Here is a 137,898-nt window from a genome sequence, read left to right as displayed (position 1 = left end):
AATATGGAATTATGTGAGTTGGACTTAATGATCCTTGTGGGTCCCGTCCAGCTTCTGTGAGTGCTCCGTGTCCCTGCTCTCCTGGAGCACCAGGCTCTTCCTGATCCAGCAGCAGAACCTGAATATTAATTAAATATTAATTAAATATTAATTAAATATTAATTAAATGTTGAGTTAAGTCTTTTCCCACATGGAAAATATCTTCAGGATCCTGGGCTGTGTTTCCCAGTGCATCCCAGTGCCAGGGCTGGTGTCCACTCAAATCCTGACGTGGTTTCTCTGCCCTCCCACTCGATTATTTCAATCCAGAGCTGACAAAATCCCATTTTTTCCAGGGATTTACAAGAAGGAGGACGTGCACCTGCTGCTCCAGGTGTACCAGATCATGGGGCCGCTGGAAAGCTTTGCCAGCAAGTTCAGGAATGACAAATGGGCTCTGGATGGACACGTGAGTGCACAAAATCCACCCTGTCCCGGGCTGGATTTCCCTTCCCTGGATCATTCCCAGGGCTTGGGAGCAGCTCCACGGCTGGGAGGGGACATGTGGCACTTCCCCAGCAGGTGACAGCTCCTCCTGCAGCTGGGGGTTGGTTTTGTGGCCCTGGGGTTTGGAATCCATCAAATCCCAGGTGATGCTGGAGGAAAAACCAATGGGATTTGTTCCATGTGGATGTTTTTGTATCTGCCCAATGTTTTGGCTGGAAAAGCTGATTTTCCTTAATGGAGCCAATTCCTCACCCTCTGCCTGTGTCTGGGAGTTTCCCAAGCCCTTTAGGCATCCACTGGAGCTTGGAAAAAATGTGGATCTGACTGACCCATGGCCGCTTTTCCCCTCTCCCTCTGGAATCAGCAATGTCCTCTCCGGTTTATCACAAACGAGATTTTTTTTTGCTTCCATTCCGTGGAGACAGGAAAATTTCCAGCTGTTGGGCAGCAAAACTCCTTTAAAAAAATGCCAGGATTTTCCAGGGAATGGCATCAAATGAATGCACTTGGAAGGGGCTGAGATGAGCTGGGTGTTAAATCCAGGGAAAGGTTAAATCCGTGGATTTCTGCTCCCCGCAGGTCTCGTCGGAGTCCTCGAGCGGCACCTTCGTGTACCAGGGCTTCGTGCGTGGCAAAGGCTTCGGGCAGTTCGGCCTCCAGAGGCTCGGTAAAATTCCTTGGATTTGCACTTTTCCCCTCGATTCCAAAAGCTCCATCCTGGCCTGGTGGGGGTTTCCAGGCAGGGAATGTTTCTCCAGCCCCTGGCGTGAATTTTCTGCTCTTTCCGAGCTCGGGGTGGGGTTTGTGGGGGACAAACAGCACAAAACAAACACCACAATGATAAAATCCATAATTTGGGAGCAAAATGAGGGATAACCAGGCTGCTGTGCAAAGGCAGGGAGAGTTTGGAAGCACAAACAACACCTGGAATGGTTTTTTTATCAAATTCCCAGATCCCCACCAAGCCCAAATCCCATTCCCACCGCAGAAAGTGTCTCCATCAGAAATCACAGAGGCTCTTGAGAGCTTAAACCACCCGAAGTTTAAGCTCCTAAATACCTCTTAAAGCGTGGTTTGAGCTCTTTAATCCCTCGGGATTGCTGGAATCTCCTCACCTTTATGGATGCTCATTAATGCAGCGTTTCAGAGTCTCCTTAAAGCCCAACTTGATGCATCCAAGTTGGACCTTTTGGGCAAAATAAATCAATTTACACCTTTCTTTAATTACAGCTCTAAATAAATGATGAGGCCTAAGCTAGGCTGGATCTCCATCCTTGCACATCCAGTTTTAAATTCCCTTTTCCAGCACTGCCTCACTCATTTTGGTACCTCGAGCTCGGCCTTTTTCCCCCAGCAGAGGTTTGGAAATGTGGGAAATGTTTTCCTCTCTGTTCCAGACATCAGCATGATGGAAAACGATCCCGAATCCATTGGTCACCACTTTGCATCCAACAGCAGCTCCGTGGCAGCCGCCATCCTTGTGCCTTTCATCGCCCTGATTATTGCAGGGTTTGTGCTTTATCTCTACAAACACAGGTGGGTTTGGGGCAAGAATTCCAAAAGGTGAAGGGAATTTGGGGATTTGAGAGAAGTATAAGTGAGCTGGGTTTAAAATTCCTCTTTTAGGGCTGGTTTAATTCAGGAGATGGGACAAAAACAGAGGGTTTGGGAGGTTATTGCAGGGTTTGTGATTTATCTCTACAAACACAGGTGGGTTTGGGGCAAGAATTCCAAAAGGTGAAGGGAATTTGGGGATTTGAGAGAAGTATCAGTGAGCTGGGCTTAAAATCCCAATTTTAGGGCTGGTTTAATTTAGGAGGTGGGACAGCAACAAAAAGGGTTTGGGAGATTGGGGGAATAATTCCAAAAGTTGAAAGAAATTCAGGGATTTGAGAGAAATATTGGTGGGCTGGACTTAAAAGATCCCACCTTTAGAACTGGTTTAATTCAGGGAGTGGAAAAGCAACAAGGAGGGTTTGAGAGAATCATTCCAAAGGGTAAAAGAAATTCAGGGATCTGAGAGAATTTTCATTAAGCCGGGCTTAAAATCCCCCCTTTAGAGCTGGTTTAATTCAGGAAGTGGACAAACAAAGCGTGGCAGGATGAGGGTTTGAGGGAGGAGAGCAAAGAGGGTTTTGCTGGTGGTTTTTGGGATTTATGGCCACATTTAGGTGGACAAAAAGCAAATTTCCCCCTTCCCCACGGCACTGGACGTGGTGTAAATCTGGGTTTGCTCCCAGTCCCTGTCCAGGGATTTCCCTGCCCCATTCCGGGCTTCCCCCTGCCCCCTGCCCTCCCTCAGCGCTGTCACCCGTGCCGGGTTTGTCCCCAACCCCACAGGAGGAGACCCAAAGTCCCCTTCAACGGCTACGCCGGGCACGAGAACACCAACGTGAGGGGCACCTTCGAGAACCCCATGTACGACCGCAGCCTGCAGCCCTCGGACATCGTGGGCGAGGCCGAGTTCACGGTCAGCACGGTGTGCACGGCCGTATAGCGTATAGCACGGTGAGAGGGGGGGACAGCGGGGGACAGCGGGGAGGGGACAGCGGGGTGGGGACACCGGGCTGGACAGAGGGACCGGACACCGGGGAGGACAGCGGGGAGGGGACAGCGGGGAGGGGACAGCGGGGAGGGGACACTGGGGAGGGGACACCGGGCTGGGGACACCGGGGAGGGGACAGCGGGCTGGGGACACCGGGGAGGGGACAGCGGGCTGGGGACACCGGGGTGGACATCGGGCTGGACACCGGGCTGGACACCGGCAGGGACACCGGGGCAGGGGACACCAGGCAGGGGACACCGGGCTGGACACCAGGGAGGGGACACCGGGCAGGGGACACCGTGCTGGGGACACCGGGCTGGGGACACCAGGCAGGGGACGCCGGGCTGGGGACACCGGGGTGGGGACACCGGGCTGAGGACACCAGGCAGGGACACCGGGAGGGGGCGTGAGGGGAAGGAGGGGTTCTGAGGGGATGGTGGGGTTGGAAAGGTTCTCATGGGGTCATGGAGTTGGAAAGGTTCTTGTGGGAACATGAGGTTGGAATGGTTCTTGTGGGGTTGGAAGGGTTTTTGTGGGATTGGAAGGGTTCCTGTGGGATCATGTCTGGGTGACTCCAGACAGGGAATCCTGCACAGGGATCCTGCACAGGGATCTGGGATTTACAGCCTTCGAGTAACCAGGAGTTCCCTGTGGATTGTAGAGCCGTTCCCTCTGGAATGCTCCAGTTTCAGGATGACGAAGCCGCTTCCCCAGAACTTCCACGTGCCACAACCAACTCTTTGCTTTCCCAGATTTCCCGGGGTCGGTGTCCAGTGGATGATTGTCCCACCTCACCGTCCATCCATCCATCCCCTCCTCCCTGCTCCCGGGGCTGCGGAGAGGCTGCTGCTCCTCCCTGGAATTCCCGAGGGGCTGCTGGATCCACCTCCTCCATCCTGCTGGATCTGCCTTGGATCCACCTCCTCCATCCTGCTGGATCTCCCTCCATCCTGCTGGATCCATCTCCATCCTGCTGGATCCACCTCCATCCTGCTGGATCTGCCTTGGATCCACCTCCTCCATCCTGCTGGATCTCCCTCCATCCTGCTGGATCCATCTCCATCCTGCTGGATCCATCTCCTCCGTCCTGCTGGATCCATCTCCATCCTGCTGGATCCATCTCCTCCATCCTGCTGGATCCTGCTGGATCCATCTCCTCCATCCTGCTGGATCCATCTCTGTCCTGCTGGATCCATCACCTCTGTCCTGCTGGATCCGTCTCCTCCATCCTGCTGGATCTGCCTTGGATCCACCTCCTCCATCCTGCTGGATCCACCTTCTCCATCCTACTGGATCTCCAAGCCAAAGGTTCTGCTCCCACCCCGCTCCGAGCCCTCGGGAACTCTTTCCCAAGCTGTTCCTGGAAGGAGCTTCCCAAACCTTTGGGACGAGCTCGGGCAGCAGAGGTGGTGCACGAGGCTCTGGATCCGTGGGAAACACCTGGATGGGTCAGGACGAGGATTTTGTGTGTCTGGGTTGTTTTTTGTGGTTGAATTTTCTGCCCCAGGGCTTGAGCAGAGGAAGGGATTTCCAACGGGAGCTTTCCAAACCTTGGGAAGCTTTTCCCCTCTTCCCTGGGTTTGGTTTTCCTTTGGGCATTCCTGGCTGGATTTACTGGATGGGATGAGATGAGGATTTGGGGTTTCTCTATTTGGGTTTCGGGGTCATTCCTTGGTTGGATTTTTTTACCCCAGGGCTTGAGCAGAGGAAGAGTTTTCAAATGGGGCCTTTCCAAGGAAAACTTGGGAAAAACCCAGGAGAAACTCACTTAACCCAGGAGAAACTCAAACCAGGAGAAACTCACTTAAACCAGGAGTGCAAAATAAATCCAAAATATTTAAAACCACCCAGGCAGGGAGAAGGGGAAGCTGGACTTTGATGGAATTCGCTGCTTTGGATCCATGAATTCCCTTTTTCTGCTGTTGCCCAGGGAGCTAAGGAAGTGGGAAAAGGGGTTTATCCCATTTTTTTTTGGAAGCTGGCTGGGATCTGCTCCATGCCATTCTCCATCCTTGTGCCCAGAGGACCTGCATATGATTAAAAAAAAATGGGGAAAAGGGGAAAAAATGAAAATAAAAGAGAAAAAAATGAAAAAAAAAAAGGGAAAAAATCAAGAAAAAAGGAAAAAATGAGAAAAACAATTAAAAAACCACAAAAAAAGCTCAAATCCCTCTTTTGTACAGAGATATATTTTTATTAATTAAAAGTTTGTACAGCTAAAAAATAAATAAAAAAAACCAAAATGTAATTTTTTTTTTCATTATCGTAGGGAAAAACAAAACAAAAGTAGTGGGGAAAAAAAAAAATCAGCTTTTTTTTGTAAATGTAATAAAGTGTATAAATGGTTTCCATAAAAATGTACATATGGAATCTCTCCATGCCCCTGGCTTGTCTGCAGAATTCCCAGTTAATTTATCTGTCTCTGTATATGAGGCTTTTCCGTGTGTTCCCGGCGTTTCCCTGCGGAATTTCAAAGCTATTTTCGATTTTGGATTTCCGAATAATAAAAAAATCTCGATTTTTGCATTGCTTTTTCTTACAGCCCCCTGGTGCTTTTTATTCCTATTTTTTTATTATTATTATTATTTTCTTTTTTTTTTTTTTCCCTTTTTAATGTGTGTGAATCCCAAAAGATTTATCCCAGGATATTCTGGATGTGCACACACCACTCGTGCAGGGATGGAGATTCCCAACTTTCCCAGCTGCTGGAAGCACATCCCGATTTCAGGAAAACGGGGAAATTCGGGAAATTCCGGTGGGTTTGGATGAATGGATTTGGCTTTTCCAGCGGGATTTTCCCAGGGAGATCCCACTGGGATCCTTCCCACTTCCCAACCCCCGCAATCCCGCTCCAGGAGCCCCAATTTGCCTTAATGAGGTTTTTAATTAGGAGCCCAACGCCTCCTCTCTCCCCGTGCCTGGTGACTGGCAGGAATTAACTCAGGATCGAGGAAATTTGGGATGAAAAAGGCCCTGGCGGGGTCTGTGATGTCCCACGTGGATTTGGTTCTCTCCGTTGCCTTTTATTTGGCTTTTTAGACACTTTATCCTTGGATTTGTCCCTGGATTTATCCCTGGATTTGTCCTTGGATTTGTCCCTGGATTTATCCCTGGATTTATCCTTGGATTTGTCCCTGGATTTGTCCCTGAATTTATCCTTGGATTTATCCCTGGATTTATCCTTGGATTTATCCCTGGATTTATCCCTGAATTTATCCTTGGATTTATCCCTGGATTTATCCTTGGATTTGTCCCTGGATTTATCCCTGGATTTATCCCTGGGTTTGTCCCCTCCTTGGTGGGATTTATCCAGAATCAGGGTGGGGAAGGAGCTGAGGGGTTTTTTGGGATGTTTGGTGTGACCAATTCCCGGCAGGATCAGCCTGAACATTCCTTGGGATTTCGGGGCGGGGGAAGGGATCCTGCAGGATTCCCGACGGATTCCGAGCGAGGGAAGGGGATCAAAATCATTTTGGAGTCCACGGAGCCTCCTGGAGAAGCTGGAGCTGCCCCATCCCGGGAATTGTCCGGGCTTGGAGCAGTGGGAGCTCCCTGTCCCTGGAATTGGGTGGAATTGGGATCATCCTGAAGGTTCCTTCAACCCAAACCGCTCCAGGATTCCTCCTGCTCCCAATTCCCAAAGTTTCCCTCTGTATTTGGGATTTAATCCCTGAGCCAGGCTCGGTTTTTGGATTTAATCCCTGAGCCAGGCTCAGCTTTTGGGATTTAATCCCTGAGCCAGGCTCGGTTTTTGGGATTTAATCCCTGAGCCAGGCTCAGCTTTTGGGATTTAATCCCTGAGCCAGGCTCAGTTTTTTGGGATTTAATCCCTGAGCCAGGCTCAGCTTTTGGGATTTAATCCCTGAGCCAGGCTCAGCTTTCGGGCTGTTCTTGAGGGGAGAATTCCTCCTTTCCCAAGCTTTTCTTGCCGCCGAGTTCCAGCCCTGGAATCTCCTCCAAAATGGGAATTTCGAGATTTTCCAAAGCTCTCCCGACTTCTCCGCCCGCATTCCCTGGAAGGAAAGATCCCAAAAATCCCTCCCGGCTCTTCATCGAGGGAGGGAGCAGCGAGGAAACTGCTGGGAATTCCTGCTGGGAATTCCTGCTGGGAATTCCTGCTGGGAATTCCTGCTGGGAATTCCTGCTGGGAATTCCTGCTGGGAATTCCTGCTGGGAATTCCTGCTGGGAATTCCTGCTGGGAATTCCTGCTGGGAATTCCTGCTGGGAATTCCTGCTGGGAATTCCTGCTGGGAATCTTTGGGGGTAAAAAAAACCAGGGAGAGACCAGGGAAGCAGGAGCTGGAGCATCCACCGGGAAAAAAAATCCAGGGAGAGAGCGACAGGACAGGAGCTGGAGCATCCACCGGGAATTTTGGGGGAATAAAACTGGGAAGAGCGTCTGGGAGAGCTGGAAGGAGATGGAGCATTCACCGGGAATATTTTTTGGGGGGGAAAAAACAGGGAAACTGGGAGAGCTGGAGATTCCACCGCGAGTTTTTTTTGGGGGGGGGAATAAAAAAAAATTTAAAAATCTAAAAAAAAAAAATTTAAAATTAAAAAAAAAATTAAAAAACTTAAAAATTTTTTTAAAAAATAAAAAAAAAAAAAAAAGGGGGAGAGACGAACACTGGGAATCTTCTGAGGGGAAAAAAATCAGGGAGAGAGCAGCGAGGCAGGAGCTGGAGCTGGAGCATCCACCGGGCATTTTTGAGGGGAATAAACCCGGGAAGAGCAGCTGGGAGAGCTGGCGGGAGGAGCAGAGGGCTCGGGATAAAATTGCATCGATGATGAGCCGCGGTTCGGCTCCTTAATGAGGCTCCTCACTCATTAACACCTCATTAATTCCGCGGCCAGGGCGCTTTTAAGGGCCCGGAATTCCCACAGCTGCACCTGGGACAGCCTCGGGATGGGCGGAGGAGGATGAGGAGGATGAGGAGGATGAGGAGGATGAGGAGGATGAGGAGCTCGGCTCATCCCGGTTTTATCCCGGTGAGAAAATCCCGAATCCCGCGGTGCCATCAGTGCTGGAGCTGCAGAAAATCCCGCAAAAAATCCGTTTAGACATTCCCGAATTTCCAGAGCCACAGCCAGGACACCTGAGGAATTCTCCGGGAGCATCCCATGCCAGGAGCTGCCTCCTCTTCCCCCCCAAAAAAATCGGGAGATATTTTAAATTAGGATTTTCTTCTAAAATGAATCCCCTCGAGCTCCAAATTCCTTCCCAAAGCAACAATCTGCCAGCCTGGAATATTCCAAGCCCCCTTTCCTTTCCCTTTTTCCCCCTTCCCTTTTTCCCCCCTCCCTTCCCTTTTTCCCCCCCTTTCCCTTTTTTTCCCCCCCTTTCCCTTTTTTTCCCCCCCTTTCCCTTTTTTTCCCCCCCTTTCCCTTTTTTTCCCCCCCTTTCCCTTTTTTTCCCCCCCTTTCCCTTTTTTTCCCCCCCTTTCCCTTTTTTTCCCCCCCTTTCCCTTTTTTCCCCCCCTTTCCCTTTTTCCCCCCCTTTCCCTTTTTCCCCCCCTTTCCCTTTTTCCCCCCCTTTCCCTTTTTTCTCCCCTTTCCCTTTTTCCCCCCCCGTTCCCTTTTTTTCCCCCCTTTCCCTTTTTTTCCCCCCCGTTCCCTTTTTTTCCCCCCCGTTCCCTTTTTTTCCCCCCCGTTCCCTTTTTTTCCCCCCCGTTCCCTTTTTTTCCCCCCCGTTCCCTTTTTTTCCCCCCTTTCCCTTTTTTTCCCCCCGTTCCCTTTTTTTCCCCCCTTTCCCTTTTTTTCCCCCCTTTCCCTTTTTTTCCCCCCCGTTCCCTTTTTTTCCCCCCCGTTCCCTTTTTTTCCCCCCCGTTCCCTTTTTTTCCCCCCCGTTCCCTTTTTTTCCCCCCCGTTCCCTTTTTTTCCCCCCCGTTCCCTTTTTTTCCCCCCCGTTCCCTTTTTTTCCCCCCGTTCCCTTTTTTTATCCCGTTCCCTTTCTTTCCCCCATTCCCTTTTTTTTCCCCCCTCTTTCCTTTTTGTCCTCCCTTTCCCTTTTTCCCCCCCCCTTTCATTTTTCCCTTTCCTTTTTCCCCCCATTCCTTTTTCCCCCCCACTCAGCAATTCCCGGTTTTTTCAGCAGGGAGAGCACGGCTCATTGGCAGAACCAACCCGCTGGGACTGTAACCATTGATTTTTCCCTTCTTCCGTCACTTCTCAGCGCCTGGAAAACACCTCTGGAGCACTTTGGGATCGCAGGCAGTGTCCCGGAGAGTTCCTTCGGAAATCTGCCAGGAAACCTGGAAAAAATGGGAAGAGATTGTTTGAAATCCGTGTTCAGACCCAAAAAAGAGCCCAGGGCGAGGCTGATGGAGCTGCGGGAACCTGGAATGGCTTTGAGCGGGAATTCCTGGATGTGGGATCAGCGGGGAGGGGCTGCCACCACCAGCACAATTCCCAATCCTTGGGAATACACACCCTGATCCCCCTGGGGAGCTCAGACCCTTGGAATTTTCCAATAATAATAATAATTATTATTATTCTTATTGGATAATCCACAAATCCCTGGATTATCTGCACCATTCCCAGGAGCTGGATGTGGCATCTCCGTCCCTGAACTTCCCAATCCTCTGGAAGCAGCTCCTGCCACCCCGGAAGGTTCTGGCTCCAGAACTCCACTCCCTGCTGGATTTGGGAATTTTTATCCCTACATTTCCTCCATGGTGCTGCCATTCCCAGTGCCTGGAACACCGGGAATGAAGAGGCTTCAAACAGAGGAAAGGGAGCAGCTCCATCCCGATCCAGCAGGTCGATCCTCACGGGAATCCCGTGTTGGGTGCAGGATTCCCTGGAGCCAGCTCTGCTTCCACCTGGAGAGGATCCCAGGGTGAAATTCCATGGATTGGGATGGGCTCTGCCCTTCCCAGCTCATGGCACACAGATCCCAAATATTCCCAAGGGAATATTCCCCACAACCTGCGACTGCCAAATCCCTGGAAGCGTCCAAGGCCAGGGTGGAAAAACCTGGGGTAGTGGAAGGTGTCCCAGGGCAGGATGATCCTTAAAGTCCCTTCCATCCCCAAACTCCTCTGGAATTCCCAGATTCCGACGATGCTGCTCCAAAGCTTTCGGAGCAGGGTGGTGCTGCCAGGCCGGGCTGGGCTGAACTCCTTTGGAAAAACCCTTGGAAAACAGATGGGAACAAAACGGTGTTGGCAGCAGAGGGAGGTTTAAGGATATCACATCCCGAATTTTGGCAGCCCGGAGGGGTGACTGGAGCAGGGACAGCTGCCAGGATCTGAGGGCAAGGCAGGGAAAATGACAGCAGGAATCTCGGGAATTGGGTTTTTTTGGGAATTCCTCAGAAGTGCCGGGGCTGAGCCCCCACCCCCAGCCTCTGCCAAGGCCTGGGGGTTAATTAACGCCACAACAAACCCTCATTAAGAGGCCTAATTAATATTATTTCCTTTCCAGACAGGAGGCAGCTGTTCCCTGGATTGTGCCAGGAATTATCCTGCAGGGATACCTGGGATGGGGAGTGGGGCCAGAGGGACAGGATCCAACATTCCAACCGCATCTCCAAAGGTTTTTCCCAGCCCTCATCCCACCAGGAGCATCCTTATCCGTGGGCTCCATGGAAGGAATTGGGAAGGTTGGATTTGATGGTCTTGGAGATCTTTTCCAGCCTTCTCCATTCCATGATTCCCGTGCTTTCCATCCCTGTCCCCTCCCGTCACTGCCAGGCCCATCCTGCCCTCCCCACCTTTAATTTGGGCTCTCGGCATTTCCCGGCCTCATTCCCGCAGCCAATTCCATGGAAATTGATGGAATTTAATTCCCCGTGACTCCTCATTCCCTCTCCCTGCTCTTCAGGAATCTTGGAGCTATTTTGGGCAGAGCATCCAGAATTTTCCTTTTTTTTTTTTTTCCCTGGAGAAGCAGGATCAGCTTCCCGAATTTTGGGCATCCTGCCTGTGGGGCTGGGAGCGCCATTCCCGGTGTTCTGATGGAATTTGGGATTTATTTATCCCAGCTCCTGCAACATTCCCGCAGAACAAAGCGCTTAAAAAAACCCAAATCCCTCTTTTTAGGAGACAAAAAACCCCCTCCCCATCAAACAATAATCCAAGAAGAAAAATCTGGAATTTTATGTCACCTCCAATAACGGACTCCGTCCTCAGCTGCTCATTTACGTATTGAAGCCCTTGTTTAATATTCTAATTAGCGGTTAATCAGCTATCGAGAGAGAACAAACGGTGATTAGCTCATCTTCACCCCCTCCAGGTGATTTGGGCTCATCAACGCCGCAGCCCCGGGAAACTTTTCCTGCTACTCCTGAATTATTCATGGCCACGGGAATGTCAGGTGGGATTTCAGGGTGGGTGAGCGAGAACCGAGGGGGACACGGTGCTTTTTGGGGAAAAGGTGCTTTAGATGGGATTTTTGGGGAAAAAATCCTTCCTGGGAGTGGGATGGGATGGATTTCCCAGGGAAACCGTGGCTGCCGCATCCCTGGAAGAGTCCAAGGCCAGGTTGGAACTACTTGGGATGGTTGAAGGTGGCCCTGCCATTTAATTTAATTTAATTATCCCAGGCTATCGTTTATCTCAATTCCTCCTTTCCTCTTTCCCCACAGCTTTCCAAGGAGCCGGGAAGCAAAGGAAAGCCCCTCCGGGGGGTCTCAGGTCTGGAGGACGAACCGGTGCGATCCCAAAGGAATTCCTGGATTCCCTTTCCCTTTTGCCCTTCCCATCCCATCAGGCGGGCGGGACGCTCTGCTCCTCCCCTCCGTATTCCCGGGGATTTTGTGGCTCCGGGAGCCGATTCTTAAAGCCCTTGGAATAATTTGGAAAGATTCCACTTCCAATTTTTGCTTGGAGGAGAGGCCGCGCCTGGCCCTGGTTTGGCTCCCGAGGTTTGTCTGGAGCAGGGATCAGCTGAGGTGACAGGGCTGGGCTGGCTCCCAGGAGAACCCAGAGGCACGAGCAGGTGGGAGGGAGCGAGGCAGGAGCTCCAGACAGCTGCTTCCCGGAATTTTAATGAATTCCCGATCTTTTGAGTCTTCCCAGACGCCGCCTTTGCCAGGCTCTGCATTCCCAGCTCCCGGCGCCTCCCGGGATGGATCAGGAAGGTCAAAGCTGCCGCTGGCCAAGGCGGAGCTCCCTCAGCGCTGCCCTCTGCGTTTTTTGGGAAGCTGTGCTGGCCCTGGAAGCAGCGGGATCAGCTGGAGCAGCGTCCTTGGATGTGCTGGAGCTCATCCCAAATTCCCGTCCCAAATTCCCGTCCCAAATTCCCGTCCCAAATTCCCGTCCCAAATTCCCGTCCCAAATTCCCGTCCCAAATTCCCGTCCCAAATTCCCGTCCCAAATTCCCGTCCCAAATTCCCGTCCCAAATTCCCGTCCCATCCCAGGAGGATTCCTGAATCCTCCTGGATGCCCGGGATGCTGCACGGGCACAGCAGAGCTTTTCCAGGCTCTGTCCTGGGAAGTTGCTTTTCCCTGATCCCACCTGGAAACTCCTTTTCCTGCTCCAGGACCAAAATTCAGCCCCTGATCCCACCTGGAAGTGCCTTTTCCCTGCTCCAGGACCAAAACTCAGCTCCCAGCCCCTCCCAGCCCTTCCACGTCCATCCCAAAAGTGAGAAGGATTTAAAAGAAGGGAATTTTCCCTTTTTCCCCCCAAAGAGAAGCCGGGAGCTCAGCCCAGCCCCGCGGGATGATGCTCCAGCCCCTTCCAGAAGGAAAGCCGCGTTTATCGGGAATACGCCGGGCTGGAAAAGCGAATTCCACGGGCTGGCAGCTCCCTCTCGTGGGGAAAAGAAAAGGCAGGAAGAGCCGGGATGTGGCCCAGATGTGCGGCACAGCTGGAGCGGGATTGGGAATTCCTCGGGAATTCCAGGGAGAAGGACCGGGATGAGTCTCTCCGGCAAGGGAGGCTCAGCCAGGCTGTTCCTGCCCCTCTCCCGCCAGGGATTTTTGGGATTCGGGACAGGCTTTGGATGTTTTCCAGCTGTTCCATCCCCACACGTGGGCTCCAATCTCTCTGGAATGGCATCCAAGCTGTTTCCTTATGGGATGAACTTCATCCCTCAAAATTCCGTACCCCACCACGGCCTTGCTTTGATCCAAAGAAATCCACAAATCATTCCAGCTATTAAGAATCCAGCTTGGTTTTATTGTCCATTTTTTTCCAAAAGTTGGTGTTTTCCTCGTCACAGTTATAAAATATTCTTATTTTTATCCCTATTTTACAAAGATTTACAGCTCTGGGAGTGACCAAGTTGGACCTGGGAATTCTCTTAAATAATCAAACCAGGATTTGAGCAGAGAGAGGGAAAAATTCCAGTTAAAAAAAAAAAAAAAAGGAAGGATAAAAAGGGAATTTCCATGAGCTCCTTCAAACATCACAGGGAGAGGGGTTTAGAAAATTTATTCCAATTTATTTTTGGGAGGGAAAGGGCACAGGGAGCAGGTTTGGAACCCCATGGATGGAAACAGGATTTGGGGGGGATTCTTTATTCCCAAATTGTACTGGTGGCGTGTTCCCACCCCAAAACCTTCCCAGGGCCGTGTTTTCCCTCATCCCGGCATTCCCAAGAACTGGGAAAATGTTGGGAGCTGCCCCCCATGGAATTGCAGTGCCGTGGTCTCTGTGGGGATGGATTTTTGGATTTTATCCCATGGGGAACCCCTCAGTACAGGGGGCCCTTGACGCTGCCCGGCTCCGTCAGGCGCGCGGCCGCGTACGCCGAGGCGCCCAGGCACGCGGCCGGCTCGCAGAACCCCGGGAATCCCGGCGGGCCCGGCAAGCCCGGCTTCCCCGCCTCGCCCGGGGCGCCCGGCACGCCCCGCTCGCCCGGCTTGCCATCCAGAGCGTGGCCAGGGATGCCAGGGAGACCTGGAATGGGAAGGGGATCTTCAGAGACCAGGATGGGTGGGGTTGAGTTGGGTTTGGTTGGGTTGGGGTTTGTTGGGTTGAGTTGGATTGAGTTGAGTTGGTTGAGTCAGGTTGAGCTGGGTTGGGTTGGGTTGGGTTGAGTTGAGTTGGGTTGAGTTGGGTTTGGTTGGGTTGGGTTTTGTTGGGTTAAGTTGGATTGGCTGGGTTGAGTTGGGCTGGGTTGAGTTGGGCTGAGTTGAGCTGGGTTTGGTTGGGTTGGATTTTGTTGGGTTGAATTGAGTTGAGTTGGGTTTTGTTGGGTTGGGTTGGGTTTTGTTGGGTTGAGTTGAGTTGGGTTTTGTTGGGTTGGGTTGGGTTGAGTTGGGGCACTGAGCCTCCAGAAACAGGGATTGGAGTTTGGGAATGCTGGTGAGGGCGAGGGGTGTGGGCAGAGCAATTCCAGGGAGCGGGAAAGAGGTGGCAGAGATGGGGAGGAAGGAAGGGAAGGATGATCCAGGTGGGAGGAGCTCACCTGGGATCCCTGGAGGACCCGGCATTCCCGGGTGACCATGGCCAACTTCTCCCCTCTCACCCTTCTCTCCTCTCTTCCCTGTGGGTACGGAAAAGAGGGAAGGGACCCATGGAGAGCCGGGATGGGGGAGGAGGCGCTGCCCCGCTCAGGGATGGGGACAAGTGTGGCAGTGCCACCCCCGGGACGGTTTGTACCACCCACCTTTGGGTCCAGCATTCCCGATCTGCCCGGCAGCTCCCAGGATTCCGGGGGCACCTCGGGGTCCCATGGGGCCGTGGGGACCCTGCTCACCGGGGGGCCCTGGGGGGCCGGGGGGGCCGGGGGGTCCCGTGGCCCCGACCCCGCCCAGGGCGGCTCTCTTGGCGCTCACGGCCACCTCTGCCAGCTGCTCTGTGGGGCAGAGAGGGGCCGGCATGGGATCCACGGGATCCAGGGGGTGGGACCCACGGGATGGGACCCATGGGATCCATGGGATCCATGGGGTGGGACCCACAGGATCCATGGGATGGGATCCACAGGATGGGATCAATGGGAACCATGAAATGGGATCCACAGGATGGGATCTACAGGATCTGTGGTGTGGGATCCATGGGATGGGATCAATGGGATGGGATCCACAGGATCTGTGGTGTGGGATCTATGGGATCCACAGGATGGGATCCATTGGATGGGATCGATGGGATCCATGGGATGGGATATATAGGATGGGATCGATGGGATCTGTGACACCCATGGGATGGGATTGATGGGATCCACAGGATGGGATCCACTGGATCCATGGGGTGGGACCCAGGGGGTCCATGGGAAGGGATTGATGGGATCCAGGGGATGGGATCCACGGGATCCATAGGATCCACAGGATCCATGGGATGGTATCTACAGGATTCATGGGATGGGATCCATGGGATCCACAGGATCCATGGGATGTGGTGGCCCTGCTCAGCCCTCACCTTGCAGCATCTTCAGCACCACGTCCACGATGTGCTGGTCCCCAGCATCCCGGCCCTGCCAGCACAGGGAATTTCGCTCCTTCTGTCCCCTCCCAGAGCCATTCCCAAATCCCAGCCCAGATCCCGATGCCCTCCCTGCATCCCAGGTCACCTTCCCACCCTGCTCCTCCCCGTCCTCTCCCAGTCCACGCTCTGCTTGCTCCGTGCACCCCACACACGGCATTTGAGCCCAAAGTGAAGATTTTAGGGAAAAATCCCAACCCTGCAAATCCCTGCGCTGGCTGGTTTATGTGGGGATGGTTCATGGATGGGAAAGGGAATTCCTGCCCGGGAAGGCGGGATCCCAGCCCTCCCAGCTCCTCCCCAGAGGAATGGGGAGGGAAGGAGAGGCAGCTCCTGCAGGGCCGAGCAGCTGCGGGCATGGGGAGGGGTGTGGGGTCGGGATGTGGGATCAGGATGTGGGATCGGGATGCAGGATCAGGATGTGGGATCAGGGTGTGGGACTGGGATGTGGGACCAGGATGTGGGATCGGGATGTGGGACCGGGATGTGGGATCGGGATGTGGGGTCGGGATGCGGGATCAGGGTGTGGGATAGAGATGAGGGATCGGGATGAGGGATCGGGATGAGGGATCGGGATACTCACGGCTGTGCCCCGCGGGCCCGGCATGCCCGGCACCCCGCGCTCCCCCACCAGCCCCCGCGGGCCCGGCGGGCCGGGATAGCCCCGAATTCCCGGAGCTCCTGCATCCCCCGAGGGGCCGGGAAAGCCGAGGTCTCCCTGGATGCCTTGCTGGAGGAGGGATGGAGAGGGGGGGCATGAGGGGCTGAGGCTGGGCTGAGCACGGGGGCTGCACAAAGAGAGGCCAAAATCTCCCTAAAAACACAGGCAGGGCTGGATCCCAAATGGGGATGGGGCTGCATCCCAAAAATTTGGGCTGGGGATGAATCTGAGTCTGGATCCTAAACTGGGGCTGAGCCTGAATCCAGGGCTGGACCCAAAAATTGGGGGCTGGGGCTGAATCCAGGGCTGGATCCCAGAAATTTGGGCTGAGCCTGAATCCAGGGCTGGACCCAAAATGGGGCTGAGCCTGAAATCAGGGCTGGATTCCAAAAATTGGGGCTGAGCCTGAATCTAGGGCTAGATCCCAAAAACTGGGCCTGGGTCTGAATCCAGGGCTGAGTCCAGAGGCTGAGCCTGAATTCACGGCTGAATTCCCAAAACTGGGACTGAGCCTGACTCCAGGGTTTAACCCCAAAGAGGAGCTGAGCCTGAATCCAGGGCTGGTCGTGGTCACTGCCTCCCATCTCCAGGGAAAATATTCCCTCAGCACCCGGCAGCTCCAGGGATCCAGCAGGATCCCGGCAGCTCCAGGGATCCAGCAGGATCCCGGCAGCTCCAGGGATCCAGCAGGATCCCACAAATCCTCCCACGTTTCGGGGCCCCCTCGGTCCCAAACCCCCTCACTCACCTGTCCCTTGGGTCCTGGCTCTCCTGATTCCCCCTGGGAACAGAGGACACGGGGAAGGAAATGAGGAGACAGCAGGAATTTCGGGATGGGCTGGGATTGAATTCCCAGCACGGGACGGGATCCCCCAGCATTCCCAGGAACCTTCTGGAAGTACTCACCTTCTCTCCCTTGAGCCCTGCCAGGCCGTGGACGCCGGGATCTCCCTAAAGGGAAGGCAAGGAGGGATGGGAACATTCCCAAAGTGGGATGAGGGGGGAATTCATGGAGAAAGCGCCTGGAGCCAGTGTTAAACCCAGCTCTGTTAAACTCGGCTCTGTTAAACCCGGCTCTGTTAAAGCCCTGCCACAGCCTGGGCTGTACTCACAATGCTGCCTTTGGGGCCGGTTTTCCCTGGAGAGCCCTGGAAAAAGGGAAAAGCGGGATCAGCCCAGCTCAGAGCAGAGCCCCCGCAAGGCCACCTCGCTGTCCCCAGGGCTGTCACCTTGTCTCCTTTGACTCCAGGCAGGCCTTGGGGTCCTGGGACGCCTGGTGGGCCCTGCTCACCCTTCGGCCCCTGGAAATCCAAGGAATGTGGGAAAATGAGTGAGAGGAGGAAATGGAAAGCCCTTTTCCCATCAGGGAATTCTGCAGCTGATCCCAAATCCCAGCTCTGAGGGGGGACAGGGCATGAAACGATGGAGAAGCCACACCAAGAGCGGTGATCTCCCAGGGATGCATTCCTGCCCCAGGAAAAGCACCAGAAATAATTAATTTTGGCTGTTTCTCCAGTGCAGGCAAGCTCTGGAGAGGGGCTGGGCGGCCTCCCCGCCCTCCTGGGATGGGAGGAAATTCCTGGCCCGGCTGGGGTCCCATTAATCCCGGAGTTATTCCCTAATCCCTCAGCAGCAGCGCAGGCACGGGGCTGACCCCGGGCTCAGGTTGGGCTGAGTCCTGCTGAGCCGGGCTCAGGTTGGGCTGAGTCCTGCTGAGCCGGGCTCAGGTTGGGCTGAGTCCTGCTGGGCCGGGCTCAGCATCCCCCAGCCCAGGCTGAGCGTGCCCAGGTCCAGCCTGGATCTGGGGACAACTCAGAGCATTCCCTGTGTCCCAGCCCAGATTTGGGGACAACTCAGAGCATGTCCTGTGTTCCAGAGTGAATCTGGGGACAACTCAGAGCATGTCCTGTGTTCCAGAGTGGCTTTGGGGACACTCACTGACTTTGGGGACAACTCAGAGCATTCCCTATGTCCCAGCCTGGCTTTGGGGACAACTCAGAGCACGTTCTGTGTCCCAGAGTGGCTTTGGGGACAACTCTGAGCATTCCCCATGTCTCAGTGCAGCTCTGGGGACAATTCACCAGATTTAGGGACAACTCAGAGCATTCTCTGTGTCTTTGGGGCTTTGGGGACAATTCAGGGCATCTGGGATCTGGGGACAACTCAGAGCATTCCCCATGTCCCAGCCCAGATTTGGGGACAACTCAGAGCATTCCCTGTGTCCCAGAGCGGCTTTGGGGACAACTCAGAGCATCCCCCATGTCCCTGATCAGCTCTGGGGACAGCTCCGAGCATGTCCCGTGTCCCAGCCTGGCTTTGGGGACAACTCACCGCCTTTGGGGACAACTCACCGCCTTTGGGGACAACTCACCGCTCTGCCCTGCTCGCCGGGGGGCCCCACGAGGCCACGCTCGCCCCTGTCACCCTGCGGGAAGGAGCGGGGTCAGGGCCAGCCCCCCTGGCACTGCCACACCCCGCGGTGTCCCCGCGCTGTCCCCGCGCTGTCCCCGCGCTGTCCCCGCAGTGTCCCCGCGGTGTCCCCGCTCACCTTCAGCCCGGGGACGCCCTGCGGGCCCTGCTCACCCCGAGGTCCGGGCTCGCCCTAAAAACGGGAGAGAAAAATCCCCCAAGGACGGGGCTCAGCTCGTCCTGCCCCGGGAGGGGTGGCCCTGTCCCTGTCCCTGTCCCTGTCCCTGTCCCTGTCCCTGTCCCCGCTGCGGGGTGGTGACAGCAGCAGCCACCTCGGGGGATTCCCGGGGCGAGGATTCTGCTTTTGTCTTGCAGGAAAAAGGGAAAAAAGGGAAAAAAGAGAGAGATGAGCGCCGAGGCTGTCCCCGGCAGGGACACGGGGACATCTCCGTACTTACGAGCTGCCCTGGGGCACCGGTGGCACCGGGGTGGCCCCGAGGACCCGCTTCACCCTGTGGAGGGAGAGACAAGGGGGTCAGGGGGACGGGGAGGGGACACGGAGGGGACACTGGGACACGGAGGGGACACGGGGACAGGGAGGGGACAGGGGGACACGGAGGGGACACGGGGACAGGGAGGGGACAAGAGCCGCGGGGTGGATGCTCAGAGGTGTCACCCACCTTGTCACCTGGGCCACCTTTGCTTCCCGGCTGGCCCGGCAATCCCTAAGGAAACAAAGCCCGGGCACAGCTCAGTGTCCCCACGGGGACAGTGCTGGGCCTGGCACAGGGTGTCACCCCTCAGGGGACAGATCAGTGTCCCCGCAGGGTGCTGGCCCTGGCACAGGGTGTCACCCCTGGGCACAGCTCAGTGTCCCCACGGTGACAGTGCTGGCCCTGGCACAGGGTGTCACCCCTCAGGGGACAGCTCAGTGTCCCCGTGGGGTGCTGGCCCTGGCACAGGGTGTCACCCCTGGGCACAGCTCAGTGTCCCCACGGGGACAGTGCTGGGTCTGGCACAGGGTGTCACCCCTCAGGGGACAGGTGGGGGTCCTGCACTCACAGCTTGTCCCCGGTGTCCCGGCGTTCCTGGGCGTCCGGCCTGTCCCGTGCCACCCTGCGAGTGACAGAGGGGGTGTCACCAGCCCTGGGGTGCCCCTGGGGTGGCAGGGGACTCCTGCCCAAGGGGGGGACACTGCTGTGACCCCGTGGCCAGGAGCTGCCGTGCCATGGGCCGTGATTCCCTTTGCCACCCCCGCTGTCCCCAGCACAGCGGGTGGCACTGCCACCTCTCTCACCTTCACTCCCGGGATGCCCGGGGTGCCATCCTTGCCATCGATGCCCGGGAGACCCTGAGGAGGGGGAGGAGTGACTCCCTCGGGTGTGACACCTCAAAGGGACTCAAAGGGGACAAAAAAAAAAGTGGGAAGGGAAAGGGACACTCCAGGACCGTGCTGGAGGGGACAAGGACACACAGTGGCACCACCAGGGACAAGGGGCTGGTGCCCAGGCAGGGCACAGGTGCCACCAGCTGTACTCACATTCTCCCCCTTGGGGCCAATGTCACCCTGGGGTCCCCTGATGCCACGGCCACCCTAGAGCAGGAGGGGACAAGTGGCAGTGTCCTGCTGGCGCAGGGGACAGAGCTGGGGGACAGAGATGTCCCTTTCCACATGGGAACGGTGCCAAGGTGGGGCAAAGGGGACACTGGCACTGGGGGTGTCACCTACCGGCTCTCCCTTGTCACCAGGGTCCCCAGGTGGTCCCTTGGGGCCTTCCCTGCCCTGGAGGAGAGAGGGAAATGAGGATTGAGCAGGGCCAAGTGGGCTCCCAGAGCACCCAGGGGTGAGGGGGCACCCACCGGCCGCCCCGCCGCTCCGATGCTCCCGACCATGCCCTTGTAGCCTGCAGGACCCTGCAAAGAGAGCGTGGAAAGGCCAATTCCCACCCCAGTCCAGAGGGAGCACCCTTGGGACCGCCCAGCACGGGAGGGAGCACCCTTGGGACCACCCAGGACGGGATGGAGCACCCTTGGGACCACCCAGCACGGGAGGGAGCACCCTTGGGACAGGCCAGCACGGGAGGGAGCACCCTTGGGACCACCCAGTCCAGAGGGAGCACCCTTGGGACCACCCAGTCCAGAGGGAGCACCCTTGGGACCACCCAGCACGGGAGGGAGCACCCTTGGGACAGCTCAGCACAGGAGGGAGCACCCCTGGGACCACCCAGTCCAGAGAGAGCACCCTTGGGACTGCCCAGTCCAGAGGGAGCACCCTTGGGACCACCCAGTCCAGAGGGAGTACCCCTGGGACAGCCCAGCACAGGAGGGAGCACCCTTGGGACCGTCCAGGATGGGAGGGAGCACCCTTGGGACTGCCCAGTCCAGAGGGAGCACCCTTGGGACAGCCCAGTCCAGAGGGAGCACCCTTGGGACACCCCAGTCCAGAGGGAGCACCCTTGGGACAGCCCAGCACAGGAGGGAGCTGCTGGGAGGGCTCTCCCTGGGATCTGCAGCCCCCATCCCGGACCCAGGGGTGCCCCCCGCACTCACCGTCTCACCCTTGGGTCCTGCCGGGCCAGGATAGCCCCTGAGGCCCTGAGGTCCCTGCAGGGAAGGAAACCACAGCCAATTTAGCTGGGAAAAAAATTAAAAAACGAGAACAGCCCAGGGGGAAGCAGCAATTACAGCAGAACCCGACCCCAAACACGAGGAATTCCAGTCCCTCCTAATTCCAGAGGCTCCCACCAGGTGCTTTTCCAGCTGTCAGTTCCATAACTCCAAACCAGAGCCGCCTCCCCGTGCCAGGCTCTGGGCTTCAAAGCAGCTTTGCCCTTTCCTGGCGTGCGGGGCTCAGCCCAGTAATTGCTTTTCATCTTCAAAGTGCTCCGAGAATTCCAGGGGCTTTCATTTCGAGGGGGACTCAGGGGACAGCAGGGATTTATCCCAAATTATCCCTGGGAACAACCCAGGTGCCCGTGGGGCTCTCCAGGGGGAGAGGGATGGGATGAAGGCTTTGCTGGGAGCGGGAACACGCCGGTGTCACCTCCCTGGCGTGTGGGGACAAGGACAAAGAGGCCACCCCCGGCTCCTTGGGGCACAGAGGAGAAGAGGAGTGAAGGATTTACCGGAGGGCCTGGCACTCCTTGTTCTCCAGAGGCACCAACGTCCCCCTTGGGGCCCTGGCAGGGAGAGAAAAGGGAAAGTTGGGGTGACAGGGGGACAGAGCACCCTGGGGACACCACAGCCCTCACTCAGCACGGGATGGGGACAGGGGACACAGCCACCACAGGAAGGCCACCCTGCTGTCCCAATCCCACCCTCAGGTCCCAATCCCACCCTGGTGTCCCACCCCCACCCTGCTGTCCCAATCCCACCCTGCTGTCCCAGTCCCACCCTGGTGTCCCATTCCCACCCTGGTGTCCCACCCCCACCCTGGTGTCCCATTCCCACCCTGGGGTCCCATCCCCACCCTGGTGTCCCAATCCCACCTTCGCGTCCCAATCCCACCCTGGGGTCCCATCCCCACCTTGCTGTCCCATTTTCCTCTTTTCTCCCTTCTTCCTTTCCCTTCCCAAAACTCCTCCCCTGGGTCCAGCCCCACAGGGACAGCCACACCTGGATCCAGCTGAGATCCTGCTGGGATCCTGCTGGGATCTGGCTGAGATCCCACTGGGATCCCATTGAAATCCTGCTGGGATCTGGCTGAGATCCCATTGAGATCCTGCTGGGATTCTACCAGGATCCTCCCGGGATCCTACTGAGATCCAGCTGAGATCCAGCTGAGATCCAGCTGGGATCCAGCCGGGATCCAGTGGAGCACTCACCGGCTCTCCCTGCTTTCCGGGCTCTCCGAGGGCTCCGGGGCGGCCTCTGTGTCCCTGAGGAGGGAGAGGAAACCGTGAGGACAATCCCTGGTGGTGGCACCATCTCGGGGGCCACGTCCCACAGAGCCACCCTGCCACCACACCCCACCCTGGGGTGCCTGCGGGGGACGTGGTGGAGCTCAAAATCCCACAAGTGACAATGGGGATGGCTCAAAATCCCACTGGGGACATTGGGAGTGACTCAGATGCCATTGGGGACATTGGGGGTGGCTCAGAACCCCACAGGTGACAAAGAGGGACTTGGAGACCCCACTGGGGACAATGGGGGTGGCTCAGATCCCATTGGGGACATTGGGAGTGGCTCAAAATCCCACTGGGGACATTGAGAGCAGCTCAGAACCCCACAGGTGACAATGAGGGACTCAGAATCCCACCGGGGACATTGGGGGTGGCTCAGAACCCCACCAGGGACCTTGAGGATGTTCAGAATCCCACAGATGTCTCTTGAGCTTTGGCACAGGGTGCCACCCCCAGGAAGGGGCTGGGGACCCACAGGGACCTTTCCCACAGCCCCTTTTCCTCCAGGCCTCCCTGTCCTGGCGCTCCGGAGATCCCAGGGAAGGATCCTTCCCTCCACCACACCCTGCAGGTGACAATTCCCGTTTTCCCCCCCACGGCAGCTCCAGGACTTCCTTACCTTCAGTCCCTGCAGTCCCTGGGGGCCCTTGGGACCCGGGGGGCAGCTGGTGGGGCACTGGGAGGAGAGCAAGGACAAGGATGAGCTGGGAATGACCTGGAGAATCCCGGGAGGAGAGGGAGGTGGGACCCAGGGGACACCCGGGTCACAGCAGGGGACAAGGTCACGGCAGCTCTCACCAGGAAATCAGCGCTGCCTTCCAGGCCTTGGAGGTGTCCCGGGAGGCCCTGCAGGGAAGGAAACCATCCATGATTTCCTGGAAATCATCTCCATGGCAAAGCATTCCATGGTTTTACAGGAGCAGGGAGCAGGGAACGGGGTGGGGGTGAGAGCCAGAGCCCAAATTCCAGCCCCAGTCCTCGGGATGAGCCTGGGGAAAGCTTCTCCCTCCTGGAGGGGGCTGGGAGATACTCACGGGTTTCCCTGGGGGGCCTGGGGGACCCCTGGGGCCGTCGGGTCCGGGGTCACCCTGGGAAGGAAGGGCAGGAAAGGAGAATTTGGGATGGGGAGGTGGAGACCCGGAGAGCCGGGATGTCCCAGCAGGAATGGGGGGAAGCTCCATTCCCGCTGTTTTGGGATCATCCCTGGTCACCCCAGGAGCCCTGGAGGGCAGGGAAGCAGCTCCTGCTGGAAGGGGGGAGGTTTTTCCGTGCCCCCTCCTGACTCCTCACCTTGGGTCCCGGCACCCCGATCTCCCCGGGAAGTCCAACCTGGCCCGGGAGCCCCTTAGGGAGAAGGGAGAGAAATCCATGGAATCATGGAATCCATGGAATGACAGAGCTCCCCTCCCGATCCCTCCCCTCCTGCACAATTCCCAGCAGGATCCCGGACCCCATCCCAGCCCAGCACTTACGGGGGGTCCCGGCAGCGAAGGACCCTGCAACAAAAAGCAAGAATTGGTTCAAATTCCCCAAATCCCCCCGAATTCCTGCCCCGAGGAGGGTGATTCCCACCGAGGATGGAGCAGGGGGGTTTGGGGGTGCCCACCCCACCCATGGGTGCAGCAGATACTCACAGGGAGCCCCGGTGGCCCCGGGAGTCCGGGCTGGCCCTGCCGGGACACAAGAGGAGAGTCAGCAGCTGGAAAAGGAGGATCTGCTCCAATTCCCCCTCCCGGGATCAGCCCCAGGGACAAAAACTGCATCAGGCGGATCCTGAATCCACGGATCCCTTCCAGAGGGAGGGGAGGGCCCCAGGCTGGGCCCGGAGGGGAAGGGGGAGCCTGGGGAGGTGGGAAACTGGGAAGGTGGGAAACTGGGAAGGTGGGAAATTGGGAAGGTGGGAAACTGGGAAGGTGGGAATTTGGAAAGGTGGGAAATTGGGATGGTGAGAAATTAGGATGGTGAGAAATTGGGATGATGGGAGCTTGGGAAGGTGGGAACTTGGGAAGGTGAGAATTTGGAAAGGTGGGAAACTGGGAAGGTGGGAAACTGGGAAGATGGGAAACTGGGAAGGTGGGAATTGGGAAGGTGGGAATTGGGAAGGTGGGAATTGGGAAGGTGGGATCCTGTGAATGAGGGATCCCGGGAATGTGGGATCCCGGCGCTGCCCCTCACTCACTTTAACCCCTGCCCTGCCGATGGGTCCTGGCTCCCCCTTGGCTCCCGTCAGGCCCTGCAAGGGAAGACACACAGGGAGTTATTCCCGTCCCTCCTGCTCTCCAGCCGGGAATTCTGGCTGGGCTGAGCCCATCAGGAGGGTGGAATCTCACGGGGTCCCCCCACCCTGGGCACATCCAGCCCTGGCAGGGACACGTGGGGAGCTCCCCCCGTCCCTGAGCCCACCCAAACCTCCCCCGGCACCCCTGAGACCCCACCCAGGGGACCTGGGGACAGGCAGGGCGAGGTGGCAGCTCCGTCCCCTTCCTGCCACCACCTCTGTGCCAAGGAGGGGACAGTGGCAAAGCCACCGGTGCCACCCCACGGCTGCCAAGGAAGTGGGGACAGCAGGAGACACAGAATCGCTTCAGATTCATCCTGGGGGACACAAAGAGGGGCTCTGATGGGATCCCAGAGGTGGGAGGGGTGGAAGAAGCAATTCCTGAGCTCATTTGGGATTCCCAAGGTGGGAAGGGGTGGCAGAAGTTCTGCTGGGATCCCAAAGGTGCAAAAGGGTGGCAAAAGCTCTTCCTGAGTTCATTTAGGATTCCAAAGGTGCAAAAGGGTGGCAAAAACTCTTCCCAAGCTCATCTGGTATTTCCGAGGTGGGAAGGGGGGACAGAAACTCTTCCTGAGCTCTGCTGAGATCCCAAAAGTGGGAAGGGGTAGCAAAAGTTCTGCTGGGATCCCAAAGGTGCAAAAGGGTGGCAGAAGCTCTTCCCGAGCTCATTTGGGATTCCCAAGGTGGGAAGGGGTGGCAGAAGCTCTTCCCGAGCTCATTTGGGATTCCCAAGGTGGGAAGGGGTGGCAGAAGCTCTTCCCGAGCTCATTTGGGATTCCCAAGGCGCTTTCAGCTCCTGCCCAAAGGGATTTGGGCCCGTTTTTAGGTGTGACAGACCCCGGGGATGCTGTGACCCCCCCGAGGGCAGGGACACCCCGAGGGGACAGGGGACAGTGCTCACATCAATGCCCGGCTTCCCTGCGGGTCCATCCGGACCGGGGGCTCCAGGCTCGCCCTTGACACCCTGGGAAAGACAAAAAAAGTGGGATCAGCTCGGGATGGGCCCCTCTGGAAGGAGCAGGGTCACCGAGGGAGGGGCGGGTACTCACCGGGGAACCGGGGGCTCCGGCGGGGCCTTTGTCACCCTGCGGAGAGGGGACAAAGGGGACAAGGTGGGACAGGGGTCCCTCACCCCACGGAGGGGATGGGGACCCTGCCCCAGCCCTAGGGCAGGAGGGGGGTGCTGGGTCCCACAGGCGGGGCAGGAGGGTGCGGGGAAGGGCGGGTTGGGGTTTTGAGAGGGTTTTATTGGGGTTTTGAGAGGGTTTGAAGGGGTTTGTGAGGGTTTGAAGGGGTTTGTGAGGGTTTGAAGGGGTTTGTGAGGGTTTGATGGGGTTTTGTGAGGGTTGGAAGGGTTTTGTGAGGGTTTTGTTGGGGTTTTGAGAGGGTTTGAAGGAGTCTGTGAGGGTTTGAAGGGGTTTGTGAGGGTTTGAAGGGCTTTGTGAGGGTTGGAAGGGGTTTTGTGAGGGTTGGAAGGGGTTTGTGAGGGTTTGAAGGGCTTTGTGAGGGTTGGAAGGGGTTTTGTGAGGGTTGGAAGGGGTTTTGTGAGGGTTGGAAGGGTTTTGTGAGGGTTGGAAGGGGTTTTGTGAGGGTTGGAAGGGTTTTGTGAGGGTTGGAAGGGGTTTTGTGAGGGTTGGAAGGGTTTTGTGAGGGTTGGAAGGGGTTTTGTGAGGGTTGGAAGGGGTTTGTGAGGGTTTTGTTGGGGTTTCTGAGGGTTTGATGGGGTTTGTGAGGGTTTTACAGGGATTTTGTGAGAGGGGGGTTGTGAGGGTTTTTTGGGGGGTTCTGAGGGTTTGATGGGGGTTTGAAAGGGTTTTGTTGAAGTTTTGTGAGGGTTTTTATGGGGTTTGTGAGGGTTTGATGGGGTTTGTGAGGGTTTTTATGGGGTTTGTGAGGGTTTGATGGGGTTTGTGAGGGTTTGAAGGGGTTTGTGAGGCTTTGATGAGGTTTCCAAAGCGCTGCGGCCGCTCTGGGTATAAATAACACTAAAATAACCCCACATCCTGGAGAAAGGGCTCTTTCACAGGGCTCCCCCCTGTTGGGGCCCCCATTCCACAACCCTTGGAGCATCCAGAGCCACCATCCCCACCCACACCCCTCTGCAGGAACCCCACTGGGATGTCACTGTCACTGTCCCTGTCCCCCCTTCACTGGGCACCTCTGCACCCCAACCTCCCCATCCTGCATCCCCCAAAAACCAATCCAGGCCCCCACTCCCGAGCTGGATTTGGGGTGCAGCCTCCTGTGCCGAGCTGGGGCTGCTCTGCCTGCCCTGAATCAGGAGCAGGAGCAGCACGGTGGCCCCGTGGCCCTCACAGTGTCCCTTTTGTGCCCTCCCTCCCTCCCCACACGTTCCCGGGCACTCACGTCGATGCCGTCGGCTCCCGGCACTCCTGGGGGACCGGGGGGCCCTCGTGGGCCAGGCTCTCCTGGTGGCCCTCGCTGTGGTGGGAAAAAGGGACGGGATCCACGTCAGGATGTGTGGGAATGTGCCAGGAATCCACTCCCAGGGAGCTGGGATGGGGAACACCCCGCGGGGTCAGGGGTACCCCGGCAAGGGCATGGAGGGGGAAATCCAGGACGTTTCCTCACACTGCTCCTCATTCCTGCCTTTTTCTATCCCGTTTCTCCCATCTCCTGCCCTGGTGTCCTTGGGGAACACAGCGGGGTCTCCATGGGGTGATGGCAGCGGTTTTAGCCCTCCTTCCCTGGTGTCCAAGGATCTCCTGCCCCAGCGGAGCAGGGATCTCCAGGGTGTGACATTTTTACCCTCTTTCCCTGGTGTCCAAGGATCTCCTACCCTGACAGAGCAGGGATCTCCAGGGTGTGACATTTTTACCCTCTTTCCCTGGTGTCCAAGGATCTCCTACCCTGATGGAGAAGGATCTCCATGGAATGACATTTTTACCCCATTTCTGCTCCCTCTTTCCCTGGTGTCCATGGCCTCCACCCTGACAGAGCAGGGATCTCCAGAGAATGATATTTTTACCCCATTTCTGCTCCCTCTTTCCCTGGTGTCCAAGGATCTCCTACCCTGATGGAGAAGGATCTCCATGGAATGACATTTTTGCCCTCTTTCCCTGGTGTCCATGGATCTCCTGCCCCAGCAGAGCAGGGATCTCCAGGGGTGACATTTTTACCCTCTTTCCCTGGTGTCCATTATCTCCTGCCCTAACAGAGTGAGATCTCCAGGAGATGAAAATTTTTTACCCCATTTCTGCTCCCTCTTTCCCTGGTGTCCATGACCTCCACCCTGACGGATCAGGGATCTCCAGGGGTGACATTTTTACCCTCTTTCCCTGGTGTCCATGACCTCCACCCTGACGGAGCAGGGATCTCCAGGGGTGACATTTTTTCCCCACCTCTGCTCCCTCTTTCCCTGGTGTCCAAGAATTTCCTGCCCCAACGGATCAGGGATCTCCAGGGAATGACATTTTGACCCTCTTTCCCTGGTGTCCATGACCTCCACCCTGACGGATCAGGGATCTCCATGGAATGACATTTTTACCCTCTTTCCCTGGTATCCATGACCTCCACCCTGACGGATCAGGGATCTCCAGGGGTGACATTTCTACCCCACCTCTGCTCCCTCTTTCCCTGCTGCTCCCGCCTGCACCCAGCAGGATTTCTGAGCATTCCCACCCCGTCTCCATCCCCGTTTTTCTGCCGCTCCCCGCCAGCACAGGGTGTCCAAAGGTCCCTCCCAGCTCCGAGTGACATTTCTGGGAGCGCTGGCAGGACTGAGGTGAGCCCCAGGGTGGGGTGGGCACCCCCAGCCCCTCCGTGCTGCTCCCCTGGGCCGGGCTGGCTCCGCTCCCGGGCTCTGCACAAAAGCTCCATTCAGGAGCTCCATCCTGGCTTTGAGGTTTGCACAGGACTCGGCAAAGAAAGCTCTGTTATCCTAACAGGGAGCTCGGGGGGAAGAGGAGATTCCAGTGCTGCGGACTGAAGCCCTGGTGTTCCTGGAAATTGGAAGCTGGGCTGCACTCCTGCAGGCTGGATTGATTCAAAAATTAAATATTTTTAAATATTAGCTTAAGAAATAAATAGTTTAAAAAAATTTTTTAAAATTCAATTTAAAGAGTAAAAAAAAATGTAAATTTAAAAATTAAAATAAAAATTAAAATAAAAAAATTTAAAAATTAAAATAAAAATTAAAATAAAAATTAAATAAAAATTAAAATAAATATTAAATAAGAAATTAAATAAATATTTATAAATACAGAAGCGAAAATAAACAGTAAAATATTAATGTTTAGTGGTAAAAATTTTAAAATAATAAATAAATAAATATTAATTAAAAATAAATTTTAACGATAAATATAGGAATAAATGTAGATTGAGAGGTGCTGCTGGTTCATGTACACAACAGGAGAGCCCCAGCACCACCCTGGATCAACCCCTGAGCCGGGGAGGGAGCGACATCCCTGGGATGGCCCCTGAATGGCACCTTTGTCCTGCCCGAGGAACGAATTCCAAAGGGTTCCTTGTTCCCAAAATTCCCACATCCCCCTTGCTCCGCTCCCCTGCCCCCACGAGCCCACCCCGGGTTCCAACAGCTCAGGAGCCACATGGAAAAACTTCCCCGAACATCTAAAATCTGATTTATTTCTTGTTACTTTGCAGCTGTAAAGCAAGGAGGGTTTGTCCGGGTGGAATCGCACTGCCTGCCCCTCTCCAGGGCTCACATTCCCTTTTCCAGATCCATTTTCTCCTGGCCCTGGGTGAGCCTGGAGAGTCCCCGGGGACCCCCGGGACAACCCCGGGAGGGTCAGAGCCCCCCGGCCCTGCTCGGTCCGGACCTGCGGCACATCCCGGGAGAGCAGCAGCGAACTTCCCAAAAAATCCAGCGGGACAGGCAGAGCCCCCCACTGCTGCTCAGGGGGCAAATCAACCCAAATTTATTCAGCAAACAACTCCCGACTTTCCAAGTCTGCACGGAGAGGGGTCGGGGCTCTGTTCCCACCCTCCCGGGGGGAATTCCTGGGAAAAGCAAAGGGGAAAGCGCGGGGGGAATAAATCCAAAGTGCTGAGCGAGGGAGTGGGGACGGGGAATGTCCCCTGTCCATGCCCTGTCTGTGCCCTGTCCGTGCCCTCTGTCCATCCCTTCTCCGTGCCCTGTCCGTGCCCTGTCCGTGCCCTGTCCATCCCCTGTCCGTGCCCTGTCCGTGCCCTGTCCGTGCCCTGTGTCCATCCCCTGTCCATCCCCTGTCCGTGCCCTGTCCGTGCCCTGTCCATCCCCTGTCCGTGCCCTGTCCGTGCCCTGTCCATCCCCTGTCCGTGCCCTGTCCGTGCCCTGTCCGTGCCCTGTGTCCATCCCCTGTCCATCCCCTGTCCGTGCCCTGTCCATCCCCTGTCCATCCCCTGTCCCTGCCCTGTCTGTGCCCTGTCCATCCCCTGTCCGTGCCCTGTCCGTGCCCTGTCCGTGCCCTGTGTCCATCCCCTGTCCATCCCCTGTCCGTGCCCTGTCCATCCCCTGTCCATCCCCTGTCCATCCCCTGTCCGTGCCCTGTCCATCCCCTGTCCGTGCCCTGTGTCCATCCCCTGTCCATCCCCTGTCCATCCCCTGTCCGTGCCCTGTCCATCCCCTGTCCCTGCCCTGTCCCTTCCCTGTGTCCATCCCCTGTCCATCCCTTCTCCGTCCCTTCTCCGTCCCCATCCCCGCACGGCACTCACGAGCTGCGCCAGGCACAGGCAGGACGCTTGGAGCAGGAGCCAGAGCTGCGACACGAGGGTGACACGGGCCATGGCTGGCACCGAGCGCGGCTGGCACCGAGCGCGGCTGGCACCGAGCGGCCGCGGCCCCGGCTCGCAGCGCACCGGGACAGCGGGCGGGCAGGGGGCGGAGGAGGAGGAGGAGGAGGAGGAGGAGGAGGAGGAGGAGGAGGAGGAGGAGGAGGAGGAGGAGGAGGAGGAAGGGGCTCATTAATATGGAGCAGGTCCCCGCCCCTCTCAGGTGAGCCCGCGGCTGCTGCGGGCCGGATGGGGACAGAGGGTTTGGCACGACGGGGACAGATTTGGCACGACTGGAAAGGGATTTTTCACGACGGGGACAGGATTTGGCACGACGGGAACGGGATTTGGCACGATAGGGACAGGATTTGGCACGACGGGAACAGGATTTGGCACCATGGGGACAGGATTTGGCACCATGGGAACAGATTTGGCACGACAGGGACGCGGTTTGGCACGATGGGGATGGAATTTGGCACGATGGGGACAGATTTGACTCCACGGGGACAGGATTTGGCACGATGGGGACAGGATTTGGCACGATAAGGATGGAATTTGCCACCATAGAGACGGGATTTGGCACCATGGGAACAGATTTGGCACGATAGGGACGCGGTTTGGCACGATGGGGATGGAATTTGGCACGATGGGGACAGATTTGGCACAATGGGGACGGAATTCGGCACAACAGGGACAAAATCTGGCACCGACGAGGGGCTGGGACAGGACAGGGACGCGCTCGGGAGCTGCTGCCGGGGCCAGCCCGGCCAGGCGGTGTCCCCCGCGGTGTCCCCATCGCGGTGCCACCCCAGCGCCGCTGGGTGCTGTGGCTGCAGCTCCCCCACACCCTGAGAGGGGGGCGGCACTGGAACCAGTTCCTGCCACCCAGGGAAGCTCCTGGGGCATTCCCGCCCCAATTCCTGCCCTGTGAGCCCCTCGGGGGTGTCCCCATGTCCCCAGAGCGGCGCTGGCAGGGAAGGTGGGGTCACAGAGACAATTTCCATGGGGGGGTGCGTGTCCTGCTCACAGCCCTGCTCCCATTACAGGGGATGATTCATCCCGGGCCATTTCTTCTTCTTCTTCCTCCTCTTCTTCTTCTTTCTCTTCTTCTTCTTCCTCCTCTTCTTCCTCTTCTTCTTCTTCTTCTTCTTCCTCTTCTTCTTTTTCTTCTTCCTCATCTTATTCTTCTTCCCTTTCTTCCTCTTCTTCCTCTTCTTCCCTTTCTTCCTCTTCTTCCCTTTCTTCCTCTTCCTCCTCTTCTTCCTCCTCTTCTTCTTTCTCTTCTTCTTCTTCCTCTTCTTATTCTTCTTCCCTTTCTTCCTCTTCTTGCCCTTCTTCCTCTTCCTCCTGTTCTTCTTCTTCCTCCTCTTCTTCCTCTTCTTCTTATTCTCCCTCTCCCTCCTCCTCCTCCGTCCCAGCACGGACCAGTTTGGGCCGGGGCTGCCCCGCTCCGCTCTGGGATCCCTCCTGGATCTGCGTGTCCCATCCTGACAGGGAAACAATTCCACAGACCCGGGGGTGCTGAGGCAAAAGGGATCCGGGCTGGGTCTCCCTTTGGATCTCCCCCTCGCGGAGCTCCTGCCCGCGTGTCCCAGCACTGTCCCTTTCTGGGACACGAGTGTCACTTTTGGGGAGGATTATGTAATTCTGGATGTTTTCTCAGAGTATTTCAATGACAGATTTTTGTCTCCTGTCGGTGCCATTGCCCCTTTTATCGCGGCTTTTCCTCTCCTCTCCTGAGTCCTCTCCTCAGCCCGGCCCCCTGCACTGCCAGGACCCCTCCAGCCCCAGGGACAGCGCCCCAGGGCCCCCCAAAATCCCCACCCAGCACCCCCGAGCCCCCCAAAACTCCCCACACAGCACCTCTGTACCCCTGAATCCTCCCCAACCCCGTACCCAGCACCTCAGGACCTCCAGAATCCCCCATCCCACATCCCTGGACCCCCACCCAGCATCCCAGCACCCCAGGGTGCCCCAAAATCCCCCACCCAGCACCGCTGAGCCCCCCCAAACCCCCATCCAGCATCCCCGGACCCCCACCCAGCACCCCACAGCCCCCTACAAACCTCCCACCCAGCACCCCCAGGCTCCCTGGCCATCCCCTCCGCACCCCTGTGTCCCCCAGCCCCGGCCTGTCCCCTCCGTGTCCCCCATTGTCCCCCCCGTGTCCCCCATTGTCCCCCCATGCCGTCACGTGACCATCTCCATTCATACCCTAAGTAGCCCCGCCCCTCTCTCTCCATTGGCTCCCGCCGGCGCGCCTCGACCAATCATCTCCCAGCACCGCCGGCGCGCGTGGGAGTTGTTCCCGCGCGGGGCCGGCGCTGATTGGCTCCTCCCCGCGGCTTTAGCCCCGCCCATACCGGAAGCAGGAAGCGGGCGGGCCGGCCGTGACCCGCGGGCGGGCAGCGCCGGCCGCGCCATGACGGGAAAATCGGTGCGGGACGTGGAGCGCTACCAGGCGGTGCTGGCCGGGCTGCTGGCCGAGGACGAGAACAAGTTCTGCGCCGACTGCCAGGCCAAAGGTAGCGCGAACGGGCGGCGGGGCCTGCCGAGCCCGCGCCGCAGCGGATGCTCCCCCTTGGTGCCCCCCACCGGAGCCGCCGCTCGGGGCTCGCCGGTGTCGCCGCTGCCCCGAGGGTCGGACAGACCCGGCCCGGGCTCTGGTGGGGTCAGGGGGGCGCTGGGGAGCGCCGCGGTGGCGGCGGGGGGACAACGGTGCTGCCCCGGCGGTTACGGGGGTTGTGCGGGGGCAGCGGCGGAGGCAGCGCGGGGGCTGGGGAGAGAACGGGGGGATTTGGGGAGAGAACGGGGGGATTTGGGGAGAGAACGGGGGGATTTGGGGAGAGAACGGGGGGATTTGGGGAGAGAACGGGGGGATTTGGGGAGAGAGAACGGGGGGATTTGGGGAGAGAACGGGGGGATTTGGGGAGAGAACGGGGGGATTTGGGGAGAGAACGGGGGGGATTTGGGGAGAGAACGGGGGGATTTGGGGAGAGAACGGGGGGGGATTTGGGGAGAGAACGGGGGGATTTGGGGAGAGAACGGGGGGGATCTGGGGAGAGAACGGGGGGGATTTGGGGAGAGAACGGGGGGGATTTGGGGAGAGAACGGGGGGATTTGGGGAGAGAGCGGGGCGGGTTTGGGGGCAGAGAATAGGATGGGTTTGGGGGTAAGAGCGGGGTGTTTTTTGGGGTAAATGCGGGGTGGGTTTGAGGAGAGAACAGAGCGGTTTTTGGGGACAGAGAACGGAGCGGGTTTGGGGAGAGAATAGGATGTGTTGGGATGAAGAGCAGGGTGAGTTTGGGGCAGAGAACGAGGTGGTTTTTGGGGTAAGGACTCCATGGTTTGGGGTAAGAACAAGGTGGTTTTTGGGGTAAGAACAGGGTGGGTTGGGGTAGAGAGCAGGGTGGTTTTGGGGTAAGAACTCCGTGGTTTGGGGTGAGAACAGGGTCTGTTTGGGGGAGAGAGCGGGTGATTTTGGGGCAAGAACGGGGTGGGTTTGGGGCAGAGAACGGGGTGGTTTTTGGGGTAAGGACTCCATGGTTTGGGGTGAGAACAGGGTGTATTTGGGGGAGAGAGCGGGGTGGTTTTTGGGTAAGAACGGGGTGGTTTTGGGGCAGAGAGCGAGGTGGTTTTTGGAGTAAGAACTCCGTGGTTTGGGGCAGAGAACCGGCTGGTTTTAGGGTAAGAACAGAGTGGTTTGGGAGGGAGAACAGGCTGTGTTTGGGGCAGAGAGCAGGGTGGTTTTTGGGGTAAGAACTCCGTGTTTTGGGGTAGAACAGGCTGTGTTTGGGGCAGAGAGCAGGGTGGTTTTTGGGGTAAGAACTCCGTGGTTTGGGGTAGAACAGGCTGTGTTTGGGGCAGAAAACAGGGTGGTTTTGGGGGCAATAACACGGTGGGTTTGGGGTAAAGACCGCCGTGGTTTGTGGAGACACCAGAACAGTTCTGGGGGCACAACAGGGAGGGTTTTGCAGTCAGACCACGGCAGTTTTTGGGGTAAAACCCCGCGGGTTTTGGCTGCTCACAGCCGGGTTGGGTGCGAGGGGCACCGGGAGGAGCTGCTGGAGGAGCTGCGGTTCCCAGGGGAGCCGGGCAGGGAATGACCCCGGGTGTCCCTGTGGGAATCCCGGGAATCACCCTGGGGTGGGTGGGGGCCTCTCCTGGAAGGGGAGGAAGAAGGAGGAAGAGGAAGGGGCAGCGCTGTGGGATTGAGGCAATTCCAGCTGGGGAGTCCCATCCTGTCCCCTGTGAGGACAGGGGAGGAGCTGTCACCTCCCCCTGGCATCAGGAATTCCAGATTTTTGTCCCCTTGTGGTTTTCCCCTGGCACAGGAATCTGTGGCTGCCTCATCCCTGCAGTGTCCAAGGCCAGCCTGGGATGGTGAAAGGCACAGGAGGAGCTTTAAAACCCCTCCTAAACCATTCCATGTTTTTCTGATTCCAAGGCTGTTGTGACCCTGATCTATCTGAGAGAAGAAATGTTTGAATTCCAGAGGGTAAAACAAAGGGATAAATCTGTTCCTGGTGCTGCCCTGTGGTCGCTGCTTTGTTTTCCCGCAGCAAAAGAGTTAAAAGTTGCCCAAAATCCCGTTTTAATGAGTTAAAAGTTGCCCAAAATCCCATTTTAATGAGCTGCCATAATCACTTGGAGATCTGGACTTGAGCCTCATTTCCCAAGAGCTGCTGGAAGTGAACTTGGAGGGGGGATTGGCCAAATCCATCTGTAAACAAAGGACTTGGTCACCTCAGCGTGACCTCAAAACCCACCAAGCCCCTTGAACAACGCTCAAAATGAGATAATTATGATTTATTTCCACCCCTAAACCACAATAACCATCCTTGCCACCTGCCTGGGATGAAGATGAAGGTGGTGGTGGCAGATCAGGAGTGCCAATCCTTTATCTCTTGGCACAAATATCTCCTTTATCTCGGCTTCCCAGGCCTGAGACAGCAAATTCCACCAAAATGGGAATAAATTCAACCCCACAGCTCGGGGTGGTGGAGATTCTCATCCTAAAAGTGCAGAATTCCATTCATTAATTATTAGAATTAGAATTATTAGGAAGTTCTGGTCTTTCCAGTGCTGGAAGCTGCTCCTGTGTGGGAGCACGGATTGCACCAGTCCTGGAGAGCAGCCTGGGGTTGTCCCCACTTATCTGATCCACTAATTACCCCCTGCACTAATGAGATTCCTGGAAGTGGGAAATCCCCTCCTCCGGGGCATGTGTGGCCATGGGAGCTGTCACTGCCCAGAGCTCCACGGAATTGCTGCAATTTTGGGGCAGTTTTGGGATTTTTGGTCAATTTGGTGCCACAGGAGCTGCCTGGAGCTCCAGGGAATTGCTGCAGCTTTGGGGCAGTTTTGGAATATTTGATTAATGTGGTGCCACAGGAGCTGTCTTTGCCTGAAGCTCCAGGGAATTGCTGCAATTCTGGGGCAGTTTTGGGATTTTTGGTGAATTGAGCTGTCTCTGCCCAGAGCTCCAGGGAATTCCTGCAGCTTTGGGGGCAGTTCTGGGATTTTTGATCAATGTGGAGCTGCCTGGAGCTCCAGGGAATTGCTGCAATTTTGGGGCAGTTTTGGTACTTTTGGTGAATGGAGCTGTCTCTGCCCAGAGTTCCAGGGAATTCCTGCAGTTTTGGGGCAGTTCTGGGATTTTTGATCAGTGTGGTGCCACAGGAGCTGTCTTTGCCTGAAGCTCCAGGAAATTGCTGCAATTTTGGGGCAGTTTTGGCATTTTTGATGAACGGAGCTGTCTCTGCCCCGGGTTCCAAGGAATTGGGGCAGCTTTGGGGCAGTTTTGGTGAATGGAGCTGTCTCTGCCCTGAGTTCCAAGGAATTGCTGCGGGTTTGGGTCGGTTTTGGGGCCGTTTTGGGGCCGTTTTCTTACTTTTGGTGAACGGAGCTGTCTCTGCCCTGATTTCCAAGGAATTGCTGCAGTTTTGGGGCAGTTTTGGTACTTTTGATGAACGGAGCTGTCTCTGCCCTGAGTTCCAAGGAATTGCTGCAGTTTTGGGTCAGTTTTGGTACTTTTGGTGAACGCGGGGCTCTCCCAGTGCCGATGCCGAGGAAGTCCCGCTGTTCCTCCTGGAATAACTCCAACATCCCACTCTGCCCACGGAAAGGTGGCTCCAGATGGTGCCCTCAGCACTTCCAGGGACGTCTGGAGGCAAAGCCGCTTTTCTGAGCAGGGCCTGGAGCGTCCCAGGCCAGGCTGGAGCAGCCTGGGGTGGTGGAAATGTCCCTTTGCAGAGATGGAATTAAAAGAGCTTTAAGGTCCTCCCAACCCCTGGGAGATTCTGTGAGATCTCAGGGTGGTTTTGCTCTTGTTTTGCAGGAAATTGGGTGAAATCTCTTCGCTGCTTCTTCCTCTTTTTGTTACCAGCCTCGTGTTTGGGGGGAACTGGGAGAGCTGAGCAGGGCGGGCAATGCTGAGTTACAAATCCTCTCCTTTGCTGTGGGAATCACTTGGAGAAATACCTGGAAAAAGCAGTTTTTTCCTTGCTGGTGGGATTTTTTTCCTTCCTGCCCTGGCACTGGGATTTTTTTCCCCCTGGCACTGGGATTTTTTTCCCCCTGGCACTGGGATTTTTTTCCCCCTGGCACTGGGATTTTTTTCCCCCTGGCACTGGGATTTTTTTCCCCCTGGCACTGGGATTTTTTTCCCCCTGCCGGTGGGATTTTTTCCCCCTGCCGGTGGGATTTTTTTCCCTGCCAGTGGGATTTTTTTCCTTCCTTCCTGCCCCGGTGGGATTTTTTTCCTTCCTGGTGGGATTTTTTTCCCTGCCATTGGGAATTTTTTTCCCGCCATTGGGAATTTTTTTCCCGCCATTGGGAATTTTTCCCTTCCTGGTGGGATTTTTCCCTTCCTGGTGGGATTTTTCCCTTCCTGGTGGGATTTTTTCCCTTCCTGGTGGGATTTTTTCCCTTCCTGGTGGGATTTTTTCCCTTCCTGGTGGGATTTTTTCCCTTCCTGGTGGGATTTTTTCCCTTCCTGGTGGGATTTTTTCCCTTCCTGGTGGGATTTTTTCCCTTCCTGGTGGGATTTTTTCCCTTTCTGGTGGGATTTTTTCCCTTCCTGGTGGGATTTTTTCCCTTCCTGGTGGGATTTTTTCCCTTCCTGGTGGGATTTTTTCCCTTCCTGGTGGGATTTTTTCCCTTCCTGGTGGGATTTTTTCCCTTCCTGGTGGGATTTTTTCCCTTCCTGGTGGGATTTTTTCCCTTCCTGGTGGGATTTTTTCCCTTCCTGGTGGGATTTTTTCCCTTCCTGGTGGGATTTTTTCCCTTCCTGGTGGGATTTTTTCCCTTCCTGGTGGGATTTTTTCCCTTCCTGGTGGGATTTTTTCCCTTCCTGGTGGGATTTTTTCCTTCCTGGTGGGATTTTTTTCCCATATTCCCTGGTGGGATTTTTTTCCCATATTCCCTGGTGGGATTTTTTTCCCATATTCCCTGGTGGGATTTTTTCCCCTGCCAGTGGGATTTTTTTCCCCTGCCAGTGGGATTTTTTCCCCTGCCAGTGGGATTTTTTCCCCTGCCAGTGGGATTTTTTCCCTTCCTGGTGGGATTTTTTTCCCATATTCCCTGGTGGGATTTTTTCCCTTCCTGGTTGGATTTTTTTCCCCCTGCCAGTGGGATTTTTTTCCCCCTGCCAGTGGGATTTTTTTCCCCCTGCCAGTGGGATTTTTTTCCCCCTGCCAGTGGGATTTTTCCCCTACCAGTGGGATTTTTTCCCCTGCCAGTGGGATTTTTCCCCTACCAGTGGGATTTTTTCCCCTGCCAGTGGGATTTTTCCCCTACCAGTGGGATTTTTCCCCTGCCAGTGGGATTTTTCCACATTCCCTGCTCGGATTGGGACCCTGGAGCCGGGATGACCGAGGGAGGGATGGATGTGGAGCAATCTCCCATCTGCAATTCAGACAATTCCCATCGAGCACATTCATCGCTGCCCTCCTGCTCCTCTCAGCTAATTCTGTTTGATTCTCTCCCTCTCCCAAACCCTTCCCTGTCCTCTCCAGCCCCTTCCAGGCTCTGGATCCCGGGATGATGCCGGAGCAGGAGCCTCCTCCCCAGGGAGCGCCCGAGGTTCAGGTTGCTCCCCGTGCTTGTCTGGCTCTTCCCTTCTTCATCCCTTTGTCCTGTGAGATCCGCGGGTCCCACGCCTGAATTTGGGCTTTGTATCCCGGGGGATTCTTCCAAGGAATTGCTGCAGTTTTGGGGCAGTTTTGGTGCATTTTTGGTGCATTTTTGGTGCCGTTTTGGGGCATTTTTGGTGCATTTTTGGTGCAGTTTAGGGGCAGCTTTGGGCCAGTTTAGGGCCAGTTTAGGGAGCAGTTTTTGGGCAGATTTTGGGGCAGGTTTTTGTGCAGTTTTTGTGCAGTTTTTGTGCAGTTTTTTGTGCAGTTTTTTGTGCAGTTTTTGGTGCAGTTTAGGGGCATTTTTGGGGCATTTTAGGGGCCGTTTTGGGGCGGTTTTGGGGCAGGTTTGGTGCGGTTTTGGTGCGTTTTTGGTGCGTTTTTGGTGCGTTTTTGGTGCAGTTTTTGGTGCATTTTTGGGGCAGTTTTGGTGCAGCTTTTGGGCAGGTTTTGTTGCAGGTTTTGTTGCAGGTTTTGTTGCAGGTTTTGTTGCAGGTTTTGTTGCAGGTTTTGGTGCAGTTTTGGTGCAGTTTTGGTGCAGTTTTGGTGCAGTTTTGGTGCAGTTTTGGAGCAGTTTTGGAGCAGTTTTGGAGCAGTTTTTGGGCAGTTTGGGGCCAGTTTTTGGGCAGTTTGGGGCCAGTTTGGGGCCAGTTTGGGGCCAGTTTGGGGCCAGTTTAGGGCCAGGTTTTGGGCAGTTTTTGGGCAGTTCAGGGCCAGTTCAGGGCCAGTTCAGGGCCAGTTCAGGGCCAGTTCAGGGCCAGTTCAGGGCCAGTTCAGGGCCAGTTCAGGGCCAGTTTAGGTACTTCTGGTAAACACAGGGCTCTCCCAGTGCCGATGCCAAGGAAGTCCTGATGTTCCTCCTGGAATAACTGCAACATTGGGGATTAGGTGGGAGAAGCGCTGCTGAACGCGGCACAAATCCAGGTTTAATTCCAAATAAAATAAAATAAAATAAAGGTAGAGGACTGGGGAAATCCCTGCCCAGAGGTGGTTAAATATGGGATAGGAAAGGGGACAAGCTTGAGGCTGGAGTAGGTGATGTAGAGAAGCTGCTTTCCAGTGGAATTTGGGAATTAATTTGGGAATTATCCTATGGGGGAGCCGCTTTCCAGTGGAATTTGGGAATTAATTTGGGAATTATCCTATGGGGGAGCTGCTTTCCAGTGGAATTTGGGAATTAATTTGGGAATTATCCTATGGGGGAGCTGCTTTCCAGTGAAATTTGGGAATTAATTTGGGAATTATCCTATGGGGGAGCTGCTTTCCAGTGAAATTTGGGAATTAATTTGGGAATTATCCTATGGGGGAGCTGCTTTAGTCCAGCCTAACTCCTGTTCATCCAAACCAAATATTCCCCGAAAACCTGCGTGACTCAACTCCTCCTCCTCCAGCAGCCTCTTGAGCTGCAGCTGAATTTCCTTTGCAGTCAGAGCAATTCCAAAATGAACTTTATTTTTCCTTTTTTTAAATAGCTGCTGGAACAGCTGCATGGGAGGAGGGAGGCTCAGGATGGAGGGGGAGTCTGCGCCTTCCAAAACCCAAACTGGTGGGGCTGGAATTGCTCAGCTTGGACTGGGAAATCTGGGATGAGGAGAGGAACCTCGCCAGAGGGGTGCATGTGGGTTGTGTGTGTTCATTTGAATCCCACAATATTCTGGGATCTTCCATTATTCTGCTTTTTTTGCTCTTCTTCCCCGTTCAGAGCTGAGAGATTTGTGCACAAAGGGAGTGAAAAACCTCTGAAAACGTTCCAAAATTCACTTTATTCCTCCAGGATCTTCACCTCAGCAGGGTAAAACTAGGAGAGGACACAGCTCCTTCCACCTTGAGCCTGCCTGGAGCTGTAACTTCCCACTCAAGCAAGGGGGAAAAAAAAAAAGCATCAGCGTTCCCAACAGGGATTTAGTGTGGAATTAGTTGTAGGAAGATCCCTTTTAAGCAGAGCTCTGAGTCACACTCGGATCCCTGGCCCTACATCTGCCAGGAATAAAGAATAATCCTGAGAGCAGCAGGACCCACCTGAGGGGTGGAGGTGGGAAAAGAAATCTCCCCCCTAAAAAAAAAAAAAAATTAATTAAAAATTCCACGTGATTTCCCAGCTGGAGTAAAGTTTGTTCCTATAGAAACTGGAGTTACGTAAGGAATGGCAGCTGCAGTGCAAAGGGAGCTGGTGCTCCAAAAAAATTCAAAGTAGGTCTGGAAAGCAAGGAAAAAGTCAGGAATAGCTCAGGGCTCCTTCAGGTTTTGTTCCTGGGGTTGTTCCCTGTGTCCCAGGAAATGTGGGACAAAGTCGGAGCTTTGGGAAGAGTACGAGGCTGGATTTACCTTAATAAATGGATTTATTTGTATTTTTGGCCAGATGTGCCATTCATTCCTGACCCTCTCCCTAGGAATTTCATTGGGAATTCATGGATCCCAATCCATGGTTAGCTTTAAATATTGATAAAATTCTCAATCCATCAAAAACTGCCCCAGGACCTTCCTCTGCTCAGAGCTTTTTTAAGAACTTGGTGGCTTCTAGAACTTCCCCAACTCAAAATTAAATTGGAAAACAGAGTTTGAATATTTTGAACACCAAGTGAGGAATTAAAACCATCTGAAAAAGCAGCAAAATTCTATTTACAGCATCAAAAGTCAACTTAGGGATGGTGGAGCTTCCATCCTGCTGCTCTGGTTTACAGGTGCAACAATCACCTAAATTTTTTTGCATTTCATGGAAATTCAGGAATTTGGAATCTGCGATTTTTAGGATTGACTGATGCAATTTTTTTGTCAAAAATAACGCCACAGGAAGTCTGGATTGTGCAATTAACTGATTATTTTTTTAAATATACATTTAATTTTTAAGCTGTGTCGGTGATGTCACCCAGTTCTTTCTCATGGGTCTTGATGATAGCACTGCCTGAAATTTTTATTTTATTGACTGAGGGAACAACCATCACTTTCTGCAGCAGCAGGAAGGCCCCACCCTGCTGTTCAGAGAAATTTTCATTTCCTCCAGCTGCACTTCAAAGAAACACTGATGATAAAGTGATAAAGCTGCTGGTCCTGACTCAAAAACACACAAAGCTTGGTCTTCAAGGCCAAATTGGATTTTTTTTTTTTGGTAAACCAGAAGATTTCGAGCATTTTCTGGCAGAATTCAGAGCCAGCACCTTCGTTTTTCATGCAAAGTGTGGTTGAGGCTTGCGATCACTTTGAAGGGGAAAAAAAAAGACAAAAAATCCCCCAAACAGCTTTTTTTTTCTTTTAAAGGATGGAATAAAGCTGAATTTTTGGATGATTCAGCTGCTTGATCAGGTAGATCTTTATCAAAACCTTTATTTTTGTGTGTGCTAAAGTGAAGGTTTAGCATCCCCTGAAAGCTGCACAAATCCCTCAGTCTGGGCCTAAATTTGGGATTTAATCCCAAATCTGAGGTGGATCCGTGCTCCCTGCAGCAGGACCCATGCTCAGCTTGGTGATTAATAATGTTAATAATTAAATAATATAATTTAGAGGTCTTGAGGCTGATTTCAGTGGGGTTTTAGAGTTTTGTTCCCCAAGGTCCTGGGAATTAAATCTGGGAGTGCAGCAGGGATTAATCCCAAATCTGAGGTGGATCCGTGCTCCCTGCAGCAGAGCCCGTGCTCAGCTCAGTGATTAATAATGTTAATAATTAAATAATATAATTTAGAGATCTTGAGGCCTATTTTAGTGGGGTTTTAGAGTTTTCTTTGGTTCCTCAAAGTCCTGGGAATTAAATCTGGGAGTGCAGTGAGGATTAATCCCAAATCTGAGGTGGATCCGTGCTCCCTGCGGCAGAACCTGTGCTCATCTTGGTGATTAATAATGTTAATAATTAAATAATATAATTTAGAGATCTTGAAGCTGATTTCAGTGGGGTTTTAGAGTTTTGTTCCCCAAAGTCCTGGGAATTAAATCTGGGCCTAAATATGGGGGTGCAACAGGGATTTAATCCCAAATCTGAGGTGGATTCCTGCTCCCTGCAGCAGAGCCCGTGCTCAGCTCAGTGATTAATAATGTTAATAATTAAATAATATAATTTAGAGATCTTGAAGCTGATTTCAGTGGGGTTTTAGAGTTTTGTTCCCCAAAGTCCTGGGAATTAAATCTGGGCCTAAATATGGGGGTGCAACAGGGATTTAATCCCGAATCTGAGGTGGATTCCTGCTCCCTGCAGCAGAACCTGTGCTCAGCTCAGTGATTAATTATGTTAATAATTAAATAATATAATTTAGAGGTCTTGAGGCTGATTTCCGTGGGGTTTCAGAGTTTTCTTTGGTTCCTCAAAGTCCTGGGAATTAAATCTGGGAGTGCAGCAGGGATTAATCCCAAATCTGAGGTGGATCCGTGCTCCCTGCAGCAGAACCTGTGCTCAGCTCAGTGATTAATAATGTTAATAATTAAATAATATAATTTAGAGATCTTGAGGCCTATTTCAGTGCATTTTTAGAGTTTCCTTGTCCTGGCAGTGCAGACCAGAAGTTCCCAGCAGAGAGCAGAGGAAGTTGTTTTGCAAGAGAGGCTCTGTCACAGGATAAACAGAAAATCCTTGAGCAATTTATTTCCAGAACAAGAAAACCACGAGGCAGAGGAACCTCTTGGACCCTGGGTTCTTATGGAAAAAATTGAGGATTTTCAGGAATTTTTTCCCTTCCCTGCTGAAAAGCTGAGGAACCTCTTGGACCCTGGGTTCTTTTGCAAAAAATGAGGATTTTCAGGAATTTTTTCCCTTTCCCTGCTGAACAGCTGAGGAGCCTCTTGGACCCTGGGTTCTTTTGCAAAAAATGAGGATTTTCAGGAATTTTTTCCCTTTCCCTGCTGAACAGCTGAGGAGCCTCTTGGACCCTGGGTTCTTTTGCAAAAAATGAGGATTTTCAGGAATTTTTTCCCTTTCCCTGCTGAACAGCTGAGGAACCTCTCAGACCCTGGGTTCTTTTGCAAAAATGAGGATTTTCAGGAATTTTTTCCCTTTCCCTGCTGAGGGTTTGAACATCCCCTGGCAGGGATTTTTCCGCTCTGGGGAGAATTCCCCACATCCCCTTTCCCTCATGGGATCCTTGGATGATTCCACGGAGCAATTTTAGGATCCATGGATGAGGCTGGAACAGCTGGAATATTTCTGATTCCTGATGCTCCCTCAATCCCATGGAATCACTCTTATTTTTATTTTTTTTCCAAGGAGCTGTGGCTTTCCAGCCAGCTCCTGGTTTATTTTTAAACCCTTTCTGCAGAGTTATTGCTGTGAAAAGTTGCCTGAGGAACTTGGGCCAGGATTTGGTGCCTGAGGAGAGGGTGAGGAGTGAATCCCTTTGGGATTTTCCCACTAAAACCACTCCAGGGTGTGAACCTGCAGCGAGTGGAGCTCATTTGGAGCAGGCTGGAGTTGAAAAGGGAATTATGCCGTGGTTTTAGAGGGAATTAGGATCTTTTTCAGCCATTCAGATTGTTGAGCAGCCCTTGGAGCATTAATGAGCAGGGCTTAGGTGGAGCTGGCAGGAGCAGCTCGGAATGTGGAATTTATTTGGACAGGCTGAGATGTAAAACAGGCTCTGGAATTTTCTCCTGGGCACTGAATCCCTGCTGGGGCTTCATCATCCTTTGGGAATGGATTCAGGAAAGCTGGAGAGGAAAATTCCCTGATTGAGGGAAGATTTGGAGCTCAGGATCCTCCTGCAGCATCAGCCAGGGGGGTCTGAGCTCCCCAAATTCTTGTGCCAGAGCTGGGCGGGCACCCGGGCTCTGCAAAATGTTGGGAGTGATGCCCTGGGGAGGCTGAGCTGGAACAGAGACTGGGCAGAGCTGGAGAATAAAGCAGAGATTTATTAAAAGCCTTTAAGGATCCCTGGGGAGGACAAGAGCCTGGCCAGGGCTGCACCCAAGGTGGACCCAAAATGGGCACAAAAATGGGCACAAAATGGACCCAAAATGGTCACAAAATGGACCCAAAATGGTCACAAAATGGACCCAAAATGGTCACAAAATGGACCCAAAATGGGCACAAAATGGACCCAAAATGGGCAAAAAATGGACCCAAAATAAGCACAAAAATGGGCAAAAAATGGACCCAAAATGGTCACAAAAGGGGCCCAAAATGGTCACAAAATGGACCCAAAATGGTCACAAAATGGACCCAAAATGGGCAAAAAATGGACCCAAAATGAGCACAAAAATGGGCAAAAAATGGACCCAAAATGGTCACAAAAGGGGCCCAAAATGGTCACAAAATGGACCCAAAATGGGCAAAAAATGGACCCAAAATGAGCACAAAAATGGGCAAAAAATGGACCCAAAATGGTCACAAAAGGGGCCCAAAATGGGCACAAAATGGACCCAAAATGGGCACAAAATGGACCCAAAATGGTCACAAAATGGACCCAAAATGGGCCCAAAATGGGCACAAAATGGACCCAAAATGGGCACAAAATGGGCACAAAATGGACCCAAAATGGGCACAAAATGGACCCAAAATGGGCACAAAATGGACAACTGGTCAGGAGGTCTCACATTTTTATAAATTTTGGTCCATTTGCACATTGAGGTTTAATTGTCCAATTCCAGCTCCAGGCTGTGAGGTCCCATCCTTCTTGTTCCTCCCTCCAGCCCCCCTTGTTTGTGCTTTTGGGCTGAAAGTTGTCCTTGGGGTGCAGCAGGAGAAGGATTTGTTTTGTGTCCCTGCTGTGTGCAGAGCTGAGTGAGCCTGAGTGTGAGCTCAGAGCTGCACAGAGCCTGAAATAAATGGAATTAAAACTTTAAACATCAGGATTCTCACTCCAAGCTGATTTTTTTCCATTTTGTGCAGGCCTGAGGTGAAGCCCAGGGCCGCCAACTTCACCAGGGCAGAGCAGGGTTGGTTCCAGGTGATTTTGCTTTTCATGGATATTCAAATTATCCATAAAACTGAGCCAAAAGCGGTGGCAGCTCCAGGCAAGGCTGACATTGGTGGTTATTGAGCAAATCCCAATTTTCCATGTGGGATTGGGGTTTCCATTTCACCCTGGTGGCTCTGAGAATCGATTTTACAACATCAACCTGAGGATTCAGGCAAGAAATTAATTTTTTTAAAGTGGTTTAAGGAGGTGAATGTTTCTTGTCCTCAACCCTCTGGGAGATAAATCCAAAATTCCCTGAGCCACGAGGGCGAGGTGCTCCCTGCCCTCAGTTTGGGGTGGGTATCAGGGTGTGCCCAATTTTTGGGAGGGCTGATAATTCCCCCAGGCAGCTCAGCAGTGCTGATTAAAGCTGCCCTGTTGTTATTTATTGATATAAACCCACTTTTCTCCAAAGAATTTTACCCTAAATTCCCTCCCAGGCAGTTTTTTTTTCCCTTTTATCACCGGAGCTGCTGCAGAGTCCGAGCTGGGGTTGGGTTTTGGGGAAGTGAAATTCTCATCTGGAGATGCCACCTGGGGCTTTTCCGAGTCAAATTACCTTGAAAAGAGCTGTGAAACCCTGAGGAAATTCCTGCAAAAAGCCCAAAAAAGCAAAATCTGAGCTGCTGGGCCCTTGCAGGGAGGTTTTTAGTGGGAGATGTTTCAGTGTGAGCTGCTCCGAAGAGGGAAGTGGGAGGTTGTTTATATCCAAAGCCTTCCCCCCCTCCCACCAACTCGGGGCTTGATGAGACATTTTAAAATGACATTTTTAGAAGGCATTTGAAGGTTAAAATGTTGGTTTAGTTAAAGCTGCAGGTCTGGGAAGGGGATGTTGGATCCCACCTGACCCCGCCAGGGTTTGCTGTGGCTGCAGGCTCAGGGAGCATTTGGGAAAAAATCAAAATTTCCTCCTGCCCCAGAGCAGAATCCTGAGCTGCTGGGGTCACAAATCTGGAATAAAACCCAACTGGAATAAAACCCAAACCAACCCCTCCACTCCCTGCAGATTTTGAAGCCTTTTCTGCAAGGACACCCAAATCCCAGCTGGAATCTCCCCAGGGGAGAGCTCACCCCGCGTTGTGTAATGTGTTTATTGCTGGGAGGGGTTCAAAAATCCCTAAATATTCAATTTAATTGCAGGAATACAGAGGCTGCTCCATGAATTGAATGAATTCTCTCAAAATTTGGATTTAGGGGGTGCAGCTGGGATCCCCCTGTCACCCCAGACCCCTGAGGGGACACTGGGGGTGACACCAGCCCTGAGTCATGTTTGAGTTAAGGCTGTGGTGGCCTGAGCTGGTCCATGTGACAAAACCCAGTGAGCTGATTACTCCAGGAGCCTGCCCCGTTAATCCTTTTAGTCCTATCAAGGCTAAATTTATCTGGAGTTTAAATCTAACCTTGAATCTCGTGGTAATCCTCGCAGCACTCTCACGTTAGAGCCCTGGGGGTGGAGCTGGGAGAGGATTCTGCATGGAAGGGTGTCGGAGTCTAGAACATTCCTCTGGCCACCCAGGAGGGTTTGGAGACCGGACAGGGGGGTCTGGGGTCTGTCCAGGGGGCTCAGGCAGCCTCACACAGAGCCCAGGAGGGCACTGCCTCTGATCCCTGCCATGGGAGTGAACACTCACATGCAGGAAGAATCACAAATCCTAAGAATTTGAAATAAGTAGTGGATGGTTTATTATAGAATATAAATATAGAAATTAGGATTCTCAGTATATGGGGCTGAAGAGACAAGAGGGAGGAATTGGGGAGTGGCCCCTGTGCTCCTTGTTCTTGCTCTCGTCCCCCATCTTGTGCTGAGTTGGGTTTTAGAGATTGGTTTAGAGTAGAAATGACATGTTAGCATAGGGAGTAGGTATTGGTACAATTTTGTAAATAAAAAGTTCATTTTGGACAGTGGTTGGGTCAGGGGTACTGTACATAAGGTGTGGGGCTCTCTGACCCGCCCAGTCCCCCCCGTGTCCTGCTCTGCTGGGGACGCCCTGCAGAGCTGGGACAGAACTGAGATAATGAAGAATAAACAACCCTGGAAACACAAACTGGGGACTCAGCCTGGCTGCTCTGGCTCTGGTGTGAAACACCCAGGGCAAAGAGAAGACTGAAAACCTGATTACCTCTGGGAACAGCAACCCAGGGGAAACTCCCAGGGAACAGCAACCTTGGGGGAACCCTGAGCACCTTGGGGAACACCAACCCCAAGGAGAATCTCAGGGAAACTACAACCCTGAGAGAAGGGGATTTTATTCCTGATTTTTTTGGAGAGGTGTTTAGGTGGTGTTGAAATTGTGGGGTTTGCTTTGATAATAAAGGGAATAAAGGGACTGAGGTGGAGGCAAAGGTGCTGGGAAAGCGAATTCCTTATCTCCTTTAAATTGATGTCATTCCCAAAAGTCGCTCCTGGAGAGGGGGAAAAAGCAGGAAATAAGGCAGGAAAGGCCAGAAATCTTAATAAAGTCATTTTTAAAGTGAATTCCCTGGAAGAGGTGCTGGAATTACCTGTTGGAGGTTGGATACCGGTGCTCTCCTTGCACCAAATCCCTCGGGATGCTGCAGGCTTTGGGAATTCAGCTGTTAACAGCATCTCAAATGCAGCACTGCTTTTTTAGGAATTCGAAATTACACTTTCTTCCCCCTCCCACCTCCCTCTCATTAACTCGAGGCTCTGCTATTTTAGCTGTGGCAAGAAAAGCAGGATAACTCTTCATCATCCGGAATAATGTGTGGGAAAAGGGCTGGTGGAGCTGTTTGATCCCTAATTCTGTGTTTTTCCCAGTTTCACTGGGACACCAGTTTGTGCTGGGAGCTGGAACTCTGGACTGGGAGCAGGGGGGTTAATTAAAAAAAAAAAAATTAAAATAAAATATTCAGCAGGATTGAGGGTCTGGCCTGGCTGGGAGAGGGGTGGGAATTCCTGTGGATCTCTGTGTCCCTTTGGGAATGCCCTGCTGGGATTCCTGGGTGCCCTGAGTGGATCTGAGTCGATTTTTCCCTTGTGGATATTTTGATTTTTTACCCCTGGCATGATCTCCCCTCCACACCTCAGAGCTGTCCTGCCTGTCCCAGCCGCATGAAAATTGGGAATTTAAATCCATGGAAACTGTGGAGTGAATTTGGGCTGGAATTGGGGACCAAATCCTGGGCTGGGGGCTCCTCCCGTCCCTCAGCTGGGAATTCCTGAGATTTGGAGATGCTGGGTGGGTTTTTATTTTTGCTCTAGGGAATCTTCTGGAGCTGATTCCAGATTATCCAGGGGAAAAAAAATCACAGAGCTCTGGTGGTTGAAGAGTTTGGGGTGGTTTAAATTCCTCTTTTCCCTCTTCTTCCTCTTGGAGCTGTTTGGGAGCTGATTCCAGGGAAAAAAAAAGAAAAAGCATCACAGAGCTCTGGAGGTTGGAGAGTTTGGGGTGGTTTAAATTCCTCTTTTCCTCCCTCTTCTTCCTCTTGGAGCTGTCTGGGAGCTGATTCCAGGGGGAAAAAAAATCACAGAATTCTGGAGGTTGAAGAGTTTGGGGTGGTTTAAATTCCTCTTTTCCCTCTTCTTCCTCTTGGAGCTGTTTGGGAGCTGATTCCAGGAAAAAAAAATCACAGAATTCTGGAGGCTGGAGAGTTTGGGGTGGTTTAAATTCCTCTTTTCCCTCTTCTTCCTCTTGGAGCTGTTTGGGAGCTGAGTCCAGGGAGAAAAAATCACAGAGCTCTGGGGGTTGGAGAGTTTGGAGTGGTTTAAATTCCAGTTTTCCTGCCTCTTCCTCTTGGAGTTGTCTGGGAGCTGATTCCAGGGGAAAAAAAAATCACAGAGCTCTGGGGATTGAAGAGTTTGGGGTGGTTTAAATTCCAGTTTTCCCTCTTCTTCCTCTTGGAGCTGTTTGGGAGCTGATTCCAGGGGAAAAAAGAAAAATCACAGAGCTCTGGAGGTTGAAGAGTTTGGGGTGGTTTAAATTCCAGTTTTCCTGCCTCTTCCTCTTGGAGCTGATTCCAGGGAAAAATAAAAAAAGCATCACAGAGCTCTGGAGGCTGAAGAGTTTGGAGTGGTTTAAATTCCTCTTTTCCCTCTTTTTCCTCTTGGAGCTGTTTGGGAGCTGATTCCAGGGCAAAAAAAAGAAAAAGCATCACAGAGCTCTGGAGATTGAAGAGTTTGGAGTGGTTTAAATTCCTCTTTTCCCTCTTTTTCCTCTTGGAGCTGTTTGGGAGCTGATTCCAGGAAAAAAAAAATCACAGAGCTCTGGGGGTTGGAGAGTTTGGGGTGGTTTAAATTCCTCTTTTCCCTCTTCTTCCTCTTGGAGCTGTTTGGGAGCTGATTCCAGGGAAAAAAAAAAGAAAAAGCATCACAGAGCTCTGGAGGTTGGAGAGTTTGGGGTGGTTTAAATTCCTCTTTTCCTCCCTCTTCTTCCTCTTGGAGCTGTTTGGGAGCTGATTCCAGGGGAAAAAAAATCACAGAGCTCTGGGGATTGGGGAGTTTGGGGTGGTTTAAATTCTTCTTTTCCTGCCTCTTCCTCTTGGAGCTGATTCCAGGGAAAAATAAAAAAAGCATCACAGAGCTCTGGAGGTTGAAGAGTTTGGGGTGGTTTAAATTCCTCTTTTCTCTCTTCCTCTTGGAGCTGTTTGGGAGCTGATTCCAGGGAAAAAAGAAAAAGAAACATCACAGAGCTCTGGGGGTTGGAGACTTTGGGATGGTTTAAATTCCTCTTTTCCCTCTTCCTCTTGGAGCTGTTTGGGAGCTGATTCCAGGGAAAAAAAATCACAGAGCTCCGGAGATTGAAGGGTTTGGGGTGGTTTAAATTCCTCTTTTCCCTCTTTTTCCTCTTGGAGCTGTTTGGATGGAAAAGGGAGGCAACAAATCCCCAAGGATCACAATTGGGAGCATCCTTGGATGTGGAATCCCAGCCTGGATGGAAATCCAAAGACCCCAATCCCAGTTCACTTAGCGCAGTTTCCCAGTTGCTCCAGGCCAAAAATAATTCAAAAATAAATTGAATTAATGTGAAACCCTTTTTGTTGTCTGTCCCAGGGCCACGATGGGCGTCCTGGAACATCGGGGTGTTCATCTGCATCCGCTGTGCGGGGATCCACAGGAACCTGGGCGTTCACATCTCCAGGGTCAAATCCGTCAACCTGGACCAGTGGACGCAGGAGCAGATCCAGGTCAGGCCTGGGACAACACAGGGTTGTTTATTTTATTTTATTTTATTTTATTTTATTTTATTTTATTTTATTTTATTTTATTTTATATTTTTATTTTTTATTTTATTTTATATTTTTATTTTTTTTATTTTTTTATTTTGTTTTATTCTATTTTATTTTATTTTATTTTATTTTATTCTATTTTATTCTATTTTATTCTATTCTATTTTATTCTACTCTATTCTATTCTACTCTATTCTATTTTATTTTATTTTATTTTATTTTATTTTATTATTTATTTATTTATTTATTTATTTATTTTATTTTATTTATTTTATTTTATGTTGTTTTATTTTATTTTATTTTGTTTTATTTTGTTTTATTTTGTTTTATTCTATTTTATTCTATTCTATTTTATTCTACTCTATTTTATTTTATTTTATTTTATTTTATTTTATTTTATTTTATTTTTTTGGGGAGGAGTTTGTTTTTGTGGCGGTGTTTTGGTGGGATTTTTTGGTTTTTTGGGTTTTTTTTGTTGTTGGGTTTTTTGGGTTTTTTGGGGGTTTTTTGGGGGGCTTTTTTTGGATTTTTTTGGAGCTTTTTTGGGGCTTTTGGGGGGTCTTTTTTGAGGCTTTTTGGGGGCTTTTCTGAGGCTTTTTGGGGGATTTTTTGAGGCTTTTTTGGGGACTTTGGGCTTTTTTGGGGGCTATTTTGGGGGGCTTTTTTTGGGCTTTTTTTTGGCTTTTTTCTGGTTTTGGGGGTTCTTTTATTAGTGAATCTTCATAAATTTGCAATTTAACCAAGCCAGAATAGCCCAAAAAAAAAGCGGGAAGTGAAGGAAGAAGAAGAATTCCAGCTGGGATAGGTTGGGAGGGAAAAAAATCCTCATTGCAGGCTGGACAAAGAGCAAAGTGAAGCTAAAGGAGCTGGAAATTAAATTAGCAATCCCTGCCTGGAGGTGCTTCCCACCTCTCCTTGAGCTTCCCAGGGATTTCCAGAGGGATTTGGGGATATTTATCCTGATTTAAATGAAATATTTAGGGTTGGCCAATGGGATTGGAGTGGCTTTCAGGAGGATTTCCCTCCCTGGAATGCTGTGGGAGAGGTTTAATGTCCAAGGAAAGGGAAATCTCATGGAATTTTTCTGGATTTCAGTGCGTGCAGGAGATGGGGAATGGCAAAGCCAATCGTCTCTACGAAGCCTACCTGCCCGAGAACTTCCGGAGGCCCCAGACAGACCAGCATCCTTTTATTCCCTGGAAAAAAACCCAAAAAAACCCCAAAAACCCCCCAAAAAAAACCCTAAAAAAACCCCTAAAAACCCCTAAAAAAACCCCTAAAAAACCCCAAAAAACCCCCTAAAAACCCCCCAAAAAACCCCTAAAAAACCCCAAAAAATCCCCTAAAAAACCCCTAAAAAAAACCCCAAAAAACCCCAAAAAACCCAAAAAAAAACCCCCAAAAAACCCACCAAAAAACCCCAAAAAAACCCCAAAAAACCTCCAAAAAAACTCCAAAAAACCCCCCAAAAACCCCCAAAAAAACTCCAAAAAAACTCCAAAAAACCCCCCAAAAAACCCCAAAAAACCCCCAAAAAACTCCTAAAAAAACCCCAAAACCCCCTTAAAAAACTCAAAAAAACCCAAAAAACCCCAAAAAACCCCCCAAAAAACTCCAAAAAACCCCAAAAACCACCAAAAAACCACCAAAAAACCCCTAAAAAACCCCTAAAAAAACCCCTAAAAAACCCTAAAAAAAACCCAAAAAACCCCTAAAGAAACCTTAACCAGCTGCTGCAGAGCTGTGGAAAGTTTTATCCGGGATAAATACGAGAAGAAAAAATTCATGGACAGAAGCATCGACATCAACGCATTCAGGGTGAGGCTGGGGGCACAAATTTGGGATAAAAACACCAAAAAAATTCCATTTTAGCAGCAGTAATCCCTTACCTTGCTTGCATTTTGGGAATTCCTGCCCGGCACTGAGGAGATTTGAAGATTTTTGGGAGGGTTTTTGTTGTTGGGAATGTCCTGGAGCTGATTCCAGGGAAAAAAGGGAAAAAAAGGGAGAAAAAGGGAAAAAAAAAGGAAAAAAAAGGAAAAAAAGGAAAAAAAAGGGAAAAAAAGGGAAAAAAAAAAGGAAAAAAAAGGAAAAAAAGGAAAAAAAAGGAAAAAAAAAGAAAAAAAAGGAAAAAAAGGGAAAAAAAGGAAAAAAAGGAGAAAAAAAGGAAAAAAAAAGAAAAAAAGGGAAAAAAGGGAAAAAAAGGAAAAAAGGAAAAAAAAGGGGAAAAAAAGGGAAACAATAAATTTCCAGGGATAATAATTGAAAGGATTTAATCCAATTCCTTGCTCAGAGCAGGAAAAGTGCAAAAATTCACCTCAAATTTAATTTATTTCTGAGATTTATATATATAAATATAAATTTATATATAAATATTTATATATAAATTTCCAGGGATAACGATTGAAAGGATTTAATCCAATTCCTTGCTCACAGCAGGAAAAATGCAAAAATTCCCCTCAAATTCAGCTGTTTCTGAGATTTATATATATAAATATATAAATATATATAATTTTTATATATAAATATATTTTTATATATAAATATATTTTTATATATAAATATATTTATATATATAAATATTTATATATAAATTCTCATTATCTTCCCTCTTCCTCTTTGAGTTGTTTGAGGAGGGAAACAATAAATTTCCAGGGATAACAATTAGAAAGGATCTAGGAGGGATTTTATTAAATTCCTTGCTCAGAGCAGGAAAAGTGCAAAAATTCCCCTCAAATTTAATTGTTTCTGAGATTTATATATATAAATATATATAATTTATATATATAAATATATTTATATATATAAATATTTATATATAAATTCTCATTTTCTTCCCTCTTCCTCTTTGAGCTGTTTGATGAGGGAGACAATAAATTTCCAAGGATAATGATTGGAAGGATTTAATCCAATTCCTTGCTCAGAGCAGGAAAAATGCAAAAATTCCCCTCAAATTCAGCAGTTTTGGAGATTTATATCAGATTTTTCTTGGTGTAATCAGGATTTTTTTCCCCTCTCACAGAAAGAAAAAGACGACAAATGGAAAAGGAGCAATGAGCAGGAAAGAAAACTGGAACCCATCATTTTTGAGAAGGTGAAAATGGTAAGATCAGGAGGAAAATTGAGATTTTTCCTGCCCCTGAGGCAGAGCAGAGGAATTCCAGGAGCGTTTTCCTGGCCTCTGTCACACCCTGGGTGTTGTTTTGCTCCCCAGACATTGAGCAGATGTACAATTGGAATAATTCCAATTTAATTGGAATAATTGGAATTCAGCTTTTCCCCTGCTGATTTTTCCAGCCCCAGGAGCTGCTTCTCCCTATTTGAGAGCCTGCTTGGATTTGACATTTTATTGGGATAATAAAAAACGCAGAAATTTTTTTATTTTTTATAAATTTTTTTTATAATTTTTTATAAAAACAATGAGAATTTTGCTTTTATTTTTGATTTAAATCCATTGGGAACAAGGGGTTTTTAAGGGTTAATCTCATTAAAACCTCTGAATTTTGCTTTTATTTTTGATTTAAATCCATTGGGAACAAGGGGTTTTTAAGGGTTAATCTCATTAAAACCTCTGACATTTTGCTTTTATTTTTGATTTAAATCCATTGGGAACAAGGGATTTTTAAGGGTTAATCTCATTAAAACCTCTGAATTTTGCTTTTATTTTTGATTTAAATCCATTGGGAACAAGGGGTTTTTAAGGGTTAATCTCATTAAAACCTCTGAATTTTGCTTTTATTTTTGATTTAAATCCATTGGGAACAAGGGGTTTTTAAAGGTTAATCTCATTAAAACCTCTGACATTTCAGGGTGACCCCAAAACCAAAAGTTTTTTGTTGTTTATTTTCCCCCCACAGCCTCAAAAAAAAGACGAAACTCAACAATCCAGGAAAAGCTCCCCAAAATCTGAGCCAGTCATGGATTTGCTGGGCCTGGGTAAGAGAATTTGGATTAAAAATTGTGGGAATTTGAGGTTTTCCAGCTCTGATTTTCCCTGTCAGGTGAAAAATTCCAGGAATTCTGCAGGAATATTCACCTTAAACTCCTCCAGTGCTGCCTGGGGAATTCCTGCCCAGCACTGAGGAAATTTGAAGATGCTGGGTGGGGTTTTTTTATTTTTTAGGGAATTTTTTGGAGCTGATTCCAGATTATCCAGGGGAAAAAAAAAACAAAACTCTGGGAATTGGAGAGTTTGGGGTGGTTTAAATTCCTGTTTTTCTTCCTCTTGGAGCTGTTTGGTTTGTGTGGATGGGAGAGGGAGGCAAAAAATCCCCAAAAATCAGGATTGGGAACATCCTTGGGTGTGGAATTCCAGGAATTCCGGGTGTTCCCCCTTTCTCCAGGCTGGGGACACCCAGGGTCTCACCCCAAATTTGGGGGGTTTCACCCCAAATTTGAGAGTTTTGAGAGGGTTTCACCCCAAATTCGAGGGATTTGGGGGTTTCACCCCAAATTTGGGGGTTCTGAGATGGTGTGGCTCAAATTTGGGAGTCCCAGGGGTTTAAGGAATCCCAAATTTGGAAGATCTTGGGGGTTTTTTTTAATGTTTTACCCCAAAAATTGCAGATTTTGCAGTGGTTTGGGTGGGGATGGTACTTTGACCCCAAATTTGGGGGTTCTGAGATGGTGTGGCTCAAATTTGGGAGTCTCAGGGGTTTAAAGAGTCCCAAATTTGGAGATCTTGGTCTTGGTTTTTTTAGGTTTTACCCCAAAATTTGCAGGATTTGCAGTGATTTGGGGAGGGGGGGGTACTTTATCCCCAAATGTGGTGGTTTTGGGGAGATTTTACCCCAAAATTTGAGAGTTTGGATGTTACCTGGGGGTTTTACCCCAAAATTTGAGTGTCTGGATGTTCCCCAGGGGGTTTTACCCCAATTTCGAGCGGTTTGGGGCGGTTTGGGGCAGGATCCCAGCCCGGATTTGGGGGTTCTGCAGCGATTTTGGGCCGTGTGTCCCCGCAGACGCCCCGGTGACAACGCCGGTCCCCAACGGGCGGCCCAGCAGCCTGGAGAGGGACCTGGACCTGTTCGGATCCCTGGGAGCCACCTCGGACTCCAGGAGGGTGAGCTGGGAATGGCTGGGAATGGCTGGGAATGACTGGGAATAACTGGGAATGGCTGGGAATGGCTGGGAATGGCTGGCTGGGAATGGTTGGGAATGGCTGGGAATGGTTGGGAATGGCTGGGAATGGCTGGGAATGGTTGGGAATGGCTGGGAAAGGCTGGGAATGGTTGGGAATGACTGGGAATGACTGGGAATGGTTGGGAATGGTTGGGAATGGTTGGGAATGGCTGGGAATGGCCGGGAATGGCCGGGAATGGTTGGGAATGGCTGGGAATGGTTGGGAATGGCTGGGAATGGCTGGGAAAGCCTGGCTGGGAATGGCTGGGAATGGCTGGGAATGGCTGGGAATGGTTGGGAATGGCTGGGAATGGTTGGGAATGGCTGGGAAAGGCTGGGAATGGTTGGGAATGGCTGGGAATGGTTGGGAATGGCTGGGAATGGCTGGGAAAGCCTGGCTGGGAATGGTTGGGAATGGCTGGGAATGGCTGGGAATGGTTGGGAATGGCTGGGAATGGTTGGGAATGGCTGGGAAAGGCTGGGAATGGCTGGGAATGGCTGGGAATGGCTGGGAATGGCTGGGAATGGTTGGGAATGGCTGGGAAAGGCTGGGAATGGTTGGGAATGACTGGGAATGGCTGGGAATGACTGGAAATGACTGGGAATGGCTGGGAATGGTTGGGAATGGCTGGGAATGCCTGGCTGGGAATGGCTGGGAATGGTTGGGAAAGCCTGGTTGGGAATGGCTGGGAATGGTTGGGAACGGCTGGGAATGGTTGGGAACGGCTGGGAATGGTTGGGAATGGCTGGGAATGGTTGGGAATGGCTGGGAATGGTTGGGAATGGCTGGGAATGGCTGGGAATGGCTGGGAATGGTTGGGAATGGCTGGGAAAGCCTGGCTGGGCCCCAGAGCCGCAGGAGAATTTGGGGTGTTTTGGGTGGTTTTGGGGTTGTTTTGGAGTGATTTTGGGGTTTTAGGGTTTTGGGGTTTGAGGGTGGTTTTGGGGATGTTTTGGGGATGTTTGGGAGTGGTTTTGGGGTTTGGGAGATTTTGGGGGTGGTTTTGGGGGGGTTTGGAGGTGTTTTGGGGATGTTTTAGGGATGTTTTGGGGGTGGTTTTGGGGTTGTTTTGGGGTTTTGGGGTTGTTTTGGAGGGTTTTGGAGGTGTTTTGGGGGCGTTTGGGGGGAGGTTTGGGGTTTTGGGGGGGTTTGGGCGATGTTTTGGGGGTGGTTTTGGGGTTTGGGGGGGTTTTGGGGATGTTTTGGGGGTGGTTTTGGGGGTGTTTGGGGTGTTTTGGGGTGTTTGGGGTTGGTTTTGGGGTGTTTTGGGGTTTTGGGGGTGTTTGGGGATGTTTTGGGGATGGTTTGGGGATGTTTGGGGTGTTTTTGGGGTTTGGGGGGGTTTTGGGGTTTTGGGGATGTTTTGGGGGTGGTTTTGGGGGTTGTTTTGGGGTTTTGGGGATGTTTTGGGGGTGGGTTTGGGGGTGTTTTGGGGGTGTTTTGGGGGTATTTGGGGTAGTTTTGGGGTTTTGGGGGGTGTTTTGGGGATGTTTTGGGGGCTATTTTTGGAATATTTGGGGGGTTTTGGGGTGGTTTTGGGGTTTGGGGGTATTTTGGGGGATGTTTTGGGGGTACCCACAGGGCAGGCAGCGAGGAGTTTTCAGGGGTTGTTTTGGGGTCAGCTTTGGGGTTGGATTTGATGATTTTTTGGGATGGTTTGGGGTTTTTTGGGGGGCTGTTTTGGGGATGGTTTTGGGGTTATCTTGGAGTGTTTTGGGGAGGTTTCTGGGGTTGGATTTGGGGGTGTTTTTGAGGTTATTTTGGGGATATTTTGGGGGTGTTTTGGGGTTGGATTTGGGGTTATTTTGGGGTGTTTGGGGGTCAGGTTTCAGGTTGAATTTGGGGATAATTTTGAGGTTATTTTGGGGATATTTTGGGAGTTTTGGGGTTGGATTTGGGGTTATTTTGGGGTGTTTGGGGGTGCCCACGGGGCAGGCAGCACTGCAGGGGGGTCTCATGGATCTGCAGCTCCAAGTCCAGGTCCAGGGGGGAGCTGGGCAGGGCTGGAGGGCACAGGAACCTCCCAGGCTGCTCCAACCTGGCCTTGGGCACTTCCAGGGATGTGGAATTCCTGGGAATGCTGCGCCACCGTTCCACCACACAACCTAAATCCTGCTTCACCTAAATTCCCCTCAATTAAATCCTAATTGGGGCCACCCCTCAGCACATCCCAGGGTGGATATTCCCAGTTTTTCTCCCTGATCCTGTCCCCTCGGCCCAGGTCGTTGGCTCCATGCCCACCTCCGGCAGCGCCGGCTCCGTTCCCGAAAACCTGAACCTGTTCCCGGAGCCCGGGGGCAAAGGGGAGGAGGTGGGGAAGAAGCAGCTCTCCAAAGACTCCATCCTGTCCCTCTACGGCTCCCAGGCGTCCCAGGGGCCAGCACAAGGTAACTGGAGAGCCCCAGGGCACGGGGATGGAGCTGACAGGCTCGCAGGAAAACTGGGAATGTGGGAATTCTCCAGGAGAATCCCACATGGGCTGGGTGGGGAGGGGATGTGAAGCTCAGCCCGTTCCAGCCACGCCTTTTGCGCTGTCCCAGATTGCTCCGAGCCCTTTCCAGGGTGGCCTTGGGCGTTTCCAGGGATGGGGCAGGGACAGCTTCTGTGGGAAATCCATCCCGGCCCCTCAGCGGCCTCACAGGGAGGAATTCCTTCCCAGTATCCATCCCAGCACTGGGAATCAGGGAGGAATTCCTTCCCAGTATCCATCCCAGCACTGGGAATTGGAGGAATTCCTTCCCAATATCCAACCCTGCCCTGCCCTCTGGTACTGGGAATCGGGGAAGAAATCCTTCGCAAGATCCTATCTAACCCAGCCCTCAGGCACTGGGAATCAGCGAGGAATTCCTTCCCAGTATCCAACCCTGCCCTGCCCTCTGGCACTGGGAATCGGGGAGGAATTCCTTCCCAGTATCGATCCCAGCACTGGGAATTGGGAAGGAATTCCTTCCCAATATCCAACCCAACTCTGCCTTCTGGCCCTGGGAATCAGTGAGGAATTCCTTCCCAGTATCCAACCCTGCCCTGCCCTCTGGCACTGGGAATCGGGGAGGAATTCCTTCCCAGTATCGATCCCAGCACTGGGAATTGGGAAGGAATTCCTTCCCAACGTCCATCCCAACACTGGGAATCAGGGAGGAATTCCTTCCCAACATCCATCCCAGGACTGGGAATTGGGGAGGAATTCCTTCCCAGTATCCATCCCAGCACTGGGAATTGGAGGAATTCCTTCCCAGTATCGATCCCAGCACTGGGAACTGGGAAGGAATTCCTTCCCAACGTCCATCCCAACACTGGGAATCAGGGAGGAATTCCTTCCCAACATCCATCCCAGGACTGGGAATTGGGGAGGAATTCCTTCCCAATATCCATCCCAGCACTGGGAATTGGAGGAATTCCTTCCCAATGTCCATCCCAGCACTGGGAATTGGAGGAATTCCTTCCCAACGTCCATCCCAACACTGGGAATCAGGGAGGAATTCCTTCCCAACATCCATCCCAGGACTGGGAATTGGGGAGGAATTCCTTCCCAATATCCATCCCAACACTGGGAATTGGAGGAATTCCTTCTCAAGATCCATCCCAGCACTGGGAATTGGAGGAATTCCTTCCCAGTATCCAACCCTGCCCTGCCCTCTGGCACTGGGAATCGGGGAAGAAATCCTTCCCAGTATCCATCCCAGCACTGGGAATTTGGGAGGAATTCCTTCCCAATATCCATCCCAGCACTGGGAATTTGGGAGGAATTCCTTCCCAATATCCACCCCAGCACTGGGAACTGGGGAGGAAATCCTTCCCAACGTCCATCCCAGCACTGGGAATTTGGGAGGAATTCCTTCCCAGTATCCATCCCAACACTGGGAATTGGAGGAATTCCTTCCCAATATCCATCCCAACACTGGGAATTGGAGGAATTCCTTCCCAGTATCCAACCCTGCCCTGCCCTCAGGCACCGGGAATCAGGGAGGAATTCCTTCCCAGTATCCATCCCAGCACTGGGAGTCAGGGAGGAATTCCTTCCCAGTATCCACCCCAACACTGGGAATTGGAGGAATTCCTTTCCAATATCCATCCCACCCCTGCCCTCCAGCACTGGGAATCCATCCCTGCACACCCCTCCCCAAACTCCCTCTCCAGCCTCGTTGAGCACCACCTCCCTCTGGATAATCCCACCCGGAATTTTGCCTTTTTTTCCCTTTTTCCCTGCCTTTCCCAGGAGCGATGTTCATGGCGCCGGCTCCGCTGGGCTACCCCGCCGGCCCCTTCCCCACCTTCCCCCCTTCCAGCAGCATCATGGGGGGCATGGTGGCCCCCTCGGTGGGGATGCTGGCCCAGCCCGGAGCCCCCGGCATGGTGGCCCCGGTGGCCCTCCCGGGCTACGTGGGCGGCGTGCTGGGCGTTCCCAACGGGATGATGGGCTCGCAGCAGCCCGGATACGTGGCCGGGGTGGCCGCGGTGCCCCCGGCCGTGTACGGGGTCCAGCCGGCGCAGCAGCTCCAGTGGAACCTGGCCCAGGTGAGGGGGAGGAAGCTGGGAGGAGTTTTCCGGGGTTTTTGTGGGGTTTGGGAAGGGATGGGGGTGAGGGGATTGCCGGGGAGGGAGGGGGATCCCTGGGGTTTGGTGTGGGGTGAGTTAAATTGGATTTCCCTGGATTGGTCAGGCTGGGAAAGAATTCCGAGTCCAATCCCAGCCTCATCTCCCAGCACCGAGCCCGTGGTCACTTCCAGGGGTGGGGACTCCAAATTCCTCCAGGATTTGTTGGGTTTGGTGTGGGGTCAGTTAAATTGGATTTCCCTGGATTGGTCAGGCTGGGAAAGAATTCCGAGTCCAATCCCAGCCTCATCTCCCAGCACTGAGCCCGTGGTCACTTCCAGGGGTGGGGACTCCAAATTCCCCCAGGGAATTCCCAGGCCTGACCACCCTTTCCATGGAGGAATTCCTGCTGCTGTCCAAGCTGCCCTGAAATCCTCCCATGCTAGGGAGGGCCTGCTCCCCTTTCCTGCTCCCCTTTCCCCTCTCCCTTTTCCCCTCTCCCTTTTCCCCTCTCCCTTTTCCCCTCTCCCTTTTCCCCTCTCCCTTTTCCCCTCTCCCTTTTCCCCTCTCCCTTTTCCCCTCTCCCCTCTCCCCTTTTCCCCTTTTTTTCCTTTTCCTCTTTTTTTCCTTTTCCCCTTTTCTTCCCCTTTTCTTCCCCTTTTCTTCCCCTTTTCTTCCCCTTTTCTTCCCCTTTTCTTCCCCTTTTCTTCCCCTTTTCTTCCCCTTTTCTTCCCCTTTTCTTCCCCTTTTCTTCCCCTTTTCTTCCCCTTTTCTTCCCCTTTTCTTCCCCTTTTCTTCCCCTTTTCTTCCCCTTTTTTTCCCCTTTTCTTCCCCTTTTCTTCCCCTTTTCTTCCCCTTTCTTCCCCTTTTCTTCCCCTTTTTTCCCCTTTTTTTCCCCTTTTCTTCCCCTTTTCTTCCCCTTTTCTTCCCCTTTTTTTCCCCTTTTCTTCCCCTTTTTTTCCCCTTTTCCCCTTTTTTTCCCCCTTTCCCTCTCCCCTTTCCCCTCTCCCTTTCCCCTCTCCCCTTTTGGTCTCTGCAGTTTTTGGGATCCCTGTCCAGGCCCATCCCTGACCCCTCTCCTGTCCCGTTTCCAGGTCACCCAGCAGATGGCTGGGATGAATTTCTATGGATCCAACGGGATGCTGGGCTATGGACAGTCCATGGGAGGAGGAGGAGGAGGAGGAGGAGGAGGAGGAGCAGCCCAGGGCAGCAACCCCTCCCTCAGCTCCCCGCTCTGGAAATGAGCCCTGGCCCGCCGTGACCATTTCTGCCTTCGTTCCGTCCTCCAGACCCGCTCCATGAGACATTCTGGGGTTCATTTTTTGCTTTCGGGTTTGGCCCCAGCTGAATTTTGGGGTTTTTTTGTCCATCTCTGCCTTCTCCCCCTGTCACAGCCACGGGGACGGGCGGGTGGCCCCGTCCTCAGCACAGTCAATGCACAAAACTCCCCCAGAGCTCCTGGGTGGGCACCTGGGCACAGGTGGGACTGGGAATTCCGGCCTCAATCCCGCCAGGAAAGCTGGGATTTCTCACTTCAGTGTTAAATTTATTTTTTTGGGGTGGGGGAACCTCGTTTGGTGCTGAGGAATTGGATTTGAGCCGAGCCCAGGGGCAAGCAAGCCTTGCTACCTCCTCCCTGGAGCGGAGCTCTCCCTGCTCCCAGCCCTCCTTGGAACCAAAGTCCTTGGGAAAAGCCCTGTCCCACCCCCTGAGCAAGCAGGAATCTCGCCCGGAGCGGGGGCAAAGCCGGTGGAATGTGAAAAACTTGCACTGCAGAGGGAATTTTCTGCCTGGTGTCGGGATTTGATGGGATTTCACTTTTAACAATCTAACCAGAGTTAATTCTCCGGGGCCCGGAGAGCCCTGTGCAAGTTTTCTTACACTTTTAAAAAATGACTCTGATGTCCTAATTTATACTTTTTTTTTTTTGGTGTGGTTTTTTTTTTTTTGTTCTGTTTTGTTTCGTTCTCGTTGTCGTCGTTCCTGTGTAAAATCCTGGTCCCCCCTTTTTCCTGGCTCGCTTGGGACATTTTAATCTTAAGCAGATTTCTTTTCTCATCTCCAGTAGAACCCAAAACTGCTTCAAAAGTCAAGCAAGAAGTCGGACTTGTGGTCTGCCTCTCTCCTGTGGATATGTAAATTCCCAAATAAAACATTGCAGTGGACTCCTCTGGTGCTGGTGGTCACTCCAGGTGTGGGAATTTAGGGAATTCCATCCCAAAAATCAGCCCAGATTCCCTCTGGGCTCTGTCCCAAATTCCAGGGAGCTGAGGGAGCCCAGCCAGGCCTGGAGGAATCCAGAGCTGACACTTTTATATACAAACCCCTCAGCTCTGGGATGGGAGCAGAATTCCTGCATTAAATTATTTCATTCCAGCTTTAATTCCACCATCCCATCGCAGCTTTAAGCTCGGGTTTAACAAAACCTGCTCGAGGCTCATCCAAAAATCTGCGGGAACGGGGAAAATCAGAGAATTGTGGAATTCCAGGATTCCCATTCCAGCCCCTGGGTCTTTCCCAATCCCAGTTTTCTCCAGCCTTGGACACTTCCAGGGATGGAGCAGCCACAGCTTCCCTGGGAATTCCACCCCTCATTTCATCCCAAAATTCCACCCAACCCTGCCCATTCCCCCTTTTTCCTGTCCCTGCACATTTTTCTTGGGGAGCAGAGAGGTTTTGGGATCTTTTATTCACTATGGGATTTCTTTCCTCAAGTCAAAGCTGCTTTTTTGAGAAAAAAAAAAGAGGTTTTATCCCATTCCCTTTTTCCCAGAGTATCCATGAGGGGTTGTGGGTTGATTTTTGGGGAGGGAAAAACTCAACTCAAGCACAAGAAAAAGTTTTCAAGCTGGCTTTAATCATCTCCACTTGCTGCCCCAATACTGTACATGCAAAGCCAATTAAAAGGTGAAATAATTCAGCTTTTCCTCCCTTTTTTTTTTCTGTTTTGGGAAGGAAAATGTCAGGAATATTTTACAAAAAACAACGTGCGCCCTCAGAGCCGTCGGTCCCGCAGATAGAAACCACAAAAATACAAGTTTGACATTTAAGAAAGGACCACACACATAGAAAACGGGACAGGACACAGGTAGAAAATTCCATTTGCTCATTTTTTTTAAATATTCCCACTTTTTTTTTGTTTCTGTAGCCGTCCCAAACCCATCCCCTTCTCTCGGGGCTGGGGCTCCGAGGATGCTCCAGTTCCTCCCCTTCCCGGGGATTTTTGGGGAGGGAGGAGTTGTGGAATGGGAGGAATCTGTCATTAAATCGAGTTTAACACAAATTGGGGTGGGGTGGAGTCACTGCTCCCATCCCAGCTCCCAGAAATCCTGAAATATCCAATGGAAATCTTCCTGAAATATCCTGAAATATCCAAGGGAAATATTCCTGAAATATCCAAGGGAAATATTCCTGAAATATCCTGAAATATCCAAGGGAAATATTCCTGAAATATCCTGAAATATCCAAGGGAAATCTTCCCTGGCTCTCCTTTCCCCCCTCAGCTGTCACCTTCTCATTTAGTGCCAATTAACTCGTGGTTAATTAGGCTCTGACGCTTCCCCACCTCTCCTGGTGATCCCTTTCCATGCAGATTTTGGGGAATTTGAGGGATTTTGGGATCCTCGTGGGGTTTTGCACTTTCAGTCCCTCCCTCCTTTCAGCCTCAGCTTCCCTGGGTTTGGAATTTCTGGGAGAGCTCTGGGAGCGTCTCCTTGCCTTTAATCCCTCATCATTCCCACCCTTTTATTCCATTTTATTCCATTTTATTCCATTTTTAATGGACCCAAACCAGTCTGGAATTCCACAATTCCCTTTTATTCCCCCTTAAACTTTTTAGGGAGAAGCTGGCTTGAAAGATTCCTTTATTAATTTTTTTATTTTATTTTATTATTTATATTATTCCTTTATTTTATCCATAATCCTTAAGATTATGGATAAAATCCCTCCATTCAGAATGGAAATCCAGAATTTTTTGGCTGGGATAAACATTCCCAAACTTCCCTTTTCCTACTCCCAAAAATCCATCAGGGCTTTTCCCTCCTGTTTTTATTTCTCTGGTGCTTCCAACCCAAATTCCAAGAGAAATTCCCAACTTTGCTCTCCCCAGAGCTGCTTTTAGGTGTAAACTCGAGGGGTTAATGACAGATTCCGGAGTCCTGGATCATCCTGAACATTCCAGGTGCTCATTCCTGGATGAATTCCGAGCTGGGGAGGAGGAGGAGGATGAGGAGGATGAGGATGGGATGGGGAAGATTTCTCTCCTTGCACGAAAAGATCAAAGCCCTTTTTAAGAAAACAAGGCCACCAACAACTTCAAAGTGCTCTGAACATTCAGGGGCTTCCAGAGGCCCTCGGGATTGGGGAATTCCTTCGGGAGAAAATTCCCTTTGGAGCCGGAGGGAGCTGGGATCCTGCAGGGAACGGGGTCAGAGCTCCTCACCTGCCCTGGCCCAAGGGAGGGGCCCCTTCCCTGCCTGCTCCAGAGGATCCTTGTCCATCCAGGAGCTTTGGAGAGGGATTTGGAGAGGGATTTGTGCCCTTCCAAAGGATTTGGAGAGGGATTTGTGCCCCTCCAAAGGATTTGGAGAGGGATTTGTGCCCTTCCAAGGGCTTTGGAAAGGGATTTGTTCCCCTCCAAGGGCTTTGGAATGGGATTTGTGCCCTTCCAAAGGATTTGGAGAAGGATTTGTGCCCCTCCAGGGCCTTTGGAAAAGGATTTGTGCCCTTCCAAAGGATTTGGAGAAGGATTTGTGCCCCTCCAGGGCCTTTGGAAAAGGATTTGTGCCCTTCCAAAGGATTTGGAGAGGGATTTGTGCCCCTCCAGGGGCTTTGGAGAGGGATTTGTGCCCTTCCAAGGGCTTTGGAATGGGATTTGTGCCTCTCCAAGGGCTTTGGAAAGGGATTTGTGCCTCTCCAAGGGCTTTGGAAAGGGATTTGTGCCCCTCCAGGAGCTTTGGAAAAGGATTTGTGCCCCTCCAAATCCTTTGGAATGGGATTTGTGCCCCTCCAAATCCTTTGGAATGGGATTTGTGCCCCTCCAAATCCTTTGGAATGGGATTTGTGCCCCTCCAAGGGCTTTGGAGAGGGATCTGTGCCCTTCCAAGGATGGGAGCAGCCCTGGATTTTGGAATCGAGCCCCTCGCCCACCCCTGGGAGGGTTTTGGGTTTTCAGGGCAGCCCTGGAGGAGCTGCTGGGCAGGGCAGATGGAAAAGGGGCACAGGGATCCCTCTGGATCATCCCTGCAGCCCCGGGATCCCTCTGGATCATCCCTCCAGCCCCGGGATCCCTCTGGATCATCCCTCCAGCCCCGGGATCCCTCTGGATCATCCCTGCAGCCCCGGGATCCCTCTGGATCATCCCTCCAGCCCTGGGATCCCTCTGGATCATCCCTGCAGCCCCGGGATCCCTCTGGATCATCCCTCCAGCCCCGGGATTCCCTTGCCTCGAGCTCAAATCCCAAAGGGAGCAGGGTTGGGAGTCGCCCACCCCGATCATGGATTGCTTTTCATTCCACAGGGAAACAAACAAAAAAATAAACCCAAAAAAAAACCTGGATGTGGCCGAGTGCACAAGCTCTGGGTCCTAAAGGAATGGAAAAAGTGGGAAAAGGGAAGGATCCAAGGAAAAGGAAAGGATGAGGTATAGCAACAACCGGAGCTCCTGGGGAGCACTGGGATCTCCTGGATTCTCCTGGAGTCCATCCCGGTGTTCCTGAGGGGTGCTCGGGGGTCCCACAACGTGGAGGTTCCTCAGACACCCAGACCAACACTTGGGACACTTTTCCAAGTCTTTTGAACCCCAAAATCTTCCTCAGGTGAGCGGGGTTGTCCCACCCGGTCATGGAGTGACTCCCCAAAAATTCCAACCCTGTTATTTGGGCTGCTTTTTAATTTTTTCTTCCCTAAAAAAGTCTTTCCTGCAGCTTTTCAACTCCTAAGAGTGATTTTCACCCCTTCAGGGTTGGGAGGGGGTTTTTCCATGAAAAAGAAATCCTGCCCCATCCCCGGGAATTGGCCCAGGATGGGGCTTGGAGCAGCCTCCGAGGGGCTGGAATTCCGTGGATTTTTTGGTCTTTCCCACCCAAACCAGCCTGGGATCCTGTGGAGCAGAGGATTCCAAAAAGGGAAAACCAAAAGGTTTTTTCCCTTTGCCTTGGCACAGCAAATTCCCACAGGGAATTCCTCCAGATCCATCTGCAGCCGTGAAATCCCGAGGGAAAGCAGGGAGAGCTCTTCCCATCCGTGAGGAAAAACACGGATTCAGCCAGGCCACTGCTCCTCGAGCTGCACAATTCTGGTATTTTCCAAACCAATCCCAAACATTCCAGAGGTTCCCACTGTCCAGGCTTTTCCCATCCATCCGGAAAGAAACGTCTGAGTCGAGTGGAAGAAAAAATTTCCGCCTGGAAAAACATCCGTGGTGCAGAATTTTTGGGACTATCTCAGGAAAAACCTTTCCTGAAAATCCTTTCCTGGTGATCCCTTTCCATGCAAATTTTAGGGGGGTTTGAGGCTGGAAAATGGGAGGGATTTTGGGATCCTCGTGGGGTTTTGCACTTTCACCCCCCTCCCTCCTTTCAGCCTCAGCTTCCCTGGGTTTGGAATTTCTGGGAGAGCTCTGGAAGCGTCTCCTTGCCTTTAATCCCTCATCATTCCCACCCTTTTATTCCATTTTTCATGGACCCAAACCAGCAGGGCAGGGGTTTGTGAGTCCGGGTGGGAATTGTGGAATCCAGGTTGGATTTGGGTTAGCAGTGAGCAGAAGAATTCCCTGGCAGCCGAGGGAATCCTGATCCCATTCCTGAGGAATTCCTGCTCTGTTTGGAGCCAGGAGCTCCTGCAGGAAAGGTTGGCAGAGCTGGGAAAGGTGGGGGGAATTTTTCCTCCCCTCTCTGGTGCTCTGTGGCAGGAATTTCAGGAAAACTCCATCCAAACCTCCTCTCCCAGATTTTCAGCGTGCCCTGATGGTGATGAAACAGGAGCTGGATTCCGACTGATCCAAATTCCTTGGAAATTTTCACCGGATTTTGGCAAATCTGCCCCATTCCAGGCTGGTGGAAAACCAGGGATGACTCAGGCCTGGAATCTTGGAGTGTTTTCTGTGCTTTTTGTGAATTTTGTCAGCTTTTAGGGGATGTCTCAGCATCATTCCAAGGTGTTTTGGGTTTTTTTTTTGTCAAATCCTCGTGATTCCAGCTGGGGGTTTGGATTTCAGCTCTGGCAGTGTCAGCTGGGGGCTGCTCCTCTCTGCTGGGGGCTGGGTGTGAAGTGGGCTGAAAAACTGATTTAACTCCACATTAATTCCTCTTTCCAGGAAAAAAAAAAATCTGTGCCAAATCCAACGGTTTGGATTTCTTTTCTTGCTAGAAAATAGAGGAAATCATCAAACTCAAAATTCCTTCCAGGGAATTTTGCACAAATCATATTGCACATCCAAAAAATGCCCTTTGCGAGAAGATATTCCCCCAGAAAAAACAACAAAAATCCAACTTGGGAGGGCAGGAATTTATCCTGGGCTGGGGTTTGTTCCCTCAGGAGCTGGCACAGGGCTCAGTTTGGGATTTCTGGGTGTCCTGGCCGTGTTTTTCTCGTTGTTTGAGGAAGGAAAACATCAGACACGAAGTCCTGGGGCTTCAGAAGCGACGTTGCAGCCCCGGCGTGGCACAATCCCAGTCTGGATTTCCCACACCAGTTTAAGGAGGGTCATTCCTGCTGGGAAGTGATGGCACCTCCCGGGGGACTGGAGGGGAAGGTGGAAATGTTTTCCTGGATTTTGGAGTCGCTCCGTGATGTTCCCACCTCTCCAGGAGCAGGAGGAATTCTGTCCTCACCACCCCCAGCTCATCCTCGGTGACCCACGAGCAAAAACCTTTGGGTTCCCCTCATTCCCAGGTGGAATTTCACCGGGATTTTTCCAGCAGAAAGCCAAAACCTTTGGGTTCCCCTCATTTCCAGGCAGAATTTCACCGGGATTTTTCCAGCAGAAACTCAAAACCTTTGGGTTCCCCTCGTTCCCAGGTGGAATTTCACCGGGATTTTTCCAGCAGAAACTCAAAACCTTTGGGTTCCCCTTGTTCCCGGGCGGAATTTCACCAGGATTTTTCCAGCAGAAAGCCAAAACCTTTGGGTTCCCCTCGTTCCTGGGAGGAATTTCACCAGGATTTTTCCAGCAGAAAGCCAAAACCTTTGGGTTCCCCTCATTCCTGGGTGGAATTTCACTGGGATTTTTCCAGCAGAAAGCCAAAACCTTTGGATTCCTCTCATTCCCGGGAGGAATTTCACCGGGATTTTTCCAGCAGAAAGCCAAAACCTTTGGATTCCTCTCATTCCCGGGAGGAATTTCACTGGGATTTTTCCAGCAGAAAGCCAAAACCTTTGGATTCCCCTCATTCCCAGGCAGAATTTCACTGGGATTTTTCCAGCTGAAACACCCAGGGATGCTCACGCTCTGCTGCTCACCCATCCGTGCCCCCGTCGCGGCACAGCCGTGGGATGTTCCTGGCAGGAATGCGGGAATGCGGAGGGGGTGGGGAGCTGTGCCCACGCCGGGAGCCGGGAGCAGAACGTCCCTGCTCAGCTCCACTCCCTGCTCTGCCCACGCTCCCGCTCCCTCCGGGCCGATCCCATTGGAGCTCTCCCGTCGGAATTGAAGCCTGGAGGGAAGAGCGGCAGCTTGGAGCAGGGAGAAGCTTTTCCTTTCGGGATGATTTCCCTCATGGAGAGTCGAAAATCAGGCACAGGCTCGGCCGGGTTGAGCCTCGTGGAATTCTGTCTGCCGGGATTCCGTCGGCCACGTGGAATTGCTCTGTGCTGGAGGGAACAGCGAGTCCAAGCTGGTGTTTGTTCCTGTCTCAGCACTCGGGGCACAGAGTTCATTCCCCAAACCACCAGAGGTTCAGGACATCCCACATTCCCAGAGATCTCCATCCAGGAATTGCGAGTTTGGTCTTCAAACTGAGGCTCAGGGCATCCCACATTCCCAGAGATCTCCATCCAGGAATCGCGAGTTTGTTCCCCAAACTGAGGCTCAGGACATCCCACATTCCCAGAGATCCTCATCCAGGAATTGCAAGTTTGTTCTCCACCAGAGGCTCAGGACATCCCACATTCCCAGAGATCCTCATCCAGGAATCGCAGCCCGTGCTGCCCCAACCAGCAGAGGAGGATTTCATCCTTCTCTCCTCCAGGATGAGCTTTTCCCCATCCCAGCCCCTCAGGATCCAGTCAATTCCCCTCTCGGTGGTTTGGGCTTGGCAGAGTCACGGCAGCAGCTCCGGGTGAATCGGCCACGGCACAGACGAGTCCTGCTGGCCACGGGTTTGGGCTGGTGGAACCCCAAGTGTGGCTTCGTAGACCCCCAAGTTCGAGTTTGCAGACCCACAGGTCTGGTTTGTAGAATCCCCAAATTTGGGGGGTTGTGGACCCCAAGATTTGGGGTTGTGGAGCTTTGGGGAACTCCAGATTTCGGTTGGTGGAACCCCAGGTTTGGGTTGGTGGAGCCCCAGGTTTGGGTTGGTGGACCCCAAAGTTTGGATTTGTGGACCCTCAGGTTTGGATTTAGGATTCCCCAGATCTGGATTTGTGACCCACCCCTAAGTTTGGGGTTCTGGACCTCCAGATTTGGGTCATGGAACACCAAGTTTGGGCTTTTGGGCCCCCAGATTTGGGTTTATCCCAGATTTGGGATTGCGGATCTCAAGGCTTGGATTTGTGAACCCTCAGGTTTGGGTTTGTGATTCCCTCGATTTTGGTTTGTGAACCCCAGGGTTTGGATCAGTGAACCCTCAGGTTTGGGACCCCTTGGACTGGATTTATGATTCCCAGATCTGGATTTGGGGTTGAGCACCCCCAGGTTTGGTTTTATGGACCCCCAGCTCTGGGATTGGGTTTGTGGCGGGAACAGCTTCATCCCAACAATCTTTTCCTTCAGGTTTGGGTTTGTTCTGCTGTGGCTGAGCTGGTTCTTCATTCCCAGGAGAAGCCCAGGCGGGTTTGTTGTGCTCTGTGCATCGTGGAATTCCGTGTTTTGCCAAGAAATAATCCTATAAAAACCCCGGCCGTGCCGTGGGGCGCTTTGTGGTGAAGACTGAAGGTCAGAGCCAGCCCCGTGAAATTCCCCGTGAACCTCTTGTCCTCTCCCAGTCTCCTCAACTTTTGGTGTGTGGGGATTTTGTTCCTTCTCTCTTGGGAACTGATCCTTCAGGACAGTCATTGGATTTAGGAATATCGGATGAAGAAACCAAGAGTTTCTAGTGGTGTCTCCCCTGAGTAATTTCAGCAAATTTCAATAGGCACCTTCAAAAAAAGCTTCCGTAATTCCCGGGTTTGCTACAAGAACTGGATCCCTCGGAGGGAACCAAAATGCTGCTTGGAAAAACGAACAAAACGAACAAAAAAACCCCAAAAACGCTCACCCCGTAAGGAACCTCCTCTGTCTGCCCCCCGAATTCCAGAGCTGCTCTTGAGATGTTCCCCTGGAGACAGCCAGGGGTGGATCCCGCTCCTGGTTGGGATTCAAGTATCCAGGAGGGCATCCCAGCTCTCCAGAGGGTGTCCCAACCCCAAGGAGAACGTCCAGACCTCGAGGGGAGCGTGGTGGAGCCCGGGAAAGGAATTCCAGAGCCCGGGAAGGGAATCCCAGAGCCTGGGAAGGGAATCCCAGAGCCTGGGAAGGAATCCCAGAGCTTGGGAAGGAATCCCAGAGCCTGGGAAGGGAATTCCAGAGCCCGGGAAGGGAATCCCAGAGCCTGGGAAGGGAATTCCAGAGCCCAGGGAGGGAATTCCAGAGCTTGGGAAGGGAATTCCAGAGCCTGGGAAGGGAATCCCAGAGCCCAGGGAGGGAATTCCAGAACCCGGGAAGGGAATCCCAGAGCCTGGGAATGAATCCCAGAGCCCGGGAAGGGAATCCCAGAGCCCGGGAAGGGAATCCCAGAGCCCAGGAAGGGAATTCCAGAGCCCAGGAAGGGAATCCCACACCTCGAGGAGGACAGCCCGGTCTGGAGGAGGAGAAGGAGATCCCAGCTCCTAGGAGAGCATCTCCAGGAGGGGATCCAAGATCTTGGGAAGGTCATCCCAGCCCTCAGGGAGGGAATCCCAACCCCTGAGGAGGGAATCTCAGCCTTGAAGGACGGCATCCTGCTCCAAGGAGGATATTCCAGACCCCAAGAAGGTCTGAGGAGGAGGGGAATCCCAACCTCGAGGAGAGCATTCCAGACCTCGAGGAGAACATCCCAACCTCGGGGAGGGACAGCCAGACCTCGAGGAGGACATCTCAGCTCCAAGGAGAGCATCCCAGACCTCGAGGAGAACATTCCAGACCTCGAGGAGAGCATCCCAACCTTGGGGAGGGCTTCCCAGATCCCAAGGAGGGACAGCCAGACCCCGAGGAGGGACAGCCAGACCCCGAGGAGGGACAGCCACACCTCGAGGAGGACATCTCAGCTCCAAGGAGAGCATTCCAGACCTCGAGGAGAGCATCCCAACCCCAAGCAGGGCTTCCCAGACCCTGAGGAGGGACATTCCAGACCTCAAGGAGGGCATCCCAGACCTCGAGGAGAGCATTCCTGACCTCGAGGAGAGCATTCCTGACCTCGAGGAGGACATCTCAGCTCCAAGGAGAGCATCCCATCCCTCCAGCCGGGACGGAAGGGGCCGGGATGCATCCGACCCGCCGGGATCGCGGCGTTCCCGCTCCGTCGCCTTCTCCCGCCGGGCGTTCCCAGAGTTTTGTCCTTCGGGTCTGGTTTTGGCCGGACTCGAGGGGAGGCAGCGCCCCTTTCCCTGTCCCCTCTCGCTTTGGCAATGGTCACAGGCTACATGCTCCCAAAAAAAAAAAAAAAACAAACCCCAAAATTTGGGAAAAAAAAGAAAAGGCAGGGAAATGGCCACCAAAAGTGCTGGGAAAGCGACCAAAACGGGATGAGACTGGCAGATGCTCCCGGTCCATCCGGAGTTCTCTTGGATATTGCAGTGAGTGTGTTGTTAGCACGTGGCAAAGCTACATAAGAGAAGATGCTACATTCCTTGGAAAACAAAAAATAAGTGCAGAGTTGGATTTGTTCTGAGTTCCGGGGGGTTTTCCCCTTGGAAAGCCGCCTTTTTCCTCGGAGGCAGGGAAAAAAGGAACCTCGTCCTGAGCCGGGCTGGGCTGCTCCCAGCGGGGTCGGGAGAGGACTGGGAACAGTCTGGGATCGTTGGCAGTCGCAGCCCTCAGGGGGGATTTTCACTTCTCCTTCCCACCCGGCCCTCGCTCCCTCTCCCTTCCCGGGGAGGGCATCCAGGGCAGATTTTTTTTTTGGGAGGGAGGGGGAGAAGGAGATGGAAAATTTAAAAAATAAAAAGGGGAAAAAAAAAAATAAAGGGATATTTACAGCTCTCCACGCCCAGTTCTGCAAGGTCTCCTCGGATTCTCCTTCCCGATCCCGGCCTCTACGGGCAGGAGGGGCTGGTGGAGCTCTCCAGGGAGGACTGGGAGAGGCGGCGGGTGAGGGGTCCGATGCTGGAGTCGGCCAGGGACGAGGTTGGGAAGAGTTTGTACCAGCCCGAGACGGCGCTGGAGAGATCCAGCTCCTCCAGGATGATCTGGGCCATGCCCATGAAGCACTTGTGGTCCATGCGGCCGTAGTCGCCCCAGACGATCACCTGAGGGTGGGAAGGGCAGGTGGGGCTGGGAATTCCGGGGGGATCGGGAAAATCCCGCTCCGTGGAAGGGTTGGGGAGGTCTGGGGAGGGCTCTGGGGATGGCTGGGATCGCTGCCCTCACCCTGGGGGTGGGGAGGTCCTGGCACAGGGAATTCCTGATCCCAGAGAGCATTCCTGATCCCAGAGAGCATTCCTGATCCCAAAGAGCATTCCAGATCCCAAAGAGCATTCCTGATCCCAGAGAGGGCATTCCTGATCCCAGAGAGGGCATTCCTGATCCCAGAGAGGGCATTCCTGATCCCAAAGAGCATTCCTGATCCCCAAGAGAGCATTCCTGATCCCCAAGAGGGCATTCCTGATCCCAAAGAGCATTCCAGATCCCAAAGAGCATTCCTGATCCCAGAGAGCATTCCTGATCCCAAAGAGGGCATTCCTGATCCCAAAGAGCATTCCTGATCCCAAAGAGCATTCCTGATCCCCAAGAGAGCATTCCAGATCCCAGAGAGGGCATTCCTGATCCCAAAGAGCATTCCTGATCCCAGAAAGCATTCCTGATCCCAGAGAGCATTCCTGATCCCAAAGAGCATTCCTGATCCCAGAGAGGGCATTCCTGATCCCAAAGAGCATTCCAGATCCCAAAGAGCATTCCAGATCCCAAAGAGCATTCCAGATCCCAAAGAGAGCATTCCTGATCCCAAAGAGGGCATCCCAAACTCGAGAAGACCATCCCAGCCCCGAGGAGAGCATCCCAACCCCAAAAATGGCATTCCAGACCTCAAGGAGGAAAACATCTGAGACCTCGAGGAGAATATCCCAGCCTCGAGGAGATCATTCCAGACCTCAAGGAGGACATCCCAACCCCAGGCAGGGCATTCCCAACCTCAGGGGGAACATCCCAGCTCCAAGGAGGACATCCCAACCCTGAAGAGAACAACCCAATCCCAAGGAGAATATCCCAACCCCAGGCAGGGCATTCCAAATCTCAAAGAAAACATCCCAGACCTCATGGAGAGCATCCCAACCCCTCAAGGAGAACATCCCAGCTCCAAGGACATCCCAGCTCCAAGGACATCCCAGCTCCAAGGACATCCCAGCTCCAAGGACATCCCAGCCCAGAGGAGCTGTGGCTGTCCCACCCCTGGCAGTGTCCAAGGAGAGGCCGGACGGGGCTCGGAGCCCCCTGGGACAGGGGGAGGTGTCCGTGCCCACCTGCAGGACTTTGCCCTGGGGACTCTCCTCGAAGAGCAGCGGCTGCTGGTACGAGGGGTCGCAGGTTTTCTTCACCACCTTGGTCTTCTTCTTGGCCAGGCAGACGCCGTTCTCCAGCAGGTAAACCTTCACGTAGGTGGCTGCCGTGGGGAGGGGGACAGGCAGGGCCGTGGGGCAGGATCCGGGGGTGACCCTGCCCCAATCCACCCCCCACCCCTGTTTTTTCCTGAGATATTTTTTTTTTAAAAAAACAACCCTACCCTGATTTTTCTGAGATTTTTTAAAGCCTTGCTTATAAGATGGAGTCAGTTCTTTAGTTACTGTACAATATTAAGGGTCAGTTTTTCACTTTCTCACACTTTGGAACATAAACAACCTTTCTTGTTTTTGTTCACTGTCCTTTGCTTACACATTTCCAGCCTGAAAACAATGTTGGTTGACAGCTGGTCTGGCCAGTGGGGTGAAGGGGTGGCAACCCCAGAATCCAATCTGCTCCCAGACCCACAAAATTATAAAAGAAAAAGAAATAAACAGGCTGGGCCCTTTTTGGTGGGGAGCAGCTTTCACTGCAGACCTCTACCTCTGTGTGGTTGATTTTGCGTTCCGGGCAACAACCAAGGACTGATTTTCCCTGAGGGCAGGGCAGGGAGAGCCCAGCACTGCCCAAATTTCCCTCTACAAACACAACCCAGGCCTAAATCTTGAACTTGGCCGGGTCCTGTCTGTGCCACAGCCATCAAGTGTTGCCCTGGTTTTTCTGAGATTTTTTTAAAGCCTTGCTTATAAGATGGAGTCAGTTCTTTAGTTTCTGTGCAATATTAAGGGTCAGTTTTTCACTTTCTCACACTTTGGAACATAAACAACCTTTCTTGTTTTTGTTCACTGTCCTTTGCTTACACATTTCCAGCCTGAAAACAATGTTGGTTGACAGCTGGTCTGGCCAGTGGGGTGAAGGGGTGGCAACCCCAGAATCCAATCTGCTTCCAGACCCACAAAATTATAAAAAAAAAATAAATAAACAGGCTGGGCCCTTTTTGGTGGGGAGCAGCTTTTCACTGCAGACCTCTGCCTCTGTATTGTTGATTTTGTGTTGAACAGACCCCCTCCCTCCACAGCCGCCTACCAGGGATGCACTTGGAGCCCATCTTCGGGATGAGTCCCCTGGCCTGGATCACGTCCACCTCCAGCTGCCCGTTGCGGTCAGCCATGCCCACGTGGACATCGCCTGCCGGGGGGGACGCGTCCTCAGGGGGGTCCTGGGGGTCACCTCCCCCCGGGGACGGCGCCAGCGCTGTGTCCTTGTCACCGCTGGGAGCTGGGTACCCCCTGCTCACAGCCAGCGTCCTGCTGGATCTCTGATGTGTTGGGATTGGGATTGGGATGGGGAGGAGAGGTCTGGGTGGGAGCCCCTCGGCTCCATCCCTGCTACTGGGATTTTATCCCTCCTGATGGGAATAAGGCCGGGATTTACCCAGGCTGGGACTTGGCCGGGTGATTCCCCAGGAAAAGGAGAGGCTGGGACAGGAGGGATCAGGGGCCAGGAACTCTGAGGGGTCCAACCACCCCCTTTTCCCTTCCCCTTCTTCCCCTTCCCCTTCCCCTTCCCTTCCCTTCCCTTCCCTTCCCTTCCCTTCCCTTCCCTTCCCTTCCCTTCCCTTCCCTTCCCTTCCCTTCCCTTCCCTTCCCTTCCCTTCCCTTCCCTTCCCTTCCCTTCCCTTCCCTTCCCTTCCCTTCCCTTCCCTTCCCTTCCCTTCCCTTCCCTTCCCTTCCCTTCCCTTCCCTTCCCTTCCCTTCCCTTCCCTTCCCTTCCCTTCCCAAACCTTCCCTTCCCAAACCTTCCCTTCCCTTCCCTTCCCTTCCCAAACCTTCCCTTCCCAAACCTTCCCTTCCCAAACCTTCCCTTCCCAAACCTTCCCAAACCTTCCCAAACCTTCCCTTCCCTGAACTTCCCTTCCCTGAACTTCCCTTCCCTGAACTTCCCTTCCCTTCCCTGAACTTCCCTTCCCTGAACTTCCCTTCCCTGAACTTCCCTGAACTTCCCTTCCCTGAACTTCCCTGAACTTCCCTGAACTTCCCTGAACTTCCCTGAACTTCCCTGAACTTCCCCTCCCTTCCCTGAACTTCCCTGAACTTCCCTGAACTTCCTGAACTTCCCTGAACTTCCCTTCCCCTTCCCTTCCCTGAACTTCCCTTCCCTGAACTTCCCATCCCCATTCCCATTCCCATCCCCATTCCCATTCCCATCCCCATTCCCATTCCCATTCCCAGCACCTCCAGCCCCAGCAGGACCAGGGGGCCACCCTGGGGTGAGTCCCCAGCCGGGAATTCAGATTTAGGGTGCGATTTTTGATCCCCGTTTGGGATTTCAAAGGGAAAAGCGGGACAGGAGGAGGGGCTTTGGTTCCAGGACGCTCCAAAAGGAAACCCCGGGCCAAGGAATCCCCTGGAAAAGGCGGAGCTGCTGCTCCTCGGGGATGCGCTGCCCTCACCAGCACAGGGCGCGGCATTCCCGAGCATTCCCGCACCGCGATGCGCTGGGATGGAGCCCCGGGAAGGAACCCGCGGCCTCTCCCCGCCCCGCGGAGCCCCCCGGGCGCTGCCCCCGCTCACCCATCGGGGGGGTGGCCAGGGTCTGCCGCCCCACGAGCTGCCCCGGGCCCAGCCCGTCCAGGAAATCGCTGAACTGGCTCTCCGCTCCCAGCCGCGTGGTGGGGAAGATGAACCTGCAAAGGATTTTTGTGGAGCATCCCTCTGCTCATCCCGGAGGGATCCCGGCGCCGCTGCCGGTGCCCGCCCCGGTTCCTTACGTGCCGTCCGAGCTGTTGCTGTTGGTGCTGCCGTCCGTGGACTCGCGGCTGCCCTGCCGGGTCACCCTGGTGCGCATCTCCACGGCGATGCCTGTCTCGGTGCTCCTGCGGATGGTGCTGCGCAGCTTTTTGGGGCCTCCCTCTGCAACGGGAGACGGGATCAGCTCCGGCTCCTGCCCCAGCCCTTCCCGGCCCTTCTCCGTCATTCCCAGGGATTTGCGCGGCGTTCCCTGGGTGAATTCCCAGGGGATCCCGCACGGAGCCTCGGGCTGGCTCCGTGTCCCCTGTCCCTCTGCCACAGCCTCGCTCTGTCCCTGTGTCACCGTGGCTTTGGGTGGCTGAGAGTCCCCTCCGCGGTGAGACCTGCCCCACTCACCCCGCGAGTGCTGGCACATCCCAGCGGCCCCAAAGTCCCCGAGCCAGAGGGGACAGCAACCCGCAGTATCACAGCCCCGACACTCCTGATGTCCCCTTTCTCCACCCTCGCTGTGCCCCTGTCCCCGAGCCAGAGGTGACAACACCCCTCAATGTCACCGCCCCAAAGCTGCCCGATGTCCCCATGGCCTCCAAACCCCCCCCGTGCCCGTGTCCCCGTGCCAGAGGGGACACCAACCCTCAGTGTCACACCCCCAAACCCCCCCGATGTCCCCAAACCCCCTGTGCCCTGTCCCCGTGCCAGAGGGGACACCAACCCGCAGTGTCACACCCCCAAACCCCCCCGATGTCCCCAAACCCCCTGTGCCCTGTCCCCGCGGCAGAGGGGACAGGAACCCTCAGTGTCACACCCCCAAACCCCCCCGATGTCCCCAAACCCCCTGTGCCCTGTCCCCGCGGCAGAGGGGACACCAACCCTCAGTGTCACTGCCCCAACCCCCCCCTGATGTCCCCAAGCCCCCTGTGCCCTGTCCCCGCGGCAGAGGGGACAGGAACCCTCAGTGTCACAGACCCAAAGCCACCCAATGTCCCCAAGCCCCCTGTGCCCTGTCCCCGCGGCAGAGGGGACAGGAACCCGCAGTGCCACCGGTGCGGACACAGCCCCAGCACCGCCCGATGTCCCCTCCCCGCCACGTGTCGCCGGCGGTGGCAGATGGCAGCAGGAGGAGCAGGAGGGTGGCACCGGCGGCCACCGCTGGCACTGTCCCCGGGCCCTGCTGTGTGACCATGTGCGGTGGTGGCACCGCCAGCTTTGTCCCGCTCGCTCGGGGCTGTCCCCGCGCAAGGGGTTTGCCAGGTCCTGGCAGCTCCGTGGAACGGCCGGAGCATCCAGGTCCTGCCGTTCCATGGAAAACAATAAAATTCCATGATTTTGGGATAAATTTAACCCCTTCAGAGCCACCTCGGATGGCGGGAGGGGGCAGGATTTAACCCTTCCTTGCCCAAATCATGGAATAGCAGCAAGGAGCGGGATAAAAAGCAATAACCAGGAGGAAAATCTGCATTAAAACCAGCTTGGTGCTTCCCCCGCCCCTTGAGCAGCTATTTTAAAATATTTCAATATTTCCCAGAGCGTTTGGGAAGTCCGGGACTGGGAATTACTGGTGGAGGGGGCACTGAGATTGTGCAGAGCTCCAGCGACATCCTCACCGTCAAATCTGGCACCTGGAGAAGTGCCGGGGGTTAAAATGCGATTTTTGAGGTGTCATTTTTGGGTGTCATGTTTCACATGTAATTTTTGGGGTGTCATTTTTCAGATGTCATTTTTTAGGTGTAGGTTTTTTGGGTGCCATTTTCAAGAGCCATTTTTAGGTGCCATTTCTGGAGTGTCATTTTCGGGTGTCATTTTTGGGGTGTCAGTTTTGAGTACAGTTTTTTTGGAAGCCTTTTTCAGGGCGCCATTTTTCTGGTGTCATTTTTTAGGTGTAGTTTTTTGGGGTGCCATTTTCAGGTGCATTTTTGGGTGTCATTTTTGAGTATAGTTTTTTTGGGACTCATTTTTGGGGTGTCATTTTTGGATGTAGTTTTTTGGGGGGCCTTTTTTAGGAGTAATTTTTGGGTGTAGTTTTTTTGGGGTGCCATTTTCAGGTGCCATTCTTAGGCACCATTTTCGTGGTGTCATTTTTTAGGTGTCACTTTTCTGGGTGCCATTTTCAGGCAGCATTTTTGGGACCCATTTTCGGGGTGTCATTTTTTTAGGTGTAGTTGTTTTGGGTGCCATTTTCAGGTGCCATTTCTAGATGCCATTATTGGGGTGTCATTTTTGAGTATATTTTTTTTGGGGGACCCATGTTCAGGGTGTCATTTTTGGGTGAAGTTTTATTTGGTACCATTTTCAGGTGCCATATTTAGATGCCATTTTTAGGTGCCATTTTTTAGGTGTAATTTTTTGGGTGCCTTTTTTAGGAGTAATTTTTGAGTGGAATTTTTTTTGGGTGCCATTTTCAGGCACCATATTTAGATGCCATTTTTAGGTGCCATTTTTAGGGTGTCATTTTTGAGTATAGTTTTTTGGGGGGACCCATTTTCGGGGTGTCATTTTTGGGTGTAGTTTTTCTGGGTGCCATTTTTAAGCGCCATTTTCGGGGTGTCATTTTTTTAGGTGTAGATTTTTGGGGTGCCTTTTTTAGGAGTAATTTTTGGGTGTAGTTTTTTTGGGGTGCCAATTTTAGGCAATATTTTTGTGGTGTTATTTTTTAGGTGTCACTTTTCTGGGTGCCATTTTCAGGTGCCATTTTTAGGCGCCATTTTCAAGGTGTCATTTTTGGGTGTTGTTTTTTTGGGTGTAGCTTTTTGGGGTGCCATTTTCAGGCACCATTTTTGGGACCCATTTTTGGGGTGTCATTTTTTTAGGTGTAGTTTTTTGGGTGCCATTTTTAGGAGTAATTTTTGGTTGTAGTTCTTTTGGGTGCCATTTTCAGGCGCCATTTTTAGGCACAATTTCCGAGGTGTCATTTTTGGGTGTTGTTTTTTTGGGTGTCATTTTTTTAGGTGTAGTTTTTCTGGGTGCCATTTTTAAGCGCCATTTTCGGGGTGTATTTTTTTGGGGTGCCATTTTTAGGCAATATTTTTGTGGTGTCATTTTTTAGGTGTCACTTTTCTGGGTGCCATTTTCAGGTGCCATTTTTAGGCGCCATTTTTGGGTGTTGTTTTTTTGGGTGTAGTTTTTGGGGTGCCATTTTCAGGCACCATTTTTGGGACCCATTTTCGGGGTGTCATTTTTTAAGGTGAAGTTTTTTGGGTGCCATTTTTAGGAGTAATTTTTGGTTGTAGTTCTTTTGGGTGCCATTTTCAGGCGCCATTTTTAGGCACCATTTTCGGGGTGTCATTTTTTTAGGTGTAGATTTTGGGGTGCCTTTTTTAGGAGTAATTTTTGGGTGTAGTTTTTTTGGGTGCCATTTTCAGGTGCCATTTTTAGGCGCCATTTTCAAGGTGTCATTTTTGGGTGTTGGTTTTTTTGGGTGTCATTTTTGGGTGTTGTTTTTTTGGGTAGCCATTTTCAGGCCCCATTTTGAAGTATCATTTTTTTTCAGGTGTCTCTTTCCCAGGCACCATTTTCAGGCACCATTTTCTCACTCGCCTCCCTCACACGCGGGCAACCAAAACGTGACCGGCGGCCACCTCAAACCCCACGGGGCAACCAGGGCCACCTCTCACCGGTCTGGTTGAGCTGCAGGGTGCTCTTGCTCCACTGCGACAGCCCCACGATCGCCACCATCTTGGCGCCCAGGCTGGAGCGCCGCTTCTTGCTGGCGGTGACGGTGACGGAGTCGGCACTGCCGCGCGCGCTCTTCTCCAGGCTGTACATCTCGCCGCTGATGCTGGAGCTGCGCACCACGCTCCGCGCCGACGACGAGCTGGCATCCCCGTTGAACATGGTCGGCGCTGCCGCCGGCACCGGCGCCGGCCCTGCTGCCCGGGATCAGCTGCGGGGACAAGTTGGGGACGTTGAGGGTGGTGGCGGCGCCTGTAGGGATGGGGTCACACCGTGGTTCCACCAAAATATTCACAAATCTGGGAGATTCGGGTGGTGCAACACGCTGAGGGGTGGGAATCAGGGAAAAGGGTTTTCCCGCAGAGGGTTGGGCACTGCCCGGGCTCTCCAGGGAATGGGAACATTCCCGAGGCTGCCACAGCTCCGGGAGGGTTTGGACCACAGGGTGGGATTTTGGGGTGTCTGTGCAAGGCCAGGGGTTGGGCTGGATGGTCCTGGTGGATTCCTTTTATCTCAGTATATTCCAAGATTTTTCCTCACCATGGGAGCACCTGAGGTGAACATCCAGCCCTGCCTCAGCTCTCTGCAGGATCCGGACATTCCAAACATCCAGGAAAATCCTGGATGGGCAGAAGGCTCTGAGTGTCACCACCCTGCCCAGCCAGGGTCCCTTGGTCCCCATCCACTCCTGAGGACACCCAAAATCACCCCCAGCCAATTTTCCCTGCACATCCCCTTCTCCAGACCGTGTCCAGGTCAGCTCCAAACCTGCTCCAGGTGGTTCCACCCCGGGATGGGGTCCCTGGAGCAGCCAGGAGCACCCGAGGTGGATCAGACCTCCCCCACGGCCCTGCCGCCTTCCCTTGGCCATGAATATTTAAACTCCATCGGGACGGAGCATCCATCTTCCAGGGAAAGGTGAATTATTAACTGCAGGCCAAGTGAAGCCACTTTGTGGTAATGGATGGAGGCAGCGCCTGGAAAAATGTTTCCCTTTCAGGAGAGAGGGATGGACACGAGCACGGGGAAGCTGCAGGACGGGGAGTGGGGCAGGGCGGGGGCTCTGCTGCTCCACAGCTGGGATGAGACCTGATGGGAATCGTGGATGAGACCTGGCACAAGCCGTGGGATCGGCTCCAGCACCGCTGAACTCGTGGGTTTATCCGTTGCAGGGGTGAGCGGGTGATTAGTAATTAATGTCATTAATCAGCTCCCTCCTGGCTGGGGTTTTGCCCCCTGGCTCTGTCCGGGCACTGACCCACAGCCTTCCTTGTGCCCGGGGGGGGCTCAGCATTGAGCCCCGGATCCGCAGGGATGGAGAGCCTGGGATAAAGCCCTCGATCTGGGATGTATCCCAGTTCCAGAGGGATGGAACCCTTTGGAAGAAGCCATCGGTGTGGGATGGGTCCCAGCTCTGCAGGGATGGAGCCACTGGCACCAGGTGCAACCCCAGCTCCAGAGGGATGGAGAGCCTCAGGTGAGGCTGTTGGTGTGGGATGAGCCCCAGTCCAGAGGGACGGAACCCTCTGGAAGAAGCCATCGATCTGGGATGTAACCCAGCTCCAGAGGGACGGAACCCTCTGGAAGAAGCCATCGGTCTGGGATGTATCCCAGCTCCAGAGGGACAGAACCCTTTGGAAGAAGCCATTGATCTGGGATGTAACCCAGCTCCAGAGGGACGGAACCCTCTGGAAGAAGCCATCGGTCTGGGATGTATCCCAGCTCCAGAGGGATGGAGAGCCTGGGATAAAGCCACCAGTGTTGGATGTATCCCAGCTCCAGAGGGATGGAGCCACTGGCACCAGGTGCAGCCCCAGCTCCGGAGCTGCCCCATCACAGCCACGTGCCAGTGCCCAGCACCCCCTCGAGGAGGGGTCAGGGCTGCCTTGGGGACCTTTGGGGTGACACTTTCCAATGCCTTCCGCCACTCTCAGGCTCCAAACCCGCTGCAGTCTCTGAGTTTTCCCTGAGGGTGCACCTGACACAGGGAATGGATCCCAAACACTTCCCCAGCCGCACCCCATGCCTCAGTTTCCCTACGGGCAAACCTGGCTTAGGCTGTGCCTGAACAAACACAAATCCCTCTGCACGAGGGCCCAGCCAGGCCCAGCTCAGGCCCCTCCAAGTTCCAGGTGAGAAATCCCCGGAACAACCCAAGCCTGGAGGGCCAGGAGAACACAAAAGGCTCCTGTTGCTGTTCCCCACTCACTGCCCGCCCGGAGAGCACCAGGCACTGGTGGGAGCAAATTAGATCAGGAGAGCACAGCGCTAATGGGATCATTTCCAATGCAACACACACAGGGATAATCCGCAAAGGAAGCCGAGCCGCTCCTCCGCCCCAAGGGAGGATTTGCTTTCCCCTGCCCGTGATTTTACCCCTTATCTCTCTGCACAATCTGCTTCTGCCCGGAGCTGGTGCTGCCTGGGGGGTTCGGGGGGTGCCTGGTGCTGAGATGAGCTGGGCTGGAGGCTGGGTTTGAGTGCCGGAGCCTGTGGCTGCCACAGCTGAGCCGGCCTTGGCAGGGCCACGGCATCCTCGGCATGGCCACAGCATCCTCAGCACCACCACGGCACCCTTGGTGCCACCACAGCACTCTCAGCATGGCCACAGCATCATTGGTGCCACCACAGCACCCTTGGCACTGCCATGGCATCCCCAGCACCACCACAGCATCTCTGGCATGGCCACAGCACCCCTGATGCCACCACAGCACCCCTGATGCCACCACAGCACCCCTGATGCCACCACAGCCCCCTCAGCACAGTCACAGCCCCCTCGGTACCACCACAGCACCCTCAGCAGGGCCACAGCATCTTCGATGCCACCACAGCATCCTTGGTACCACCACAGCATCTTTGGCACGGCCACAGCCCCCCCGATGCCACCACAGCCCCCACGATGCCACCACAGCACCCCTGATGCCACCAGAGCCCCCTCAGCACAGTCTCAACACCCTCAGTACCGTCACAGCACCCTCAGCAGGGCCACAGCGTCTTTGGCACGGCCACAGCACCCCCGATGCCACCACAGCACCCCCGATGCCACCACAGCCCCCTCACCCCGCTGCTGAACCCCCAGCCCCGCTCCTGCTCCTGCCCCGGCTCCCCCTTCCCGGCAGCGCGGGGGGAGTCAGGGAACCGCACCAATTTTCCCTTCAGACCCGCATTTCCCCCTTCCCCTCCGTGTATTTATTCCCTTTTATCCCAAAGCGTGCCCGGAGCAATCCATCCACCGTGACGCCGCAGCCGAGCCCGCTCCTGCCCCGCCGCGGGGACGCGTTCCGAGCTCCCGCAGCCCCCGCAGCGCTCACCGCCACCGCGCTCCGTCCTTGCGGGAAACAACCACCGGGAAGTTCCCGAGCGCGGATCCCGAGGGATGCGCGGAGCCCCCGGACGGCGCCGGGAGCGGTGTCATGGCTGGAGCATCCCTTGTGCCGAGGGATGAGCACAAGCGGCAGGAAAAACCGGGATCCCTGTTGCGTTCGGATGGCGGCGGCGCGGGGGCCGAGCTCTGCCCCTCCCCGCTGGTGGCACCCCCCCAAAAAAAAAAAATTTAATAAAATAAAAATGAGATGGAGGCGTCTTACCGGCCCTGCGCCGGGGAGGAGGAGGCTCAGCTCAGCTTCCCAGCCCCATCCCGGCCGCATCCGGAGGGTGCCAGGGCGGGTGAAGCTTTCCAGGGTTCTGGAGAGCCGGGGCTGTGCTGGCGCTGCTTCAGCATCTCCCTCAGCATCTCCATGGTTACACGGCTGACCCAGTTCTCCTGCAGCCCCGAGCAGGGTCCGGCGGGGTGGGATGTGCTGGGAGCATCCCCGGGCCGGGATTCGGGGGGCTGAGGACCCCCCTGGATCCCCACAGACAGATCCAGGCGCCGTGGGCATGGCAGGGATGGGGAAATGGGGCTCGAGGCAGGGCAGGGGGGCACAGGTGACCTCAGGAGGGGACAGATCACGGTGACAGGACAGTGCCAGGGGCTGCGGGTGTGGGGAGGAACAACCCCGGGGCTGGGGGGCAGAGCTGGCCCCAAACACGCCCCAGAAACAGGAATGAGGAGCAAAATATCGACCAAAATATCGGGAAGAATGGATGCTTCGGGAAAAGCTCTGGAGGAGCAGGGAGCAGCCCCGCAGGTGCCCCCGCACAGGAGGGAAAGGAGGAGGAGGAGGAGGAGGAGGAAGGTGCTAAATGAGCACGGTGGGGGTGGCTGGGAATGCTGCCTTGCCAGGGAAAGGAGGCAGAAGGATTTTGGGAGCTGTTTGCTCCCTCAAAATCATCAAGGTGGGTGTTCCCAGGGAAAAACGGGGCTGGAAACCCCCGGCAGTGGGGCAGGAGGTTCTTTTGTCCCCTGTGCTGGGGCTGCCTCCAGCCTGGAGGGAGAGCACGGAAAACTGTGGATGTCTGGAGCAGGTAGGTCCTAAAATCAGCTTTTTTTGGGAATAAAAACGTTGCCAGAGCTGCCACCCCATGACCCTGCTGGTCCTGGACAGGATAAGCTGCAGCATCCCAGCTCCTCCAGGAATTTGGGAATAAGGCAAGGCTTATTTCCCCTAGAAGCTTTTCATTCTAATTAATTGCTTCAGCTTTGATAGGCAGCTGCTTGTACAATTTTAATTGCCCAACAAGGGGTATAAATGGGCGCACGTGAGCTGGGAATTTGGGAGGAACTGCAGGTCCTGGAATCCAGCTTCTCCTGGCTCAGGCAGGTTAGCAAAATCCTGGCCTGGCTGGAATTTCCTGCAGGTGCAGGAAATTAAATAAATGAATAAAATAATTTAAAATTAAAGGGTGGGTCCAAATGTGCTCCATTTCTTGGAAAAGTTGGGAAGTTTGGATGGGGCTGTGCTCAGGGGTCCCACAGGAGAAAGGAAAAAAGGCCTGGCTTTGGATGAGTGAGGTTTAGCAAGGCTGGGCCTGGGAGGAAGAAGAGGAGGAAGGCCCTGGAGCAATTCCCACAGGATGGCTTTGGTCAGGAGGTTTTTCCAAAGGGATGGGAGCCTGGAACTGGTTTTCCATCGGGATGGGAAGTGCTGGTGGCTGTGGTGTGGGTGGAGAGCTCAGGCTCCAATGGGATGGGGGTGACAGCGACCAGGGATGTCCCCAAGGGCTCAGCTCCTCCAGACCTCTGGGAATGGCTCCTGTGGGGTGGCTGGGGCTGCTCCAGGTGCTCTCCAGGCTTCTACTTCTGCACACGGGATGGACTGGGAACACCAGTGGGATCCAGACTGGGAGCACCAGTGAGATCCAGACTGGGACCAGCAGTGGGATCAGACCAGGAGCAGCAGTGGGATCCAGACTGGGAGCCCCAGTGGACCGGGAGCCTCAGTGTGATCCAGACTGGGAGCCCCAGTGGGATCCAGATTGGGAGCTCCAGTGGGATCCAGACTGGGAGCACCAGTGGGATCCAGACTGGGAGCACCAGTGGGATCCAGACTGGGAGCACCAGTGGGATCCAGACTGGGAGCCCCAGTGGGATCCAGACCAGGAGCCCCAGTGCAATCCAGACTGGGAGCACCAGTGGGATCCAGACTGGGAGCCCCAGTGGGATCCAGACCAGGAGCCCCAGTGCAATCCAGACTGGGAGCACCAGTGGGATCAGACTGGGAGCACCAGTGGGATCAGACTGGGAGCCCCAGCCCAGCGTGGGCTCTCCAGGCAGCAGCGGCACAGCAGAAATGTCCCACAGGGATCTTCCTGAGTCCCGCTGTATCCAAACACTCCCCGGTCCTGGCAATTCCCTTTCCATCCCCATTCCCAAAGGATGTGTCCATCTCCGGATGCTCCAGAAGGATCCATCCCGGGATGGGGACCCAGAGGGACACAGCGTCCTCCTGCACACGCTTCATGCCCATCTTCCACTGGGAAGGTGGGAAAGGCGTGGAATTCCAGGTCATCCATGTCCCTGGTGGGGCAGGGGCTGCAGGGCCCTGAGCCTGTGCCCTGGCCACGCTGTCCCTGTCCCCCGTGTCCCTGCGTGACGTCTGCGCCCGCTTAAATCAGATCCGTGCTGAATCCCAGCGTTTCCTTGGCAACATCAAGGAATCCAAGGAGCAAAAGCCACCGGGCAGGGCCAGGCTGGGGGACAGCCAGTGCCCGCCGAGCCCACCTGGCCACCAGAGCCACGGGGACACTGCGGCAAGCACCGGGCACTCCCGATGGCCCAGCTCATCCCGGAGATAATCCAGGACTGAGCGTGGATAATCCGCTCTGGTGGCACCTCGGTGCTGGTTGTGCCCACCACGGGCAGTGGGGACGGAGCAGGACCCTGCTGGGGACACGCAGGAGGTGGCACCGGGCAGCCACCGCGGGCAGTGGGACACTGCAGCCCCAAAAACTGGGGCAGCTCCACGGGGATGCAAGAAACCAACCCTGGGATGGGTTTGGGATGGGATTGCCCCACTCAGATCCCACCCGGTGGCACCGAGGGCTGGCGTGGCCGTGCCAGGGCCGTGCCAGGGCCGTGCCAGGGCCGTGCCAGGGCCAGGATCTCCTGGCACAGAGGGAATGTGGAGAGGAGCTTCTCCCGCTGCCGCTGCCTTTCCGGCTGCTGGGCTCCGAGCTCTGCAATGCAGCTCGCACGGCTCGGCTGCTGTGTGTGAATCCCATCAATATTTCATGGAGCTGCTTCCTCCAGGGGAAGGGCTGCTCTCAGCTCCGGCTTTCTGCTGCTCCTACCAGCAGGGAACATCTGATTTCCTTCCACCAGCACCCAGCAGATCCTCCTCGTCCTCCCCGTTCCACACTGGCAAATATCCCTGTGCCTTCCTGAAATCCCTCAGGTTCCAAAGGGCTGCCCAGATCCCACCCTCGGCCGCTGGCACCTGCCCAGTGCTCCTGGGGTCTCCAGGGACACCCAGGGTGGGTCACCGAACCCACCCCATGCCCAAATCCACACCCAGCAGTGGGATGTGCCCGGCTGGATCCGACGTTCCCTGCCCAGCCGCATCCATCCCGCAGGTCCCAGCAGGAGCCGGGGGCGAGCAGCTTTGTTTGCAGAAAAAGTTGCTTTTTTAACTGCTAAGGCTGCACAATTATTCCCCAGCTTCTTCAGGGATCAGCAGAAAACTTGGGAAGAGTTCTGGGAGCCGGAGCGATGCCAGGAAGGGGCAGAGCCTGCAGCAAACAGCCCTGGCTGTGGCACGGGGAGCTGGGGAGGCTCCCCGGGGGTGGCAGCAGCTCCTGCATCCCTGGAAGAGCGGGAGGATGGGATGGAGGGACACGGGATGATCCCAGCCAGGTGCTGCTCCCCGGAGCACTCCTGAGAACACGAGGCCCAAAGCTCTGGTGTTGCTTCACCACCCAACCACTAAAATCCGCACAATTCCCGTTTTCCAGGGTGAAACCTCCATCTCCAGGAGTCTTTTGGTCTGTGGAAAGGATGAGGAGCCTGGAGAGGCTCCCGGCAGAGCATCCCAGGGTGGGGAAGGAGCTCCTGATCCCGGCAGGCAGCGGGAGGAGCGGGGCTGTCAATCCCTTCCCGGTAATTCCTAACCGAGGCTCTCTCCCTGCCCGTGGTGACAAAACATCTGAAGTGCCGTGACAGGGACACCGAGAGCTGCTGCCACACCGCTCCGGTTTTAATCAGCGGGAAAATCAGGGATTTTCATCACCTCAAACCGTGTTTTGTATCCGTGTGAGGCTTCCCAAGGGCTGTGCTGCAGCAGGAGCCCACGGAGAGCTGAGCTCCGGGGATGGCAGCAGCTCGGGGTGGATGGAGCAGGAGGGATCCGTGCCAGGATTTGGGGCCAAGCAGCCCGAGATGCCACCATGTCACCCTCTGTCCCTGTCCCACAAAGGCTGGAATGGGGACAAAGCGAGGCTGGAGCGCTGGGAGCGTGGGAGGTGGCAGGAGTGCGGCCTCACAAAGGAGATGGAACAGAGGGAGAGAGGTGTGAGCACAGCAGGAGCGGCCTCGGGGAGGTGTCGGTGCAGGAAGAAACGGGCACACGGAGAACTGGGCTGGAGAGGAGAGCTGAGGAGCAGCCAGGGATGAAAACTGGGCTGGTTTGGGAATGGTCAGGGGATGAAACCTGGGGTGGTTTGGGAATTGTCAGGGGATGAAACCTGGGGTGGTTTGGGAATGACCGAGGGATGAAAACAGGGCTGGTTTGGGAATGGTCGGGGTTAAACCAGGGCTGGTTTGGGAGCATCCAGGGGATGAAACCTCGGATGGTTTGGGAATGGTCAGGGGATGAAACCTGGGGTGGTTTGGGAATGACCAAGGGATGAAAACAGGGATAGTTTGGGAATGGTCGGGGATAAAACCAGGGGTGGTTTGGGAATGGTCAGGGGATGAAACCTGGGACGGTTTGGGAATGGCTGAGGGATAAAACCTGGGGTGGTTTGGGAATGACTGAGGGATGAAACCAGGGATGGTTTGGGAATGATCAGGGGATGAAACCTGGGGTGGTTTGGGAGAAGTCAGGGGATGAAACCAGGGCTGGTTTGGGAATGGTCGGGGATGAAACCTGGGATGATTTGGGAATGGTCAGGGCATCAGGCAGGGACGGTCTGGGAGCAGCCAGGAGACGAAAACAGGGATGGTTTGGAAATGGCCAAGGGACACAGGCAGGGCTGGTTTGGGAGCAGCCAGGGCTGGTTTGGGCAGGTGCTCCCTTGTCCTGTGGTGGAAGAACAACCCCAGGCTCCCGTGCTCATCCCGTGCTCCCGGAGGATCCGCAGCCTCCCACTCCCAGCTCACAATCCAAACCAGCAGCGCAGCTCCGGGATGTTCCCTGGGCACCCAGGGACGGGGGTTCAGCCTCAGCAGCCCCTTTCCCGTGGGTCCCAGACCCCCGGGGGTGGGCACTGCCCACCACAGAGCCCCTCAGACCCCGGGGGTGGGCACTGCCCACCACAGAGCCCCTCAGACCCCCGGGGGTGGGCACTGCCCACCACAGAGCCCCTCAGACCCCGGGGCTGGGCACTGCCCACCACAGAGCCCCTCACGGCCACCTCCTCCCGTGGGGGCCACCCCGCAGCTCAGTGCCATCTCCTCCACGGTAGCCCTGGGGACCATTGGGGGGCACAGAGGGGTGGCCAGCCAGGCCTGTGCCCGTTGGGGTGCCAGGGTGGTGCCCACGCTGCCCTCGGGCTGTCCCCACTTGTTGTCCCCCTGGTTGTGGCAGGAGGAGCAGCGCAGGAGCTCTGCCCATCGCAGGGCATCTCTCACTCTTCCTCACCCCTTCCTTTAAAATTTTCCCTCCAGAACCCAGCCCAGCACCTGCCCCAAACCCCCCGGAGGACGCTCTGGATCGAGGAAAAGCCAAATCCACGCACAAATCCCAGCCTGGAGGCGCCGGGACGAGCCGAGCCCGGAGCGATGCCCCGGGCCAAACCCTCCCCAGGACCCTCCCGGCTTTTCCCGGTCCCTATCCCGGTTTTCCCGGCGCTGGGACCGGCGTGCACGGGACGGGGTTGACGTCAACGGGCTTTCAGCGCGATGATGGATGGCACGGGAAGGAGCTCCCGGTGCCGAGCCCCGGCCGGGCAGCGCTGCCCGCCCCGCACCGGGAGCGGCTCCGGGGCACGGCCCGGGGAGCCCGCGGGGACGGGGGGAGCGCGGCCGCTGCTCCCCCGCTTTCGGCGCAGCGATGATTTTGGGGGGTTCGCATCCCGGCTCAGAGCCTGGGGGATGATTCAGGGGTGCCGTGGGGCACGGAGGGACCCCCGGCGTTGTCCGCAGAGGGGTCGAGACCCCTCCTCTCCCTCCATCCCTCCTCCCGGAGCTCCCGGAGCGCGCATCCCGCTGCTCCCCCGGTACCGCAGCCTCGCCGGGCATCCCCAAATTCACCTTCCCCGCTCTCCCCGCCTCCGCCCGGGGATGCTCCGGGGCAGGTGCGGCCCCGCTCGGCCCGCTGGCCGTGGGAACCGCGGTTGTCGCCGCTGTCCCGGAGCGCCGCACCCCGCGGGCACTCACCGCTGCCGCCGCCGCCGCCCGTGCCCGCTCCTCCCCCGGCCCCGGCGGGCTGCTGGGAGCGGCGGGCGGGGGAGCCCCGGGCCCGGCCCCGACGGCCCGGGCGGAGCGGAGAGGCAGCGGCACCCCCGAGGCAGCGGCACCCCCCGAGGCACCGGCACCCCCCGAGGCACCGGCACCCACCGAGGCACCGGCACCCCCCGAAGCACCGGCACCCCCCGAGGCACCGGCACCCACCGAGGCACCGGCACCCCCCGAAGCACCGGCACCCCCCGAGGCACCGGCACCCCCCGAAGCACCGGCCCGGGGGAGGCGGCGGCCGGACCCCGAAAGGCGGCGGCGGGACCGCGCAGCCATCAGGTGGATGCTGAGGGATGATGGAAGCGGCGGTCGGTCCCCCAAGAGCTTCCAGATGGAGCTACAGCCTCCGAGTGGATCCTACACCCGGCAGCTGGACCCCAAAAACCTCCAGATGGACCTCAAAAACCTCCAGATGGACCCTACAGCCTTCAGCTGGAGTCTGGAGCCATTAACCAGAGCTTGGGAGCCACCAGCGGGACCCTACACCCAGAAATGGAACCCCAAGAGCCACCAGATGCATCCTACAACCAAAAATTGGACCTCAGGAGCCACCAGATGGATTCTACACCCAGCAACTGAACCCCAAGAGGTACCAGATGGAGCCTGCACCCTTCAATCAGACCCTACAGCCATCAGTTGAACCCCAAGAGCCTCCAGCTGCACCCTTCACCCATCAGCTGGACCCCAAAAGCCTCAGGTTGAACCCCACACCCGTCACTTGGACTTTGCACCCATTAATTGGACCCTACACCCATCAGTGGGACCTCGGGAGCCTCCAGTTGGAGCCTACACCCAACAATTGGACCCTACACCCACCAAAGAAACCCCAAAGCCCCCAGCCGGACCCCAAACCCCCCAGCTGGAGCTCCAGACCCTCCAGCTGGACCCTCCGGCCACCCCTTGGACTCTGGAGCTGCCCCCTGCCCTTCTGTCACAGCTGGACCCCAAGAGCAGCTGCCAACCCCCCCTGCTGTCACCTGGTCCCCAAGAGTCCCCAGCCAGACCCCCGGGATTTCAGGAGGCACCGCAGCCGATCCTGCTCAGCCTTTGGGGTTTGGGAATGCACAAAATTCCCAGCTCTGATCCCGCTGGAGCACTGGGGGGGACAGGGACACCACGGGGACACCCCGGGGACAACCCGGGGCCCTGGACAGTGGCAGAGGAGGACGTTTGGGCGGAGAGGCGGCGATCCCAGCGCTGCCCTTGGACTCACCTTGGCTGCCGGGACCCGGACACCGATTTCCCTCTAAGCAGCGTCTCCCTGCTCCCGGTGAATTCCTGCGGCGCTTTCCCTGCGTTGCCTCTGCCGGCTGACATGGAGCCACGTGCCAGGAGGAAACCCTCCTTCAGCGCCTTTAACTCTGTCCCTCCCTAAAATCCCGCAATTCCCCGCTCCCCATCCCACGGACGGCACCCAGGGGTGCCCGGCGTTCCCAATCCCGGGATTAGGGCCTGGGGAGGGATTTGGGATCGGGGTGGGTCAGTGAGGGCAGAGCATCCATCGGTGCACGGAGGATGTGGGATAATTCCTCCCCAGTAGCAGCTGCTGGAGGGAAAAACTGGGATGCAGCAGGAAAGCTGGTCCAGGAACAGGAATAGCTGAAAGAACTAAATATGGAAACTTGGATAAAGCAGCGCTGAAGGAGGGAGATGGTTTCCTAACGGGATTCAAAGCATATAAACAAACTCAGGGAGGAGGGAGGTTGTCCAGAGGGGCCGTGGTGAGGAAGAGTTTGGAAAAGCAGCTGGAATTCTCCCAGCAGGGAAGGTTATTCCGTGAAATTTCCAGCTCTGTGGAGGAAGTGCCACTCCCAACACGTTGTTGGGGGGGAAGAGATAATGAAAACAACGTCCCTAAAAGATTCTCCAAAGGATTTTTTTCCAGCTGCTGTTTGATGATAGGAAGCTTCACAAGGCAATGGAGTTCTCAGTTCCACTGGAAGTTTTTTTTGCTTCCTTTGTTTTTTCTGGGATCACCAACCTCGCATTTGCTGCTGCAGATCCCAGGCTGGGGCCGTGCGGCACCGATTTCCTGGGAATTGCTCCCCTGGATGGACAAAGCTTCAGCCCTGTCCTGAGATCCCATCAGAGCTATCCCATCTCCGATGTCCCTTAATTCCTTAAGGAGCTCGGCTTTGCCAGCTCCTCGGCACCTTCTCCCTTCCCTTTTGGGTTTGTGCCGGCGCCACGGGGGCGGCTTAACGCGATTATCCCGGTAAAACCCCCCTAAGAGGATTCCCGGGGCTCGGCCGCAGGGCGTGGAGAGGGATGATCCTGCTGGACGAGCCCGTCCCTGTGAGGGTGACCCCGGGATCTGCAGCCCCCGTGGGTGCCACGTGCTGCCATCCCCTGGAAAAGGGTGGAAAACTGCCCAGGGAGTGGGGCTGGGGAGAGGGAGAGGGAATGGGGATGGAGACACAGGGAAAAAGTGGGAATGTCGGGGCTCTGGGGCTGCCTGGGGGCTCTGGGGGCTTGCCAGGAACATCCTGGAGCTGTTCTGGGGCATCCTGGAGCTTCCCTGGGGATTTGGGGCCTCCCAGAAAGGTTCTGGAGCTGTTCTGGGGCATCCTGGAGCTTCCCTGGGGATTTGGGGGCTTCCCAGGAGGGTCCAGAAGCTGCTCTGGAGATTCCTGGAGCTTCCCGGGTGATTTTGGGGCTTTTCCAGGAGGGTTCTGGGGATTCCCAGGAGTGTCCTGGAGCTTTCCAGAAGACTGAGGCTTCCCAGGAGGGTCCTGGAGCTGTTTGGGGGCATCCTGGGGCTGCCCAGGAGGGTCCTGGAGCTTTCCAGAGGACTTGAGATCTCCCAGAAGGATCCTGGAGCTGTTTTAGAGCATCCTGGAGCTGTCCTGGAGCTTCCCAGGTGATTTTGGAGCTTTCCCAGGAGGGTTCTGGGGATTCTCAGGATTGTCCTGAAGCTTTCCAGAGGACTGAGCCTTCCCAGGAGGGTCCTGGAGCTGTTCTGGGGCATCCTGGAGCTCCCCAGGATATTCTGAGGCTGCCCAGGAGGGTCCTGGAGCTTTCCAGAGGACTGAGGCTTCCCAGGAGGATCCTAGAGCTGTTCTAGAGCATCCTGGAGCTGTCCTGGACTTCCCAGGTGATTTTGGAGCTTTCCCAGAAGGGTTCTGGGGATTCTCAGGAGTATCCTGGAGCTTTCCAGAAGACTGAGCCTTCCCAGGAGGGTCCTGGAGCTGCCCTGGGGCTGCCCAGGAGTGTCCTGGAGCTTTCCAGAGGACTTGAGATTTCCCAGAAGGATCCTGGAGCTGTTCTGGAGCATCCTGGAGCTTCCCAGGAGATTTTGGGGCTTCCCAGGAGGGTTCTGGGGATTCTCAGGAGTGTCCTGGAGCTTTCCAGAAGACTGAGCCTTCCCAGGAAGGTCCTGGAGCTGTTCTGGGGCATTCTGGGGCTACCCAGGAGATTCTGGGGCTTCCCAGGAGCTTCCTGGAGCTTTCCAGAGGACTGAGGCTTCCCAGAAGGATCCTAGAGCTGTTCTAGAGCATCCTGGGGCTCCCCAGGAGATTTTGGGGCTTTTCCGGGAGGGTTCTGGGGATTCTCAGGAGTGTCCTGAAGCTTTCCAGAGGACTGAGCCTTCCCAGGAGGGTCCTGGAGTTTTCCAGAGGACTTGAGATCTCCCAGAAGGATCCTGGAGCTGTTCTAGAGCATCCTGGAGCTTCTCATGATATTTTGGGGCTTCCCAGGAGGGTCCTGGAGCTTTCCAGAGGACTGAGGCTTCGCAGAAGGATCCTAGAGCTGTTCTAGAGCATCCTGGAGCTTCTCATGATATTTTGGGGCTTCCCAGGAGGGTCCTGGAGCTTTCCAGAGGACTGAGGCTTCCCAGAAGGATCCTGGAGCTGTTCTGGGGCATCCTGGGGCTCCCCAGGGTGCTCCTGGGGCTGTCCTGGAGCTGCATTTAGGGAAGGAGAGGCTGCACCTGGAGAAGGGTTCTGGAAAATTCCAGGATACTCCTGAGAATGGCAGGATTGGGAATAACCCTGCCCTGGGAAGGTGCCAGTCCTGCCCTGGCCCCTCTGGCAGTGGGATGAGCTGCTGGAGCTGGGTCAGCTCCTTCCCTGCTCCTGCTGGAGGCCGTGTCCCACTTCTGGCACGAGCAGGAGCCGTGTGGAGACGCTGGAAAATCTCCTGGGAATATTTGGGATGAGGCCTCGCAGTCAGCACCGGGCTGAGCACCTCAGATCCCAGTGCTCATCCTAAAATTTTGGGGAGTTTTCCTCATTTCTGTCAGCTCTTCCTTAGGAGAATGAGGATTCCTTTGGGAATTCCCATCTGGATCAGAAAAGGTAAAAATCCCTGGGAATTTTAGCCCAGAATTGACCCTGGATCATCCCTCAGAAATTGTGGGCTCCAATTTTAATCCTTTAAATTAAATCCATGGGTTTAATTTCAAAGCAGAATTTTTTTAAAAAATCACTGTACAGGTATAGGTATATTTCTAAATATCTTTAAATATCGTTAAATATCTTTAAATATCCTTAAATATTCTTAAATATCCTTAAATTTCCTTAAATATCCTTAAATATCTTTAAATATCCTTAAATATCTTTAAATATCCTTAAATTTCCTATTGATCATCCCAGCTAGGACAGGTGGGATGTGGCACTTCCAGCTGGGAATGTGGCACAAAGCTCCCAAAATCTGGCCCTAAATGTTTTCCTGCAGATCCATAAAGCAGCGCTGTCCACATCCAGAGAGAATTTCTCTCCAGGTTTTCCCATGCCTGTGGATTCTTGCCCCGCAGCAACAGCTTGTTTGGGATAAATCCAGAGCCCTGCTGGAACGGGAATCCCGGGGGATGGCGGGGGCTGAGCTGGGAAGGGCCAGCCCCGTCCCCGCTGCTCTGAGCTGATTTTCCTCGGTGCCAAACGAATCCATAAAATTCCAAATCCAGCTCTGGGCGCAGTGGGAGGGATGGGATGAGCAGGTGGAAGGTGCTGGGTGAGTCCAAACTCGTGAAAGCGCCACCGAATTCCTGTAAAAACACTTTCTCCTGTTTTGTTTTTTATTGTTTAAATCTGATTTTTGTTTTCCTTGGCTCCTCCACGCTCCGGGCAGGCTGACAGGGAGCTCTGTGGAGCTGCAATCCCTGTGGGAAAAGCAGAGCAGCTCCAGACAATGGATCCATTGGTGCTGGAAAAAGGGAGCAGGTGGGGAGGAAACGGAGCTGCACAAAAGGAGGAGGAGGAGGAGGAGGAAGAGGAGGAGGAAGAAATCCAGAAATCCCCGGAGAGGGGCTGGATCCGAGCTGGGTGCTCGGGCAGCAGGGCCTGGCAGCAGCAGCAGCAGTGCTGGGGAATTAATTAATTAATAAATGAGGTGTTTTCCAGGGAATTGTGGGGATGGAACAGAGGGAAATGGCTCAGAAATTCGGGAATAAAAAAAACCAAAAAAACCCCCAAAAAAACCCTCAAAAAAGCCCAAGAAACAAACAAAAAACCCCCCTAAAAACCCAAAACAAAACAAACAAACAAAACCCAAAAACAAAAACAAACAAAAAAAACCCCACAAAAAACCACAAAAACAAAACAAGACAAAAAACCACAAAAAAACCAAAAAAACCCAAAAAATCCCAAACAAACAAAAACCCCAAAAAAACCCAAAAAACCAAAAAAACCCCCAAACAAAAAAAACCAAACCAAAAAAAACCACCAATAAACCCCCCAAAAAACCAAAACCAACAACAACAACAACAACAAAAAACCAAAAAAACAAAAAAAAAAAAACCAAAAAAACCCCAAAAAAACCCAAAAAAAAAACCAACAAAAAAACCCCCAAAAACCAAAAAACCAACCAACCAACCAACCAAACAAACAAACAAAAAAACCCCACCCAACACCAAAAAAACCAAACCAAAAAACCCAAAAAACCCCCCAACCAACCAAACAAAAAAACCAAGACTGGAGCAGCCGTGAGGGATTCCAGGGAATGAATTTCCCAAGGAAGCAGCGGCTGCCCCGTCCTGGGAAATGTTCAATTCCAGGCTGGAACAAGCTGGGACAGTGGGAAATGTCCGTGCCCCTGGCAGGAGGAGGAATTGGATGATCCTGGGTGTCCTTCCAACCCAAACCACTCCCTGAGCCCGATTTTTATTTCTCTTGGCTGCCTCGCAAGTGCCCTCGGTCTCAAGACTTGCAATAAAACTGCAGGAATTTTGCTGCAAGACATTTCCTGCTCCAGTGCCAGCTCCCAGCCCACGCAGGACACGGGAATTTGTCCCATTTCCTCCTTTTCTTCCACAGAAACCACAAATCCCCTGTGCTTGCGGGATTTTGTCCTCTGGCAGGGCAGAGCCAGCCGTCAATTTTGGGAAGGGTGAGTGGAAGTGCAGCAGCCCTGTGGGATCCCACTTTCCTTTCTCATCCTGAATATTTCAAGGGATTTACTTTTATAACCTGAACAATGATATTAAAAACGGTATTAAAAAAAGAAACTTGGCCGGGCTGTAAATTGGGCCAGCAGAAGGACAATGAGGAGGCAAAAAGACGGAGCTGCTCCTAAGGAAAAGGGAATTTTTTTCTTTTTTTCATGGGAAAAATCCTGAGGGAGCGTGAGTCACTCCTGGAGCCAGGGAAGGGGGAATTGGGAGAGCTGGCGGGAGCAGGGCACAGGGTTTGGCTTGAAGCAGCTCCAGGATGGCAGCAGAAAATCTTCCTGTGCTGAGGGAGCAGCTCAGATTCACTGGAATGTCCCTGGATGATCCCTGGGATGCACTGCCAGGGATATCCTGGGGTGGCTGCTAAATGGATGTGCAGAAAGGCAAAAAAAATCTGTTGATTAATAATTAATAATTAATAATAATTATTATAAAATAAATAATAATAAATAATATTATATTATATATAAATAAATTTAAATATATTATATATTAATATAATATATATTATTAGAAATTTAATTATATTATATTTATATTATATTATAATAATACAATTATATTGTATTATTATATATTATATTATTAATATAATATACTATAATATACTATAATATACTATAATATACTATAATATACTATACTATACTATACTATAATATAATATAATATAATATAATATAATATAATATTATATTATATTATATTATATTATATTATATTATACATATACATATACATATACATATACATATACATATACATATACATATACATATAATATACATATACATATACATATACATATAATATACATATAATATACATATAATATATATTAAATAAATTAATTAATAAAAATTAATAAAAATTAATAAAAATCTGTTAATTAATAGTTAACCCATTAAAGCAGAATTCCAGAGATTCCTGACATCTCCACGGTGTGTCCTACCATGGATAATAACACACGTCCGTCCCGGGGTGGGAAACAATTCCTTGGGATGCTCCATGGAATTGTGAGGATCCTCGGGATGGAACTGTCACAGGGGATCCCGGGGGATCCTGGGGGATCTCTGGGATGGGATCCCTGCAGGAAAGGAGAGGGCAGTTCCCACATGAGGGGCTGGGAATGCTCCTGGTGCAGCTCCAGCCCTCTGTGGCTTCAAGGAAAAGCTTAAAAGGAATAAAAACCTCTCAGGGTTGCTGTTCCCTGAGATTCTCCTCGGGGTTGCTGTTCCCAGAGGTAATCAGGTTTTCAGGCTTCTCTTTGCCCTGAGTGTTTCACACCAGAGCCAGAGCAGCCAGGCTGAGTCCCCAGTTTGTGTTTCCAGGGTTGTTTATTCTTCATTATCTCAGTTCTGTCCCAGCTCTGCAGGGCGTCCCCAGCAGAGCAGGACACGGGGGGGACTGGGCGGGTCAGAGAGCCCCACACCTTATGTACAGTACCCCTGACCCAACCACTGTCCACAATGAACTTTTTATTTACAAAATTGTACCAATGCCTACTCCCTATGCTAACCTGTCATTTCTACTCTAAGCCAATCTCTAAAATCCAACTCAGCAGAAAATGGGGGACGAGAGCAAGAACAAGGAGCACAGGGGCCACTCCCCAATTCCTCCATCCTGTCTCTTCAGCCCCATATACTGAGAATCCCAAATTCTACATTTACATTCTATGATAAACTAAATACTGCTTATTTTGAATTCTCCCAGCTTGTGATTGTTCACACACTGTGGGCATTCACTGCCATGGCAGGGATCAGAGGCAGTGCCCTCCTGGGCTCTGTGTGAGGCTGCCTGAGCCCCTTGGACAGACCCCAGACCCCCTGTCCGGTCTCCAAACCCTCCAGGGTGGCCAGAGGGATGTCCTGGACTGTGAAAAAGGCATATTGTATATGTGGCTCTACGCAGATATTTACTATATGTAATCTGATAGATAGAAAAGTTATACTATATTAACATTAGAATAATGTAGTGAATGTAGTTTTGTAATTAACAATAAGTTATAGTACAATAGAAGCTGTGTATGTGTGTTATATTTTTTTTGTTCAAGAAGAAAAATTCCTCAGCACAGAGATAACATTCACAGAGGCCTCTAAACCTTCTAGTGAAGAAGAATTTATGGCCTCTTATCCACAGAACCTAACTTTCTCAAAGACGTATGCTCTCATGCATTCTTTTAATTAACAGAAAGCTTTTGTGACAAAAAACAGCTGAAAATTACTTGTTTTACGTAAGATATGAATAGTCATAAACTGAAAGCTTAATAAAGAAGACTTCTCTTCGTTCTAAGCCCTTCTCCTTCCTAGACTTTGTCTGGGAGGGAAGAGAGACAAAAGCCCGGGCTACCTTCTTTGCTCTTGTTGTCTCATTATTTGTCCTGTCTCTGCAAACTTTTTTAAACTTTTATTATTGTATTAATGTTTTTGTAACCCATTTTTATTCTTTATTAAATATTCATAAATTTCAAAAAAGCGGGTGATTGGCATTTATCACATGGACTCTGAACCCACCTCCCACGAAAATACAAATCCCCTCATTCATTTCCCTCATTATTCCCATTGGATGTTGTTCCTGATGGATCTAAGGCAGCTTTTGCTTCCTCTCCCTTTGGAGCTGCTTTTGGGTTTTTTTCTGATTATCCTGCCTCAAGTCTCCACTCAGAGAGAAAAGAGATCTTTAATTCCTTTATCTATTTAAGTCGATTTCAGGAGTATTTTCCCCTCACAATGTGAACGATCAGAACCCTGCGGTCTCCAAGATATGTAAAATAGTTCTTTTTCTGCTTTTGTGGGCAGATATAGTCGAACTGCATAATGGGACTGTGGGAGTGAGTCAACTCAGGAATACTGGATGTATTTAAATTCCATTTCAAACGAACTCCTATTAAAAAAAACCCAGAAAATGCCAAGTCCTGGTGCAGAAAAAAGTTCATTGCAACTCATCATAACCATTTTTATCCAACATCTCTAACGGATTTATTTACCACCCAATTTCTTCCGAGGACACTTGACAGAGAAGCAAACAAGCTTGGAAAACATCGCAGCATTCCTGCTTTCTTTCTTTTTTTTTAATAAAGCAGGAAAAACATTGGAAGGCTTCACACACGAGGCCTAAAACTGGAAACACGCGGGGGGTTAGGACAGGGCAGATCTGTGCCAGAGGCAGAATTGGGCTGTCCCTCAAGGCACGATCGCCCCTGGTTTGTCCCGGTGCCTCACGGTTTGTCCCGGTTTGTCCTGATTTGTCTCGGTTTGTCCCGGTCCCTCACGGTCCCTCACGGTGCCCCCGCCCTTTCCCGCCCCCCGGCAAATCTCGCGAGATCTCCGCCGGGTCACGCGCGCGCCGCCGCGACCCAGCCCGCGGAAGGGAAAGGGGGGGGGGGAACAAAAAAAGGGCGGAGCCTCCGCCCCGCCGCCTCACGGCCCCGCCGCCATCTTGTTTCTCGGCCGCTCGGCGCTCACTCCGCTCCGGCCGCCCCCCTTTCCCCCCGCCCCCCCCCAGCCTCCCGCCGGCCGCGCCGGAGGCAGCGCGGGCAGCGGGCGGAGCAGGCGGAGGTCGCGGCGCCGGCCGCCCCGGTGAGTGCGCGGGGACAGCGCGGCGGGGGGGAGGCGGCGGCGCCGGCCCGTGAGGGGGCGCGGGGCGGGGGCGGCCCGAGGGGTCGTTGCGGGCCCCCCCCCCAATCACGAACGGCTGCGCTGCGATTGGCTGAGCCGCGGCGCGCTCGCTGATTGGCCCGCGAGGGGGAGGCGGGCGCGGGGAGGCGGGCGCTGATTGGCTGGCGGGGTGCGGACCGGGGAGAGGACTGCGAGCGGACCGTTGTCCCGCGCGGGCGCGGGTGAGGGGGGGCGGCGCGGCCGGGGCGGACCCGGGCGGACCCGGGCGGACCCGGGGCTGGCAGAGCCCGGGACCCCGGCCTGAGAGCCGGGATTCGGGGCTGGCAGCGCCCGGGGAACGCGCTGCCTCACGGCCCGCCGGCAGCACGGAGCGCGGAGGCCTCCCGGTGTTTTCCCGCGTGGGATCTGCCGCGCCGCCACAGGGGATGTGCTTGGGTCCAAAGCCAAGGTGGATAAGGCCTGAGCAGCGCGGTCTAGTGGAAGGTGTCCCTGCTCATGGCAATAGGATGAGCTCTAAGGTTTCTTTCACCCAAGCCGTTCCTGCTGTGTGATTCCAAGGCAGGCTGTGAGACCCATCTGAGAAGGGAGTGGGAGGGAGCAGAGGGAAGCTCGGATGTTGAGGTTTAGATTTGATTTTAGGAAGGAATTCTTGGCTGTGAGAATGGTGAGGGGCTGGAATGGATTTCCCAGAGAAGCTGTGGCTGCCCCGTCCCTGGAAGTGGCCAAGGCCAGGCTGGATGGGGCTTGAAGCAACCTGGGACAGTGCAGGAGGTGGAACTCGGTGATCCCCTTTTAAGATCCCTTCTAACCCTTAACATTTTGCAGTTCCATGATTCTGTTTTACCAATCTTTGGGATTTTTGCCATCCAAGCCTTGAGAAGCTTCTTCAGGCTCTGCCACAGCATTTGGCAGGACCCTGCAAGGCAGTCAAGGGTTTCTGGGATTGTCTTGGGTGTTTTTTAATCTGTGCTTAAAAAGCAGCAAGAGCTGTAAAACCACCTTTGGTCTCCCTAAACCCTGCTTTTTCCCTGAGCTCATGGAATAAAAGAAATGCCCCCAGGTAACTGGTAAATCCCAGGGCACTGCCCGCAGTGTGGGTGTGGCCTGGATAACCGGGAATTCTTTTGGGCTGGCTGGGATTTCATTCAGGGTTCCTGGTGCAGGTGTTTGAGGGGTGTCAGGGCAGCTTTGGGGTGGCTGAGCTGTGTCCCAGGGCCTGGAGCTCTGGCAGATTCCAGGTTGCTCACAGAATAAAGAATAATAGCCCTGGCTGCTTCTGGAATGTGACTTTCCAAAGCATTTCCAAGCCTTTTCTCTTGGTGAGTGGAGTATTTTCTATGGATTTGGGAATAAATCTTCCCTGTCTCCATTGCTGTGTGAGCATGGACAATTCAAAGCCCGTGAGCTCGTTACCTTTTCCTCCAACCCTACAAACCCATCAAACTTCCTTGGCAACATCCCGGGCCTTTCCTGAGGTTTTTCCTGGAATGAGGTTCTGGTTTTGGACCTGCTGTGTCCGTCTGTCCTCGTGTTCTGTGACAGCCTCAGCTCACCTGAGGTGACAGCAGTGTCACACCTGGCTGTGGCATAGGCAGGACCCCAGGGAAGGGCTGGAGCTGCTCCAGGAGGGATTTAGGGAAAGGTTTTGGGGTTCTTGGTGCTGGGGCACTGCCCGGGCTCCCCAGGGAATGGGAGCACCAGGAAAATTTGGAAAACGCTCCCAGGGATGCACAGTGGTTGGACTGGATGATCCCTGAGGATCCTCCCAGCTCAGGATATCCCGGGATCCAGCAGAATCCCTGGCTGCTCATTCCAGGTGTGATCCCAGCAGTGGCTGTGCTCACTCTGTGACCTTGAACCTGAGCCGGGCGTTTTTCCTGCCTCGCCGCTCTGTCCCTCCTGGGTCTGTGCTGGATCAAGATAAATCCAGTTTGTCCAAGTGCGTTTTCCTGCCCCTGTGGATTCCTCGGAGAGGCAGGTGGCAGCTGCAGGGTTCAGAACGTTCCTTTCTCCCGAGGTTTTCCCGGTAATTCTGCATTTCATGGAATTGTGGAATGATTTGAGTTGGGAGGGATTTAAATCCCATCCCAATTCCACGGGCAGGGACAGCTCCCACCACCCCAGGGTGCTCCAGCCTGGCCTTGGACACTCCCAGGGATCCAGGAACAGCCACAGCTTCTCTGGGAATTCCATTCCAGCCCCTCCCCACCCTCACAAGAAAGAATTCCTTCCCAAAATCCCAACCAAACCCTCCCTGATTTCAGAGCAAGAACAGCTGTACTGGTTGAAATAAACCCTTTAGGCCTTCCCAAATTAATTCAGTTGGGGTTTTTTTTCCACAAATAAACCCTTTACTGTAGGTCCTCCCAAAATTAATTTGGGTTTTTATCCCCTCACAAATAAACCCTTTATTGTAGAACTTCACAGAACTAATTTGGGACTAACTAAATTTTTTTACCCCCACAAATAAACCCTTTATTGTAGAACCTCACAGAACTAATTTGGGACTAACTAATTTTTTTTTACCCCCATAAATAAACCCTTTATTGTAGAACTTCCCGAAACTAATTTGGGGTTTTTTTACCCCCACAAATAAACCCTTTACTGCAGAACTTCCCCAAATTAACCAGTTTTTATTGTCATTAAACACTCTGTGAGCATCAGCTGCCCCTGTGGGTCATTCCCAAGCCCGACAGAGCAGCTTTAGTGTCCCTTGGGGTGTGACAAGGCACGAGGGAATGTGTTTGGCCACTCAGAACCCCTTGGAATTCCGGAATTCCAGCCAGGCATTCCTCTGTTCTGCAGGAAAGGTGCTGGGTTTGTTTTTCATACCACCCAAGTACCTCACATAATTCCAATAGTCAGAATTCCACAGCTTCCAGGCCCTGGTTTTTATCTGAGGAATGCCACAGGAAGAGAACAGAGTGTATTTAATTTTTTTTAAAGCCATGTTTTAACTACTTCTATTCTCCCAAATCATCAGGAAGATCTATTTTTAAATTAATCTCTCCTCGTTATCAGATTCAAAGTGATTTAATCTGCAGGGCTGGTCAAGGCTTGGCTGTGCTTCCCAATATTTTTTCCCCTTTGGATAATCCCATCAGCAGGAAATTATACCTTGGAATTACAGCTCAAAATCCATTGGGGTGTTGTTGATAAAACCGGGATTTGTGCGTGCAGAGGTTAAAATGTCACCTGGTTTCCACGGCTTTTTTATTGTGGACCTTTCCTATTCTTTACCCACAACATTCCCAAATTCCCAGCCAAGGGAATTGAATGATGGGGATGAACTCCCAAAGTGCTGCTGGAGGGGGTAAAGTGAAATTATTAGTGTTGAAATTATTTATTTATTATGTTTAAATTATTTATGAACACTCCACCTGCGCTTCCTGCCGGGAATTTTGCTGGGATTCGTTTTGCCCAGGCCTCGGGGGAGTTGGAAAAGCCGCCTCTTTTTAAAATTCCCTCATTTTATGGAATGTCCGTGGGGCGGTGCAGCCTCGCGGGAGGGCCGGGGGATCCCGATCCCTGATCCCGGTGGCTCCCGGGGATAAATGTCCCTGTTCCCATCGGGATCCAGTCCTGGGATACCCAGGAGCTGCTGGAGAGGGTCCAGGGAGGATTTGGGGGCTGGAGGATCTCCCTGATGAGGAGACAGCAGAGGTTGGGTTTCCCGTGGCCCTGCTGGAATTAATTATTCCTGAGAAGGTTTGTCCAAGCTGGAGCTCTCATGGATCTTTATGGGGAAAAACTGGGAGCTGGAGCTGGAGAAAGGAAAGCTGGGAGAGAATCCCATCAATCCCTAAAGGGGTTTCAGAGGATTTATGTTCAGGGCCATAAATCAAACCCCAGCGAGCTCCACCTCACCCTGAGGGAGAACCGCGCTCCCTGCAGCCCAGGGACAGCTGGAGCCGCCCTCTGGGGACATCCCAGCCCCACCTGGAGCTGTCCCCGTGTCACCTGCTCCGGTTCGCCCTGCCTTGGCAGGGGGTTGTGCTGGGAGATCTCCAAAGATCCCAAAATTTCTGGAATTCCGGGATCCGACCGCGCGCGCTCCCGCCGCGCCTCGCGCACGTGCGGCCCCGCGCCCCGCCGGGAAGGTGTGGCGGGAACGGCCGCGATTGACAGGCGCGCGGGCCAATCAGCGGCCGCCCCCGCCAGCCTCCTCAGGCGTTTGAATAGGAGGCGAGGCGGCCAATCGGGACGGGGCTGAGGGGCGGGGCTTGCCTGACCCCTGCGGCCGCCGCTCAAGGTAACTTTAAAGCAGGAAGCGGCCGGCGAGGCTGCGCCGCGGCGCCAACCAATGGGAGCGCGGGGCCGCGGGGCGCGCAGCCAATAGGGGAGCGCGGCGGCGGGGCGCGCAGCCAATGGGCGCGGGCGAGGGGCGGGCCGGGCGCGCGCAGCGGGGCGCGCGGGGCCGCCGCCGTTAAAGGGGCCGCGGGCACGGCGGGGCCCGGGGGGGCCCCCGCGGCTGCCGGGGTCACTCAAAGACAAAGCCATGGCGGGGAACCCCCGGCCGCGGGCACGGCCGGCGGTGAGTCCGGGGCGCCGCCTCTGCGGTGGCGGCAAGGGGAGGGCTGCCCGTGCGCCGGGGACAGGCCGCGGCGGCGGGGGATGCTCGTGTGTCCCGGTGCGGGAGCAGCGGCGAGACGCGGGGGGGGGGGGGGCGCGGCGGGATGTGCCCGGTGCGGAGTTTGCGGTTAAACCCCCGCTAACAGCGTGAGGGCACCCATGAGGAGGGGGGGGACAAACAGCGCTACCCCCACCCACCCTGAGGTACCCCAGGAAGGGGCGATGACCCCGCGGGGCGACACCGGAGCCGCGACACCCCCGAACCCCCGGCGGTACCGGCAGCGCTTTGTTGTTCGTGTGGGGAACGCGGGGCCGAAGGTCACCGGGGGGCCCGGCGGGGGCTGAGGGCTCCGGGGGGCTCCGGTGGGCCCGGACCGGCCCCGCTCGGAGCGGGCCCTGCGCCCGTGACCTTGAAGCGCCAGCGCTGCCAGGCGCCGCTCTGAAGGACAAAGTTTGTTTGCGGCACTTTGGACCGAGAAAAAAAAAAAAAAAAAAAGAAAAAAAAAAAGAAAAGAAAAAAAAAAAAGAGAGAAAAAAGCGGAGCTGCCCGCCGAGGGCATCAAGGACACGGGGGGAGATTAGAATTAAAGTTGGGTTTTGGCGAGCGCATCGCGGGTATTTGTGCTTCTCCGAATTACTTTTCCTCTCTCAGGATGAAAATCCACATTTTTCCCCTCTTCTCTCATCGTAGATTGTTAACCTTAAAAGCGGCGTTTTGGAAAATTGAGGATAATTAGCTCGTACAACTTCTTGGGAGGGTTTAAAAAAGCCTCAGGCCCTTGGAGCTGAGCTTCGCCTCCTGTCAGCGATTCCTCAGCTCCAGCTTTATTTTAATTCAAAATTAACACTCCCAGCACCTCACCTCGGCCTCCTTCAGCTTCTTGGCCTTGTCACGGTTTTGGTGAGAGGAAAAAAAGAGGAGAAATGTCCCCAAAATGTCCCCAAAAGTCACCTTTGAATAATTTGGGGACGCTGGAGGAACTTCTGGAGCTGGCCAGGACCGGGGGATTCGCTGTGAGCATCAAGGTCATTGTCAGCATCTTGAGGCAAAAATAAAATATTTTAACAGATTTCCTTTCAAATCTGCCTATATCCAGCTTTTTTCAACCTGCAGCTCCCAGAAATCAGACTAAAAATCCTGCAGAAATCCCGATTCCTCCCAATATTTGGAATATTTTGATATTTTCAGCTTGCAGGAGGCTGGGGAAGAGAAGGCTCTGCTTGATCTTTCTAGGTCAGGAAGAACCTGGCAAATCTGGAAATGAATTTATTAACAAATTATTCCAGTTATTTTGATTTTTTCCCAGCTTTGGAGGGGTAGAAAAGTCTCATTTTAATGAGTAAAGTTTGGGCGTCCCTTCTGCTCCAGAGATCTCCAGGGTTTTGTTGTTTTCTAAAAGTTTTATTCTCTAGATAAGTTTGATTTTTTAGTTTTATTCTCCATATGAGTTTGATTTTCTGGTTTTATTCTCTCTGTGAATTTGATTTTTTTAGTTTTATTCCCTATGAATTTGATTCCCTATGAGTTGCAATTTTTTAGCTTAATTAACTTGATTTTCTGGTTTTATTCTCTCTGTGAGTTTGATTTTTTTAGTTTTATTTCCCACAAATTTGATTTTTTAGTTTTATTCCCTATGAGTTGCATTTTTTTAGCTTAATTAACTTGATTTTCTGGTTTTATTCTCCATATGAGTTTGATTTTTTAAATTTTATTCCCTATGAATTTGATTTTTTAGTATGATTCCCTATAAGCTGTATTTTTTAGCTTAATTCTCTAGAGGTTTGATTTTTAAATTTTATTCCCTGTGAGCTTGATTTTTTTTAAACTTTATATGAGTGTGATTTTTTAGTTCTATTCTCTCTAAATTTCATTTTCTACCTTGATTTTCCAGGACGCTTTTTCCTGTGAATTTTATTTTTTTTTTTTAATTTCTCCTCAAATTTTAACCTGGAACTTCAAGCTTGGAAAACAACCCCTCCTTTTTTTTTTTTTTTTAATTTAATTTAATTTTCCACCCCTGTTTTTTGCACCAGTGAAGGGGTTGGGGACACTTTTGGGGAGGGGACATCGCTGTCCCCAGCCTGAGCGGGTTTGGGTGCCCACAGGAGGTCACCTTTCAGCCACTAAATTTGGATTTTATTTCATTTAATCAGGCTAATATCTTGTATTTATGTAATGGGGCTGACATCTGTATTTTAATTACGTTGGCTCATGAGGTGGTTTCTTCATTTCAGGGCTTAGTGTGTTGTAAATGAATTAAATTTGGTGAGTTTCGGACATAAAATCATGAATTATTTCAAATTTTAACGGTCTTTAATTAGTTAAACTCTTTAATTATGCTCAGGAATAATTTAACTTTTATTTCAGAGGGTTAAAAACCACAGCAAGAACAAACTTGAGGACATCTCCAAAGCATCGTGGGAGTTAAAAAAGGAGATTTTTGGGAGAGTTATTCCCAAAAGCTGATGGGATTTTCTTGTATTTTCTGTTTATTTGGTCACTTCCCGCTCAAATCAGAGCAGGAATTGTCCCTTTTTATGCCATGAAGGAGGGAGATTTGAATTTTTATAACACCAAAGTGGTTTTATTTCGATTAAAAAATAAAAGAAAAGCGAGAAAAAAGGAGTTAAACCATCCCTGCTGCCTGCTGAGCACTTCAGGTTGGGCTGGATTTAAGCAGGAGGGAAAAACTTCAATAAAATAATTAATTTTAGCTTTTAGGTGATGCCATTGGATGATTTAATTTGTAAAATCGAGTGAAGAAAATCGTAGGAATATTGAATATTCTCTGGAATAACAGGATTAAATAGCTGTTTGTCCATAGATACAGAAATAAATGAATTTATATAAATACACAGAGCCCTGCAGCTCCTTAAAATCATTTATTTGTCCCAAATTTCCCTGGAATGAGGAACTGGAAATTGGGATCCAACCCAGTCTGGATAAATCCAGGGTCAGAGGGAATGTGCTGGGGGATTTATGGAATTATTTTATTCCATAATTATGGATTTATTTGGAAGATGGAATAATCCCAAATATTCCTCGGAAAAAGCACCCGGGATGCACCTGGTGTTGATTTTTCCAAGATTAATTCAGGATTTTGCAGCCTCACCCCCTGCTATCCTCACTCAGTGCAGCATTTAATTCTAGAAATAACCTTTCAACCCCTTAAAAATTTGGTTTAAAGGGTTTAAAACGTGCGGGGTTTGTGATTTTTTAAGCAGAATTTCAGCCTCCCCTGAGTTTGTGTCCATCTCCTTTTCCCACCGTTCTGTTGGATTTTATAACATTATTTTATAGAATCTTTTTGGTTAAATAAATCAGTGTTAAACATAAAAAGTCTTAATTATTCTGATTGGTTTTAATTGGGTTTTTTTAAGCTTGTCCACAATGCTGGGAGTTTTTATGTTTTAATAATTACAGTGGAATGATGTTCAGTGCTTAATTAGGTTTAATTTTGAAATTTTTCCTTTTTATGGTGACAACTTTGGAGAGGGATTTGGGATAAGGGATGGAAGGAGAGGAGAAGGGGAAAGGATTCCCAGTGCCACAGGACAGGGAAAAATGGGATTTAGGGAAGGAATTGTGAGGGGCTGGGATGGAATTCCCAGAAAATCCGGGGCTGCCTCATCCCTGGAAATTCCCAGTGCTTGGAGCAGCCTGGAATAGGGAAAAATCTCTAAAGATAGGGAAAAAATGGGATTGGAGTTCCCATTCTGTGATTTCTGGATTGGGATTTCCTAAAGCCGATCCCAAACCCTAAAAATCCCTTCCCAGGCGTGGGAGGGAACTGGGCAAAAATTTAAAATTCCGTTTCAAATTCCATTTCCAAATTCCATTTCCAAATTCCATTTCCAAATTCCATTTCGAATTCCATTTCAAAAATTCCATTTCAAAAATTCCATTTCAAAAATTCCATTTCAAAAATTCCATTTCAAAAATTCCATTTCAAAAATTCCATTTCAAAAGTTCCATTTCAAAAATTCCGTTTCAAAAATTCCGTTTCAAAAATTCCATTTCAAAATTCCGTTTCAAAAATTCCATTTCAAAAATTCCATTTCAAAAATTCCATTTCAAAAATTCCATTTCAAAAGTTCCATTTCAAAAATTCCGTTTCAAAAATTCCGTTTCAAAAATTCCATTTCCAAATTCCGTTTCAAAAATTCCATTTCCAAATCCATTTCCAAATCCATTTCCAAATCCATTTCCAAATCCATTTCAAATTGCATTTCAAATTGCATTTCAAATTGCATTTCAAATTGCATTTCAAATTGCATTTCAAATTGCATTTCAAATTGCATTTCAAATTGCATTTCAAATTGCATTTCAAATTGCATTTCAAATTGCATTTCAAATTGCATTTCAAATTACATTTCAAATTACATTTTAAATTACATTTTAAATTAAATTAGATTTAAAAGCAGCCAAAAATTGTGACACTCACTGGATGGGGACATTTTTCCCATTCCCACCTCACCTGGATGCTTGGGAATGTGGCTGGATCTGGTGTTTTTCCAGGGAAATCTCAGGCTGGAAGTGCAGGCTGAGAGATTTTGGGTTTATTTTTGATTTTCCTGTAGGTTGTGTTTTCCAGAGATTTTGGGTTTATTTTCCATAGGTTGTGTATTCCATAGATTTTGGGTTTATTTTCCATAGGTTGTGTTTTCCAGAGATTTTGGGTTTATTTTCCATAGGTTGTGTTTTCCAGAGGTTTTGGATTTATTTTCCATAGGTTGTGTATTCCATAGATTTTGGATTTATTTTCCATAGGTTGTGTATTCCAGAGATTTTGGGTTTATTTTCCATAGGTTGTGTTTTCCAGAGGTTTTGGATTTATTTTCCCAGAGGTTGTGTATTCCAGAGGTTTTAGGTTTATTTGTGATTTTCCCATAGATTGTGTTTTCCAGAGGTTTGGGTTTATTTACAATTTTCCTGTAGGTTGTATTTTCCAGAGGTTTTGGGTTTATTTTCCATAGGTTGTGTTTTCCATAGATTTTGGATTTATTTTCCATAGGTTGTGTATTCCAGAGATTTTAGATTTATTTCCCAATTTTCCTGTAGGTTGTGTTTTCCAGAGATTTGGGGTTTATTTTCCATAGGTTGTGTATTCCATAGATTTTGGATTTATTTTCCAGAGGTTGTGTATTCCATAGATTTGGGATTTATTTTCCATAGGTTGTGTTTTCCAGGAGCTGAACTGGCGAATTTTCCCAGGGCACACGGCTCCATTTGGCCGCTTCCCCCTTCCCAGGGCTCCCGAAAAAGAGCAGAAATCAGCATTTGTTCCAAAAAACAACCCCAAAATCCCATCCGGAGCTCTCTTCACGCTTCCTTTGCCCTCCCACGAAGCAAAAATTCCCCAAATTTTGTTGGCTGCTGCAGGATTTGGGAATTGTGATTTTTGCCAGCGGTGTCGCGCTCAGGTGAGCGGAAAAGCTCCCGGGGATCCGCTCTGGAATCACCTCCAGGCAGCCAGGCCGTGGCTTTTCCTGGCTTTTCTTTGTCCCTCTGTGTGGAAAAACAAAATATTTTCCTGCCTGGAGGTGAATCCCGGTTTTCCTGGTTGTTACAGAATCCTGGGATGGTTTGGGTTGAAGGGAATTCCACCTTCCACTGTCCCAGCCCATCCAGCCTCATCTTGATGAGGGGAAGGAGATCCAAATTCCAATTAAATCCTCACTGGAATATTTTTATCCCTGATTTTCTTATAAATCCTTGGAATATCTCAGTCTGTGGGCAGGATCCATTCTAATGCAAATAATTGTGGAAGAGTCAGCAAGAAATGTGTCAGTCACTGAATTCCAGAGGTTCCTTCACCTGGAATTCTTCCTTAGACTGAAAATAAAATTCCTTGACCTTTTTTCCTTGTCAGAATTCCCTCTGGCTCTTCCCACACCCAGGCTGCTGGAATTAAAATGCAGCTGTTCCTCGTTTTCCATGGGAAATGTGGAATTAAAATAAAACCATTCCAGATTTTCCTTGGGAAGTGTGGAATTAAATTCCTTGGGAAGTGTGGAATTAAAATAAACCCATTCCAAATTTTCCATGGGAAGTGTGGGATTAAAATAAAACCATTCCAAATTTTCCTTGGGAAGTATGGAATTAAAATAAACCAAATCCAAATTTTCCTTGGGAAGTGTGGAATTAAAATAAAACCATTCCAGATTTTCCTTGGGAAGTGTGGAATTAAATTCCTTGGGAAATGTGGAATTAAAATAAAACCCATTCCAGATTTTCCTTTGGAAGTGTGGAATTAAAATAAAACCATTCCAGATTTTCCTTGGGAAGTGTGGAATTAAATTCCTTGGGAAGTGTGGAATTAAAATAAACCCATTCCAAATTTTCCATGGGAAGTGTGGGATTAAAATAAAACCATTCCAAATTTTCCTTGGGAAGTATGGAATTAAAATAAACCAAATCCAAATTTTCCTTGGGAAATGTGGAATTAAAATAATTAAAAATTAAAAAAAATTAAAAATAAAATAAAATAAGCACCCCTTAGTGCCATTTCAGGGATCCTCATTTTTTGGATTTTGGATTTTGGAATTCCTGGCCCAAGTGGATTTTGGAATTCCTGGCTGGAGCAGATTTGGGAATTCCTGCTCTTGTGATGGAACAAAGCCACGCAAACATCCCGGAGATCCCTCCCTGTGGAAAATCCTCTCTGTGGTGGGACAGATTCCTTTTCCACCTCTGGGATTTGTGTCATTCCTGGATGTTCTGGAGCTGCTCCAGGTTTTGGAGCAGAATTCCCAAAATTCCCAAATTCCCAGAATTCCCAAATCCTGCTGGAGCCACGCTGCTGTCACAGAGGGAGCTCAGGAATTCTCCTGGCATTCCCAGGGATTTCTCCAGCTCAGGAATTCTCCTGGCATTCCCAGGAATTTCTCCAGCTCAGGAATTCTCCTGGCATTCCCAGGAATTTCTCCAGCTCAGGAATTCTCCTGGCATTCCCAGGAATTTCTCCAGCTCAGGAATACTCAGGAATGCTCCTGGCATTCCCAGGGATTTCTCCAGCTCAGGAATGCTCCTGGCATTCCCAGAGATTTCCCCAGCTCAGGAATGCTCCTGGCATTCCCGGGGATTTCTCCAGCTCAGGAATACTCAGGAATTCTCCTGGCATTCCCAGGAATTTCTCCAGCTCAGGAATGCTCCTGGCATTCCCAGGTATTCCTCCAGCTCAGGAATGCTCCCGGCATTCCCAGGTATTCCTCCAGCTCAGGAATGCTCCCGGCATTCCCAGGGATTTCTCCAGCTCAGGAATGCTCCTGGCATTCCCAGGGATTTCTCCAGCTCAGGAATGCTCCTGGCATTCCCAGGAATTCCTCCAGCTCAGGAATGCTCCTGGCATTCCCAGGGATTTCTCCAGCTCAGGAATTCTCCTGGCATTCCCAGGAGTTTCCCCAACTCAGGAATGCTCCTGGCATTCCCAGGGATTTCTCCACTCGGTGTTAACATTAACTGGAATTTCTGGAAGAGTTCCTTGTCCCAAAGCTCCATCCAGGGATTTACTGAGAGGGAAAAGTGGCTGAAGCAGAGCTGGAAGTGTCAAGGATGAGGGCAGGGAGAGGCTGATCCCAGTGGTTTTCCCATTTTTTTCACCTCCTTCCTTCTTGGGATCACTCTTTGCATCATCCTGGAGGCATGGATATCCTCTGGAATAAATGGAATAATCAGCAGATTTGTAACACCCCTTTGGAAGACAGCTTCAATTAAAAGATTTGGAATTTAAATCTTCCTGCTTTTGTACAGACTCTTAATTCCTCCTGGTGATCCTGTCCAAGGAAAAGAAGGATTTAAAAACTGCTGGAAAGCCACAAAATGACACTTGAGTGTCAAACAGCCACGGAAGCAAACGGTTATTGTACTTTTCCTATGGAAAAATAAATTTAATTTTAAAATAATGCAGAGTGTGTGAGAGCTGGGCTGGCATTTCCTCTTCTGATGGTTTTCCAGAGGGATTAGCCTTTCCCTGAATTCCTGGGACGTGGAATCACGGAATCCTGGGCTGCTTTGGGTGGGAGGGGATATTGAGGATCGTCCCAGCCCTGCCCTGGGACACCTTCCCCACCCCAGGCTGCTCCAGCCTGGCCTTGGACACCTCCAGGGATGAGGCGTCCACGGCTTCCCTGGGAAATCCATCCCAGCCCTTTACAAAGTGGAATTTCTTCCCAGTCCTTAACCTAAACCCATCCATTTGAAGCCATTCCTGCCTTTAATCCCGCTCTCCCTCCTTTTTCATTCTTGTTTTATTTTTCCCAACCTGAAGCCATCAATTTGAATCCTTTCCTACCTTTAATCCCTCTCTCCCTCCTTGTTCATTCCTGTTTATTTTTCCCCAACCTAATCCCATCCATTTGAAGCCTTTCCCACCTTTAATCCCTCTCTCCCTCCTTGTTCATTCCTGGGGTTTTTTTCCCAACCTAAACCCATCAATTTGAAACCATTTCCACATTTAATCCTGCCCTCCTTCCTTGCTCATTCCTGGTTATTTCTCCCCAGCCTAATCCCATCCATTTGAATCCTTTCTTACCTTTAATCCCACTCTCCCTCCTTGCTGATTCCTGGGTTTTTTTCCCAACCTAAACCCATGAATTTAAAACCATTTCCCACCTTCAATCCCGCTCTCCCTCCTTGTCCATTCCTGTTCATTTTTCCCCAACCTAAACCCATGAATTTGAATCCTTTCGCACCTTTATTCCCTCTCTCCCTCCTTGGTGATTCCTGGGGTTTTTCCCCAACCTAAACCCATGAATTTGAAACCATTCCCACCTTTATTCCCTCTCTCTCCTTGCTGATTCCTATTTCTCTTTCCCAACCTAAACCCATCAATTCCTACATTTAATCCTGCTCTCCCTCCTTGCTCATCCCTGTTTATTTTTCCCCAACCTAAACCCATGAATTTAAAACCATTCCCACCTTCAATCCCTCTCACCCTCCTTGCTCATTCCTGGGGTTTTTTCCCAACCTAAACCCATGAATTTGAAACCATTCCCACCTTTATTCCCACTTTCCCTCCTTGCTGATTCTTGTTTTATTTTTCCCCAGCCTAAACCCATGAATTTGAATCCTTTCGCACCTTTATTTCCTCTCTCCCTCCTTGGTGATTCCTATTTCTCTTTCCCAACCTAAATCCATCCATTCCTACATTTAATCCTGCTGTCCCTCCTTGCTCATTCCTATTTCTCTTTCCCAACCTAAACCCATGAATTTAAAACCATTCTCACCTTTAATCCCGCTCTCCCTCCTTGCTCATTCCTGGGGTTTTTTCCCAACCTAAACCCATCCATTTGAATCCTTTCCCACCTTTAATCCCTCTCTCCCTCCTTGCTCATTCCTGTTTATTTTTCCCAACCTAAACCCATGAATTGGAATCCTTTCCCACCTTTATTCCCTCTCTCCCTCCTTGCTCATCCCTGTTTATTTTTCCCAACCTAAACCCATCAATTTAAAACCATTCCCACCTTTATTCCCTCTCTCCCTCCTTGCTCATTCCTGGTTATTTTTCCCCAACCCAATCCCATCCATTTGAAGCCATTCCCACCTTCAGTCCCGCTCTCCCTCCTTGCTGATTCCTGGGGTTGAATCCTTTCCTACCTTTAATCCTGCCCTCTTTCCTTGCTCATTCCTGGGTTTTTTTCCCAACCTAAACCCATCCATTTGAATCCTTTCCTACCTTTAATTCCGCTCTCCCTCCTTGCTGATTCCTGGGGTTTTTCCCAACCTAAACCCATCAATTTGAAACCATTCCCACCTTTATTCCCACTTTCCCTCCTTGCTGATTCCTGGGGTTTTTTCCCAACCTAAACCCATGAATTTAAAACCATTCCCACCTTTATTCCCACTTTCCCTCCTTGCTCATTCCTGGGTTTTTTTCCCAACCTAAACCCATCCATTTAAAACCATTCCCACCTTCAATCCCTCTCTCCCTCCTTGCTGATTCCTGTTTATTTTCCCCTCCCAGCTGCCGGGATGTCGGCGGACGGCGCGTTCGGCGCGGCGGGGAGCAGCGACGCCCAGCAGAGCCTTCAATCCTTCTGGCCACGGGTGATGGAGGAGATCCGAAACCTCACCGTGGTGAGACCCCTGGGATGAGGAATTCCCAAAAAAACCCTGGAAAAATCCCTGCCAGAGCTCGGCCTCAGCGAGTTCCTGCTCTGGCATCCCCAAAATCAGGGGTGTCTGTGGGGTTTAAATGGTTTGAGATCCCCCCGCCCAGCCATGGGAGATAATAAATGAAATAAAATTAGGGTTAGTAACCCTAAATAAATAAAATTGATTTATTAACAAAAATTATTAATAGAATTAATAAAATTATTTATTATAAATATTAAATAAATAACTATTAATAACTATTAATGGCTATTAATAACTATTAATAACTATTAATAAATATTAATAAGTATTAATAAATATTAATAAGTATTAATAAATATTAATAAATATTTGTGCTCGGCCATGCACAACATCCACATTTTTCTTCACTGGAAGGAAGCACAGAAGAGAAATTCAGAATAAAACTCAGCATTTTCATCATTTTTTCCCCCTCTTTTGTTTCCCTAACATCCTGCAGTGCTTTTTCCCCAGAGAAATGACTTTCCCATTATTTTCTATGACATTTTTGTTAAGAGAAGATGATTTTTTAAAAAAAAAATCATCAAAAAAAGTCTTTTGTGAGTTGGAATTCTGCATTCCTGATGCAGTGGGATGTAGCCTCAGCTTTTCTCTCCTTTTTTAAGAGGTTTCTGGCAGGAATACACTGAATTTATTTCTTTTAATTCCACTTTTTGGCTTCAGGGAAGGGAGAAGCCTCTTGGTGTTTTCCTGAGCTCAGGAATTCTCTCCAGGGAATGTGGGGGTGCAAATTTGGGCTCAGGGACTGGAAAACAGAGAGAAATCCACCTAAAAACATAAAAATGATCTTTTAAACCAGGTTCTTGCAAGGTTTTTAACACCCAAATTGGGATTTGGCAACAGAGAAATACAAATAAAGGCAGGATTTCATCCAGCTCTTGTTTATCTTTATTTTCTCCTGGGATTTTTTTGTAAATTCCAATGGTTTCTGGGGCCCAGGAAACGTAATTGAATTAATTTGTTTCAAATATAAATAGGTGGATAAATGTGTGACATGTGAAACATTCTGTTCTTCAGGAAAACTTGGAAGTGAAATAATGAATATAAATGTCTGATAGAAGAAATATATCAATATAAAACACAAAAAAAAGAGATTTTCCAGCCCTCAGGAGGAGCTGCCACACCTGAAAGAGAATAAATCTCATTTTAGCCAGTTCAGTTGTAGAAAACAATGATTGATTCAGCATTTTTAACCTTTATTTTCAGTTTATATCAATAAAAAGTCTCTCAAATCTCTCTGCAGAAAGACTTCAGAGTGCAGGAGCTGCCCCTGGCTCGGATTAAGAAGATCATGAAGCTGGATGAGGATGTGAAGGTACAGTCAGGGCTTTGACCTGCAATTTAGCATCCTTTTCCTGCATATTTTACCTATTGTTCCTTAAAAATCATTATTATTGTTATTATTAGTAGTATTGTTATTATTATAGCTGTTTTTAGCTAAATCCCCTTGGCCTTTTCCTGGATATTTTACCTGTTGTTCCTTTAAATAATAATAATAATAATAATAATAATAATAATAATAATAATAATAATAATAATAATAATAATAATAATAATAATAATAATAATAATAATAGCTGTTTTTAGCTAAATCCCCTTGGCCTTTTCCTGGATATTTTACGTATTGTTAATAATAATAATAATAATAATAATAACAACAACAACAATAAAAATAATAATAAATATATTATATATATTATATATATATTATATTATATTATATTATATTATATTATATTATATTATATTATATTATATTATATTATATTATACATTATATTTTATAATTATAATATAATTATTATAATTATTATATATAATATAATGATAAAATATAATATAATAATATAATATAATGTAATGATAATATAATAATAATATAATAACATATATTATTATATGTTATATATTATTTTATATATTATGTAATATATAAAATAATATAATATAATTATTATAATTACAATAATAATATTATAGTTATTATTATCGATAATAACATTATACGCATTATATTATTATATTATTAATATATAATATATCATCATACATCATAGTATAATATATTAATATATTATTACTACATTATAAATATTTATACTAATTATTAAATAATAATATTTAACCACCCAGCTTCCACTCCATGCCATGAAATTCCTCTTTGCACTGTTAAAACCGAGTGGTAAAATTGAAAATAATTTGATTTTTGGCAGATGATCAGTGCAGAGGCCCCTGTGCTGTTTGCCAAGGCTGCCCAGATCTTCATCACCGAGCTGACCCTGCGGGCCTGGATCCACACCGAGGACAACAAACGCAGAACCCTGCAGGTGAAACAGCTCCCAGAAATCCCAGCAGATCCCAGAAATCCCTGCAGATCCCAAAAAATCCCTGCAGCTTCCAAAAAATCCCAGCAGCTCCCAAAAATCACTGCAGATCCCAGAAATCCCTGCAGATCCCAAAAATCCCTGCAGATCCCAAAAAATCCCAGCAGGTTCTCCCAAAAAATCCCAGCAGATCCCAAAAAATCCCAGCAGCAGCTCCCAAAAATCCCAGCAGCAGCTCCCAAAAATCCCAGCAGCAGCTCCCAAAAATCCCGGCAGATCCCAAAAATCCCAGCAGATCCCAAAAAATCCCTGCAGATCCCAAAAATCCCTGCAGATCCCAAAAAATCCCAGCAGATCCCAAAAAATCCCAGCAGCTCCCCCAAAAAATCCCTGCAGATCCCAGAAAATCCCAGCAGATCCCAAAAATCCCTGCAGATCCCAAAAATCCCTGCAGATCCCAAAAATCACAGCAGCTCCCAAAAAATCCCTGCAGATCCCAAAAATCCCTGCAGATCCCAAAAATCCCAGCAGATCCCAAAAAATCCCAGCAGACCCCAAAAATCCCAGCAGATCCCAAAAATCCCTGCAGATCCCAGAAAATCCCAGCAGATCCCAAAAATCCCTGCAGATCCCAAAAATCCCTGCAGCTCCCAAAAAATCCCAGCAGCTCCCAGAAAATCCCAGCAGATCCCAAAAAATCCCTGCAGCTCCTAAAAAATCCCAGCAGATCCCAAAAATCCCAACAGCTCCCAAAAATCCCAGCAACTCCCAAAAAATCCCAGTTTCTCCCAAAAATCCCACTTTCTCCCAAAAATCCCAGCAGCTCCCAAAAATCCCAGCAGATCCCAAAAAATCCCTGCAGATCCCAAAAAATCCCTGCAGATCCCAAAAATCCCTGCAGATCCCAAAAAATCCCAGCAGATCCCAAAAATCCCAGCAGATCCCAAAAATCCCAGCAGATCCCAGAAAATCCCAGCAGCTCCCAAAAAATCCCTGCAGATCCCAAAAATCCCTGCAGATCCCAAAAATCCCTGCAGATCCCAAAAATCCCTGCAGATCCCAAAAAATCCCAGCAGATCCCAAAAATCCCAGCAGCTCCCAAAAATCTCAGCAAATCCTCAAAAATCCCTGCAGATCCCAAAAAATCCCTGCAGATCCCCAAAAATCCCTGCAGATCCCCAAAAATCCCTGCAGATCCCAAAAATCCCTGCAGATCCCAAAAATCCCAGCAGATCCCAAAAATCCCAGCAGCTCCCAAAAATCCCAGCAGCTCCAAATCCCAGCAGCTTCTCCCAAAAATCCCTGCAGCTCCCAAAAATCCCAGCAGTTCCCAAAAAATCCCAGCAGATCCCAAAAATCCCTGCAGATCCCAAAAAATCCCAGCAGATCCCCAAAATCCCTGCAGATCCCAAAAAATCCCTGCAGCTCCCAAAAATCCCAGCAGCTCCCAGAAAATCCCAGCATATCCCAAAAAATCCCAGCAGCTCCCAAAAATCCCAGCAGATCCCAAAAATCCCAGCAGATCCCAAAAAAATCCCAGCAGCTTCTCCCAAATCCCAGTAGCTCCCAAAAAATCCCAGCAGATCCCAAAAAATCCCAGCAGCTCCCAAAAAATCCCAGCAGCTCCCAAAAAATCCCAGCAGCTCCCAAAAAATCCCAGCAGCTCCCAAAAAATCCCAGCAGCTCCCAAAAAATCCCAGCAGCTCCCGAAAAATCCCAGCAGCTCCCAAAAATCCCAGCAGCTCCCAAAAATCCCAGCAGCTCCCAAAAATCCCAGCAGTTCCCAAAAATCCCAGCTTCTTCCAAATCCCAGCAGTTCCCAATCCCAGCAGCTTCTCCCAAAAATCCCAGTTTCTCCCAAAACTCCCAGCTTCTCCCAATAAATCCCAGCAGCTCCCAAAAATCCCAGCAGCTCCCAATAAATCCCAGTTCCTGTTTCCACAACCCCGGGCGTGTTTTGTACACAGCAACTTTGTACAAAGCACTTAAACCACGTCTAAAAGGCTTTTTTTCTTCTTAATTTAATTAAAATAAACCCACCCAAACACGAATCTCCCCCCTCAGCTGCTGGGACAGCTCTGTGCAGGTGCAGCTGTTGAATTTCTGCTTGAATTTTGTTTTTATTAGTTGTGATCTAAACTTGGAGAGGTTTCGTTTGTGGTGGTGAAAATAAAAATACAACAAAATCCAGATTGTTGCCTCTTGTAGCTTGAGAGGCCCTCAATAATATTTGTTTCAAATAATAATAATAATATATCAATTAATGTTTCAAATAATAATAATATATATATTTTTTTTTTATATTATAAAAAATAATAATATATCAACTTTTTTTCATGGTTGAAGAGGAAAATGTAACTTTTAAAGGATTTTTTTTGAGGAAAAAAAAGAAGATTTTCACTTTTAGTCTTATATATTGAGCAGAAGTGCTGGAAAATGCAACAAGCATTAATTCAGGCCCTCAGGTCAGGGGAAAAATCAGAATATTCAGGCCCACATCAGCTCTCCTGTCCCTGGGCAGGAATTGCTGATCCAGGGGTGGGCACCCATGCCTGATATCCATTAAATTACATTAAAACCTTTTTTATTACACATTTTCCTCAGCACAAAACTGAATTTCCACCAGCTGCAGGATACATTCCCCTCTTTTTCTCTCAGCTTTAAACCCCTCTAACTTCATTTATCCAGTGCCCAAATACTGAGGAATGTTTTTCCCTGTGTTATTCCAGAGGAATGACATCGCCATGGCCATCACCAAGTTTGATCAGTTTGATTTCCTGATCGATATCGTCCCCAGGGATGAGCTGAAGCCACCAAAAAGGCAGGTGAGAAAAATTAATTAAAAAAATTAGGGAATTTTTTGTCCTTTCCTCAGCCTCTGATGAAAAGAGAGGTGATCAAGCAACACAGATTGAAACATGAGGTTTTTTTATTTACTGTGGTTTTCAGGTTCTTAAATTCTTAAATTTCAGGTTCTTAAATTCTGAAATTTCAGGCTCTTAAATTCTTAAATTTCAGGTTCTTAAATTCTGAAGTTTCAGGTTCTTAAATTCTGAAATTTCAGGTTCTTAAATACTTAAATTTCAGGTTCTTAAATTCTGAAATTTCAGGTTCTTAAATTCTTAAATTTCAGGTTCTTAAATTCTTAAATTTCAGGTTCTTAAATTCTTAAATTTCAGGCTCTTAAATTCTTAAATTTCAGGTTCTTAAATTCTGAAATTTCAGGTTTTTAAATACTTAAATTTCAGGTTCTTAAATTCTGAAATTTCAGGTTCTTAAATACTTAAATTTCAGGTTCTTAAATTCTTAAATTTCAGGCTCTTAAATTCTGAAATTTCAGGTTCTTAAATTCTGAAATTTCAGGTTCTTAAATTCTGAAGTTTCAGGTTCTTAAATTCTTAAATTTCAGGTTCTTAAATTCTTAAATTCCAGGTTCTTAAATTCTTAAATTTCAGGTTCTTAAATACTTAAATTTCAGGTTCTTAAATTCTGAAATTTCAGGTTCTTAAATACTTAAATTTCAGGTTCTTAAATTCTTAAATAAAAACAAAAACCATAAATAAAAATCATTAAAAATAAATAAAAATCATAAATAAAAATAAAAATCCACTGGGTTTTATGGAAGCAGAGCCTGAGTGGAGGATCCACACAAGCCTGACCAACAAACCAAACCCACTCCTGAACACTTCTGATCCCAAATGGTGCCAGTGGAAAAAATTTAACTGGGAAAAAAATGGATTTATCTGCATTTTGTGACTCGTGGGTTGAAAAAATCCCCTTCCTGCATCCTTTGGGGCAGTCAGTGCCTCTGTAAACATCCTTGACTGGAAGCTGGAAGGTGCTGGAAGGAGCTTTCAGTCGGATGTTTACAGCAGCAGGCTGCTGCTCTCAGCTGAGCTCCAGGGATTCCTCATCCTTTATCCTGAAAATTCCCTGCTGGATAAAAATTCTGGGTTCCCCCTCAAGGCCCTGTTTGGATAATTTTGCTCCTTGCTCGTGCAATCCAAAAAAAAAATCAGATTATTGTTTAAACAGCTCATTTCTGCTACGTCTGAAGGTTTGCAGCGTGGAAAAATCCGGGTTATCCCTAAAAACTGAGGAATTTGGGATCCTGTGTAACATCTTGACTTGGATATTTATCTTTGACATGGATTTTTTTTCTCCTATTCCACTGTAAATCCCGGATAGCGTGGAAAATTCTGAGTTATCCCTAAAAACTGGGGAATTTGGGATCCTGTGGAACATCTTGACTTGGATATTTGTCTCTGATGTGGATTTTTTTGTCTCCTATTCCACTGTAAATCCTGGATAGCGTGGAAAATTCTGAGTTATCCCTAAAAACTGGGGAATTTGGGATCCTGTGGAACATCTTGACTTGGATATTTATCTTTGACATGGTTTTTTTTTTTTCCTATTCCACTGTAAATCCCGGATAGCGTGGAAAATTCTGAGTTATCCCTAAAAACTGGGGAATTTGGGATCCTGTGTAACATCTTGACTTGGATATTTATCTTTGACATGGATTTTTTTTCTTCTTTTCCACTGTAAATCCCAGATAGCGTGGAAAATTCTGAGTTATCCCTAAAAACTGAGGAATTTGGGATCCTGTGTAACATCTTGACTTGGATATTTGTCTCTGATGTGGATTTTTTTGTCTCCTTTTCCACTGTAAATCCTGGACAGCGTGGAAAATTCTGAGTTATCCCTAAAAACTGGGGAATTTGGGATCCTGTGTAACATCTTGACTTGGATATTTATCTTTGACATGGATTTTTTTTCTCCTATTCCACTGTAAATCCTGGATAGCGTGGAAAATTCTGAGTTATCCCTAAAAACTGGAGAATTTGGGACCCTGTGGAACATCTTGACTTGGATATTTGTCTCTGATGTGGATTTTTTTGTCTCTTATTCCACTGTAAATCCTGGATAGCGTGGAAAATTCTGAGTTATCCCTAAAAACTGGGGAATTTAGGACCCTGTGTAACATCTTGACTTGGATATTTGTCTCTGATGTGGATTTTTTTGTCTCCTATTCCACTGTAAATCCCGGATAGCGTGGAAAATTCTGAGTTATCCCTAAAAACTGGGGAATTTGGGACCCTGTGGAACATCTTGACTTGGATATTTATCTTTGACGTGGATTTTTTTTCTCCTTTTCCACTGTAAATCCTGGATAGCGTGGAAAATTCTGAGTGTTCACAGAGCAGCATTCCCATGTGGAGCTGGATTTTGTGCCTGGAATTGTCCTCGTGGTGCTCCTGGAGTGACAATAAAGGCAGGGAATAAGGAATTCACACTTTGGAATGGTGCCCTGAGCTGGGTTTAACTTCCCATCCTGATCTCCAGAAGGTCTAGAAAATAAAGAAAACATTTTTCCCAAATATTGGAGATTCCATCCTGCTGCTCCTGGGGTTAAAATCAGCGTGCCAGGTGTGCTGGGAACTAATATAAAATAGAAATATCAACGTAAATCCTCCTGATTTCCCCCAAACTCATTAGTTTGGTGTTAATTAAAAAACAAAACAGCCCCCACAGCTGCTGTTCTTTAACTGGAGTTTCTTTTTCGGCTGGAATCATTGAAATTTCCATTCTGGCATTGGAAATCCACTTTTTTTATTATTATTTTTCCCCTTGAGGTGCCTCATTCCTGTACTTCTCTATTTTTAGCAGTGCAAACTAAAAAAATGCTATTTTTAGCATTTTTTAGTTTGGGAGGGAGAGCATTCCCTGCTTGATTCCCATCAGGACACTGCGATTACAGAACATCCAAGCTCTGAAATCCAAGGAATTCCTGGAGTTGGAGCACCTGGAATTCTGTGTCCTGCTGATCCACCCCAGCCAGGAAATCCCGCGGATTTCTGGGTGGAAATGAGGGTGGGGAATGTTCCTCACCATCCCCAGGAATGCTTTTTCCAGCAGGAAAATTCAGTGGAGAACTAGATGCCCCTTAGGAATGTAGGTTAAGGATTTAGAGGGAAAATTACAGGGAAAATCATCTGGAAAAGTGGCTAAAATCCTCTGGAAAAGTGGCTGCCTGTGCCTGGATTTTATTTTATTTCTTGTTTTTTGGCTAGTGTTACAATCTCTATTTTTTATCTTATTTGAGAAGCAGTGTCAGTTCTTGGAAGAGCTGGGGATGAAATCCTGGTGTTGTGATGCTTTGGGAACTCCAGCTGTGGCTTGGAAATCAAAGATGGCAAAAGCAGATTTGGGTTTAAAGCCATTCCTGCCTGTGGCAAACGGGATTGGACCTGGGATAGCTGCTCAGAGGAGGACTCAATTCCCTTAATTATTTCAGGATTCAGCAGGAATTGGGGATTGGAGCACTCCAGAAATAACCTAAGGACCGGGCTTAGAGCAGCCCCAGCTCCTCAGTGCCTGTGGCTTCACTGCAGACCTGCCTGGTGAAAATATATTTGAATTTATTTTTACCCCTTCCTTCAGAGGAATGAATGAGGGGAATGGGAACAGCAGGGAGCTGCAGGAGTGGGAAGTGTTGTGATGATGTTTGCCCTGAGAGCCAGGCTCAGAGTTGGGGTTTTTTTACAGCTGAATCTTTAGGATGTGATTTTCTGCTGGGAAACCTCCCAGGAATAACTCCTGAGTTGTTCTGCTCCCCAAAAAACAGCTCCAAAGCCAACAAACTCCTCACTGCAGCCCGATACCCACCCAGCCACGCTCCTGTTTAATGTGAATTTTCCTTTTCCTGCCCAGCTGGATGACTGGAAGGGGAATCCATGAGCAGAGCTCAGAGCAGCAGGGATTCCAGCAGGAATGTCCCATGTTGTAGCACGTGTAAACATCCTACACTCTCAGCTGTGAACTCGAGGTGGCTGGGAGAGGATTGTTTACGCCTTCTGCCATGGAGTGAACGTCTGGGAGCTGCCTCTGCCCACATCCAACTGCTCTGGGGAGCTCGGGAGTTCCGATCCTGGAGCGTTCACATCCCGGAATCTCTGAAAATCCTGGAATGTCGCTGGTCACGAGGGGCTTTTCTCTCCTGAGATGAAAAGAGGGGGGCAGAGCAGAGCCTCTGGTTCTTCCCACAGCAGGGAAGGGCTGCCAGCCTGGAAAAGCTGGATTTAAACAACTCCAGGCACGACAGTGAGCATCAAATCCACGACTTTTGTTCCCAGGGCTCGGTGTGGAGGGTTGGGAACCAGCTCAGGAGAGGGGTTGGGTGACAGAGGAGGCTCTGTCACTTCTCCTGGGGTGTTTGCAGTTCCTCCTGTGCTGGAATTCACCCATGAGGAGATTCATTCCAGTTCAGCTCTGGGAATTTTATTCATTTCCTCCTCCTCACGGTGACTCCACAGTATCCAGACTTTATTGGGAACGCTCCCGATTTCCACAGAGCGGAATAAACGGGGTTTTATCAGCTCAAACTGACTTGGCTGAACTGTTCGTGATGCCTTGGGAAGGCTGAGCTGGAGCAGAAACTGGGCAGAGCTGGAGAATAAAGCAGAGATTTATTAAAAGCCTTTAAGGATCCACCTTGGGCAGGACAAGAGCCTGGCCAGGGCTGCACCCAAGGTGGACCCAAAATGGGCACAAAATGAACCCAAAATGGGCACAAAAATGGACCCAAAATGGGCACGAAATGGGAAAAAATGGACCCAAAATGGGCACAAAATGGACCCAAAATGGGCACAAAATGGGCACAAAAATGGACCCAAAATGGGCACGAAATGGGAAAAAATGGACCCAAAATGGGCACAAAATGGACCCAAAATGGGCACAAAATGGACCCAAAATGGGACACAAAATGGGACACAAAATGGACAACTGGTCAGGAGGTCTTAGATTTTTATAAATTTTGGTCTATTTGCATATTGGGGTTTAATTGTCCAATTCCAGCTGCAGGCTGGGAGGTCCCATCCTTCTTGTTCCTCCCTCCAGCCCCCCTTGTTTGTGCTTTTGGGCTGAAAGTTGTCCTTGGTGTGCAGCAGGAGAAGGATTTGTTTTGTGTCCCTGCTGTGTGCAGAGCTGAGTGAGCCTGAGTGTGAGCTCAGAGCTGCACAGAGCCTGAAAACACAGAATTAAAACTGAAGGCCTCATTCTGAGTGAGGTGTTGAAGCTCCTTTCCCCGGGCTGTGTGTGGGGGGTGTTCCCCGGCGGGGCGGGTGCGGCGCTCCCGTGCCCATCGCGGTGTTGTCCCCGCAGGAGGAGGTGCGCCAGGCCGTCACCCCCGCCGAGCCCGTGCAGTATTACTTCACCCTGGCCCAGCAGCCGGCGGCAGTGCAGGTGCAGGGCCAGCAGCAGGGCCAGCAGACCACCACGGCCACCACCACCATCCAGCCGGGCCAGATCATCATCGCCCAGCCCCAGCAGGGCCAGGTGAGGCGGGACGGGGGGAGGAGGGAAACCCTCGGGGGTGGAGGGCTCAGGAACCTCAGTGACAGCGTGGAAATCGTGGGGTTAACCCATGGGCTGGGTTGAGTTGGGTTGGGTTGAGTTGGTTGGGTTGGATTGGATTGGGTTGGGTTGGGTTGAGTTGGGTTAGGTTGGGTTGGGTTAGGTTGGGTTGGGTTGGGTGAGTTGCATTGGGTTGGGTTGGGTTGAGCTGGGTTGGATTGGGTTGGGTTGGGTGAGTTAGGCTGGGTTGAATTGGGTTGGATTGGGTTATGTTGGATTAGGTTGAGTTGGGTTGGGTTGAGTTGAGTTGGGTTGGGTTGAGCTGAGCTGGGTTGGGTTGGGTGAGTTAGGTTGGGTTGGGTTGGTTGGATTGGGTTGGTTTGAGTTCAGTTGGTTTGAGTTGGGTTGAGTTGGGTTGGGTGAGTTGGGTTGGGTGGGTTGAGCTGAGCTGGGTTGAGTTCAGTTGGGTTGGGTTGGATTGGGTTGAGCTGGGTTGGGTTGGGTTGAGCTGAGTTGGTTTGAGTTGGGTTGGGTTGGGAGGGAAGGAAGGAACATAAATCTCACCCCGTTCCATCATCAAGGACCTTCCGCTGTCCCAAGTTGCTCCAATTCTTACCTGACACATTTCTGTGGGGCAGCCTCAGCTTTTCAGGGCCAGATGTGGCTCCTGGCTCAGATCCTCCAGGAAAGTTCCTCACCCAGGCTCTGAGCTCCATCTGTGGTGATTTAATCCTCACAATTCGTGGGTGTAGGACAGGCTCAGCCTGCCCCAGCCCCAGTAACAATCCATGGGTGTAGGACAGGCTCAGCCTGCCCCAGTCCCAGCAGCGAGCCCTGGGTGTAGGACAGGCCTGTCCTAACCCCAGTAACGAGCCCTGGGTGTAAGACAGGCTCAGCCTGCCCTAACCCCAGCAATGAGCCCTGGGTGTAGGACAGGCCTGTCCTAACCCCAGCAATGAGCCCTGGGTGTAGGACAGGCTCAGCCCGCCCCAGCAATGAGCCCTGGGTGTAGGACAGGCCTGTCCTAACCCCAGCAATGAGCCCTGGGTGTAGGACAGGCTCAGCCTGCCCTAACCCCAGCAATGAGCCCTGGGTGTAGGACAGGCCTGTCCTAACCCCAGCAATGAGCCCTGGGTGTAGGACAGGCTCAGCCCGCCCCAGCAATGAGCCCTGGGTGTAGGACAGGCTCAGCCCGCCCCAGCAATGATCCATGGGTGTAGGACAGGCTCAGCCTGCCCCAGTCCCAGCAGCGAGCCCTGGGTGTAAGACAGGCTCAGCCTGCCCCAGCAATGATCCATGGGTGTAGGACAGGCTCAGCCTGCCCCAGTCCCAGCAGCGAGCCCTGGGTGTAAGACAGGCTCAGCCTGCCCTAACCCTAGCAATGAGCCCTGGGTGTAGGACAGGCTCAGCCTGCCCCAGCAATGAGCCCTGGGTGTAGGACAGGCTCAGCCTGCCCCAGCAATGATCCATGGGTGTAGGACAGGCTCAGCCTGCCCCAGCAATGAGCCCTGGGTGTAGGACAGGCTCAGCCTGCCCCAGCAATGATCCATGGGTGTAGGACAGGCTCAGCCTGCCCCAGTCCCAGCAGTGATCCATGGGTGTAGGACAGGCTCAGCCTGCCCTAACCCCAGCAATGAGCCATGGGTGTAGGACAGGCTCAGCCTGCCCTAACCCCAGCAATGAGCCATGGGTGTAGGACAGGCTCAGCCTGCCCTAACCCCAGCAATGAGCCATGGGTGTAGGACAGGCTCAGCCTGCCCCAGCCCCAGTAACAATCCATGGGTGTAGGACAGGCTCAGCCTGCCCCAGCCCCAGTAACAATCCATGGGTGTAGGACAGGCTCAGCCTGCCCTAACCCCAGCAATGAGCCATGGGTGTAGGACAGGCTCAGCCCACCCCAGCCCTGCCATCTCCCAGATTTCCCACCCCAGATCCTCACCCCAGTCTCTTTTCCCTGCAGACCACCCCCGTGACCATGCAGGTGGGCGAGGGCCAGCAGGTTCAGATCGTGCAGGCCCAGCCCCAGGGCCAGGGCCAGCAGGCTCAGAGCGGCACAGGCCAAACCATGCAAGTGATGCAGCAAATCATCACCAACACGGGGGAGATCCAGCAAATCCCGGTAAGATTCGGCCAGAGGAAAGGTGAAAAACCCCCCTGAGCAAATCTGTGAGCGTGAGGCTTTGTCTCTGTTTGCTTTGTTAACTGGCAGAGGAGGTTTGGATGGAGTGGTGTGGTTCCTGCACTTAGGAAAACCAACCAAGTGTGACATGAAGGGGGAAATAAATCTTAACTCATTTAGTCCAGACTCATTGCCCACCCCAAAAACCTTCCCCTGAGTGAAGCAGTTGTGATTAGGAAGCAGTAAATCAAATATTTCCTGGCTAAACCTCAGTTTTTTCACCACAGCCTGGTTTGAATTAAAAAAAATTCATTTCTTTTGCCTTTACTTGGTTGTGCCTCTGCAATTTGAAGTCATGACCTGGCAGGCTGAGTGGGAAAGGTGCCATCTGGGAGTTATTAATAAACTTTGATGTTAGGAGAAATATTTCTCCAAAATATTTGGAGCTGCTTGGAGGAATGGCTTTGTAGAACCAGGAGATCCCTCCTCACTTTTCCATCAGCTTTAAAAATGGGATTTTGGGTGCCAAACATAACCAAAACTTTTCTGAAACGTGTCCTAAGTAAACACAGCAATCAAAAAAGTCACATTAACTTAGAGGCTGTGGCTTTTGGTTCCCAGCTGGAAAATATCACACCTGTTAGAGAAAAAAGAACAATAAAAATCAGACCCCAGAGGTCACCCAGGGCCAGCCATTTCACTTGGATTTGGGTTTTTTCCTGTGAAATCGGAGCTTTCACACGTTTTGCCTTTCCAGCCTTGCTGAGCTTCCCTCTGCTCGTGCTGTGCCAGAACATCCTGGAAAGGGTTTGGGTTGGGGGAGCTGCCAGGTTTTTCCAGCTCTTTCCATCTTTTGAGTCTTCAGCTGACTCCTGCTGCCTTGAGGTGTTGATCAGGAAGGAAGAAATTCCCAAATTGGCTATTTTATTACCAAAACCCCTTTTTCTTTGCATTGTCTTGTCCATTTCTTTTCTTTCTTTTCCGTTTCTTTTTTCTCCTTCTTCTCCATCTCTTTTTTTCCTCTTCCTTGTGAAAATCTCTCTGTTCCTCAAAGAATTGTGGAAGGAGATCTCCAGTGAAGAAAAGAATAGCTGAGATTTGTCCTCAGAGAATTTTGGAACTGCAGAAAGGAGCTTGGACATCTCTTGGGAGAAAAAATTCCTTTCAAAGGAGCTGCTCAGGACCAAAACCTCCTGAAGAAAATCCAGGAGGATCCTTGGGGAATTTATCCTGTGTTTTTGGACAGCCTGGATGGGGTTTAGGGTCTTCTTTTGACCAGGAATTTGCTTTTTCCTCCCTCTTTCCTGGGATTGGGGAAGGACAGGGAGCTGTGGCTGCTCCTCAGGAATCTTTTTGGGCATACCTGGATCTCTGACAGCTCCAAGGCTGCAAACCAGCAACGTGGGAGCAGTGTGGGATGGAATAATCCCAATTCCCAGCTCCCCACCCAGCAGAGCTCCTCTGCCTGCAGCCAGGAGAATTCTCCTCTTGAAAAACCACAGTTGGTGCTGAAGGAACTTCCAGCAAGAGAAATAAAATAAAACTTGGAAAAAAACGTGGATTTAGCTCCACAGAGTTCCATGATCTGTTCTGCTCTTCCTGCTTTGCTTTCTTTATTTTTTTTCTCTTATTTCCTTTCTCTTTTGGCACGGTCAGAGCCATCTCCTGACAGCTCTGTGCACTCTGAGAGCTCAGCAAAGAATTTTGGATCACCCAAAACCAGAATTAGAAACTCCTGAAGCTGGAAATGCCTCTGGAGTGTTGGGAGCATCTTACTCCTGCTTTTCCACATGTCCCTGTTGCTCTTTATTCCAGAAATAACGTGGAAAAGTGAATTTTATTTCTGAGCAGACAAAAGCTGGAAGTGAATCCATCAATTCAGAGATAATTGTTTGGCCACGTGAATTTGATGTTAAATTTAATCTTTATCTTACCCAGATCTCTCAATTTGGGCAGGTTCTTTGGGGCTTCCTCTCCTTGCTGGAAGAACTTTTCCCAAATCTCTTCCATCATTTAATCATGTAATTAAAACCTGATCCCTCAGCATAGAAAACTTGACCTCCCTGCAGTTCTCAATGCAGAAACCAGTTTTTCTATTGAAATTTTGTTGCTCAGAGGGAGTTTATTTGCTCTTGAAATAATTTTGGAGCTTTCAGACACAAAAGGGGGAGTTGATGGCTTTTGTGGAAATGCCAGGACACGTTCCAGGCACTTGTTTATCAGTCAGCAATTTTTTTAGAGTGTTCTGTGTGTTCTTTCCCCTTCTTAAAAAGAAAAAAAAAAGTGTTTTTTTATATAAAATTACCCTTAAACTGTGAATCTCAAAGTTGTAAAGTTAAATAACAAAAGGAAAATCCAGCAGTGATATCTGTGACATTTTTATTCTCTCAGGTGTGTATTAACAATGTTACCTGTATTTTCTTCCTGTCCCACATTCCCAAGCATCCAACCTCCCAAAACCAGGGGATTCAGGGACTAAATTTGGGGATTTAGGGACTAAATTTGGGGTTGAATCTCTCACACCAAGCACTGACACCAAAAAAATCTGAGCCTCTGCCAGGTGGGGCTTGACAGGTGCTGGCAGAGCCTTCAGAGCTTCCAAAAATACCTCTGGGCTTTGCCATCTCTGCTGGCTTTATTGATGGGGAAAATTCCTGTTTATTCCTTAATTTTTGGCAGGGATATGATTGATAAAGGTGCAGGATATGATTGATAAGGGTGCAGGATATGATTGATAAGGATGCAGGATATTATTTGGTGCTGCCAGCTCCTTACAGCTGATGTGAAATTCTGCCTCAAAGGAGTGACACTTAAATTTTGTGACCAAAAGTTCTCCCAAATCCCTGAGAAACCGAGCCATTAATATGCTTTAGCTACTAACTGACCCCTCCCAGCCTGGAAAAAAACCAAAATAAAAGGAGGAATGTGGTGCCACAGGAGCTCTGTGCCCTGGGGTTTTGCCTTTAGTGCCCCTTGCGGTTCTGAATTCCTCAGAGCTCCCGGGGAAAGCTCCCGGTGTAACTCCAGGAGTCGAGCAGGGAATTTTGCTGTGTGCTGAGGGTGCAGAGTGACCTGTTTCATTTTCTTTCCTGCCCCTTCCACCCGTCTCCAGGTCCAGTTGAATGCTGGCCAGCTGCAGTATATCCGCTTAGCCCAACCCGTGTCAGGCACCCAGGTAGTCCAGGGGCAGATCCAGACGCTTGCAACAAATGCACAGCAGGTAATGCACTCCACAGGGCTGCCTCCAAGGCTTCCTCCCCAGCTCCTGAAGCTGCAAATCCCAGGGGATTTCGACCACCTCTAGGACTCCTACTTTTCTTTTCTTCCTGGTTTTTTCAGAGTTTTTTTTTAATAAAAAACGAAGGAGCGTAGCGGGAACCTCCTTTAGGTGTCGGTGAGAGGTGCATGCTGAGCTTGTGTGCGTGTGTGTGGCTCTGGTGGAGCTCCCGCTGCTTCTGAGCTGCTTGCAGGTGACATTTTGGGTGACATCAAACCTTCTCTTTCCTTCTCCTTCTTGCCTGGGTGAGGGAGGAGCCGTGCACAACGTCGGGAGCAGCGCTGAGGCCGAGGGATCCTGCTCTGCCTTTCTCGGGGCAGGCAGAGAGGACGTGGTTTTGGGGTCTGCAAGGACCTGGTTTTGGTCTGCAAGGACCTGGTGTTGGTCTGGAAGGACCGGGTTTTGGTCTGCAAGGACCTGGTGTTGGTCTGGAAGGACCTGGTGTTGGTCTGGAAGGACCTGGTGCTGGTCTGGAAGGACCTATTTTGGTCTGGAAGGACCAGGTTTTGATCTGGAAGGACCTGGCTTTGGTCTGGAAGGACCAGGTTTTGATCTGGAAGGACCTGATTTTGGTCTGGAAGGATCTGGTGTTGGTCTGGAAGGACCTGGTGCTGGTCTGGAAGGACCTGGCTTTGGTCTGCAAGGACCAGGTTTTGGTCTGCAAGGACCTGGTGTTGATCTGGAAGGACCTGGTGCTGGTCTGCAAGGACCTGTGCTGGTCTGGAAGGACCAGGTGTTGATCTGGAAGGACCTGGTGTTGATCTGGAAGGACCTGGTGTTGATCTGGAAGGACCTGGTGCTGGTCTGGAAGGACCTGGTGCTGGTCTGGAAGGACCTGTGCTGGTCTGCAAGGACCTGTGCTGGTCTGCAAGGACCTGTGCTGGTCTGGAGGTGTGTTTGGCCTGGCGGTGTCGGTGGCTGCCGTTCCTCTCGCGTTGGGGTTCTGGAGAAAGCCAAATGGCCTGCCCAGGCAGCAGCAGGACGGTGTCGGTGGGGCTGTGACCCTCAGGGAAGGGCTGGCAGTGATCAGCTGCTCTTATCTCTGTAGATAACACAGACAGAGGTGCAGCAGGGGCAGCAGCAGTTCAGCCAGTTCACAGATGGACAGGTAAGAACTGGGGGGCACAGGGGGCACAGGGACTGTCCTAAACCTGCATTTCCCTCCTGGCCTGCAGCTGGAGGAGGGAATGTTGTGCCAGCCTAAATCCAGGTGGATTCTTAAATGTTCTGCTGCCTTTGCTCTGAATTAATTCAGTCCCTGGCACTCGGGGTGAAATCCTAAATCCTGAGCAATTCAGGAATAAAAATTTTAACATCTGGATGTTCCACGAGTATCAGAAATCACGAAATGCTTTGGGTTGGAAGCACCTTAAAGCTCATCCACTTCCAACCACGTGAGGGACACCTTCCACTATCCCAGGCTGCTCCAGGCCTGGCCTGGGATAATTCCCAAGGATCCAGGGGCAGCCAGGGCTGCTCTGGGAGATCAGAGCAGGGCAGAAAGGAATTCCCAGCAGGAGTTTGGTGGGATTTTCCCATACATGAACCTGGACCTCAGGAATTCCCAGCAGGAGTTTGGTGGGATTTTCCCATACATGAACCTGGACCTCAGGAATTCCCAGCAGGAGTTTGGTGGGATTTTCCCATACATGAACCTGGGCATCAGGAATTCTCAGCAGGACTTTGGTGGGACTTTCCCAGATGTGAGCCTGGGCATCAGGAATTCCCAGCAGGATTTTGGTGGGATCTGGCAGCAGATTTGGTGGTGGGTTTGGTGTTTTGGGGTGCCGAGCACTGACGCAGGTCCCCGTGTCCCGTTGTGTGTCCACAGCAGCTGTACCAGATCCAGCAGGTGACAATGCCAGCGGGCCAGGACATCACCCAGCCCATGTTCATCCAGTCCACCAGCCAGAGCTCGGACACCCAGGCCACGCAGGTGACAGGGGACTGAGCAGGGACACGGGGACCCGTCCCCAAATCCACCCCCGGGCACCTCTGCCAGAGGAACTCACCTGAGACTGAGCCCGACGCCGGCTCTGCCACCTCCACCTCGCTCTGCTGGGTGTGGGAGCACCCACAGAATCCACAATATCCAGCAGACTCTGCCAAGAACGCAAGATTTTTATTTTCCAAACCAATCTTCGTGTGTCCGGCTGCTTTTCCAAACCCTGGGAGAACCAATCCGAAGGGATTTGGAGCATCTCGTTGAACAAATGTGGGAAATGTTTTTTATTTCTAGGAGAATCCTGAGGGTACTGCTCTATTCCTGCTGTTCTGTTTGTATTTTTATTTTTTTTTCCTGTGGATAGAGCTAGGTTTGGTCCTCCCATCTCAGTGGGTTTTAGGGAATTTTGGGGGGGAGGGAGTGTGTGTGGTTTAGATTTTTCCCTCCTGCCTCCTTTTTTTGAAGCATTTGCTGTATGCAGGGAATAGGAGGAGGAGGAGGAATTGAAGTGAAACAAAATTTTAAAAAAACCCCAAACATTCCTTGTATTATGATTGTATTTTCTAAGGGCAAAAATCCTTGAATTTGGCCTCTGGATTCCAGAAAAACCGACGGAATCTGGACAAAACCCCCTCCCTGCTGTTACCTGTTCTGGCTTTGGTCCATGCATGTAATATAAGCCTCATAAAAGGAAATAAATTTGCTTTTGTCAGATCCTGTGTGTGCTGTCCGTGAGATCCAGGAGGGAAAGTCACACCTGGAGCAGGGAAATCAGCCAAGGATGCCTGGACAGGGGCTTGGCTGAGGGCTCAGGTGGTGTGAGGGGGTTTGGGGGTAAATATGTGAATTTTGGCACAAAAAGAACCCCCGCTGTTCCAGCAGAGATTTTGGGTGACTCAGAATCTTGCCAGGAAATTTTGGGAGGAGAGACAGGAGGTCCTTCCAAGGTCCTTTTGGGAATCAGGTGGAATTTCTGCCCTCGGAATCGTCAAGGTTGGAAAATCCCTCCGAGTTCATTGAGTCCAAGCTGTGCCCGGTCCCCACCTTGTCACCAGTGCCACATCCAGGTGTCCCTTGGACACCTCCACACCTCCCTGGGCGCTTCCTTCCAATGCCTGGGCACCTTTTCCATGTGGGAATTCCTCCTGAGCCTCCCCTGGCACAGCCTGAGGCCGTTCCTGGTGCTGTTCCCCGGGAGCAGAGCCCAAATCCCACCTGGCTGCGACCTCATCCCCTCCTCCTTTACCTGTGGCACGTTCTGGGTGGGGACTTGAGTGACAGCGTGTCCCCTGTGCCAGCACAGGTGTCCCCCTTACCCTGGCACAGGTGTCCCCTGTCCCAGCACAGGTGTCCCCTTACCCTGGCACAGGTGTCCCCTGTGCCAGCACAGGTGACCCCCTTACCCTGGCACAGGTGTCCCCTGTCCCAGCACAGGTGTCCCCTTACCCTGGCACAGGTGTCCCCCTTGTCCCAGCACAGGTGTCCCCTTTTTCCTGGCACAGGTGTCCCCTGTCCCAGCACAGGTGTCCCCTTTTTCCTGGCACAGATGTCTGCTTGTGCCACAGTTTTCCCCCTTTACCTGGCCCAGGTGTCCCCCTTATGCCATCTCAGGTGTCCCTTACCCTGGCATGGTTGTCACCCCTTTACCTGGCCCAGGTGTCCCCCTTTACCTGGCCCAGGTGTCCCCCCCCTTTACCTGGCCCAGGTGTCCCCTGTACCTGGCCCAGGTGTCCCCCTTTACCTGGCCCAGGTGTCCCCCTTATCCCATCCCAGGTGTCCCCTTGCCCTGGCCCAGGTGTCCCCCTTTACCTGGCCCAGGTGTCCCCCTTTACCCTGCCTCAGGTGTCTCCTTTACCTGGCCCAGGTGTCCCCCTTTACCCTGCCTCAAGTGTCTCCTTTACCTGGCCCAGGTGTCCCCCTTTACCCTGCCTCAGGTGTCTCCTTTACCTGGCCCAGGTGTCCCCCTGTACCTGGCCCAGGTGTCCCCTTTACCTGGCCCAGGTGTCCCCCTTTACCTGGCCCAGGTGTCCCCCTTACCCTGGCCCAGGTGTCTCCTTTACCTGGCCCAGGTGTCCCCTTACCCTGGCCCAGGTGTCCCCTTTACCTGGCCCAGGTGTCCCCCTTTACCTGGCCCAGGTGTCTCCTTTACCTGGCCCAGGTGTCCCCTTTACCTGGCCCAGGTGTCCCCTTTACCTGGCCCAGGTGTCTCCTTTACCTGGCCCAGGTGTCCCCTTTACCTGGCCCAGGTGTCCCCTTTACCTGGCCCAGGTGTCCCCTTTACCTGGCCCAGGTGTCCCCTTTACCTGGCCCAGGTGTCCCCCATGTCCCCTGGCCCGGCGGGAAGGGAAGCAGAGCTCTCCCTCAGGGTTCGGCTGCTGCGGGATCGGGGCCTCGCTGTTGCAGCCCTGCGGAATTCCCAGGATTTGGAAATGCCGCTTTTCCCGATTCCCGGAGTTTTCACCATCCCGCGGTTCCTGGGAGCGCAGGGGAGGAGGATCCGGGGTGTGCCGGGCTGGGAAAAGACGGAATTGGGGAGAGAAAAGGACTTTTCGGGAAAGCTCCGAGCGTGGGGTCGGCCACGAGAGGGCCCCCGTGGGAAGGGCTGGGGCGGGATGGGACAGGCGGGATGGGACAGGCGGGACGGGACAGGCGGGATGGGACAGGCGGGACGGGACACCCGGGACACCCGGGATGGGACAGGCGGGATGGGACACCCGGGGTGGGACAGGAGGGATGGGACAGGGGGGACACCCGGGATGGGATGGGACAGGCGGGACGGGATGGGACAGGCGGAATGGGACACCCGGGGTGGGACAGGCGGGATGGGACACCCGGGATGGGACAGGCGGGATGGGACAGGACAGGCGGGATGGGACAGGACAGGCGGGATGGGACAGGCGGGATGGGACAGGCGGGATGGGACAGCCCGGGATGGGGGCTCCCAAGTGCCTTCCCTGCAATTGGGGTCTCGCAGGTGCCTTCCCTGCAACTGGGCTCTACGAGGCCCCTCCTTTCCTTGGGATTATGGGCTCGGAGGTTCCTTTCCCTGGATTTGAGGGCTCGGAGGTTCCTTTCCCTGGATTTGAGGGCTCGGAGGTCCCTTCTCCCGGCTGTCACATCCCTGACTGCCCCAGGCTGCCGCGGGAAGGGCCGGAGCGGGATGGGGGTGCCGGGATGGGAGAGCCGGGATGGGAGAGCCGGGATGGGACAGCCGGGATGGGGGTTTGGATCTCCCATCCCGATCCCACCCCACAGCCGGAGGAGAGCAGTGACCTCCCGTGCCCCCCAAAAACACCTCTGGAAAAGCTTCCCTTGGGTTTGGAGAGCTGGGAATCGGCTCGTGGGGATGGAGAGAGCTGCGAGGACGAGCTGGACACCGAGCGGGCGCTGCTCGCCTTTATCGGCCCCGGCAGCGGCGGCAGGCGAGGCTGTGCCCAGGAAAAGCTCCTTACACCCACAGCAGCCGGGTTTGCTGGAAATGGTTTAAATTTGAATGGGAATAAATCGCCGAAAGGACACAAAATGGGAGGGAGACGCTGCTGCCGAGGGGAGTTTCCAGCTGTTGCATGAAGTGAATGGAACTGGGCTGGAAATAAAACCCTGCTGAGTTCCGAGGGGCTGGGGGCGGCCGCGCTGATTATTTTAATTCCTGATTGTGTCCAGTTGGGCACGGGAAGCGTGGCCGTGTTCAATGAACACCTCCTCGATCAGATGCACAAAAATTTGGTTTATTTTGGCACAGAAACATCCTCAGAGTGGAATCTTCTCCTCGGACACGGGCAGAGAGCTGAGTAAGAATCATGGATGTGAGAATGCGTGTTTAATTAACCTCATTAGCATATGCAAGTGTGGATTTTAATATTGAAATAAGCCTCAATCGGGCAAAAGTTTTTTTTATTTAGGAGATAACAGAGGTAAAGCTTTGCCTGCCCTCCCAGAGGAGATGGAGACGGGGACAGCTTTGGGGACAGCCAGCACCGTTTGTCACAGGGACTGGGACCCCGGGCATTGACAGGAGCCAGACCCTCCCTGCAAGGACTCAGGGCTGCCGAGGGGACCGCGGTGACAAATTGGGTGGCGTGGGAGGACAAAGAGGCAAACTCGTGTCCCTCGAGAGGCCGGGGGAGCGGTGGCACCCGCGGGAGGGACACCGGCCCTTCTGGGTGTGACACGGTGAGTGCCACCAGGCTACAGGGCAAGGGCGACAGGAGCGGAGCTGGTCACACCCCCGGGGACCCGGGATGAAGCTGAGGAGGAGGAGGAGGAGGAGGAGGAGGAGGAGGCAGCGCTCACCCGCCAAGGAGCAGTTCCAGATCCTGTTTCTCCTCGGGGTGATGAGCTCAGCACCGCTCAGTGCCACGCTCGGTTTGCTGCGGGCTTGGCTGTCGACAGCTGTCCCCTTCCAGGACTGCTGTCCCCTTCCAGGGCTGCCACCTCCCACCCTTTTCCGAGGAACACTCACTGTGGTGAGGCCACGCTGCCGCTGTGGGTCCCAGAGGGAGGCTGGAGCAGGGAAAGGCGCTCCAGGTGAGGGCTCCGGAGTCAGCACCTGCAGCCAGCGCCACCCAAGTCCCGATCCCCCGGGGATCAGCTTTGGCTCTGCTCCGTCCCCGCAGGACCTGGCACGG

The 137,898-nt window shown here is 51.8% G+C and overlaps 5 protein-coding genes and 1 long non-coding RNA gene across 13 annotated transcripts in view; 4 read left to right on the top strand and 2 right to left on the bottom strand.

Moving 5' to 3' along the window:
* CSMD2 (CUB and Sushi multiple domains 2) overlaps window positions 1–3,826 on the top strand; it is a 290,617-nt gene extending 286,791 nt beyond the window's left edge. The window contains 5 exon segments of the mRNA XM_063419131.1: window positions 336–448; window positions 1,066–1,153; window positions 1,884–2,022; window positions 2,827–2,994; window positions 3,693–3,826. Of these exon segments, the coding sequence (XP_063275201.1) occupies window positions 336–448; window positions 1,066–1,153; window positions 1,884–2,022; window positions 2,827–2,983 (497 nt within the window). The 3' untranslated portion in view covers window positions 2,984–2,994; window positions 3,693–3,826.
* Window positions 3,827–12,940: 9,114 nt separating this feature from the next.
* COL9A2 (collagen type IX alpha 2 chain) lies at window positions 12,941–30,467 on the bottom strand. The gene is made up of 32 exons (XM_063418912.1): window positions 30,332–30,467; window positions 27,023–27,097; window positions 25,705–25,740; window positions 25,557–25,619; window positions 24,557–24,610; window positions 24,012–24,047; window positions 23,850–23,873; window positions 23,668–23,721; window positions 23,412–23,465; window positions 23,176–23,223; window positions 22,997–23,053; window positions 22,300–22,353; window positions 21,601–21,654; window positions 21,026–21,079; window positions 20,336–20,389; window positions 20,205–20,258; window positions 20,016–20,069; window positions 19,773–19,826; window positions 19,538–19,591; window positions 19,156–19,200; window positions 18,934–18,987; window positions 18,615–18,668; window positions 18,438–18,491; window positions 17,296–17,367; window positions 17,179–17,214; window positions 16,973–17,017; window positions 16,815–16,847; window positions 15,989–16,135; window positions 15,343–15,397; window positions 14,594–14,782; window positions 14,393–14,470; window positions 12,941–13,881 (listed from the first exon to the last, which is right to left on the bottom strand). The coding sequence occupies exons 1-32, from the start codon at window positions 30,401–30,403 to the stop codon at window positions 13,676–13,678; spliced, it is 2,073 nt and encodes a 690-aa protein (XP_063274982.1). The 5' UTR covers window positions 30,404–30,467; the 3' UTR covers window positions 12,941–13,675.
* A 2,278-nt stretch (window positions 30,468–32,745) lies between these two features.
* Window positions 32,746–62,405, top strand: SMAP2 (small ArfGAP2). Its single transcript, XM_063418937.1, has 10 exons — window positions 32,746–32,913; window positions 50,410–50,543; window positions 51,681–51,766; window positions 52,325–52,403; window positions 53,608–53,688; window positions 54,443–54,521; window positions 55,547–55,647; window positions 57,929–58,094; window positions 59,924–60,222; window positions 61,335–62,405. Exons 1-10 carry the CDS (start codon window positions 32,811–32,813, stop codon window positions 61,482–61,484), a joined length of 1,278 nt encoding a protein of 425 aa, XP_063275007.1. The 5' UTR covers window positions 32,746–32,810; the 3' UTR covers window positions 61,485–62,405.
* LOC134561709 (uncharacterized) lies at window positions 59,009–59,410 on the top strand. Its single transcript, XR_010082963.1, has 2 exons — window positions 59,009–59,155; window positions 59,283–59,410. It is a non-coding gene; the product is annotated as an uncharacterized LOC134561709 (long non-coding RNA).
* Window positions 62,406–71,169: 8,764 nt separating the features above from the next.
* On the bottom strand, window positions 71,170–92,332 carry RIMS3 (regulating synaptic membrane exocytosis 3). 3 transcript variants are annotated; one of them, XR_010082959.1, is made up of 8 exons: window positions 91,755–92,332; window positions 80,490–80,758; window positions 76,899–77,040; window positions 76,702–76,814; window positions 75,215–75,316; window positions 74,092–74,231; window positions 71,725–72,882; window positions 71,172–71,579 (listed from the first exon to the last, which is right to left on the bottom strand). XR_010082959.1 is itself a non-coding variant. In XM_063418907.1 (7 exons), the coding sequence occupies exons 2-7, from the start codon at window positions 80,707–80,709 to the stop codon at window positions 72,670–72,672; spliced, it is 930 nt and encodes a 309-aa protein (XP_063274977.1). In that variant the 5' UTR covers window positions 80,710–80,758; window positions 91,755–92,332; the 3' UTR covers window positions 71,170–72,669. The 3 variants fall into 3 exon arrangements, 1 of the variants encoding a protein (XP_063274977.1); XR_010082960.1 differs by lacking the exon at window positions 91,755–92,332 and adding an exon at window positions 90,464–90,596; XM_063418907.1 differs by having other exon boundaries at window positions 71,170–72,882.
* Window positions 92,333–100,356: 8,024 nt separating this feature from the next.
* On the top strand, window positions 100,357–133,984 carry NFYC (nuclear transcription factor Y subunit gamma). Of its 6 annotated transcripts, none has more exons than XM_063418828.1 (10): window positions 100,357–100,504; window positions 115,081–115,193; window positions 116,494–116,565; window positions 117,464–117,577; window positions 120,304–120,399; window positions 125,738–125,911; window positions 127,890–128,048; window positions 131,161–131,268; window positions 132,374–132,433; window positions 133,157–133,984. In XM_063418828.1, exons 2-10 carry the CDS (start codon window positions 115,089–115,091, stop codon window positions 133,274–133,276), a joined length of 1,008 nt encoding a protein of 335 aa, XP_063274898.1. In that variant the 5' UTR covers window positions 100,357–100,504; window positions 115,081–115,088; the 3' UTR covers window positions 133,277–133,984. The 6 variants fall into 6 exon arrangements, with proteins under 6 accessions (XP_063274898.1, XP_063274897.1, XP_063274896.1 ...); XM_063418827.1 differs by lacking the exon at window positions 100,357–100,504 and adding an exon at window positions 104,866–105,077; XM_063418826.1 differs by lacking the exon at window positions 100,357–100,504 and having other exon boundaries at window positions 133,160–133,984.
* The last annotated feature ends 3,914 nt before the right edge of the window (window positions 133,985–137,898 follow it).

Source organism: Prinia subflava, chromosome 24 (genome assembly GCF_021018805.1).
Source record: "Prinia subflava isolate CZ2003 ecotype Zambia chromosome 24, Cam_Psub_1.2, whole genome shotgun sequence".
Lineage (NCBI taxonomy): Eukaryota > Metazoa > Chordata > Aves > Passeriformes > Cisticolidae > Prinia > Prinia subflava.
The sequence above is the reverse complement of the archived record's forward strand: the minus strand, read 5'-3'. Positions and strand labels throughout refer to the sequence as shown.

Bases quoted from the DNA above. Each gene is read 5' to 3' on its own strand.
- COL9A2 (XM_063418912.1), bottom strand. From the start codon at position 30,403: ATGGCCCGTGTCACCCTCGTGTCGCAGCTCTGGCTCCTGCTCCAAGCG. The intron at 24,048-24,556 runs GTGAGTGAGGGG...GTGTCCCGGCAG, and splicing joins TCGGCAGGGCAGGGGTTAAA to GGCCAGCCCGGACTCCCGGG. The intron at 16,848-16,972 runs GTGAGTACTTCC...CTCTGTTCCCAG, and splicing joins CAGGGCTCAAGGGAGAGAAG to GGGGAATCAGGAGAGCCAGG.
- SMAP2 (XM_063418937.1), top strand. From the start codon at position 32,811: ATGACGGGAAAATCGGTGCGGGACGTGGAGCGCTACCAGGCGGTGCTG. The intron at 51,767-52,324 runs GCATCCTTTTAT...CAGCTGCTGCAG, and splicing joins CGGAGGCCCCAGACAGACCA to AGCTGTGGAAAGTTTTATCC. The intron at 54,522-55,546 runs GTAAGAGAATTT...GTGTCCCCGCAG, and splicing joins CATGGATTTGCTGGGCCTGG to ACGCCCCGGTGACAACGCCG.
- RIMS3 (XM_063418907.1), bottom strand. From the start codon at position 80,709: ATGTTCAACGGGGATGCCAGCTCGTCGTCGGCGCGGAGCGTGGTGCGC. The intron at 77,041-80,489 runs GTGAGAGGTGGC...CTCCCGTTGCAG, and splicing joins CCTGCAGCTCAACCAGACCG to AGGGAGGCCCCAAAAAGCTG. The intron at 72,883-74,091 runs GTGGGCACGGAC...TCCCACCCTCAG, and splicing joins CCCAGGGCAAAGTCCTGCAG to GTGATCGTCTGGGGCGACTA.
- NFYC (XM_063418828.1), top strand. From the start codon at position 115,089: ATGTCGGCGGACGGCGCGTTCGGCGCGGCGGGGAGCAGCGACGCCCAG. The intron at 117,578-120,303 runs GTGAAACAGCTC...GTGTTATTCCAG, and splicing joins ACAAACGCAGAACCCTGCAG to AGGAATGACATCGCCATGGC. The intron at 128,049-131,160 runs GTAAGATTCGGC...ACCCGTCTCCAG, and splicing joins GGGAGATCCAGCAAATCCCG to GTCCAGTTGAATGCTGGCCA.